Consider the following 144179-nt stretch of genomic DNA (forward strand, 5'->3'; position numbering starts at 1 on the left):
TCCGGTTTCCTCCCCCAGTCTAAAGACATGCATGGTAGGCTTATTGGCATGTCTAGAGTGTCTGTAGTGTCCGTAGTGTATGAATGTGAGTGTGTATGTGATTGTGCCCTGTGATGGACTGGCACCCTGTCCAGGGTGTACCCTGCCTTGTGCCCGATGTTTCCTGGGATAGGCTCCAGGTTCCCCCACGACCCTGAAGAAGGGTGAGTAAGTGGTAGAAGATGGATGGATGGATGGATGGAACATTCAATAAGTTAAGAATTCTTACTTTAAATCTTCAGAATTTAGTTCATGTGTTAATGTTAATTTGAGTAATCTGTTTTCTGTTTATGAGACCAGTTACTGTGAAACAATTTGTTGAAATGGAGTGAATAAAGTTTTTATTAGCATTTTTTTCAGAATTGTGGAATTAATTATTATTAATTTAAAAGAAGGCATAAAAGGCAGAACTATCAGTATCAGTTATCGGTATCGGCCGATATCACTCTGAATAATCGGTTATCAGTATCGGCTGAGAAATTTAGTATCAGTGCATCTCTAATATATACTGTGTGTATATATATATATATATATATATATATATATATATATATATATATATGTGTGTGTGTATATATATATATATATATATATATATATATATATATATATATATATATATATATATAATGCATATTTAATTAATTGCTTCATCTACACCTGCCAAATCACAATTGAGTACAAAATTCACAAACATTTGAGCTTTTTCTATTCTCAATGTGTTACAATGTAATATTTGTTAAGACTTGAAGCACATGAATTTACCATATATTTATGAAAATAACATTTATTACATTTGTGTAATTTATTTCTATCCTGATTTGGACTGAGGATATAGACCACAACAAATTCCCATTTTTTTGATAAAAAAGTATCTTGCCTCGTCCCCACATAGTCAGGATCATTGAAAACATTGTGTTCAGTTTCTGAGATTTGTTCTTCTAAATCACTCACATCAACCATACACTGCGCTAATGCCTCACTCATAGTGGGCAAGAATAATGTGGTCATTATTCTTGTAGACAGAGAATCACAATGCTCATACAGAATGCACTACTGTATATGTGTGTGTGTGTGTGTGTGTGTGTGTGTGTGTGTGTGTTTGAATGCTCTTTTATAGAGTTGCCCCTCCACCATGATGAGTTCTCTGAATTCTGAGTTCTATTTTAGATTTGTAAATTTATATTTATTACCTCTGAAAGCGATGCTTTTTGATTTATGCTTTTAAAAATGTGTGTACTCTGTAAACACATTGTTATATTCTTTTCACAAATACTAGAATAACTTCCTAAACAAAAGTTTTCAGATATATGTAACACTGAAAAGGACCAAAATTGGCCTTTATATAATAGTAAATAAAGAAAAAGTTCAGGTTGGACCAATAAGGTATAAATGATATTTACTTAATAAGTTGACAATATTATGATAGAGAGTCAACAGTAATAGGTATAACAGAACAGAAAATAATCTGCATATAAAATTGTATTTTTTTTCTCATAATGTACATGTTTATAAATTCATCTAATAAATTCAGCAAAAATCAGAAAGATTCAACTTTTAAAAATATGATTATCATAGATTTCAGAGAGTTTGAAGTTGCTTTGGGGTCAATTTGACCCCAGACATTACAGCAGGGTTAAGCAAACTTTTCTAATCTTTCTGGAATGTGTAATGATTTCCCCTCACACATAGCACTGGAGCTCACAGCACCAGATTTGGTTGACTGAACTGGTTGACTGCCAGTTCTATTTTGCTAGCCTAGCAGACCCCAAGCCTGACGAGATCCAGGGAACTTGAGAATGTAACTCAGTTTGTGGGACTATTTGTAATGACATTTTGTAGTTCAGGATCCAAAGATGACCTGGAAATTTCTTTTTTTTGGGGGGGTGTTCGGGGCCTGGCAGATAAACCTGCCCTGCTGTTCTCACCACCTATTATGAACAGTCAAACAGAGTGACCTCCTCCCCAAAGCTCCAGTTGGAGGTCAATGTAGCGACCTCAGCTCCAGAGCTACAGCCCAAGACCTACAAGGTGGCCTCATCTCCAGAGCGCCAGTCTGAGATCCATGAGGTGGTCTCCCCTGCAGAGCTCCAGCCGGAGGTCAACATGGCGTCCTCGGCCCCAGAGCTCCAGCCTGAGACCCAAGAGGCAGTCTCACCTGTATAGCTCCAGCCAGAGGTCAACGAGGCGACCTCCCACGTCAAGTTCCAGTCGAAGGCTGACAAGATGACCTCCCAAGCAATGCTCCTGCTGAAGGTCAAAGAGACGGCCTTCCAAGCCATGTTCCTGTGTGAGGTCGAAGAGACGGCCTCCCAAGCCATGTTCCAGCATGAGGTTGATGAGATTACCTCCCAAGCCATGTTCCCGACTGAGGTTGATGAGACGGCCTCCCAAGTCAAGTTCCTGTCCGAGATCGACAAGACGGCTTCAAAAGCCAAGTCCCTGTCTGAGGGAAACGAGGTGACCTCCCAAGCCATGTGTTTGATAAAATTTATGATAGAAATAAAACACAAGGGCACCAAATGTGGAGAATGAGAATTTATTGAGAATGAGGGAAACCAGAAACACCAGACTCAGCTTGTAGGTTGTCAGTCAAGAGAGACAGATCAGCAGTGAAATGTGATAGTTGAAAGCGAGTGTTCAGGTCTAGGCCTAAGTCATGGAAGGATGGTCGAAAGAATGGGTGCTGATCAGCTGTATGGGTAAAAAAAGAACAAAGTAAAAAGAAGGCCGCTCTGAGTCAGACATTACATAGCCTCAACAGAAACAGGAAGCACACACACAGACACACACTCATACATGGAAAACATAGAATAAACTACAGCGAATAATGAAACAAATGGCTAACATTTATTTACAGTTTAAGAATCATACTAGACATATACTATTGATAAATAAAGAAATACATACACTTGCCCATGATAAAGAAGAAAAGTACAAAGACAGCTGCTAAGGTTCTCGCTCAATAAGGGTCAGATCAAAATGCCATAATAAGCAGAAGTAGTTAAAAAAAAAAAAAGGAACTAGAAAAAGGGCGACCTTAAGAGTAGAGGAAAAAATAAATAATAAATAAATACATAAAAATAAAAAATAATGGTTGTCGAAAGTTCCAGAAAATCAAAAATAATGGTTGTCAGAAGTTCCAGAAAATCAAAAATAATGGTTGTTGAAAGTTCCAGAAAATCAATAATAATGGCTACCTTTCAAAGGGAACTCCACGTTGCGTTTAGCATAACACTATGGGAGTGCCCACGCAGGTGCGACCAGCATCCGAAGCTTGTGTAAAATCATGCTTCTATTTATAGGCCTGCCATGATCAGGTGATGTGGTAATTAAGAGCGTTGCGTGATAGATATGGCACCTGTGAACCAAGCCGTCAGCCTTTTATATTCAGCAAGACTGCATGTTGGTTGTTTCTGAAGGAAAACAAAAAGTCGCTTCATTTCTCCTCTATATTTTCTCAAAATCTCTGAACTTTTCTACCACTTTTTAAAAAGAAAAGAAAAGAAAAGAGAAAGAAAGATGAGCAAGACAGAATTCAGAAAGTGTGTTCCACCTTGCTCCCATTTCATCACGGGGGAGACAGACACGCTTTCTGTGTGAAGTGTTTAGCGGTGGAGCATGCCACGGCAGTCCTTACGGGGTCTGACTGTCAGCATTGTAAACGTTTTATGATTAGGCAGGTCTGCTTGCAACTTGCTCTCTTCTCCTCCAAAGCTAAATAGGTTTCAGAGCCTCGCGGATCTGGGCCAGCCGCTGCCAAAGAAGCCAGCCGGCTCAGGTCCTGGGGATTTGGAAGATTTGTCTATCTCTTGCTCTGTCTTCCGGCTCATCTCTCTATTTCTTTGGTAAATGATCTGCACTCATATAATACTTTTTTAACCTTAGCGGTTCCAAAACACTTTACACCACTGGTTCTCATTCACCCATTCACACACACACACACACACACACCAGTGGTAGCAGAGCTGCCATCCAAAGTGCTAACTTGCCATCAGGAGCAACTTGGGGTTCAGTGTCTTGAACAAGGACACTTCGGCATATGGAGTCATGTGGGCCAGGAATTAAACTTCCCTGGGTATAACCTGCTCTACCACCTGAGCCACAGCCACCCTAGTTTGGCCATAGTGTTCCATGTCTCATTCTTAGTACACCAGTGGTTTCTTTCTTTTGCAGCACATTCCATATTGTTGTATTGGATTTGCCCAATGCTTGTGGAATGGCTCTGATAGATTTTCCCACTTTTCGCAGCTCCAAAATTGCTTGCTTTTCTCTGGCCTTCATCTTGGTTTATCCTTTTTAACAACAAATGCACAGGCAAAACTGGGCTTTACAGGTGATAACTAGGGCTCAAACTAGGTGTAGACATTCAGAGCTATTAATTCTTCAAACAATCAGTTTAACAGGGCACACCTGGCAGCAAGAAGATACACCTACCGTATCAGTCACATTCTAATATTTTTGATTACTTGAAAAATGGGTGGATTCTAACAAAAGGTTCCATGTTCTAAATTTTTAACACATGTATGAACATAGGTATGAAGAAATAAAAGCTGAAATTCTGATCTCTCATCTCATTCATATTTTGATATCAAGTCCAAATGTCTTTAAAATAGCGAAACCATAGAATTGGCCTTGCGGTTCCAATAGTTTTGGAAGGGGTTGTACTTGGTATTGCATTTACATTTGTTAAAAAAAAGAAGTGTTCAATCTTCAAATCCTATTTCTCCCTCATAAAATTCAGTATTTTCTCATTTGTAAGTCGTTTTGGATAAAAGCATCTGCTAAAAGAATAAATGTAAATGTCCATCCATCCATCTTCAACCGCTTATTCCTTTTCAGGGTCGCAGGGGAACCTGGAGCCTATCCCAGGAGGCATCAGGCACAAGGCAGGGTACACCCTGGACAGGGTGCCAGTCCATTGCAGGGCACAATCACATACACACTCACATTCATACACTACAGACACTTTAGACACACCAATCAGCCTACCATGCATGTCTTTGAACTGGGGGAGGAAACTGGAGCACCCAGAGGAAACCCCCGCAGCATGGGGAGAACATGCAAGCTCCGCACACACGGTGGGAATCGAACACCGGACCGTGGAGGTGTGAGGCAAACGTGCTAACCACTAAGTCACCGTGCACCCTAAACGTAAATATGATGTACAAAATAAGTAAATAGTAATAGTAATAAATGAAAATATAGCTACAAGCAGCAATGGCGTATTCCTCCTCAATATTGTGAACCATTTCAAAATTGACATGGTAGAGAAATGTATCCCACAGATCCAACATTTCAACGCATATGGATCAATGGCAGTTTTTAAGTTAATTTTTGTAGTTTATCACAAATGATCATTGTAGAGAAAAATCAGGAGTCAGTGAGAATTTTGGAGAATTACTTCGTGCTGAAACAATACTACTTTAACAATATTTTGAATTTATTCCAGCTGCTATAACATAAATTTAATTTACTCTGTGCTGCCATCTCAATCTAAGACAAACACCCCCATCTAGTGGACGATAAATATATTGTTAAATTTAATACAACATATAGTCAAAGAGGATATATCTTTTAATACCATTGTTTTCGGAGATATGAGATTGCCATCGCAAATGTTAACATACTGTAGTGTCCTCTTTGTGTGTGGCACGGATCAAGTGCATAGGCTAATATTCCAGTGATTTATGGCCACAATAAATACATGCAACAGTTGTTAATTCACCAATATGTAAATAATTCGGCCAATTTTTATTTGATTCCTTATTGCTTATCACCCTATAGAAAGACTTGTATCCCACACATATGTCCTATAGTTCAAGTCAATCAGACCTATGGTTCATGAGAAGAAAATTTTTGTAATTTTGGACAAATTTTCAATGTGGGTGAAAATTTATCATGGCAGACATTATGGGTCCCAATGACTTTTTTGTTCCCCATGAGAACTAAGGCATATCTACCAATTTTCAGACATTTTGGACTTGTGGGGCAGAGGGAAAATCACATAAATTTTGGGCGTGGCTTGTAGCACCACCTATAGGTTCATGTGGGCCATTTGTGGTGTGGCAGTTACTCATGGCCAGTAATATCAATGTGCCAAAGTTCAAAGCTTTCCCCCATTCAGATCTTGAGTTATTGGCCACTTTAAGGAGATAAGGAGAACAACAATAATAATACTAAATATAGCTGCAAGCAGCAATGGCGGATTTCTCCTCAATATTGCGGACCATTTCAAAATTGACATGGTACAGAAATGTATCCCACAGATGCAACATTTCAATGCATTTGGATCAATGGGAGATTTTAAGTTAATTTTTGTAGTTTTCCACAAATGATCATTGTAGAGAAAATTTTGACGAGAATTTTGGAGAATTACTTCGTGCTGATACAATGCTACTTTAACATTATTTTGAATTTATTCCGGCTGCTATAACATTGATTTGATTAAGGCTACTCTGTGCTGCTATCTCAATCTAAGACAAACACCGCCATCTAGTGGATGATAAATATATTGTTAAACATATTATATTCAAGAGAGCACAGAGCGACCACACTCCACCTCCATGGAGATCGTCAAGAGCACCAAATTCCTTGGTGTTCACCTGATGGAGAACCTCACCTGGTCCCTCAGCAGCAGCTCCATAACCAAGAAAGTCCAGCAGCATCTCTACTTTCTGCAATGGCTGAAGAACGTCCATCTCCCACCACCCATCCTCACAACATTCTACAGAGGAAATACTGAGATTGTCCTGAGCAGCTGCAACAATGTCTGGTTCGGAAATTGCTCTGTATTGGATCGCAAGAACCTGCAGTGGATAGCAAGGACAGCTGAGAAGATCATTGGGGTCTCTCTTCCCTCCATCATAGACATTTACACCACACACTGCATCCGCAAAGCCACCAGCATTGTGGATGACCCTACACACCCCTCACACACACTCTTCACCCTCCTGACATCTGGAAAAAGCTACCGAAGCATTCAGGCCCTCACGGCCAGACCGTTTAACAGCTTCTTCCACCAAGCCATCAGACTCCTCAATACTCAGAGACTGGATTGAGACACATGTGCACATACACAATCTCTGAACTGAACAACATCCTACTCCCATTGCAATATTTGCACATTCCTGCATTGACTCCTGCACTCCCATTGCAATATTTGCACATTCCTGCATTGACTCTGTTGCATTTTTGCTGCTACTCTATTTATAAAAATATAGTATTTATTTTATTGTCACTATCATTCACTTTACGTGGCTGCTACCAGAATAACTGCTATGTCCATATTTGGTATAAGCTAATCTGCAGAAGACTAAGTCATAGCATGTTATGTTCACATTTATACCATTTTAAAATTATATTGCTACTCTTTGGCACCTATCTTTTGCACTACTTATTATATTGGACACTTCCACACTAGAACTGTGTACTGATTGGCACTACACTGTTTTAGTAGTACTGTACTGTCTTGTGTTGTTAGCACATGTTTGCACATGCACTTTACGCAGAAATGTGTAGATCTCATTTACCTCTGTGTTGTCTCATGTGGTTAGTTTGTTGTATCGTGTAGCACCATGTTCCTGGAGGAACGTTGTTTTGTTTCACTGTGTACTGTACCAGCTGTTTATGGTTGAAATGACAATAAAGCCACTTGAACCTGAACTTGAATCCTATAGAAAGACATGTATCCCACACATATGTACCACAGTCAAGCAGATCTATGGTTCATGAGGAGAAGATTTTTGTAGTGTTGGACAAATTTTCAGTGTAGGGGAAAAGCTATCATGGCAGACATTATGGGTCCCTAAGGCTTTTTTGTTCCCCAAATGAAATAAGGCATGTATACCAATTTGCAGACATTTTGGACTTATGGTGTGGAGGGAAAATCATGTAGAATTTCGGCGTGGCCTGTAGCACCACTTGTGGGTTCATGTGGGCCATTTGTGGTGTGGCAGGTAGTCATGACCTGCAGTATCAATTTGACAAATTTCAAAACTTTTTTCCATTCAGATCTTGAGTTATTGGGCACTTTAGGGAGATAAAGATAATAATAATAATAATAATAATAATAATAATAATAATAATAATAATAATAGTTTTCCTCCTGACAGAGGAATCCTAATAATAACAAGAAACTAACAATAACAATAGGTTTCCTCCTGATGGAGGAATCCTAATAAATATAGGTCCAAGCAGCAATACTGGGGGTCAAGCCAATTATCGGCACCATGAGCAGCAAAAGAAACTTTGTGTCATGTTTCTGGTTACAAATTGATGAACAGTGTATGAAGAGTTAGAAAAAGTGAACTTTCAATCATCCATCCATCCATCTTCTACCGCTTACTCCTTTTCAGGGTCACGGGGAACCTGGAGCCTATCCCAGGGATCATCGGGCACAAGGCAGGGTACATCCTGGACAGGGTGCCAGTCCATCACAGGGCACAATCACATACACACTCACATTCATACACTACGGACACTTTAGACACGCCAATCAGCTTACCATGCATGTCTTTGGACTGGGGAGGAAACCCCTGCAGCATGGGGAGAACATGCAAACTCCGCACACACAGGGCCACAGTGGGAATCGAACCCCTGACCCTGGAGGTGTGAGGAAAACGTGCTAACCACTAAGCCACCGTGCGCCAACTTTCAATCATAAACCTTTTATTTTAAAAATAACTAAAAATAGCTTCTTAGAAAAACTTTTTTTTTTTTCTAAAAAAACTTCTTAGAAATTTTGTGCAGTATGTGGTTATCATGCAGGAAAGCATTCAAGTTTTTGCTATCCCCTGACAAGTAGGGGGCAGTGTGCCAAAACTTTTCAGGTATCCTCAGAGCCTAATGGTGATGAAGCCTACCAAGTTTCGTCACAATCCCTAAAAGCATTGCAGAGATACAGCCTGAAGTTCAATTTTGCGTTTTCTTCAAATTTGTTCAAGTGCAATTCAAAAACGGCATAGTTTATCAAAATTCTGTGAATAACTTTTTGTTGTGAGTGCATCAAGATGACAATTTGATTTTATGACAAATTGTCCAGAAGTTATAAGCAAAAATGAACTTTTTTCATATCTCGTGACCACTAGGTGCCACTGTTCTGAAACTGAGCAGGCACTCTCAAGTCATGATGCCTATGACAAATAATAAGTTTGGAATGAATATGCTAAAGCATTATGGAGAAATACCCTGACGTCCATTTTGCTCGTGCTTGTCATCTAATTCATTTGTGTGTTATTCAAAAACAGTTGGACTAATCAATATGAATTCCATAAATTTTTGTCAGCCTCGTCTGAAGATAATGGACTTCGATATTGGTGAAAATTGGAGAAACAGTCAAAGAGGAGTTCAAAAAAGTATGTTTTTCAGATTATTAAAAATGGCCAAAATTCTTGTCAGGCAGAAATTGAAACCATAGTGTGCACTTGACTTGCACAAAAGCCATCGAATCAGAGGAAAAATTTAGTTTTTAACCCTTACGGTTCAAAGGTTATTAGCATAAACTTGAATGAAAGTTTGACCTGTTGGTGGCCCTAGAGCTTTTGAGATAGATGTCAAACTGGCTCTGATAACAGGTCAGAGTGTCCTCTATCGGTTTGTAAAATTTCACGACTTTTTACCATACAGTTCTATGGGCTACCACAGACTTCGATGGCGGAATAATAATAATGATCATAAGTAAACTAATGAAAACAATAGGGGCCATCAACCATTCTGGGCTTGTCCCGTAAATATAGCTGCAAGCAGAAATACCATCAAGCCAATTATCAGCACCATGAGCAGCAAAAAAAAGCTTTGTGACATGTTTTTGGTTACAGTCCGATGAACAGTGTGAGGAGTTAGAAAAAGTAAACTTTCAATGATAAAAGAACATTTATTTTAAAAATAACTAAAAATAGCTACTTCTTAGATATTTTCTCCAGTATGTAGTGCTGTTCTGAATCCACTCAGGTAGCATCTGGGCATGATAGTTATCATGTAGGAAAATGTTCAAGATTTATAAGCCAACAAAGATGTTTTTGCTAACTCCAAACCAGTAGGGGCAGTGTGCCCAATCTCTGCAGGTGATCTCAGGGCCTAATGGTGATGACACGCACCAAGTTTTGTCACAATCCCTCAAAGTGTTGCAGAGATACAGCCAGAAGTTCAATATTGTGTGTTCTTCAAATTCGTTCATTCTGTCATATCTAAAAAGACTAGGTTGCTGAATTTCCTCTAGTTAGTCAATACAATAATCATCAATTTACTGATCAAAATGAAGCCACGAACAAGATAGATGAGAGAAGCAAAAATCCAGTGTATTGTTCAAAAAACAACGTGATCCCCTCGTGAGACGTCCCAAAAGTGATCTGAATCTAAGGACAGATTCAATGCCCTTTTTATACAGTCTTATCTGTAGGTTAAGCCTACTTATCTCATTATTTTGGAATCCCAATATGCTTTATTAACGTCTTTCTCTGATTCCCCTTAAATCCAACTTTCCCCAAAACGAAATACGGTTAGAATGAAGTTTTTCTCGTTCTGAATTCCCCTTACAACACATTTTCAATCATTGGATATCTTCTTATCTCCATGTTTTTTCTTGGGTATTTAAAACAATGTTCAATGCCCCACTGCCATATCCACTTCCGGTAACCGAGCTGTATGCATCTCATCGCTCGTTGTCCTGAACAATTAATTTGGATATTTTCATCACTTCCTCATTATGGATAAGATATATTTTTATTATTGCTTAATGTTATATGTCTTTCTACTCTAATTCTAAGTTTGTTTATGGTTTTTGGTGCTTTTTAGACATTCTGTGAGTATATGTGTGTGTGCGCGTTTATTTTGACCATATTGGTAAGTGTGTGTGTGTGCTCATTTTGAATATTTTTGAGTGAGTGGGTGTGTGTTTTTCAAAACATCGTATGAGTGTTTTTCTCAAATGAGTGTTTTCCCCCCCTTTCATGCTTTTATCCATGTATTGATACCTTTTTCTTACATTCTTTGCATGTGCTTGTACATGTATATATGTGAATATATTTTAAGTGTTACCACTACCGTTTTATCTCATTTCCATCCTTTCTCTGATCTTCATCCAGCTAATCAATGCCGTGCTGCAGCCGGACTCTCTCTCTCTCAGCTGCTCAACCCCACAGGCCTCAGTGGCCAGAGTGAATATATATGTCAACAGCTGGCTTATTTGGCCATCGATGTTACAGCTCTGCTGGAATGTCTCTGCTCCTTAAATGCACCTACAGGCCCTCCCTATTCTCCCGCCTATCGTATCATTCCATCGGTGACCTATGTTCATGGTTCCACTCAAACTGAAGCTCAATTTCTTCCCGTAACTTCTGTGGAGGGACCATTTATTATTTCCTCTGATGATGATAGTAGCTTTGCTACAAACACATCATATGACCTCTCACCTACAAATTATTCACCTACAAGCCCTATTCCTTCCCCAGAATATGTGTATGATAGTGATTCTCTATAAACTACATACACTGTTACCCTCGTGTTTTCCTGTGTTTTAAATTTATTCCAACAATTCATTTGCCATTTGAAAATGGTATGGTTTATCAAAATTCTGTGAATAAGCTTTTGTCCTGAATGCACCAGTTAATGTAGGCCAATTTTTGTGCACATTGAACAAACATTCTAGGATGAGTTCGAAAAAGTATGTTTTCTAAACATGTAAAAATGGTGGACAGGAAGTTTGCTCGACCATGACATAAATGGTATCATTGTTTTTGGCATAAATCACAGAATCTATCAAGATAAATCTCATGACAGTAGGCAAAAGGAGTCTATAGCTATTAGCATTTAAAAAAATAACATTAATATTTTGATCACAAGTTGGCGCTGTGGCAAAACTTTTTGCGTCCCTTCATAGCATTGTGCCAAAGACACGTACTGAGTTTCGTAATGATATGCCAAGTCGTTCGTAAAATACACCATTTTATGTCTCATCATAAAATGATGACCTCATCATAGCACAGAGACAGCGTTAGTTAAAGTAGTAAATGACCTTCTACTGACCTACGCTCAGGGTTGTGTCTCGCTGCTTGTGTTACTCGACCTTAGTGCAGCTTTTGATACTATAGATCACACTATTCTCTTTGATAGATTAGAAAATGTTGTTGGCATTAAGGGAACAGTCCTCTCCTGGCTCAGGTCTTATCTGACCGTTCGTTATCAGTTCGTAGATGTAAATGGTGATTTCTCCATGCGTACTGAGGTTACTTTTGGAGTTCCACAGGGTTCTGTTTTAGGCCCACTGCTCTTTACTTTATATATGCTACCCCTAGGTCAAATTATTCGTAAACATAGAATTAGCTTCCACTGTTATGCTGATGATACACAGTTGTATGTTTCAGCGAAGCCAGAGCACAGACAGAAGCTTAGTAAAGTTGAGGATTGCGTAAAGGACATTAGACGTTGGATGTTAACTAACTTCCTTCTTCTTAATTATGATAAAACAGAAATACTTTTATTAGGCCCACGTGTAGCTAGAAGTAATCTTTCTGATCACATGGTTACTCTGGATGGTCTTTCTGTTTCATCATGTACAGCAGTTAAAGACCTTGGAGTGATTATTGACTCCAGCCTATCATTTGATGCTCATGTAGATAATATTACTAGGATAGCTTTCTTTCATCTCAGAAATATTTCCAAAATAAGAAACATATTGTCACTACATGATGCGGAAATACTAGTTCATGCATTCGTCACCTCTAGATTAGATTACTGTAATGCCTTACTGTCTGGATGTTCCAGTAGGAATATAAATAAGCTCCAGTTAGTCCAGAATGCAGCTGCTAGAGTCCTAACTAGAACTAGAAGATACGACCATATCACACCGATATTATCAATACTGCATTAGCTCCCAGTAAAATCTCGCATTAACCATAAAATACTTTTATTAACCTATAAAGCACTAAATGGTCTCGCGCCACAATATCTAAGCGACCTTTTGGTTTTATATGATCAACCACGCCTACTTAGATCAAAAGATGCAGGCTATTTGACGGTACCTCGAATAGTGAAGGCTACAGCAGGGGGGAGAGCTTTCGCTTATAGAGCCCCGCAGTTATGGAACAGTCGTCCTATTAGTGTTCGGGACTCAGACACAGTCTCAGTGTTTAAGTCTAGGCTTAAAACATATTTGTTTACTCAAGCCTACCCTGACTAGATTCTGTTCTACTACTTCGCAGTCATAATAATCTTTTTTCTCCCGCTCTCCTTTCGCCGAGCTCCACACGAATTTATGGAGATACTAGAGATCCAGATCCTTCTGCCTCTGGATGGAGCTCAAATCTTCTCTAATTCCAGACTGCTGGGACTACGGCTGCTCCTAAGGCCATACAGACTTCATATAAATCCATAATGAACTTTTTCACACTAACTGTCCTTACCCAGATGAGGATGGGTTCCCTTCTGAGTCGGGTTCCTCTCAAGGTTTCTTCCTCTTAAAACACCTTAGGGAGTTTTTCCTTGCCACCGTCGCCACTCAGTGGCTTGCTCAGTTGGGATAAATTCACACCTTTAATATCTGTATACCATGTTGATATTTCTGAAAAGCTGCTTTGAGACAATGTCTATTGTAAAAAGCACTATACAAATAAAATTGAATTCAATATATCTAAATTAAAAAAGCCGACCTACAAAATGGGGTTTTTCATATCATTGGACTCTCTATGCCCCACTAAATCCAATTTGATGAATTTATGACAAACTCTTCAGAAGTTATGAGAATAAATGTGTTTTTTTCATATCTTGTGACCACTTGGTAGTGCTGTTCCAAAATGCTGCAGGGCCTAATGCTGATGACACACACTAAGATTCCTCACAATCCCTCAAAGTGTTACAGAGATATACTCTCACGTCCATTTTGGCGTGCCCGCCATCGAGTTTGTTGAAGCACCATTTGAAAATGGTCTAGTTCATTAAAATTCTGTGAATAATCTTTTTGACATAAGTGTTTCTGTTACGCCACGGCGTTCGCCGGAATACTGAGTGCAAACACCAGCGCCGCCCAAGGTTATTTAAGACCCTATTAACAACAACGCGGCGCGAAGTAACGCTGAGGCTTTCTCTACGTTAGCTTGTTACCACGCGCTTTACGAAACATTGTATCTTCATTGGTTTTGGATCTTCCGCCTCGTTCTCAACTACGATTCTGGATTTACGTTTTGGATTATTGTGTTTGCCTCGGACTTTGTGCTCCACGCTTCACGACTCGCTCTCCTATCTGCTTATCCTCGGCCCGCGCTTGCCTCCTACTAGGTAACGTGACAGATTACTTCGCCGATCATGGAGGCAGCGGGCGGACCGGATTGGGTACAGGTGTGTCAGGAGAAGGACCTATTGCTAAACGCGAGGGATGAACAGATTGACTGCCTCACGCAACTACTGGAGCAGCTCCGCGTCACCATGGGGCAACCCGTGGCTCCAGCTGCAGCCGGCTTTCGTTCCGCTTTTTTCCGCACAAGCTCCAGCTGCGCACGCAGCACTCGCCCCAGCACCGCCGGTTGTACACTATCCGCCCATGCCGATACCAGAGCGCTATGTTGGCGAGCCCGACCGATGTAAGGGTTTCATGCTGCAGTGTACCTTGTTCTCCGAAAATAACCCAGAGATGCCGGAGGAGCGCCGGTTAGCGCACTTCATTGAACTACTCTCCGGTCGCGCCCTGGAGTGGGCCACGGCAGAATGGGCGCGAGGAGGAATGGTCCGACCAGCGCTCAAAGAGTTTCTCGCGCGCTTCCAAAGCGCATTTGATCATTCCCCAGACGGCTGGGAGACTGGGCAGGAGCTCCTCGCGATTGCACACGGTCCTCGCGGTGTGGTGGATTATGCCCTGGAATTCCGCACCGTAGCTGCACGGAGTGGGTGGAATGAGCCGGCACTTAAGATCGCTTTTCGGCGAGGTCTCAACCCCGAGCTGGTCCAGGAACTAGTGTGCCGGGGTGAACAACTGACCCTCGACGAGCTCATCGACCTAGCGGTAAGGCTGTACCGCCTTCGCCGCACTAATTGCCCCGCGAAGCCCTGCTCCAGCCACGAGAGGTGCATTCTATCGACGGGTCCCCCATAGGAGGATCATTGTCCTATATATCACGGTATCTACCCCGTCACCCCACACCCCATGACCCCCAGGTATCCTGGACCACCAAACAGATATCCAGGTGGTCTCCTTTCTGTCTACGTCATTGCCTGACGGGCCCCACAGCTCCGGTAGCTGCCACTACAGTGGACTCGCTCTCCTATCTGCTTATCCTCGGTCCGCGCTTGCCTCCTACCAGGTAACGTGACAGTTTCTAGATGATGCACACCAATTTACATGCAAATCGGACAAACTGCCTTGGACGGATTTGAAAAAGTAGGTTTTCCAGCAAATTAAAAATGGTAGAAAAATTTTCATGACAGAAAATGACATCACAGGCTGCAATCTTCTTGAGTCAAGGAATCAGAGAAAAAAGGAATTTTGTTTCTACAATGCATGGTTCAAAAGTTATTAACAGAAACGTGAGTGCAAATTTGGATAGTTGGTGGCAGTAGAGGTATTGAGTTAGAGACTCCACATTTGCTGTATTAACAGATCAGACTGTCCTCTATATGTGTGCCAAATTTCATAACTTTCCCCCAAGCGGTTTTATGGGCTGCCATAGACTTACAGAGCGGAAGAAGAATTAGAATAATAATAAGAAAAAAACTAAAAAAACAATAGGGGTCTTCGCCCCTTTGGGACTTGACGCCTAATAAGAAGAATACTAACAATAACAATAGCTTTCCTCCTCACGGAGGAATCCTAATAGTAGTAGTAATAATAATAGTTTTCCTCCTGTTGGAGGAATCCTAAAAACATGATCTCACATGTCATTCTGTAATAATTTGCATGAATTCACTCATCTGAAAAGATACCTAGGCTACAGTTAGATGTGAATTTAGGGCTAGGGGTTATAAAATAAATACCCAACAAGAACAGCTCTATCTATTTTTACTTTGTAATAAGTTTGTTTTTGTTCTGTTTCATTCTCATGTGATGATAACGCCTAAGAAGGCCATGTCATTTCACTGAGATCAGTACAGAATGTTTATCTGCTTACAGAGACAGAAATATGTTCTTCTGTTAAAGGTTCATCTAAACATCCTCCAAGATCCTAAAACAAAGCCTGTTTGAACTGCCTCAAACTGCTTCTTATCGGTACACAGAATTATGTCATGCTCTGAGTTTCATACATATAGTAGTGGTTTAGTACAAGGGTGTCAGAGTGCTCTCTTTATTCTATCCTGCTTTATTCTATCCTGTATTAACCATCTTTCTGTAATAAATCTTTTTACCTTCAGAGGATGAGTCTGCGAGTGTTGTCTAATTTCCACGACAATTTGGCGTCTTTTGGCTGGGCTGCGTGAGTCTTTTCAGTCTTGGACAACAAGCAAATTGGAGGACACTCCTGGAAAAGTTTTCACCCTGAAGACCATGTTGATACAGGCGGTTTGCTCTTTATTGTGCAGAGCGAAAGACCGACGCAACCTTACCACTGACTGGTAGAAATCATCAAAAAAAACAGCCTTGAGGTAAATTTGAATTTTATGAAGTCATTGTGTATTGCTGTCTGTATGGAATGGAGTCAATGATATAAGAAATGCGTGTATTACATTGAGCGATTTCTTATAAGAAGTTTGGGGAACTTCGCCTCTGCGACGGCAGAGATATTCGTGTTTCTTAGATCACAGCTTCAAAACGAAGATATATACCGACGGTTGTATATAAAGAGAGATAATAACAGTAAAAATATTTGCTAATGGAAAGAGTCAGTTTCGAGGAATAAATAAGTACTTATTAAGAAGCACAAGAGGCGCCGTATTTTTATGGCAGCTTATTATCAAGCGGCATGCCCCATTGACTCATTCCATCATATCAGCGGTACATGATATATTTGGCAAATTTAATGCACAAGTAAATTTTACTGAGATAAAAAAAAAAATATTTAAAAAAGAAGGGAAGAGAAAACTGTAAGTCCTACCAAATTGCTAAATGTGGTCTCGCCCTCACAGGTAAACTCTTTTACATTCTTAAAGTTTGCTCTAGTGAACCTATAGATTATATGATTAATTGAATGTCTAGAGATTTGGCACACATTTTGAACTTTTTATGTGTGTGCATGAGAATGCATATTCATTTGATTTTCATAGCATGTCAAATTGATTATAACTTCTATAACCAAAGTTTTAGAAGGTGTAAAAAGAAAAAAAAATTATAAATAATATATGGGGAAAACATGTAGCAAAGCACATCCTGTGACACATGCTATGGTATGTACAGGGTGCTCATATGTTGATCCTAATATCACACTTCTGCATGTGAATTATGGGGAAGGATGTTTGAACCAATATGATGTATGGGTTAAAGAATGTGCTTTTCCTGAAAAAGGTAGTTTTAGCCTCACACAGTTAACAACTGAGACTTAATTTAGAGACAAAGGAGAGAGAGACCCCTAAAACAAAGAGCAAAGTGCAGTTTTTGGCTGACTGGAAGGAATTTGCTGAATGGCAGAGCGAGGCACATAAAAGAGAGAAAAAATGTCAGACAGGGCCCTCACCTGTTTCTCAGTGTGCTAAATTGCAGAAAGGCGATACCCACCTGGACTCCGCCCCACCTCGATGCCCACAGCCAGTAAGGAGGGAGGAAGCTGCAGTTTCAGAGGCACCTCCTCACAATGAGGTGGCCCAGCCTACACCACTCTATCTGAACCTGTCAGAACTGAGCCGCCAACCCCCAGTGAACTATGGTCCAGCTGTCCTATCCCCCAGCCTCCTATCCTGGCGTTACATACGAGATCCCAAGTGAAGGGACCAACAACATTGCTGCCTTAGGGCTTCAGACAAAATCGGACAGAGAAGGAACAGTGCACGCCGTGGTAAATGTCCAAATGTTAGAAGTGGCCAGAGAAGGAGGCCCTATGCTAGTTCAGAGACCCTGGACATTGGAAGACATCAGGAGCAGCATGACGCATCTGCCGGCTCGCCGCGAAGTAGAAGGATGAAAATATGGGGATGAACTTCAGATATTCTGCAGAGAATTCAGACCCACCACTCCAGAACTACGACGACTGCTCATGGTAAAACTTGGCACGGACTGAGTCAAGGTTTCAAGGTCAAGGTTTGATCAACCCAAAGTGTCATGATTAAGTCAATGCAAGGTACACAGCATAAATTGCGGCGCTCCAGCAGAGGCTGATGAACACCTTTCCTGTGCGAATGGACATGACAAAAATAGTGATGTGTAAACAACAAGACTCAGAGACTGTATCACAGTACCTGTCCAGGCTCACTGAGATCCTCGACGCAAACTCAGGCTTAGAGAAACGCGACGCTCTGGCAGATGGGCAGGCGGCCATCACAGCATGGGAGGCACATCTCAGAAACAGCTTTATGAATGGCATGAAACCAGAAATTGCCGCTTTAATCAAACAACAATGTATCACCTCGGACACCAGAAGCCTCACACAAGTGGAGAGGTATGCAATCCATGTGGAGAAGCTCCTATGAGAGACAAAGGAAAAAAAGATGGAGTGGAAGACCAAAAGCATGCAGATGAGGAAGACCCGGCCATCAGGGCTATGGACCAGGATTAAACTGTTACAACTGTGGAAAAGTGGACATTTTGCAAGAGACTGTCCAAAGCAAAAGTGAACTGATGGGCGGAGCTAAGGGAAGGGTGAGGCACCTGGGAACAGAAGAGGTGACATCAGACACCCAAAATATCAGTTAGCTCACAAAGAACAGGAATATATGCACACACCCACATCCAACATTAGTCAAACTGACAATTCACAAATGTCTGAACCAGTCATGACCCTTAACCTTTTAAAGTATAATGCCTCTCCTTTTACACAGTTACCATGTACATCACTTGTAGGTAATGGGAAAAGTGTCACATTTTGGGTAGATCAGGAGCAATGTATTCAGTAATAAAACACTGCGAATTAAAAGAACCCCCGAAAATGGGTTCACGGTCACTGCATTCCATGGGTGTGACAGGACATTCAGTATTGGAACGTTTCTCTGAACCGTTAGTTTGTGAATGTGAAAATGGGAAAAGAGTAACCCACCAATTACTAATATTGAACTTCATGTCCAGTCGGTCTACTGGGCAGGGACTTAATGTGTGTTTTACACTTAAATGTTAATGTCCTCACCTCAAGGAGTATCAATAACTGATGACTCCTCTTTTTGAACTCCATTTGTTAAAGAAACAGAGCTCTGTGTTTATCAATGGTCCATGCATAACAAGCCTAGAGGCTGTGGCCATTTGTTGACATTGGCACATGATAAGATGAAGGACAACTATGTTGATTTTATGTTGTCCTCTGCCCTTCATTGCACAGTGTAAATGCATGAAGGAAGAGACTTTAATTTTGAGAAAGAATGGTTTATGGATATCCCAGAAAGTGAAGAGCTGTACGTACATTTACATTTATTCATTTAGCAGATGCTTTTATCCAAAGTGACTTACAAATGAGAAAATACAAGCAAACCTATATTGGTGTGACAAATCTCGTGCATGTTCAAATTAAGTGACAGTTGCATGTATTTTTGTCCAAGAATCAGCGCCCCAAGTCTCATTAGTCAAAATAAAGTACAAACAGTAGAAAGATGTGGGACCGTGGGTCAGATTGTGTGAGAGTGGGAAAATTACAGATTGGGAACAGAAACCCACCTCCAACATTTGGTACAGCCTAACTCTGGGAGTTTATATATATATATATATATATATATATATATATATATATATATATATATATATATATATATATATATATATATAAATAAAAAAAACCTTTCTGGAAATGTGCATGGTTAACCTGGATGTAATATGTTATGACAAGGGAATGTTTCTGAACCTTGGGACAAGCCCCAAACCCCTAGAGATACACCCACAATTGAAGAAGGTGCCTCTCAGGCTGTGGGCCCAAGGGAAACTTGATGTAGTCCTGATTAAAAGTGCACTACCAGTCGTGATCATGCCCAAATCTGACTTTAGGCCCAGACAATCTCAATTCCCTCTTAAATCAGAAGCTATTGAGGGCATTATACCAGATTTCAATTCATTATTGAAGGCAGGGGTCATTGTTCCCTGTCCTGATTTGTCAGTGGACGCTCCAATATTATTATAACAGTGTGAGAAGCAAAAAAAACCACCCTACAACCTGATGAATGGTGATTTGTACACGATTTGTAAGCGGTTAATGCAGCAGTCAGAGAGCTCCAGACGTGCAAAATTTTTACACTACATTAAGCCAGGTTCGAGCAAATAGCGAATGGTTTTCAGTTGTAGATCTAGGTAATGTGTTTTTTCAGTATATCGCTTGATAAAGACAATCAGTTACAGTTTGCATTCATATTTGACGGACATCCTTACACTTTCACTCACTTGTGTTAGGGATATTGTGAGTCACTAACGATATACAACCAAATGCTTAAGGACAGCTTAGCACCTCTATCACTTTCTCCAGGGCACAGTGTGAAACTGACACCATTAAATTGTTGCAGCATCTTGCCAAAGATGGACACAAAGCCAGTCTCTCCAAATTACAGTATGCACAAGAAGTGAGATTTCTTCAGTCATGACATTTCTGCAAAGGGAAAGAAACTCTCAGCTGACAAAGTATCTGCAATCCAGAAGATTCCCAAGCCTCTGACGAAGGAACAAGTTCTCTCTATCCTAGGTATGTGTTCATATCGAAGATCTTTCATTCTAAACTATACCATTCTAGAAGCACCGCTCAGAGAGATGGCATATGCAACAGGTTGGACAGCTCATTCTCACGCAAGTTGGATCCAGTCGCTGCAGAGTTTCCCGTGTGTACATGCACTAACAGCAGCTGAGAAAGCTGTGGTGTCATCCAGAGACCTGGTAGGTTACTCAGAATTGAACCTCTTGGTTCCACATGAGGTGTTGTTACTCCTACTTGAACAGAAAACCTCACACCTTTCCACCCAATGGTGGCTGCACCATAACACTATACTACTAGACATGTCAAATGTCACTATAAAAAACGATGTACTGTGCTTAACCCTTCTACTCTTCCAACAGAGGGAGACGGGGAACTACATGATTGCGTTGTACTGACTAACGAACTCTGCTCTTCTAGAGTCGACCTGAAAGATGTTCTATTGGAAAACTCAGATCTGATCCTCTTTGTGGACGGGTCTACGTCACGTGACCCAGAGACAGGTAAAAATCGAGTGGGCTATGCAGTAGTGACCGCACATGAGACGGTCTGTCAGGAAGTCTCCCCTCAAACCTTTCAGCACAAGCAGCTGAACTAACTGTATGCCCTCATAGAGGCATGATGACATGCTGAGGGACAGTCAGTAAATATCTACATAGACAGTAGATATGCCTTTTGAGGTAGTGCATGATTTGGGGACAATTTGGAAACACAGGAACTTCCTGACGAGTTCAGGAACACACATAGCCCACGACAAACTAGTCTCTGAGCTGCTGGACGCAGTCCTACTCCCCAAAACTATGCAAATGTGATGCACACACTAACAAATTAGACCATGTTTTCCTAGGAAAGCGCGAGCAGACAGTACAGCAAAGCAAGCAGCTGCATCTATGGTAATAAAACTCAAAAGAAAATAATCACTCGTTCTTTACAGCTTCCAGACCTCCAAGCACGGGCTACACAGACGAGGAATAGGCTGTGTGGCGCAAAGCAGGCTGCACGGTTGTTGACAGAGTTTAGCGATTCCCCCAGGGCTGTCCTTGTCTTCAAAATTGATGCATGACAGGGACCATGCGTCAAAAAGGGGGATATGATAGCTGTGATAAAGCATTGGTTTCTCTAATTACTCTAAAAAAAAAAAAAAAAAAAAATAATAATTTTCATTTACACTGTTTGCGCAACTCATAACATGGGTTGAGGTTTGAAGGTAGAGAAGGCCATGTTCCTATGTCCAAACAGGACTCAGACGCTGTAGCAAAGGTGTTGCTTAGAGAAGTAATTCCTAGATGGGGAACTCCCATAAAAAATCACCAGTGATAATGGCACACCTTTTGTGAGCCATGCCCTTAAGTAGGTGGGTGAATATTTGGGTATTGACTTAAAGCAGCACTGTGCATATCATCCAGCTAGTGTTGGGGTGGTAGAGAGAGAAAATGGGACACTAAAAAAACAGATTGAGCAAATGCTGTTCTGAAACAGGCTTAGGATGGGATTAGCCCCTTTGGGATGCTGTTCGGGAGACCTCCACACACAGGAATTGGACCTGTGACAGCTCCTCTTCCTGACACTACAGCATGTGATGATGCAATGTTAAATTACTGTGCAACCCTGTCCTCTGCTCTGCAATCTATCCACAAGCAGGTAAAGGCGGCATTTCCAGCTCTAGCCGTGGTGCCGCTGCATGATCTGAAGCCCAGAGAGTGGATCGTGATCACGGACTTCCGCAGGACCAGGTGGAACAAGCCATGGTGGTCTGGGCCATTCTAGATGTTTTTCATCACTCACTCCGTGGTAAAGGCCAGCCAGAGAGCCACATGGATGCATGCGAGCCACTGCAGGAGGGTGCCAGTGCCAAGCACTGAGTGCAATAGGAGAACTAGACCATAATTCTCCATCAAGAGGCCTCTAGGAGGACCTACACTCACGAGCAACGATCTGCATATATACACCCACACACGACACACCAATCCCATGTCACTCCACAGTAGACGGTCTTAAGTGGTATCTAATAGCCTGCGAAATCACGGACATGTAGTTTTTGGAGAAAATGTTGATGACACGGAAACTATACTCTTAGGAGGACTGAACTTCGTTAGTGCGTACCCTATAGCCATGTGACCAGGACAAAGGTTAGAAGACGTGACTTTGCTACCGCACCTCTTATGCCCCAAAGCTCCCTGACCACAGACTACTGTTGCAGACTTGACACGAATCATTTGATTTGGACCTGCACATCCGCTCATACATACAAATCTTTTCCTAATCGTGCACCCTTCTCCTGGTATAGGTGGCATCTGTTAGTAAGCCCTGTCATAGGAATAAACTTACAAATCATTGGGACCTTTCCCGACAACACTGGGGGGTCCGGGGGTAGACCCTTAAGCTGGAAAGATAAACCAAAGCGCAATATTGAAGTTTATTGGGTGGAAGACTTAATGATCAATCACACCAATCACATCGTTGCAGCAGAAAGAGTGCATGCCACACACACTTTTACCAAAATTTGGTATTTAGCTGATCGTGGTGACGGGACTAAGTGCCTAAGATTTCTATAGGTCCCATATAAGCCTACGAAGTTCTTTAGTAGACTATTGCTGCAGATTGAATGACAATTAGTAGTTAAAAGCCCGTATGAAATGATATTGGCCACCTCTGTAAACTGTTCTGTATCACCTTTCATCATAAGACTCATTGCCAACAGTGCTACCCACACAACACAACGTCATTCGTCCCCTTGTCATGCAGACACATAATGGTTATTCTATCATTGAACACATGCAGTCTGCAATACGCAACCCTTTGGGGTTTGATTGGCTGAACTCAGTACTCGGGGGATGGGGCTTGTGGATATTAACTGTCTGTCTACCAATAGGTGCAATAATTCTTCTTGTCTTGCTCATTTTGCCTTGTATTGTTTCTCTTGTTCGGAGCAGTCTGTCACGCTCGTTGAAATCACTAATGACCAAATGCTGATGTTGACAAAGACTGATTACTATCCCTATGATGACCAACCTGACTTGTATCCTAAACCTGACTGGGTACTACATCCTCCCAGCGACACTGACGATGACGACCCATTGACATCTATGTCACACCTATTGTAAATATTCCTTTGACCATGACGATTCTCATTTCACTCTAAAATAAGCTTGCTTGAAAACAGGATACTTTATATCCTCAAAAACTGCCTTAGTGCCTTCATTATGTCTGTATCATGTTGAATTCAGTTGAACCGTGAAAGGATTGTGAAGTTCCGATGTATTCACAGCACTGTAATTTCTCTGTTCATTTTAGTTATCATATTTTGTAATAATAAAATGGGGGAAATGTGAGGGAAATTACTAATTTTTACTTTGTAATAAGTTTGTTCTTGTTCTGTTTCATTCTCATGTGAGGATAATGGCTAAGAAGGCCATGTCATTTCACTGAGATCAGTACAGAATGTTTATCTGCTTACAGAGACAGAAACATGTTCTTCTGTTCAAGGTTCATCTAAACATCTTCCAAGAACCTAAAACAAAGCCTGTTTTAACTGCCTCAAACTGCTTATCAGTACACAGAATTGTCATGCTCTGAGTTTCATATATATAGTAGTGGTTTAGTACAATGGTGTCAGAGCGCTCTCATTATTCTATCCTGCTTTATTCTATCCTGTATTAACCATCTTTTTGTAATAAATCTTTTTACCTTCAGAGAACGAGTCTGCGAGTGTTGTCTAATTTCCACAGCACTATCTATCTACCTACCTATTTTGTGATTCAAGCCTGATAAAAGTCCACTGACCAATTTTTTTTTAATCCAACAGCAAAAAAATCTACATTCAGCAGGTCATGATGATAATTGTGTGATTTGTCAAGTGAATGTTTTTTCATTTCTGAGAAAGAATGTAGATCTTCAGTCTGTATGCTGCTGCCACCTAATGGGCTGACTGTAATACCAAGAGTCTCCAAAATGGAAAGGGGGTGGGGGGAGCAATGTTCAATCTTTGAAGGCTATTTCTCCATCATAAAATTCAATGTGATGTTTAGAGAAAACAACATAAAACAAAACATGATCTCACTTGTATCACTGTAATAATAGATGATTTTAGTCAATGGAGAATATACAGAAGTTATGGTTAGGGACAAATTTAGGGTTAGGGGTTATAAAAAATATCCAAACAAAACAGCTTTTTCTTTCTTATGTGATTTGTGTCACGAGTCGAGGTTGAGCCAGACGCAAGTGCAGATAATGATATTTATTGAAACAAACGTACTAAAAAACAAAAGACACAAAGACAACTTGGAAAACTACTGTGGCACGAAACAAAAACACCGAGACATGAACAACGAGAGTCTAAGACAACTTGGCATAATACTGTGGCAAAACTAAACATAAACTAACAAGATCAAGAAACATGGAACACAGCGGTCTAAGACAACGAAAGACAAGCACATAGTGCAGACCAGGACTATACACACACACACACACACACACACACACACACACACACACTGCTCATTAACCAAAACGTGAATCAGGTGCAGGTGCAGACAGCTAGTGCAGCACAGTGGCTGATGGGAAGTGAAGTCCAGAGTTTTTTGATACGTGACAGAACCCTCCCCCAAGGGCGCTACTCCCGGAGGGCCCAAAATTATACGTCCTCCATCTGGTGGTCCTGGCCCCCTGGGAATAATGTCCCCAGCAGAACCAGGAGGCCGGGCGGCTTCCACAACGGCACAGGGAGGCTGAGATACTTCCTCGGCGGAGCAGGAAGGCGGGGCGACGTCCTCCACGGGACAGGAGATGGGAGCGACGACCTCGGCGGAGCAGGAAGGCGGGGCGACGTCCTCCACGGGACAGGAGATGGGAGCGACGACCTCGGCGGAGCAGGAAGGCGGGGCGACGTCCTCCACGGGACAGGAGATGGGAGCGACGACCTCGGCGGAGCAGGAAGGCGGGGCGACGTCCTCCACGGGACAGGAGATGGGAGCGACGACCTCGGCGGAGCAGGAAGGCGGGGCGACGTCCTCCACGGGACAGGAGATGGGAGCGACGACCTCGGCGGAGCAGGAAGGCGGGGCGACGTCCTCCACGGGACAGGAGATGGGAGCGACGACCTCGGCGGAGCAGGAAGGCGGGGCGACGTCCTCCACGGGACAGGAGATGGGAGCGACGACCTCGGCGGAGCAGGAAGGCGGGGCGACGTCCTCCACGGGACAGGAGATGGGAGCGACGACCTCGGCGGAGCAGGAAGGCGGGGCGACGTCCTCCACGGGACAGGAGATGGGAGCGACGACCTCGGCGGAGCAGGAAGGCGGGGCGACGTCCTCCACGGGACAGGAGATGGGAGCGACGACCTCGGCGGAGCAGGAAGGCGGGGCGACGTCCTCCACGGGACAGGAGATGGGAGCGACGACCTCGGCGGAGCAGGAAGGCGGGGCGACGTCCTCCACGGGACAGGAGATGGGAGCGACGACCTCGGCGGAGCAGGAAGGCGGGGCGACGTCCTCCACGGGACAGGAGATGGGAGTGACGACCTCATCGGAGCAGGAAGGGGGAGCGACGCACTGAGCGAAGCAGAGCAAAGGAGCGACGACCTCGTCGGAGCAGGAAGGGGGAGCGACGCACTGAGCGAAGCAGAGCAAAGGAGCGACAACCTCATCGGAGCAGGAAGGGGGAGCGACGCACTGAGCGAAGCAGATCAAAGGAGCGACGACCTCGTCGGAGCAGGAAGGCGGAGCAACGACCTCGGCCGAGCAGGAAGGGGGAGCGACGCACTGAGCGAAGCAAAGAAAAGGAGCGACGACCTCGGCCGAGCAGGAAGGCGGAGGCCGAGCAGGAATGCAGATCAAGAGCCATTATAGGGGAGGGAGGGTGGGAGTTGGTCTCAGCCCCGACCACAGATTCCCCCTCCCGTCGGCGTGTCCTGGCGTAATCCATTACAAATGCTGGGTGTGGCCTGGTGCATGGTCTGTCCAGCTGCGGCAGGCCTAGCATGCGGTTATTCTGCGCGAGCAGTTCATCTGTCCTTCTTCCCTGCTCCAGCAGTCCTAAATACCACTCCGCATATGCTTCAAACCAGGCATCCATCGTGGGGATCTGCTGCTTCTGATAGTTGGTCTTTCATTCTGTCACGAGTCGAGGTTGAGCCAGAAGCAAGTGCAGATAATGATATTTATTGAAACAAACGTACTAAAAAACAAAGACAACTTGGAAAACTACTGTGGCACGAAACAAAACACCAAGACATGAACAACAAGAGTCTAAGACAACTTGGCATAATACCGTGGCAAAACTAAACATAAACTAACAAGATCAAGAAACATGGAACACAGCGGTCTAAGACAACAAAAGACAAGCACATAGTGCAGACCAGGACTATATATACACGAGTGCTCATTAACCAAAACGTGAATCAGGTGCAGGTGGTCATGTGACAGCTAGTGCAGCGCAGTGGCTGATGGGAAGTGGAGTCCAGAGTTTTTTGATACGCGGCAATTTGTCAAGTAAACTATGCTTTTTCTTTTCTAGGAAAAGAAGCATGGACCTGTTTATCAACATGCCATTTAAGCAATTATCAAAAAAAAAAAGAAGCTTGGGGACAATATTTTGATAACATGTTGAAAAGGAACAGTGATTCTTTTTATGCTCATTGCTTCTAAATACCTGTTATACCTTGTGGATGCAGAAGGGGATGCTGATGTCTGTATGCTGCTGCCACCTAATGGGCTGACTGTAGTCTCTACAATGGAAAAAAAAGAAGTGTTCAATCTTAGACATCTATTTCTCCATCATAAAATTCTATCTGATGTACAAACAAACAAAAAACAATGATCTCACACTTGCAAGTCTGTAATAATTGGCATGATTTTAGCCATCTGAGAAGATACCGTAGCTACAGTTAGGGAGGAATTTAGGGTTAGGGATTATAAATAAAATCCTTTCTTTCTTTCAGTTCAGGCCTGATGATAAGTGCATTGGTCAAATTCTTCTTCAGCCCATCAGCAACACATCTAGATTCAACAGATCATGACTGATAATAGTTATAATGTGATTTGTCAAGCAAATTATGTTTTTTTTCTTTTCTAGTGTGATGGCGAGACTGCAGCCCACGCACGTCAAAGCTCCTCACACAACTGCCAGCAGGGTGGTAGAAGGACAGCACCACTTCAGCACCCTAAACCTTTTGGATAGCACAAAAGTACACGGTTGTGAGTCGGGGCGGCAGAAGCACACACAGCTGGCAGCTAATGAGTGGAGCAGCAGCTCTTCACCCTCCCGGAGAAGTCAGGAGGATATCAAAGGACACAGCGAGCATGCTAACGGGAGCCAGGTTTCCTATGAGAACCCTAATAGAGCATTTGTCTGTCTCCCATCTAGAGGCGGACCAGGAAGACGATGATGACGACAACGACAATGTAGAAGTCAGTGCGCTCTAGCCTCACCGCGCTTTCCAACTATACTGAAGCACCGCCCCTGTCACTCTGGGAACCGTCTCGATGATGCTGCATCCCACGCACCAAGACCCACACCAGGCAGACCGTGCCCCATTCTTACACATGCACCACAAGTGCACCTCCCCTCAATACACTGACTTTTTTTTTGTTTGTGTAAATAAAAGAGCACTTATTCCCCACGTCTGCCTCCATGTGTCTGTGCTCTGCCCTACTATTTGCTCGAGGAAGGCAACTAGAAAAGAAGTATGGACCTGCCAAGCACCCAAAGCTGTACATTCACAGACGTGTTACAATTGTTGCATAAGAAATCACAGGAAAGCAGTGCCATAACTGTAGGCAAAGGGATTCAAGAATGATTTGTAGTTTCATGCATTTGCCAATCCATTACAGGCGAATGGTGCTGAATATCAATATTCCATTGTTACAGTTTGTTCAGACAAGACTCAAGATGATATGGGCCAAATTTGGTGAAGATTGGACACAATTTTTAGGAGTAGCAAAAATGGCAGTTAGATAGAAGCATTTTTAACATGTTATTGTTACTTTTGACCAGTATGTGTTACTGGCATGAAATTTGTTGCATAGCCTCAGGTCATGGCCCTGAAGCTGCCTACCAAGATTTATGTCTTGCCTCTTGCCTTCTCCCTCTTCTGCATTCCTTCTCCTTGACATTTAACAGCTGCCCACCCACACACAAGAGATGAAATGTCCTGGACCTGGTCTTCAGTCGCCTCTCTCCAGCTACAGGCATCAATGCTACCCCACTCCACACCTCCGATCTCAACTTGGTATCCTTCACCATCACTATCCTTAATAAAACCAGCTGTCAATACTTCTCTCCTACCCATCGAAACCTCCATTATATTTCTCCATCCTCCAAAGCTTCCTGCATCCTATCATCCTTTCCAGGCCCAGACTCCTTTTCCTCCCTACCATTGCAGTTAGCCACGTACACTTTCCTCATTCACAGACCTGCTCTGCCCTCTATCCTCTAAACCCAGGAAGATCTCTTACCCTGTTCCTTCGCTGTTGTATGTGTTATGAACACTGAAGACACTTTGCTACAATGTAAAGTGTTGAGTGTAAAACTTGTATAACAGTGTAAATTTGCTGTCCCCTCAAAATAACTGAACACACAGCCATTAATGTCTAAACTGCTGTCAACAAAAGTGAGTACGTAAGTGAAAATGTCCAAATTGGGCCCAATTAGCCATTTTCCCTCCCTGGTGTCATGTGACTTGTTAGTGTTACAAGGTCTCAGGTGTGAATGGGGAGCAGGTGTGTTAAATTTGGTGTCATTGCTCTCACACTCCCTCATACTGGTCACTGGAAGTTCAACATGGCACATCAGGGCAAAGAACTCTCTGGGGATCTGAAAAAAAGAATTGTTGCTCTACATAAAGATGGCCTAGGCTATAAGAAGATTACCAAGACCCTGACACTGAGCTGCAGCACAGTGGCCAAGACTATACAGTGGTTTAACAGGACAGGTTCCACTCAGAACAGGCCTGGCCATGGTTGACCAAAGAAGTTGAGTGCACATGCTTAGCGTCATGTCCAGAGGTTGTGCTGGCCGAAATTTAGCCTATTACCCAAAGACACTTAAAATTCAACATAGAAGCAAATACTCACATCTGTGAACCCAGTTGGAGATAGGAAAAAAGACACCAGCCGTGATTGAGAAGCAAGAGTCCAGATTTTATTTCCACCTCACGAGATCCACACCAATGAGAACTCTCAGAAGTGATCTGACACCTGGAGCTCAAGCTCCAGTATTTATACTGTATTTACACAGTAGATAACCAATATATTTTAGAAAGACTATGATTTCAATACCAATAGGGTTAAAAAGAGCTCATCTACATTACCATGATGTTTAAAAAAAGGCTTATCAAATTTACCATGGTGTTTTGAAAGAGGCTTATCAAATTTACCATGATGTTTTGAAAGAGGACTTTCTGACTACCATTAGGATTGAAAGTGGGAGAGCCGGTGCAGCCACTGTGGTGCAGCAGTGGACAGATCGTTTCCACAGCGAGTCTATTTTTGCTGTGCTGCACGTGCTTAATTAAAGTGATAGCGCATAGTTCTTGGTCAAAATGAACATGAATTGACACGAAAATGTAGTAATTTCACCGTAAATGCATACAATTAAAGTATACTACTGTTTTTCCACAGTCATCTTATTACTTTAAGCAAACAGAAGCATAGAAAACCAAAACACTTACCAGGAGTTGCAAAAATAACTAATGCGGTCAGAATTATATCTAAAGTATATTTTTTAATGCGAAATACACTACACAGCTTGTTATAGTGTGTGTGGATGAGGTGGGGAGACACACGCATCTCATCACATGACAGGCTGGTTATCGTAGAAAGTTGTGTAAGATCTGCAGGATTTCTTGTATAAAGATTTAAATGTAAAAGAAAAGATATGGGAGGCAGTTTCCTCTGCTGTTTGTGTGGATGGTAAGTTTTCATTAAAAATGTTTGTGATACTGATTTTCATGTAAGAGAAGTACCATGTTTAAATGTTTTGCCACTTGCTTGAGTAATATAATATATATAGAAGTAATGAATGGAATATTACATTATTTATATCTATTGTGTTTAAACATGAATACATCTATCAAAGATTGTATTACTGTACTGTGTTGCTCCAAAATTCATTCAAGTCCTGTCACCCTCCACCTTCATGTCCTTTTCTGAATGTGTTCCACCACAGATCAGTAGAGCACTGCAAACGTGTTGTTCTAGGAGACCTGGATCTCCAGAATTTGTATTCTCAGCCCTGCCATTATTTCTTGCTTAATGTAAATACAAGCTGATATAATATGTTAAGTTCATATATTATAATGCCTTGAAATATGTGTAAAGAACCTCAACCTTGACAGCCCGGGGAGGGCAAAGAACGCCAAAGGTGAGAAAACAGTCCTGAGGTACCCAGCAATGTGGAGAAGGACGGATGGGAAAATCTTCTGGACTGGGGACCGTTAATAAAGTCATTCCTGATTCCACGCTTCTCCAGTGAGACCTGCAAGCTTTACAACGCGATACGCTGGATGTGAAGAGAACTGAAGAACTAATATTGGAAAGTAATCGTTTAATGGAAAAATGTGATAGAGTGCTGAGTGTCTTGAATCAGGTGGCTGAATTGGAGAAATTGATAGCATGCATAGATATGACATTGAAGCATATTGGTGTAACATGAGAGAACATGCATTCTGTTTCTCAAACCACACAGCTTCCTGTTTTTCTCTTAAGAAAAAAGGTTAGCACTCTTTACCTTTATGCTGACAATGTATGTACATTCTATTTCATTTCTAAGACAGCAAGTTAGCACTCTGTTGACCTTTATGTTTTCTGCTGACAACGCTGCTACATTCTATTTCATTTCTAAGAAACCAAGCTAGTGCATCAAACCTCATCCTGTTTTTCTCTTAAGAAAGAGAGTATTTAATTCACGAGGGACATGTTAGAAATCCTTAAAGCCATAATACCCGAAGATGAGGAAGAAAAGCAGCAGAAGGAGTTAGTCCACTTGGTAAAAACCTTTGGAATGTTCGTAACAGCCAAAGGGCTAGCAGAGAAAGAACATACCTGGGGTATCTTAAAGACAGGGATACATACCCGGAGGAAGGGAATATGTCCTACTAGGTAAAGAATGCCATGATAAGGTTTTATCAGATCACTGTGTGAAGTATGACAGAAATACTGATTTATTAAGAGAAAAGCAAAACAGAAGTAGTGATCAAACGCAGCATCCTCCCCAACAGGGGAAAGGAAGGCCCCAACGACATGCAGCGGCCCTGCATAAATATATAAAACCAGAGGGAGGCCTACAACCCCATGCCCAGGATTGGGAAGAGAAGGGTCATAGGCCCTTTCACCAAAGGCGTAAGGGGAAACCAGAAGATAGATGGTTTAAAGGATTCAATAAGACCTATAATAGGCTCCCGTCACAACAACAACAATAATCACAACAAACACAACAACAACCTAAGCAGACAGGAGCAGGGCAGGACAGAAAGCAACAGCAAAGTAAACCCTCCACCTGAATTCCCAAACAAGAGTGGGATAAGCTTACACCCGAGCAAAGAATGCCATGGAAGAAAGGTAATGAAAAACCTCAGAATAGTCAGAATAAAAGAGTAGGGATGGTTAGACAAGAAACCTCAGCTAAGCAATCGCAAAGACAAAACCAAGAGCTTGTAATAGGGTCAGTCCCACCTGGAAATAACGGAAGAAAACCAGGTTATGTATACTCATAATAGGAATCAACGGCTTCACTTAAAGAGCTCCTGACCTCAGAAAAAATCAGAGAAAAGGAGGATAATTTATATGTTGAATATGGAGGCACGAATTTCAAAGAAGACACAGGGGCGGACATTACAGTAGTTAAACCAAGCGAGGCTGGAAATCTCTTAGAGGAAAAAGGTAGTAGTCCAAGGATATGATGGAGTTGTGACTACTAAACGACTACATGAAAAGGGAGAGTTAAAATGTATAATAGGCACAGAAAATTTATTAGCCGGAAAAGATGTCAGAAAAATATGCTGGAACAAAGAGGTAGGTCAGGAAGCTGAAATACAGAGAATACTAAGAGAATCTACAGGAAAGAATAAAGGGAAATTAGAAGAAATTTTGAGGAAATACAAAAACTTCTATGCAATATTCAAAATGACTGCGGAAAAGTAAATCCCAAGTATACCCATAAAATTGATGGAGGGACGCATCACCAACAGAGACAATATCCTTTAAACCCCAGGGCCACAGAAGAAATTGATCAAACCATAGATGAACTAACAGAATTAGGAATCCTAAGAAAACTCGACAGAAATGAGTCAGCACCTACTAACTCTCCAATACAAGCAGTAGCAAAACCAGAAGGAATGTGGAGATTAGTCATGAATTATAAAGCTCTAAATAAGGTCACAAAACCAGATACTAGATATCTGGTAAATGCCTCAGATGCAATTGATAGCACTCAAAAGGGGAAATAAGTAACGAAAATAGACCTAACAAATGGGTTTTGGTCAATACCGCTAGATAAAGGAAGTCAGGGGAAAACAGTTTTCACTCACAAACAAAGTCAATATGAGTACACAGTATTTCCTCAAGGATTTTATAACTCACCAATGTGTTCCAGGGATGTATGTTAGAAATACTTGCAGGATTGCCAGTAACAGTGTACATAGAAGACATCCTGCTAATTACTCAAAATGAGGAAGCGCACTTAGACCTATTGAATCAAGTGCTCGATAGGCTAACCAAAGGAGGGCTAAAACCCAGCCTTAAGAAGGTAGAAGCCTTACGTGTTAGTGTAAATTTTTAAGGTTTTGAGTTGACAGGAGAGACCAAGGGCATTTCAAGAACTATGAAGGAAACCCTACAAAATCTAAAGACAAAGCAGATGAGGAGTAAGAGAAATGTGCAGAGCCTAATGGGATCATTAGGATTTTGTAGATGCCTAATTGAAAATTTAGCAAAAATGGCTAAACCAATATTTGACACTACACGCGGAGATGTGAAGGATTTTGCATGGACAGACAGAGCTGAAGAAGCAAGGCAGGAATTAATTCACAAAGCATTAACTTCAGGGAAACTACTTCGAAAAGGCTAAATAATTAGGAATCACAGAATGTGTAATCATAACAGATTCATATTATGGTTGTAAAGGAATGACAGAAGATTTAGACACTTGGGCCCAAAATGGTTTCTTTAATGCGAGGAAGAAGCCAGTAGCACAGGCAGAGGATTGGGAGACAATAAATGCACTCAGACAAAACATCAAAGCATTCTGTTATCACCCGGTTAGTCACACACAGCAAACCGCAGAGACAGCAGAAGGCAATCGCACGATTGACAAGTTTCTCTATTATGTCAATGCGGTTACGAAATCTGATGCAAAAATAGCTCTCCAAACCCTGCATGATCAGCTCAGACATCCGAGTACCAAGATCATCAAGCATGAGTGCAATAAGCTCGGCTTGAATATACCTAACATAGTGAAGATCTATAATGGTATAAAACTTGAATGCACTGAATGCAGAAAAACAGTAATGAATAGAAAAACACAGCAATCTGAATTACCACATGAATTCGAAGGTCAACAGATCAGCATCAACTTTGCAGGACCGATAAGAAAGTAAACTAACGTGAAAAATGTATACTTTCTGTTAATGATAGATAACCACACGAAATGGACAGTGGTAAAACCCTGCAGGCAAGCAACAGAAGACGTCGTCATATCGGAAGTAGATGAATGGATTTTACACCATCCTAGACCATAAGCATACGAACAGACAATGCCCCATATATCAGTAGTAATAAAATTCAACAGTGGTGCCAGGAGAAAGGAATTGAAATAGTACACTCAGTGTCTTACTGACCCGAAACCAATGGGATAGCTGAGAGAGCTATAAGGGAGGTAAAAGAGTGGTTTGTAAGGAATGAGAAACTAGGAGACTGGGATGATTTGATCCCTGAATGTCTGTACTTTCTCAATCCACAGATATCCCCAAGGCATAGGACACTTGAAAAGGGTAATATCAGCAAGAATCCATTAAAGGTAGGCGATACAATATTCCTAACTAGACGTCATAAACCGAAAGGGAGTAGGTTTAAAAGAGCGTTAGGAACAGAGGATCAGGTTAAAGAAATAACTTGATCAAATACTGTGCTACTAGAGAATAATGGACTACAATCCATAAGAGATTTAATATGGAAAGTAGACAAAACCTAGGAAATCTTCAGGATGGAGGAATGACTAGGGAACAGAGAGTTTCCCTAATAATTAAGCAAGCAGGCGTGTTAAGGGTGCTAACAGACCCAAAGCAAATTGTAATAGCAAGGGCGATTGATCGGGAAAAGGATCGTTGCCATGGTAGGCTGGGTAGGCCGGAGCCTGATCAACCGTCAACCTACACACCCTACCCACCAGGCTCATGTGCCATTTGTAATGAACCCAGTAGCCGTGTTATGTGGCAAGGGCCTAAGAGAGACTCAGGCCCATATAAAAGGTTGACCCCAGGGAACCTTAACATTTTTTAATGGAATTTAGATAACTGGAACCTACCTGAATGTCAGATAGGTAGTATCGTGGTCTGTGGACCATGTAGGGTTAAATACCCGAAAACAATGATATTTGAACAAGAAGTTAGACTGAACTGTGACTATCTAAAATGTTCATACTGTGCGTCCACCTACGGAGAGCTAGGAAAGACCTGCCTGTGTGATTCGGATGGATGGTAAGTAAATAAATGTCCGAGGTGTGAAATATTAGAAGGGAAGGGTATTCTAGTGACAACGACCATGAAGCAAGTGGCAAGCATGAGAACCTGCCACACCCCTATAGGCCTAGTAGAAACGGTAAAAACTAGGCTAGGGACCAGGAGAGGGAAAATATTGACCTCTTTCGTTAAACACCCATCTCATGGGTACACACCAGAAAAACTAGCCTTGTTTCAGAACTGGCTGGAGTTTCACTCTGGATGTGATTACTCTGGATTAAATCCAGAAGAAACGATAATAGGCAAGAATAGCCTAGCACATGTGAACGGAGTTTGGGAACTCAGAATGTGGCAAAAGGCATTGTGCAATAGCGAAATACAGACAGAATCCTGTAAGATAAAGAGGAACGAAGAGAGAGGAGAACACACAGGATGGTTAAAGACTAAGAGAGGAGAAGAGTGGGTGTTAACAACTTGGGAAACTCTCGTTATTTGACAGGCTATGAGTCTTGAATGCTAAGGTATAGATGTAAAAGGGCCCACCAGGATTGAGAACAGTGGGGAAGCTATGGAAATAGTAACAGGACTCAGTCACCGGAAAAGGGACTCAGAGACTGTCATAGTCACGCCCGTAAGTGCACAAGAGATCATCCTGTTATGTGGCAGGTCTAGATTTAGAGTGAAAAGCTCAGATGGTGAAATTATAAGTACCAGCCTTCCAGTGGAAGGATTAAAAATATTGGCAGAAAAAGGGGAACAGGAACTAACCTGTCATATCAGGTTTAAAGCTACAATAGGAAAGTGCTCCCAACCTGACTATGAATGTCTAGAAAGGATTACCTGTAATCTTAATCTCAAGATGATGTGAGCCAAATTTTGAGGAGGAGTAGCAAAAATAGCACTTAGATGGAAGCATTTTTGGTATGTTATTGTAACTTTTGACCAGTAAGTGGTGCTGTCATGAAATTTGTTGAATAGCCTCAGGGCATAGTCCTGAAATGCCTAACAAGATTTGTGGCAGTGTGCAAGACTGTTGCTGAGATAAAACCTCCCTTCCTGTTGGTGGCTTTGGTATCATATTTGTTGGAATATATACCATTTGGAATATCAACATTCTTTTGTTAACTTTGACAAGGTTGGTCTGAATATGATTGTAATAATTCCCTTTTTGGTTCGGAGGCGGAATGAGGAACCAAGCCTTTATTCCTAGCTTTATGTTTCATGGTTTTGATCTGGTTCTCTTCCTCGTTATTTGAGTCTTTTCTTAGTCTAGTTTATCCTCTTTGCTGATCGCCTGACCATTTGCCTGTTTTGACCACGCTATTGTTTCACGATTTGGATTTGTCTGCCTATATCTCCTATAATAAAACTCTTATCTTCATTTGCATCCGTCCTCAACCTCCTTACGTGACACATTATATCATACAGGGGATTACCATAGACAAAGACTCTGCTGTGTTCCTCTGTATTTGAACTAATTTAAGCAACAAGCTGTGTAGTTCTCATACTCCATTGAATAAGGATGTAAGGAAGTTGTTCAGGTGTAACTTATTTAACTTTTTAGCAAAGGAGCATACTATAAAATGTAATTCTTCTTCCTTATGCTTTCCTCTGGTCTTCTGGTATTTATTCAATATCAGACCCACAGGATTATATTGTTTACAAATACACAAAATCTCTGAATGAATAAATGATACACACAAGCTATGTTGGAGCACTCTTTTAATACTACTCACTGTGACCACAAGAGGATGGGATTTGTAATCTTACATTTTAGGCAGGTTTGAGTGTAGTCTGGGCAGCAGTCCCCAAACTGCACACAGGCCTCATCACAGAAACAGACTCTGTTGCAGAGATTATTCATGCCCTTGCAGCATAGTACTGTGGGTTCTGAGCATCCAGCTGTAAGGCAAAAAATTATAAACAAAATTGAATATGAATTTGGAGCAGCAGTGTGCAAATTATATATATGCCTTTTGGGGTGGGCTCAGCTTTTTTCAGTTTGCCCAGATTAACTAGTTTGTGTAATGCAGATGTGTGCTTCAGTGAACCACTGTGCTGTATTCTTAAAACAGCAAATGAACACAACACTTTTAATGCTATAATTCATACAATGCTGTTCAGCTTTATGTGACAAATACTGTCATAAATGCCTTAAAAAAATAATATGTACCTTCTGAACTACTCCTCAACTTACTTGTCTTTTATTGCCAGTAAAAAACTGCCTTATGTCTAGTCCCTTTCTCTTAATCATGAGATCACCCGTGTTAAATTAAATCTGAGTGCAAAAAAAGCCTCTGTTATTTAAATGGTGCACTTAAATAGCGCTTTTATCCAAAGCGCTTTACACTGTGTCTCATTCACCCATACACTCACACACCAATGGTAGCAGAGCCGCCATGCAAGGCAGATAACTTGCCATCGGGAACAACTTGGGGTTCAGTGTCTTGCCCAAGGACACGTTGGCATGTGGAGTCACGTGGGCCGGGAATCATACCACAACCCTACGATTAGTGGACAACCCGCTCTACCATCTGAGCCACAGCCACCCCATATTTATATGTGAAAAGGTCACTGCATTAAATTTCAGTTCATTACCATCCTTAACTACCCAGCTAACAGTTTTTGGTTCCCAGAAAGTTCTGGGAATGTTAGTTTTACATTAGTTCATACATTCATTCATTATTAATAATAAATACAACAAATCAGTCTATATAAATAAATAATCAGAACACAAGCCATGTTTTTGTTGATACATTGTTTGCATAAAATAACAAGCCATGAATCATGGGACATTTAAAACAGTAATAATTATTTAATTAAAAATAAAAAAAAAGCCATGAAAACCTTTTCAAAGCTAACAATTTTCAAGAACACTGTATCATTAAAAAAAATAATTGTAACTATAAAAATTGATACATTTTTCAACTTCTGATCAACTACAACTTCAACTTCAACCTGTTAAAAAACAGGTTCACTTCTTCCTTCACTGTCATCTGCAAATTTAACAAAGAAATAAAAAAAGGCAAAGTAATTTACATGTACATTACATTAAACAATCAGAATTAGATGAACAATTAAATAAACTTTATTATATATGCCTTTAATATCATAAAATTAGTGCTCAGCTGCGTCTAGTGGTTTGATGTTACACACAACACCAAAAAGAAATCTAAATCTTCTTAAAAAATATAAATTAACATGAAACATACATTGGATATTAAGAGTTGTTTTGTGTATTTTGTCATAAATCTTCTCAATGAAAAATAAAATACACTCAATCTTCTGCAGTTTGGTTCTCAGATTAATTTATTCATTTTTAAAGATGTCTACATATTTATACAGAAAAACAAGATGTCACGATTCCCCCTTGAAGCAGCGTGCTCTAAGCGCGAATGCGCGAGCACCTGCTTTTCCGTTGTTGACTGTAATGACATCTGGACACGTGTGTTTTGTTTATGTTTCTGTCTCCTCCCTGTTCTGTCATTGGCTGGGATTTCACGTGGGTCTGAATTGCTCTCAGCTGCTAGCGGTTTAGACGCTGATTAATCTTCCACGTTGTGTGCTGGGAGGCGCGCGGTATATATGCGGACATAATCAGCGTCTAAACCGCTAGCAGCTGAGAGCAATTCAGACCTGGGCTGGGCTTCTTTTTGGTCAGAAACCACTACCTAGGGCAAACTCTGTAGTTAAAACAAAAATTCTCATTATTAAAATGAGCTTCACTGATTACCGTTAACAGTTTGCTGCCTTTCATTCAAGTCAGAGCTCTGTGTTGAAGTCTCTATGCACTTCCCAACTGCCACATATACAGGATTCAGTAGTAGCTTTATTTAAGACAATTAATGACTGTGGCTGTGTTGCATGACCAAACATTATAGGTTTTACGTGTCAGCTGCTATATTTTACTTCCCTGAACTGTGCAACTGTGAACTAATGTGTGAAACCTAACTAACTAGCCAGGTAGCTAGCTATCGTCCAACACTGCTTAACCTAGTTAACTAGCTAATAAACTAACTAGTGTGTTGTTGTAGCTGACTAGCTTCCTAATGTTAGACAACGATAAGTGACAGCAACACTAATGTCCTTTGAGACATTAATATAGAAGAATTTCTTTGATCAGACTATGACTTAAATATGATTATTATGTAATCCATCAGGTTTAATCAAAAGTTAAATAATCAGTGATAATAAATGTTTTAATCCATCAAAGGCTTAATAATAACTTTGAGATTCATTTCAATCATGAAGAGAGAGTGACTTATTGTTAAATCAGAATTTAAACATGATTATGTTGTAATAGTACATGGAATATTTTATTAATAAGAAAATGATAAGTGAATATTCATGTAGGTCAGTGGTTCCCAAACTTTTTACAGTGGCGTACCCCCCCCAGGCATTTAATATCCTTTTGTGTACCCCCTCTCTCAAACTGTGTTGTCTGACGATGGCATCCTCTGTATTGTTTTTTTTTTTTTGGCCATTTCCCCAAGCATTAAACCAGCTATATCAGCTGCAGCAGGAAGAATTAAGTCCTCCACAATAGTATGGGGGTTGCCCGTCTTAGCCACTCTGCAACTCCCCATGTAGAATGCTTCCAGACCCTTCCTATTTAGGTTTTCCTACGCTGTTATAAGGGTCTTACTACTCCTGAGTTGTCTTAAATGTCTTTCAAAAAGCTCTCAAGGTTTATTTAGTAAAAAGTAAATAGCATGCTTTGTTTCTAAATATCTGTGCAGAAACGCTGGTTTCATGCAGTTATGAAAGAGTACGTTTGCACATATAACACACTGTGGCTGGGGATTTTCTTCACTGTCAACATATGTAAAGCCCAAAGAAATATATTCCTCATCATATTTGTGCCTCTTTGATGTATTTTCTGCGAATTGTTGGTGAAGAAGAGGTGGCGTTTCAACTTCAGATACATCGCTATCTTTGCGAGACAATGCAAAGGTTTTGCGAGGGAATGCAAAAGTTTCTTGGGGGAACGCAACAGGTATCTTAGTGAGAGAACGCAAAAGTTTTGCGAGAGACCACAAAACTTTCTTGGGGGAACACAAAAGTTTTGCGAGAGAACGCAAAACTTTTTTCCACCACCATGTCCCTTTACGGGCTCCGTAGATATCTCACTCAGCCGTAATCGAACGTGTGAGCCTTGTGTGCTCAAGTGTTAAGGGCAATTCCCAGGAAATAGGCCCCCGGGTGGCATAGTTGATTATCTGGGTAGCAGTCCACCTTAACCTGTGGTCTGTTCATCCTTGCTAATAAATGTGTGTGAGGGTTAGGGAAAATTTGCTACTAAATATTTCAGTACTCCTCCCCCCTTCTCCACTTATAATTGCCACATGCACACAGAAAGCCACCAAGACAGCAGTCTAATAAACCTGCTGCTGTCTGTGTCATTAATGTTAATCAAAAAACAAAAGACAAAGAGAAAATGACCCACTCACTCATTTGACTAATAACTTCAATAAATTTAAAAGAATCACTGTATATGTCATACAGTGAAGTCTTTTTTTGATTTTACATTTAATTGCTTTATTCAATTTCCGTAGAATTTCTTACTTGAATACTACTGATAGATCTACCTGAGAAAACGTATCGTTATCGTGAAATAAGATTGTAGTCATATCACCCACCCCTATACATTCCTGGCCTGGTGATTCCAGGCTTGAATTTCACGTAAAATGTGAATGTACTTCTTAATGTAGTAAATATCATAAAGCCTGCTGACAGGGATTTTTTTATTTTATTTTAGGAATTAAAATGAGAAAAAGTTACAAGAACAGAGCTGTGTTCAGAAATTAGTTTGCTGTCATTCATGCACTGATTAAAATCAGTGATAAAGCATGAAGCTTGTTGTTATGACATGCTTTTAAATGTAACTCTATTCTGTACTCTCTCTCTCTCTCTCTCTCTCTCTCTCTCTCTCTCTCTCTCTCAGCCTATATAACTGTGGGGGAGAGGCATCAAATAATTGAAATTTCAACTCGAACTGGAGGACACTATATCGTGTGATACAATAACAAAACAGGTTAATTTGTATTTTCATACACTTGTAATATAGTAAGTTTCACGTATACCTCTATATCCCTTTTTTTCTTTGAAAACATTTTTTGATAGGAAACTAGTTGATGACTAGAAATAAAAACATAAAATGGCAATGGAAAGATGTAATAGTGATATTTTTTATTACATTTATTACATTTATGTTGCCACTGGTTTGTGAAGGTTAAAATATTAATTTAACAGTTCAGTGTTGCTTTTACAATTGCAATTTCAAGTTTTTTTTAAAAAATTTAATTACTTTCTGGATTCCTCTGGATTGAATTCGAACTCAGCTATTAAGGACATGGACTTGAGTCCAACTTGGCACCTTTTGGACTTGGACTCGATTGGTTAATGACTTGATCTCGAATCGAACTTGACAAAGGTAGACTCAGACCCAACACTAGAAATTAGCTGGTAAGTTTTATAGAGCATCTTGCAGAACCAGCCAACGTTCTTCTGGATACTTTGACTGTCACACTTGCTTCTTATTTTTGCAGCAAAACCCAGCTGCCTTTATTACGTTTTTTGTCTGAAAAGTGGTCTCTTACATAATATGCTGCTTTCTTTAATGACATACAAACATTTTTCTGTAACATTTAATTTTGTGCTAGAAAACTAATCTTTGGGAATCTGAAATGTTTTTGTACTGACTTGATAATGTAGAAGTCATAAAATAATTTAAAAAAAAAAAACTATAACAAAGTTTATACAAAAAAAGGGTGCCTAAAATTTTTGCACAGTACTGTATATATATATAACATAAATATGAAATTATACACTGTAAAAAATGTGACCAATGGTTACTTTAAAAAATTATGGCAACACAGTGACATGTAATATAATTGAAGTACTACAACTTTGATTAAAAAGTACTGAATAAATTAACTAAATTTAAACAAAAAATAATTAAGTTCATGGTAATAAAAGGAACAATTAAAATGTGTTGGCTTTAGTAATAGCATGCCAAATGATGAGTTATATGGCCCAAAAATATTGAGTAAATGCAAATTAATTTCACAAGGAAAACTGATTCATATTTAGTAAGGATCTGAGCAAAAGTAATCTAAATATACTAAGTATCTGGGGAAACTGATTTATATTTACTGAATATCTTATGGAAATTGATTCATATTTCCTAATTATCTGGTTGAAAATGATTTGGTTCTCTAATAAAAAAATATATCTATAACTCACATTTGAGCACATTGTTGCTTAATTAAACACATTTACGATGTTATTCTTATTTATTTGTACCTTAATTAATTGTTTAAAGTCTTAATTGGTATCACATGACTTTAAATATATTTAATGTCACTTTCATTTTTCTATAACTAATCAAACCAATATCATGCCTTCTTGGTGCCAACGTTTACTTAAGTTGGTTCAACAGATCACCATGCATAAAAATAACAAAAGGTAAACATTTATTTGTGCAACTTTGTCTCAACATGTTTACCCAACATTTTTCAAGTGCAAAATGCCAACATAAAACCATAAAATAACAATACAAGTATAAAATGCACTTGGTCTTTTAAGAAAACAGACTGAAGTACTTCCATTTGCCTTGCTTCCTTACTTACAAAAATGGGATTCACTTGAACAATTACATTATATATTTTGGCAAATTCAAATGCCTCAATTAAAACATGTCAAATAATCCCTGCATTCCTGGTGTAAACAGTGGACTCACAAGGTACAAAAATAGTTGGCTATTTTTAAGTCAAAAAATCGATGCCACTCCCCTCAAATCTGAACAACCACCTGCAGCACTTAAACTCAAGCATTTAACAAAGCCTTGAAGGTAACCATGTGACAGTTGACAGTGCCGCAACAATTCCCTTTCATCCTGCAAAGGTACATTTTCTTAAGCTAGTATCTTATTCTTGAGGCTGTTCGGTTTTGGGGACAGCTTTGAACAATCCAGCTCAAGGAGGAGTTTCTGGAAGACTTCGAACATATACCTGAGCTCCTTGGGATAGGCAAGATTCACTGCATATGTCAACCCAAGGAGCATGGAGCAAGCCCTTGGAAAGTTACCAAGAGCTATCAGAACTTTCACGCCCTCTACCACGATACCAGTATCATCAGGAACCTCCGACGTATTACTCTTAATGTTGTAGATTTTGATCCTTTGTACAGCAAGGTCCTGCGACACACTGTCTTCATCAGCATCCTGAAATAGCAAGAACACTGAGTATTTCAGACTGTACAGCCAAAGGATAAGGTCCTAATTAAACATCACCCAAATTGTTTCCAACCCTTCGGACAAGAACACCTGGGGCATGACATGTTGCCTGTAATGCAGCCCATTTACATCAGAGATTTAGAAAGAGATCATTTATTTGTAAAAGCATATTTTCATGGCAGGTAAGTTAAAAAGGATGCAATCAGCTCACTAACAAATCAAAACAATTCAATGACACCAGAGATGATAGTCTGAACTGAGTCTCAGCTGTAAATATTTGTAAATGATTTTTTTTTTTTTTAATGAAATCAACCTATTGGTATATAAATTAGTTTCTTTATCTCTATCTGGCACTGTAAGCTCCTTCCTAAATCCACAGCAACTGGATCAACTCTGCTCCTTCACTTATTTTAGAAGTTACCTCAGTCTTTGTAAAAGTGTCTCTCAGCTGGGATTTTAGTCGAATTAAAGGCAAGACAGACCAACTTCGAATCACTAGCCTACACTAGCTTCATTGTCACTTACAGTGTAGTAAAGTTGCAATGTTTGGTTTGATAACTTGCAGTAGCTAACAATGTTCGACTGCTAAAGCAATTTGGTTAGAAATAGTTTCTTAATTAAACAGCTCTTACCTTTGGGAAAACGGCAGATGAAATGTGTAGCAGACGATGATTGTAGTCCATGTGGCGCAAAATGCCTTGGGCGGAAGTGGTAATTAATTAAAACCAACGAGCTCCCAATGAGTAAACTTTATGAATTTTCTACATCCTTGACTTTCCCAATAAAATACAATTAAATTCTACTCAGTGATTCACAGCTAATATTATTAAAACAAAACTGAGTAAAATGCAATTAATAATTTGTTGAATTCCGCTCAATGTGATTCAAAACTGCACAAAGACTTTTTTTTATTATGTACTGTATAGGTTACTATCATTTATTTACAAAATATTAATTAATCCCAGTCTCAGTTTTTACAGGGTATTTTTATGTCCATTTAGTAATGTGAACAAAGGTCAAGCCCAATTTCCTTGCTTTTTCCCTTTATGCTCTTAGAGTCCATTGCTGGCCCAAATTTAGCCTATTACCCAAAGACACTTAAAATTCAACATAGAAGCAAATACTCACATCTGTGAACCCAGTTGGAGATGGAAAAGAAGACACCAGCCATGATTGAGAAGAAGCAAGGGTCCAGATTTTATTTCCACCTCACGAGATCCACACCGATGAGAATTCTCAGAAGTGATCTGACACCTGGAGCTCAAGGTCCAGTATTTATACTGTATTTACACAGTAGATAACCAATATATTTTAGAAAGACTATGATATCAATACCAATAGGGTTAAAAAAGAGCTCATCTACATTACCATGATGTTTAAAAAGAGGCTTATCAAATTTACTATTATGTTTTGAAAGAAGACTTCCTGACTACCATTAGGATTGAAAGTGGGGGAGAGGGAAAACAATTATAGAGAGACCTTAGTCTCATGTTGTTATCTCATAATGTTATGTGTGTGCGTTGGGTGTGTTATGTCTGCACGTCTGCCCTTGACTGTAGGAGAGTGTGTGTGTTTTTCAGCCTGCCCTCCTCAGCTCTTATATTTCTCTGTGACTAATAAACCATAGTGTGTTACTCTTAAAGATCTTAAAGTGTGAATCCAAACAGTCCTGTGAATTTTCAATAAAATTACATATTACTCATACTAGGTCTCCCTCCTGTTTATTTCATGTCATTTTTATCCACAACACCATGCATGATACTCTATGGATTATGGACAGTGTACAATGAACAAATGTAATAATGGAATATGCTGGCACATGTCATTCCTATTATTAAAATATACAACATGTCAGGATGGGCGGCAAAGTGGTGCAGTGGGTGCATCATATCCCAATTATCAAATTCTCCCAACTTGTGTCCAGCTTTACCAGGATTGGCTCCAGATCAGAGGAATGAGTGAATGAAAACCTCAGGGTCAGGAGGAATGTAGTGTAAAAGTTGCTAATCCCAGCTCTTGGGACATGTTACAGTCATGTTTTCATAAACTGGCTGCTCCAGCTTGCAAAAAGCCTACTGCCATCTGCTCTGGTTGTCTTTGAGACACCAATTTCATCAAACTTGAATGTTTTGCTTTGTCAGTTTCCATAGTCTCTCTTTTCTTTTGGCTATCATTCTCTGTCTTAATCACATAGCTGCCACCTTTTCTTCTTTTTTCTTTGTGCTTGGTCAGTACTTTTTTGGCTGTCATTCCCTGAATACCACCTATCTGGCAAATATTCTCTCTCCCAGTTTCCTGCTGGAATCTTGCAGAATGGGTTCCCCTTGTTTTCAGTTCCAACTTGGTTACAACTCCTGCAGTCACTGCAGTCCCACCAACCAGTTTCAGTGTCAGTATCCTACACATACCAATACCATCATATCTGGAAATTCAATTATGAAGAGGTGCATAAAATAATCCTAAATGTGGACAATTATTCTGAAAAATTAAGTTGCAATTATAATTTATGTATGTATGTATGTATGTATGTATGTATGTATTTATTTATTTATTTATTAGTAGTAGTATTTACAAAATTAAGATGCAAAAAATATTCAACCTTTATTCACATACATAATCATGTTCATGTGAGCCAGGGCTTCAACTCAGCCTACAGTATATGTTGGTAAACAAGCAATATAAACGGCCAAGGAAAGCACAAGACGTTTTTGTTCTTGGGATCTGACAAACCTTGTATGAAATGTCTATGTGATTAAATTGTGTCATGTAATTAAAGAGGCAGTGGATGCAAGTGCAGATTTATTAGAAAAAGAGAAAAAACAAACAAGTTAAGCAGTGAAACATGAAATATGATCCTGAACACTGGGACTTAAGGAAATGGGCTGACTAGGAGCACATGACTACACATATGCACAATGCACAACTAATGAGGGTGAGACAGAGCACAGGTGAGCATGATTAGGACATGTGATGGAGTCATGTGACATGCTGGGGTTGATGGGTGATGTAGTCCAGCCTGATTTCGGCATAACCCTGACAGAACCCACCTATTTTTGATGGGCGTCTTGGACAACCAGACGAGATGTTGTTCAGCTGATCAGAGTCCTTGGGAGCACTACCTATTGTGGAGCTGACAAGAAATGTGACGTCCTCCGTCAGGCAATGAGATGGAGTGATCTCCTCCATATAGCTGAGGGGTGGTGGGATGTCCAAGGAAGAGCACGATCGTGGAACAATGGCCACTGCAATGCCAGGAGAGGGAGCAAAAAGGTGGAGCTAGAGGGGGGAGTGATGTTTTTATTGGGGGGGGGGGGGGTTGCTGCTCTGTCCTCTGTAGAGCCAGAGGGGGGAGCAACAAGCATAAATCTGGGCATAAAACTGTGTCAAATGCAGCACTGAGAACTAGAATTACCTGAGTCCTTATTTTGTTGCAGATCATTTAAAACTTTTAGAAGAGCAGTTTCTGTGCTATGGTTGGACCGAAAGCCAGACTGAAATTTTGAGATAGTTATTGAGCTGTATTGTCACATGTTTTTCAATTATTTTGCCAAGAAATGGAAGATTAGACATAGGTCTGTAATTACTGTGCACAGAAGAATCAAGATTGTTTCTCTTCAGCAGAGGCCTAACAATAGCTGTCTTAAAGGTATGTGGAAAAATTCCTTGCTGGAGGGACAGATTAACAATGCTCAGGGTGTCTGGCAATAATGAATTTAAAACCAACTTTAAAAAGCTGGTGGGTAATGGTTCGAGAGAGCAACTAGAAAAAGTGATATAACCAGGGCAAGTATGTTAGGGTTGACCACTGAGAAAGAGATTGCATTTAACAGCAAATGGTAGAGTTAGAAAACATACCAGCAGGAAAAGTGCTGACTATGTTTTTCCTTATGCTAGTAATTTTATCACTGAAGAAAGCTGCAAACTCATTGCACTTTTCAGTTGTGAAAATGTCTGATGATATTTGAGGTGAGGGGTATAGCAGCCTATCTATAGTCGAGAATAGGAACCTGGAGTAGCCTTTGTGTCTGTCAATTAAATGTGAAAAGTAAGATTTTCTAGCACTCATTTTGTTAAGTATTTTCAAGTGGTTTTTATAGATAGCTTGGTGAACCATAAGCTTTGTGTGCTTCCACTGCATTTCTGCTCTTCTGCAGTCTCTTTTTAGCCTTACAATGGACATACTATTTCTTCAAGGGGCAGCTTTAATTATCAAAGAGACAGTTTTTGTTTTTAAGGGGGCAACAGAGTTAATACATCTGAACTGCAAGAAATCACCTGGAAATAACTGGAAATTAACACATATTCACAATCAGTTAATGTCTTAGAATGCAGTTCCCCCAAATCATCAATGAAAAATTTGTTAACTCTAAGAGGGTGATAGATGACTAATAAAATAAAAGACTGATCTCCCTTGAGATGCACTGCAAGGTACTCAAATGTTTCATTAAGTACAAAATTGTAATTACTGTGTAGCTATATTTCTGTCAGGAAAAGAAAATCCAGTTTTTTAACAAGTTGGCTAATTACAAAAGACTTGTTTGTTAATGACCATACATTTAGTACTGCAGATTTAAGAACAGGGAGAGGTGATTCTTCAGTAAAATAATTTCTTGTACAGTTCACCTTAATTAAATTACATGTATTTGAAGACCTCTTCTGTTTCCTATGGCCATGCCACCAAGTACTTCAAATGACCAGAATTTGTCCAGAATAGACATGCCCACTGGTAGGGACTGCTGGAAATGTAGTGGGAGAAGGAGTAAATCTTGGGGTGTGATGCTGACTGAGCTTAGTTAGAAGCCCATGCATTTCATCCATTTCTTCAGTCATATTTTTCAATCTGGTGACGATCTGAGGGGTGATTGTGGCTGTGCTATCCACTTCCCAGGATTGTGGGTAGCATTGCTGTTGTTGCTGCTGCTGAGGGATATTAAGAGTGTATGGGAGATGCTGTAGAGTAGGTTGGAAGTGAGCATTCAAGTCCCGGCAATGTTCAGATGAAATCTGTCCACTTCAAACAGATGTCTTCGCTCCCAGAACAAGTTAAAGTTGTCCATGAAATATACCCCTTGGGCAGCACATATAGAGGCTAGCTAAGTGTTTAGTCCCAGCAGCCTAGTAAAGCAGCTGGACCCCCGCCCGATTGTTGGTATTGGGCATGATAAATGCAATTTGACTGAGGAGGAGTCCAGAAGACGAAGAACATCTTGCTTTAAAACTTCTAACTGCTGTTTAGAAATGTCATTTGGACCCATGTGTACAATTATTTTGCAGTTGTTGGGTTATTCCTTAAAATCTGTGGGATGTTCTCCATGTTGTTGCATACAGTTCCCCTGGGAATGCAAAAAGTTAATTATTTTGTTTCTTACATCCCTGATTATTGAGTCTCCAACAAGTAGAGTGGTGCTGTCAATGGGCTTTGGTGCATTCTTTTTACATGGACAAAGGATTCAGTGCTGAGTTGACACAGTGGTGAGTGCGGTGCCGGTGACCAACAGAGCTGCGAGGGGTTAAGCCTCTGTAGTTGTGATAATGGTGCGATGTGCATACCTGACGTTTTGGTGCTGTTTCCTCTGGCACAAAAGCCTGTTTTTTGCAGGTGGATTGAGATGATTCTGGCAGTGCAGCAGCACACTCCCTGGGTGAGTTAGAGTGTGGAGTGGAGGAAGCCACTGACAGTTTCTGCATAGGTGAACCTGATTCTGCCAGTACCTCATACCGGTTTTGATGTACGAGAGGTTGTTGATGAGGTGGGGAGCTTTGTATAAGTGTGTTTTTAAGTCATCTTTCTCTTCCCCCATGTGACAGACCAAGGTTATCGCTAAGGCACTCTGGGGGTGGATGACAGGATTAGATTCAGTGTTGCACCTAGATTGTCCTTTCGAATTGTGATCTCTGGGTTAGTGCTTAAACCATTCCAGTGTGTTGTAGTGCACATTACAACAAGAAACCAAGGAACATAAGCAAATAATATCTAAATATAAGGAACTTCTGAACGCTATTACTATACCTGCCTGCATACTCTACCGTCCATGCTAAAAGCAGCTGTGATTAGGTAAATTCAAAATGTAAACTGGTACCAAGTCACATGCACTGTTTTTACATTGAAGGGGATACTGTGAATGCATGCATGGTACAAACAACCACAAATAAAATGAAGAGTTTATAAAGGAATATATCAAGAAATCATTCATCATCTATTAGAGTTTATATTTTATTCTGCTATTTAAAATAACTGAATATAAAGTACAGATTTTCCCTTTGAAACAGTGAGTAAATGTAAAATAAAATAGATCAAGTGAAAGAAAAACTCAAAGTGCAGTTACTTGCAAATTGAATGTAAGCACAGTCACAAAGTAATTGTGCTTTGTTAGATAATCTAACAAAACAATTATAGATTCAGCAATATCAGTGATTAGTTAGACAAGATTGTTAACTTAAGGCAAAAGTCCAGATTGAGACAGAGAGGTGGTATGATATGGTCCAGGTGCTGAAGGTTGTGAAAGAATGACACGATCCGACAGTATTGGTTTATCTGACAAGCTGTGAAGGTGCAGATTTACTGATGACTGTAGAGATTACCATTGGGTAATGTCAGGTGTAGGTGAACCAACCAAATGTTTCACTGAATCTAGATGGGGAAAATGATCAATAATACATTTACTAATTATGTATAAGTAATATATTTTTACTACTAATTATTGTGTCAAATTGATATTACTCAGATGCAATGTCATTTAATTTGCAATTGTGATGAGCATGATCGAAACACCAATTGACAAATAATGTAAGTAAAAAAAAGGAAAAGAATTAAATTAAGAAATGGAAACAAACCAAGAAAACAAAAACAAAAATAATTACATTTTTTTTTTACAAATATATTTTATTTATAATTTTTGTTTGAATATGAAGGTATCAGTACACATAGGAATGTGGTAGTTATTAAACAGTGATTTTTCATTCAAATCAACCACAAAATGTCAGCAACTTGTTGGTTTTGATAGCCTTGTGCTGGATTTGACAATTTATAGGAAAAAAATACCTGCACAGGTTCCTCTGCGGAAGGAGACATCATCCACTGCCACATCCGACCATGCATTGTGTCCTCTGCGTCCTTCAAATAAAATCTAAAACAAAACAACTTTGTAGGCTCACTAACCTCACATGATGTGTAACACACAAGGATTTTTCAGTTAGCTACATATCTTGCCAGTTGTAAGTAATAACATTTCTAAACAGACTGACCCTGAATTTGCCATGGGGTGTGATGTCCACTAGAGCCTGATGCCAGACGTTCCCCTGGTCTTCTCTCTTTCCCCAGACCTCCTGAGCCACATTCCCATGCAACAGGTAAACAGTCAGACCCATAGTCCAGCTGGAGCCATACATGTGGTACCAGAACAACAGACACTGGGGTTGGACATCAGAGCATTCCTCACTGAGGAGACGTGCTGTGTCTCCGTGAGTGGCACCGTCACCCTCAATGTACAGGTAGTATCCAGCTAGAGATGGAGAGGTGGAGGAAAAAGATGGGTTTGTGATGAATTTATTATGCTTTGTTTTATTATAGCACAACAGCTTATCAGCCACGCTTCTCTGCCCACATAACCCTTTATAATCCCGACCAACTCGCAGCCTATGGCCTGTGTGCTATTAAATTTCGTATCCCATGTATTGCTTACAGCTTGTAAAATCCCATAAATGCTGATTAAAAAAACAATCACAGCCGGAAAATTCTTATAATGGCTTTCAGTCCCGGCCAACTTGCCACCTATGGCTTGTGCCCAGTCACGTAGCAGGCGAGCAGGTGGATACAAGTGCAGTGAAAGACTTTATTTAAAGAGCGGCAGGCAGACAAATCCAAATTTTGATCTAAAACATAATCCGCAGAACAGGCAAGGGTCGGGCTATGTACAAACAGAGACAACAGGGGAAACCCAGAAACACAAATCAAGAAACCAAAAATTAAATCAAACCACGAGGCCGAAACCAATGGCTCTGTAATGCACAGCCGTGAAACACTGAGACAATACTGTGCCAAGGATAAAAGATAGACGAGGAGTTTAAATACCTAAACTAATTAAGACTAAACACATAGCAGGTGAGACTTATTAGGACCCAACCAATAACAATACAGGGGCGGAGACATGACATAAACCAAAACAAACATGTGTGAAACAGTAAACATGTCAAAAACCCAGAAGTGTGCATTGTCGCACTTCAGCCTGTGGAGTGCACTGCTCATTCCGGTGCTTGGCGCAAGGGAAAACCTCTGACGTAGGCTTCTAAATTTCATATTGTACCCTCCTTCTCCCCAGCACTACCGTCTAGATCTGCTATGTGGAGCACCTCCTTCTGTACCCTTTGCAGTAGCAGCATGCTTCTCCTCTGTCTGTCTCTGTCCATGTCTATCAGAGCAAGTATTCGTACTCACTCAGCTGCAGCACAATTTCACTCCGAGAGTTTTCATGGCTGAAATGTTTTAAAATGTTATTCATTATATAATAATTTAATAATTTGAAATTATGAAATAAATGCGCATTCTTACTTCCTGTTGTGTGATCAGATGAGGGACCAGTCATTGCTGTAGAAGTGGGACCACTGTGTCTTGTCCAGTCAAAAACATCAGTTGCTAACTGACTCCATGTGCACAGGTTGTTGTCAAAATTGCAGTCGAATGTGCACACAGGTGAAAATACAGATTTTGTGGTTGGGCTGGTGACTATCGGGATTAGTGTCGCCTTTCCAGGTGCAGCTGAAACAATGTGATGGTTTATTAAATCTATAGTGCACAAAAAGGATAGCATGAACCAAAATGATAATAATAGGTGTTATTATTACACTGTAAAAAAAAATTACATTTTAGCAAGTGAAAGTGTCTTGAATATAACCATATTCATGTAGCATTTCCTGTTATATGATTACAGTGAACCAAACATAAGATTATTAAACCTATTTTTAGACATTTTTTATTATTAATTTCAAGCTTTAAATTTCTTATTATATTGACAGATATTTTTGCTTATTTATTTATTTGTTTTTAGAAATACTGTAAATGCTTAAAACAAACAAAAATCTGTCAATATAAAACTAAGCTTGAAATTAGTAAAATTAGTAAAAATCTCTAGAAATATGTTTAGTAATCTAATATTTGGGTTATTGTAACCACATAACAAAAATAGATAAATGTAATTATTTTTAATATATTTTCAAGTGCTAAGATGTCATTTTTTTGCAGTCTATTTAGCTTTATCTTTACTATCAATTGCTTTGTGACAATTTTATTAGGCCATATCATATTAATTCCATGTAATTTAATTTAAACATGAGGCATGTTGAACATAATAATTTAAACTTTGTTAGATGAAAACAGCAGAAATAAAACAATTAGAACATATGGTTGGATTTTTAAAATATTTTTAAACATTTAATAAAGTAAATCTAGAAACTTAACATTAACAAACTTAACAACTTAACAACTTAGTTTTGTCCTTTTGGTGGAACCTTTAAAGATTTTACATACAACCATGCAACATAAGGTTTCCCATATAGAATACATTACACATAAAATCTTTGTAGAAAACTAGAATGACTAACCAATCAAAGAACCCTTGGGGAACTCATTTTTATAAGGGTTCAATTATTGAAATTTTATTTTCATCTTTTGCTAACTTAAAAACTTTAATTGACTTGCTAATTATATGAAGCCTTTACTGAGTTTAACCCCAATCTTGAACATTGATATAATTTTTTATAAATAAAACACCTGCACAGTGTCCTCTGTGTATAGAGATGTCATCCAGAGCCACATCTGACCTAGCATTGTCTCCTCTGCGTCCTTCAAATAAAATCTAAAAATAAGACACATTTTTACTGATGTCAGAGCTTGTTAACTAGACAAAACTAATCAGATATCTGGATGAACTCAACAATATGTAAAACATCCATTGTCTCGTCTTGTAAGGAACAGCCTTGACATTTACCTTAACTCTCCAATCTTTATTAAGAACATATTCATAATATTTTCAATATAGATTGTTAGAAAAATGTCTTCAAGAGATAGAACAAACAGTAATACAAAGATGCACAAATACTGCAATTAATATGTTGATAAACTGACCCTGAATTTGTCATGAGGTGTGATGTCCACTAGAGCCTGATGCCAGCCGTTCCCCTGGTTTTCTCTTTTTCTCCAGATCTCCTGGGCCACATTTCCATGCAATAGGTAGACTGTCAGACCCATAGTCCAGCTAGAGCCATACATGTGGTACCAGAATTCCAGACACTGGGGTTGCACATCAGAGCATTCCTCACTGAGGAGACGTGCTGTGTCTCCATGAGTGGCACTGTCACCCTCAATATACACATAGTAACCAGCTGGTGATTGAGAAATGCCGAAAAAGGGGGACAAACAGATATACAGTTTAGGCTCAGCATAGGTTTCCTGTGTTAAATACAAAATAAAATAACTTTTTAATATACTTGCTGCTGACTAACATTTGTGTACCACTTTGCTGGGTAACAAAGTGACCTACTATGAGCACTATATAAAAATTAAATTGCTAACTTCCTGTTGTGTGATCACATGAGGGACCAGTCATCAATGTAGGAGTGGAGCCTTGTTGTCTTGTCCAGTCAAAAACATCAGTCAATAACTGAGTCCATGTGCACAAATTGTAATCAAAGTTGCAGTTCATTCTGCAAACAGGTGAGAAAGCAGATTTCACTTGTGCATGGATCTTTCTGTGAACAGGCATGACTATGGTGGTTTTTGTAGGTGGCTGTGGAGGTGTAGTTGTGCTGCTGACTGTAGATATTACTGTTGACAGCTCAGGCAACAGGAAACGAATTTGATCTTCCAGTAAACCTGTATAGCAAAAATATAATTAAAATCATTGATTAATATGACTAATAATAATTATAATAATATTATCTGTAGTTATTCCATATTTTGTCTTGACTTTTTAAATCTTATAAGTGACATGACATAGAATGTTAATCAAGCTGATGAATTCCAATATAAGTATAATAATAATAATAAAAAAAATCAATTGAACTCTGTTAAAATTAAGAACAAAGAGCATTAACAAGAATGCAACAAAAGCAAAAATGCTCTCCCATTGTTGAGATTTGTATGTAGAAAAACTTTGTCACTTGCTGTTTACATTGAGCTTTTACTTTAGGACTTCTAACCTTGAAACTGGATGTAGTTTGTAGTAAAAACAAAATCACCTGCACAGGGTCCTCTGTGTAAGGAGACATCATCCAGAGCAACATCTGACTTATTGCTGTGGCCTCTACGTCCTTCAAATAAAATCTACAAGAAAATCTCAATTATTAGGTTTGTTAATGCCAGAGGCTTTCACCAGACTGTGTTTCTCAGCTACCCAAAGGACCTAAGTAATAAGCAAAGACTTTTTAATTTTTTCATTATCTCTTTGTGGAAATGTATTTATTGTATTCTTATTTATATAGTATCTCACAAAAGTGAGTATACCCCTCACATTTTTGTAAATATTTGATTATACCTTTTCATGTGACAACACTGAAGAAATGACACTTTGCTACAATGTAAAGAAGTGAGTGAACAGCTTGTATAACAGTGCAAATTTGCTGTCCCCTCAAAATAATTAAACACACAGCCATTAATGTCTAAACCGCTGGCAACAAAAGTGAGTACACCCCTAAATGAAAATGTCCAAATTGGGCCCAAAGTGTCAATATTTTGTGTTATTTTCCAGCATTGCCTTAATCCTTCTTGGGCATGGAGTTCACCAGAGCTTCACAGGTTGCCACTAGAGTCCTCTTACACTCCTCCATGACGACATCATGGAGCTGGTGGATGTTAGAGAATTTGTGCTCCTCCACCTTCCATTTGAGGATGCCCCACAGATGATCAATAGGGTTTAGGTCTGGAGACATGCTTGACCAGTCCATCACCTTCACCCTCAGCTTCTTTAGCAAGGCAGTGGTCATCTTGGAGGTGTGTTTGGGGACGTTATCATGCTGGAATACTGCCCTGGGGATCATGCTCTGCTTCAGTATGTCACAGTACATGTTGGCATTCATGGTTCCCTCAATGAACTGTAGCTCCCCAGTGCCGGCAGCACTCATGCAGCCCCAGACCATGACAATCCCACCACCATGCTTGACTGTAGGCAAGATACACTTGTCTTTGTACTCCTCACCTGGTTGCTGCCACACACGCTTGACACCATCTGAACCAAATAAGTTTATCTTGGTCTCATCAGACCACAGGACATGGTTTCAGTAATCCATGTCCTTAGTCTGCTTGTCTTCAGCAAACTGTTTGCGGGCTTTCTTGTGCATCATCTTTAGAAGAGGCTTCCTTCTGGGACGACAGCCATGCAGACCAATTTGATGTAGTGCGTGGCGTATGGTCTGAGCACTGACAGGCTGAGCCCCCACCCCTTCAACCTCTGCAGCAATGTTGCTAGCACTCATACGTCTATTTCTCAAAGACAACCTCTGGATATGACGCTGAGCATATGCACTCAACTTCTTTGGTCGACCATGGCGAGGCTTGTTCTGAGTGGAACCTGTCCTGTTAAACCGCTGTATGGTCTTGGCCACTGTGCTGCAGCTCCAGGGTCTTGGCAATTTTCTTATAGCCTAGGCCATCTTTATGTAGAGCAACAGTTATTTTTTTCAGATCCTCAGAGAGTTCTTTGCCATGATGTGCCATGTTGAACTTCCAGTGACCAGTATGAGGGAGTGTGAGAGCGATGACACCAAATTTAACACACCTGCTCCCCATTCACACCTGAAACCTTGTAACACTAACAAGTCACATGACACCGGGGAAGGAAACTGGCTAATTGGGCCCAATTTGGACATTTTCACTTAGGGGTGTACTCACTTTTGTTGCCAGTGGTTTAGACATTAATGACTGTGCGTTGAGTTATTTTGAGGAGATGTCACCGATCGGAGGTTGAGCCAGAAGCAGATGCAGATGCAGATGCAGATAAAGACATTTATTTAAAGAAACGTACTAAGAAACAAATACACTATGACAACCTTGAAACACACTGTGGCAAGAAACAAACATCGAGACATGAACAACGGGAGTCTAAGACAACGAAAGACAAACTAATGGTGCAGACAAGGACTATTTATACCCATGAGTGCTCATTAACCAAAACATGAATCAGGTGCAGGTGGTCATGTGACAACTAGTGCAGTGCAGTGGCTGATGGGAAGTGGAGTCCAGAGTTTCCCGATACGTGACAGGAGACAGCAAATTTACACTGTTACACAAGCTGTACACTAAACACTTTACATTGAAGCAAAGTGTCATTTCTTCAGTGTTGTCACATGAAAAGCTATAATCAAATATTTACAAAAATGTGAGGGGTGTACTCACTTTTGTGAGATACTGTATTTTTAACTGTGAAATCTTAAAATATTTTGCATGCCTCTTACATTTCTGTATGTAAATATTTTATAGGATGTTTCAGAACTATGAATAATAGTGAAGCATTTTATTTTCTTAAGCAACTTATTGCTTATTACTGCTTTTCATTGATGTTCTATATTCTAATCACAGTCCCCTCCAAAAGTATTGAAAAAGCAAAGCCAATTCTTTTCTTTTTGCAATACATTGAAGACATTTGGGTTTGAAATCAAAAGATGAGTATGAGATGACAGAGCAAAATTTCAGCTTTAATTTCCTGATATTTACATATAGATAGGTTAAACAACTTTCACTCCAGTCAACCTGTCTTTCTACTCTGTAGTTTCTTTCAAGCCAGAGCCTCAGAATGATCTAGTGTTTTGCGCAGCTCCCATTGAAGTACCACACACATTGTGGGCAACCCATGCCAATGAGGTGGAACACATACAGGTAGCTCCCTATATTGCTAGGCTGCACTCCACCACCCCAGTGTATTGCAAACAGTACCCACTCTTCCCCGAAAAGGAGGAAAGTGTGTAAAACATAATACGTTCTCTACTGGCTCAAGGTGTTCTTGTACCTACATTATCTCCCTATAATACTCTGATAAAGAAACCTGTTAATAACCTAGTGATATGCATTAGCCCATTAGTGCCTGATGTGTCTTCAGTTCTGTCTTCTATCCCTCATGATCACACTCATTTTACCATTGTTGATCTTTGCAGTGCCTTTTTCAGCTTACCAGTGAGCGAACAGACGCAGCCTATTTTCGCCTTTACATTTCAGTAACAATAATACATATGGATACGCCTATCTTAAGGGTTTGTCGATTCCCCACCGTGTTCTCCTCGACGGTGCATGCAGCTCTCTCCTCTCTGGTTCTCCTGGATGGCTGTATCCTCCTGCAGTATGTGGACAACATTCTTCTCTTTGCCAGGGACCACAATGTCTGTACACAAGGCTCTCAACCCCTTTTGAAGCACCTCGTGCATTGTGGATTCAAGGCATCACTCTCAAAACTCCAGTTCTGTCAACCCCTGGTGCACTACCTGGGTTTGCTCATCAGCCAGGGTGAGCGTTGTCCCTCCTCAGATTGCCTGAGGGTCATTGTCAAGGTTTCTCCTTCCACAACGCAAAATGTTATGCTCAGCTTTCTTGGACTGATAAATTACTGCCGCCAGTACATACCTTACTGTTCACACCATGACACACTGCTCAGACAACGCCGTCTAAGGGTCAGCCTCACACTATTGAATGAACTAAGGAGGAGATGCTGCACTCTTTCTGTTATCTTAAATAAGCCTTGAGCTCTGCATCCACTTTAGGTCTGCCAGATTACAGCTCTCCTTTTCACCTCTATGTCTCTGAAGATGGAAGCATGGCTGCGGGGCTCCTGGCCCAACAGTATGGCAGGGGTTATCATCCAGAAGCTAATCTGTCTAACACCCTTGACCCTGTGGTACGGGGCCATAGCTGCCTCTGCGTTGCTCATCTTGGATGCTGAAAAGATTTTTCTCTCTCAGTCACTCACTTCACATGCACCACATCAGGTTATTGCAATTATGAATAATCTGCAAACACAGCACATGATGGCACAGCGCTGTTCGGGCTATGAAGTCATTCTTTGTGCCACACAAAACCTCACCATAAATCCAGTAACTGCCCCTAACAGTCCCACGGTTCTTCAGATCAATTCCCTGATGCTTGGCTCGAACATAATTGTCTCAGTCACATCTCTGAGACCTCATCTATTTGCTCAGACCATTCTTACCATCCCTGTGAGAGTGAGGTTCACATGTATGTTGATGGATTTTGTGCAAAACCCTATGATTTCATAACACTATGTGGCTATGCAGTTTGTTTGCTACCTAACATCATTTATGGAGTATATTCAATACCTTTCAAATCAGTGCAAGCCACAGAGTTGATTTCTGTTAGAAGATCATGTCATGGTTAACATGATCAGGGTGTAACCATCTACACTGACTTGAGACATGCCTTTGGGGTAAAATGTGACATGGCCATGGTTTTAAGGCTGCTGGTAGTAAGCCCATTTCCCACTCTACATTCTGTCTCTGATTTGGTAGAATCTTGCTTGCTTCCTAAATAACTCACTGTAGTTTAAGTTTGTGGCCATAACCCAAGCGATTCGGAAACTGCAAAGGGCAACTGTCTGACTGACGAAGTGGCCAAATGGGCTGCCAAAGAGAGCTCATCCTCACCTCATGTTGACACCTAAACTGTGTTCGCCCTTTACGTGCATGTTCACATCCCTAGTGGCATTGACAGTATGTTCCTACAGTCTAATACCACAGAGAGTGACCTGTATTTTTGCTATGCTTTTAAATGCACACCCAGGGCAGATGGCATTATTTGGTGTCCTCAAGGTCATGTGGTGCTGCCTGTTTCACCTTTTCTTGTTTGTCATTTGGAAGGAATTATCTTTCTACACTGCTCTGGAAATTATGCCCATTTTCTGTTTCTTCTCCTCCAATGGACAACTGACACTTGTGCCTATTGCACAATAAGTGTTCCATATATACTCTGTTCTTCTCGAATAAAGAGAGACCTTGCCATATGAAGTATGTGTATCACATGGCAACTCTCCCAAGGCCTTGAGCAGGAGTGTGCAGCGGGGCAACACACACCTCCTCTCTCGTCGTTCTACTCTCCTAGAAATGCAAGTTTTGACTAAACTCTCTGAAAAGAACCTGAATATTTTCTAACAAGTAGACATTCAGAGATATTTAACAATGAATCTAACAGGGCACAACAGCAGAACAAGGAACACCTGACAGTCACATGTTCCAGTATTTTTGATCACTTGAAAAATGGGAGGGTTCCAACAAAATGTGTTCTCCATTGCTTAACACATCTAGATGTAAATATTAGTAAATGAAAGATAAAATTCTGATGTATTAACTCATGTTCATCTTTTGATCACAAAACGAAATGTCTTCAGTGTATAGGAAAAACAAAAGAATTAACCTTGCTTTTCTAATACTTTCAGAGTGGCCTATATATTAATGGCTTGTCTCAGAGACATGATACATGAGTTGTAATTAATACCACTTCTGAATATACTGACCCTGAATTTGCCATGGGGTGTGATGTCCACTAGAGCCTGATGCCAGCTGTTCCCCTGGTTTTCTCTCTTTCTCCAGACCTCCTGGGCCACATTCCCATGCAATAGGTAGACAGTCAGACCCATAGACCAGCTGGAGCCGTACATGTGGTACCAAAACTCCAGACACTGGGGTTGCACATCAGAGCATTCCTCACTGAGGAGACGTGCTGTGTCTCCATGTGTGGCACTGTCACCCTCAATATACAGGTAGTAACCAGCTGGTGATTGAGAGGTGGAGGAAGCAGATGGGCAAGGGATACTGATACTGAATTTATTATGCTTTTTTATATTATAGTCAAAACATAATAATGTTCCTTATGAAATGGCAAATGAGTGTCTCTTTAAAACTCTCAAATATTTAAAAATGTTATTCAATAAATAATAATTTAATAATTTGAAGTTATTAAATAAATGAGGATTCGTACTTCCTGTTGTGTGATCAGATGAGGGGCCAGTCATTGCTGTAGAAGTGGGACCGCTGTGTCTCGTCCAGTCAAAAACATCAGTTGCTAATTGACTCCATGTGCACAGGTTGGTGTCAAAACTGCAGTCAAATGTGCACACAGGTGAAAATGCAAATTTTGTGGTTGAGCTGGTGACTGTTGGGATTAGTGTTGGCTTTCCAGGTACAGGTGAAACAGTCTGATGGTGTATTAAATCTATAGTGCCCAAAAACGATAGCATGAATTAAAATAATAATAATAAGGGTCATTATTACACTGTAAAAAATTACATTTTAGCAAGTAAAATTGTCTTGAATATGGTCCTATTCCTGTTGTATTTCCTATTCTATGATTTTGGTGAACCAGATATAAGATTATTAAACCAAATTTTTAAACATTTCTATTTTTATTACTAATTTTTAGAAATACTGTAAATGCTTAAAACAGATAAAACTATCTGTCAATGCAAGACTATTTTAAGCTTGAAATAAATAAAAAATAGTAAAAAAAAAAAATCTAGAAATACAGTACTGTGCAAAAGTTTTAACACCCTACATTTTTTAGTACAAAACTTTGTTATAGTTTTTTCATTTTATGACTACATTATGAAGTAAATACAATACACATTTTAGATTCCCAAACATTAGTTCCCTTTCAAAGGGAACTCAATGTTATGTGAGCTACGCACTGTGGGAAATGCCCTCGCGTGTGGCCGGTATCTGAAACTTGTGTAAAATCATGCCTATTTATAAGCCTGCCGTGGTCAGTTGACATGGCAATTAAGCACATCACGTGATATAAAGCGGCACCTGTGAACTATGCCGTCAGCCTTATTATCTTCACAGAAACTGCATGTCGCATTGTGAACACTTTCCATGGCTCACACTCTTCTTGGCCGAAGGGAGTTGGGTTTAAGAGCCTCACGGATTCGGGCCGGCTACTGCCAAGGCAGCCAGCTGGCTCAGGTCCTGGAGATATCGTATGGATCTGGAAGAGGAGCCGGAGATGAGCGCTGCTCTATTTCTTGCTCTGTCTTCCAGGACTGACTTGCCACCGGATTTTGGAGCTCGCGTTGCGACTCCTTCCATTATGGAAAGCCCAAACAACCTCTCTGACTCCAAGGAGCCAGGACGGTTTGCCACTGCACAAAAAAAAAATGGAGAGCAACTCTTAAGCATAAAAAGAGCTGCTTGAAGTGATTACTAGGGCAGTAGAAAAACTTAATCTACACTGGCCCGGGGAAGAGAAAGTAGCTTGTAGCCCTCTGGATGAACAATTTTATCCCCAGTGAATATAAATCTCCCTCACACTGCAGAAAACACCCTTTTTTTCTAGAAGTGCATGACAAAATATCACGCTTCTGGGGAATCCCATATACTAGCTGTTTTTATAACCCTGCGATGTCGGATTATTTGGCCATCGTCGGGAGTGAACAGCACAGCTATTTAGCTACGCCATAGGTGGAGGAGGCGCTTGCAAACTACTTCTCTTCATCAATGGCAGGTAATTTAGCTATGTAAGGTCACCTCGGCATTGGTTGGCAAAGCCTATGCAGCAGCGGGTCTTGCTTGTGGGTCACTGCATACAATGGCAGTGTTACAGGTCTACCAAGTAGATCTGCTGAGTGTCACCATGTGTTAGTTGTGACAGACAGCACAGCTATGGTCTCATATATCAACCACCAGGGACGTTACGTTCCTGCCCCCTGTTCAGGCAAACACAACTAATTCTTCTCCAGGTGGAGGGAAAGTTTTTCTCAGTGAGTCCAATGTACATTCTTGTAAACTGGAATGAAGGGGCAGACATCCTGTTGAGGCAGGGGCTGAATCCCATGGATTGGAGGCCCCATCCACAAGTGGTGGAGTCCATATAGTGGAGATTCAGCCAAATGGAAGTGGATGTGTTCACCTCCGAGGAGAAAACACACTGTCCACTATGGTTCTCCCTCACTCCTCCAGCACTGTCGGGGCTAGACGCCATGTTGCACATGTGGCCAAGGTCACATCTGTACGCTTTTCCCCCGATCACTCTGCTCCCACAAGTTCTAGTGATAGTTTGCCAAGATCTACATCACCTGCTAGTAGCACCTTATTGGCCACCTCGTATATGGTTCTCAAAGATAATATCCATGCTAGACGGCACTCCTTGGGAGATTCCCATTCGCAGGGATCTACTGTTTCAAGCCTGAGAGTTGATTTATCACCCTCGGCCAGAACTATGGAAACTGTGGGTCCGGACCCTAAGGGAACCAACTCATAGATTCTGGTGATTGATAGTGGCAACGTTTTGTCTTGTGGTGTGAGGAACGTCAGTTAGACCCAGTGAACTGCACAATAGCTACAGTCTTGGAGTTCTTTCAAGGACGTTTTTCAGCAGGGTTGGCACCTTCTACAATCAGGGTCTACATGGCCGCCATTTCAGCCACCCATGCCCCTATTAATGGAGTCTCTGTGGGGCAACATCCTCTAACATGGAGGTTCTGACTCTAAAGGTAGCTCTTCTGCTGACCCTGACATCTCTCATCTGTTGCCCCTTTCTGCCTTGACCTTGCCCCTGGATTAGCCAAGACTTTCCTATATCCTAGGATGGATTAGATTCCTAAAGTGCCTATGTTTGCAGCCCAGCTGGTAGTGTTGCAGGCTTCCTGCCCTCCTCCATTCCTCACACCAGAACAAGAGAAATTACACCTACTGTGTCCAGTAAGAGCTCTCTGTACTTATGTCCACCGCTCCAGCCAGTGGCGTACGTGGGAGCAGTTGCTGTTCTGCTGTGGCGGCGACAATAGAGGAGATGCTGTGTTGAAGCAGCGCATCTCTAATTGGATACTGGAAGCAATTTCTATTGTTTATCACATGGTCTCGTGTCTGGGAATAAGGGCTCATTCCACTAGGGGGTCACCTCCTCAAAGGCTTTATCCAAAGTGGTACCCTTACAGGATGTGTGTGCTGTGGTGGGGTGGTCTATGCTGCACACATTCATTCAATATTACAGTCTGGACATGCATTCCACCCTGGGCTTGAGTGTATTGCAGGGACCCTCAGACTCGGATCCTTCGAACAGGCAATACCATCAGTATCAGTGGCTATTCTCATTCACACAGCGTGAAGCTCACGCAACATTGAGTTCCCTTTGAAAGAGAACATCTGGGTCACACATGTAACCCTGTTCCCTGAGAAGGGACTGAGATGTTGTGTAGTTTTTTCATACTGGGCATGGCTGAGAATTGTGTCTTCACTACAGATAGAGGCTGACAGAGTGGTTCACAGGTGCTGCTTTATATCATGCACCGTGCTTAATTGCCACGTCAACTGAACACGGCAGTCCTATAAATAGGCATGATTTCACACAAGCTTCAAATAGCGGTCATGTGTGAGGGCTCATCATACAGCATGAAGCTCACGCTGTGTTTCCTTCTCAGGGAACAGGGTTACATGCGTATCCCAAACGTTTTCCAGCACAAAATTAAATGTTAAAGAAAAATATTTGTATGTCATTTCAGAAAGCAGCATATTATGTAAAGTACAACTTTTCAGACAAATACAAAAATATAATGAAGGCTGCTGGGTTTCTCTGCAAAAATAAGAAGCAAGTGCGACTGTCAAAGTCTCCAGAAGAACTGTGCCTGGTTCTGCAAAATACTCAGTAAAACTTACCAGCTCGTTTCCTTATAAAACTGCACAAATAGTACCGGAGACTACTATTTTTATTTTTATTTTTTTGTCACACCAAATATTGACTTTGTTTCATTTACTACTGCTTACTGCACTTCACTCTTGTTTTTAATGTAGTAACATTTAATTTCATTATTTTGAAGGCATCTTTGCTCTACATCATTTCTTTGCATGTGTCTAGAACTTTGCACAGTACTGTATGTTTAGTAATCTAATATTTGGTTTATTTTAATCCAATAGCACAAAAATAGATAAATGTAACTATTTTTAAATATTTTAACTTGCTAAGATGTCATTTTATGTAGTCTATTTAGCTTTAGGTTTATTATCAATTGTTTTGTGTCGGTTATATTTTATCATATAATTAATTCCATGTAATTTAAAGTAAACTGGTGACACAATGCATGTTGAACATAATAATTTAACAAACACTGTTAGACTGAAACAGCAGAAATGAATAACTAATTAGAAAATATGGTTGGATTTTAAAAATATTTTGAAACATATAATAAAGTAAATATAGAAACTTAACATTGCTTTGGTTTGTCCTTTTGGTAGAACCCTTAACGATTTTACATATAACCATGCAAAATAAGGTTTCCCACATAGAACACATTACACATAAACCTAGAATGAATAACCAATTAAAGAACCCTTGGGCAACTCTTTTTCTAAGAATTCAGTTATTGCAGTTATATTTTCATCTTCTCCAAACTTACATAAAAACGTTAAGTGACTTGCTAATTATATGAAGCCTTTACTGAGTTTAACCCCAGTCTTGAACATTGATATAATTTATATATATAAAACACCTGCACAGGGTCCTCTGTGTATAGAGATGTCATCCAGAGCCACATCTGATCTAGCATTGTCTCCTCTGCGTCCTTCAAATAAAATCTAAAACAAACACATTTTTACTAAGACAAATTTTTACTGATGTCAGAGCTTGTTAACCAGACAATACTAATCAGATATCCAGATGAACTCAATAATATGTAAAATATTTAATGTCTCTTCTTATAATGGACAACCTTGATATTTTCTTTAACTCTCCAATCTTCATTAAGAATGTATTCATAATATTTTCAATATAGATTGTTACAAAACATTTTCATTTGAGAGACAGAACACACTTTAATACAAACATGAACAAATATTGCATTTAAAATGTTGATAAACTGACCCTGAATTTATCATGGGGTGTGATGTCCAATAAAGCCTGATGCCAGACATTCCCCTGGTTTTCTCTTTTTCTCCAGATCTCCTGAGCCACATTCCCATGCAACAAATAGACACTCAGGCCCATGGTCCAGCTGGAGCCGTACATGTGGTACCAGAACTGCAGACACTGGGGTTGAACATCAGAGCATTCCTCACTGAGGAGACGTGCTGTGTCTCCATGAGTGGCACTGTCACCCTCAATGTACACGTAGCAACCAGCTGGTGATGGAAAGATGCAGAAAGAGGGGGAGAGACAAATATAAATTTTAGGTTCAGCATGAGTTTACTGTGTTAAATGCAAAATAAAATCACTTTTTAATATACACAACTTTGCTTGGCAACAAAGCGACCTACTCTGAGCACTATATAAAAATTTAATTAGGATGCTAACCTCCTGTTGTGTGATCAGACGAGGGACCAGTCATCATTGTAGGGGTGGAGCCTTGTTGCCTTGTCCAGTCAAAAACATCAGTCAATAACTGAGTCCATGTGCACAAATTGTAGTCAAAATTGCAGTCCATTCTACAAACAGGTGACAAAGCAGATTTCTCTGGTGCAGGAACATTTCTGTGAACAGGCATGACTGTAGTGGTTTTTGTAGGTGGTTGTGGAGGTGTAGTTGTGCTGCTGACTATAGAGATTACTGTTGACAGCTCAGGCAACGGGAAACCAGTTGGATCTTTCAGTAAACCTGTATAGCAAAAATATAATTAATATCATTGACTGATACCATTAATAATAATTATAATAAGACAATCTGTATTTATTCTATATTTTGTCTTGATTTTTTTAAATCTTATAAATGGCATGCCACTGAATTTTAATCAAGCTGTTGAATTCCAATATAAGTATAATAAAAAAAATTTAATTGAACACTGTTAAAATTAAGAACAAAGAGCATTAACAATAATGCAACAAAAGCAAAAATGTTTTCCCATTGTTGAGATTTGTACGTAGAAAAACTTTTTTTAAAATTAACATTAAACTTCATGTCACTTGCTACATATAGCTTTTACTTGTTGGACCTCTAACTTTGAAACTGGATGTAATTTCTAGTAAAAACAAAAGCACCTGCACAGGATCTTCTGTGTAAGGAGACATCATCCAGAGCAACATCTGACCTATCACTGTGGCCTCTACGTCCTTCAAATAAAATCTGCAAGTAAATCACAATTATTAGGTTTGCTAATGCCAGACGCTTTCACAAGGCTGTTTCTCAGCTACCCAGAGGACCTAAGTGATAAGTAAAGACTTTTTAAATCTATTCATCATGTCTTTGTGGACATCTATGAATTGTATTCTTAGTTTTCTATTTAACTATGAATTCTTGAGTCTTAAAATATTCTCCATGCCTCTTAGATTCATGCCTCTTTAGAATGTATATATTTTATAGGATGATTCAGAACTATAAATAATGGCAAGCATTTGATTTTCTTAACCAACTATGATATTGCATATTACTGCTGTTTTTCATTGCTATTCTGTGTTCTAATTACAGCCCCTACAAAAGTATTAAAACAGCAATTCCAAAAGACATTTCCATTTGAGATCAAAAGGTGAATATGATAGAGCAAAATTTTAGTGGCAGAGTAGCCAATTTTTAGGTGAGCAAAAGTATAGGAATAGACAATCTTGAAGCAAATTACACTCAATAACACTTAATATTTGGTTGCACACCCGTTACTTGCAATAAGTGTATCAAACCAGCAACCCACTGACATCACCAAACTGTTGCATTCTTCTTTTGTGATTCTTTTCCAGGCATGTAGCACAGCTTCTTTCAGTTGTTTGTTTTGGGGATTTCTCCCTTCAGTCTCCTCTTCAGGAGGTGAAAGGCTGATCGACTGGATTAAGGTCTGGTGATTGACTTGGTTAGTCAAAAATCTTCCACTTTTTTCCCCTGATGAAGGCCTTTGTTTGTTTTGCTGCTACTATCACGGGTTCCATCATCAATAAAAATTGGTGAGCCCATTCCAGAAGCAGAAATGCAAGCCCATGCTATGACACTACCTCCACCATGCTTGACTGATCAACTCGTATGTTTTGGATCATGAGCAGATCCTGTCTTTCTCCACACTTTAGCCTTTCCATCACTTTGGTAGAGGTTAATCATGGTTTCAGAACTTTTTTGGCTCATCTCAGTATTTTTTGTGAATTACAAAATGTCCTTCTGATTCTTAGTGCTGATGAGTGGTTTGCATCTTTTGGTATGGCCTCTATAGTTCTGCTCTCAGTCTTCTTCAAACGGTGGATTGTGATACCTTTCCCCCTCCCTGTGGAGGCTGTTGTTGATGTCAGTGACTGTTATTTTTGGATTTTTATTCACAGTTCTCAGACTCTTTCTGTGATCAATTGCTGATGTTTTCCATGCTTTATCTGTTTGATGTCTGGTTGTTTGTATACCAGTAGTTTAATTCTTTTTCAGGACATTTCAAATTCTTGTATTGGTTATGCCCATTGCTTGTGCAGCGGCTCTGATCAATCTTCCCTCTTTTATCAGCTTCAAAATGGCTAGCTTTTCTCCCATAGACAGCTCTCTGATCTTTCTGTTGGTTTATGATTTTAAACAACAAATGTAGACTTTACAAGAAAAACCCAGGGCTCAAACCAAGAGTAGGCATTCAGAGATATTTACTGTTTAACAATCAATCTGAAAGGGCACAACAGCGCAACAAGAAACACCTGTCAGTCACATGTGCCAATATTTCAGTTCTTTTGAAAAATGGGAGGGTTCAAACAAAAAGTGCCATGTTCTCCATTGCTTAACACATGTAAATGTAAATATTAGGAAATGAAAGCTGAAATTATCATCTATCAACTCTCAGAGACATGGTACATAAGTTGTAATTAATACCATTTCTGAATAGACTGACCCTGAATTTGCCATGGGGCGTGATGTCCACTAGAGCCTGATGCCAAACGTTCCCTTGGTTTTCTCTTTTTCTCCAGACCTCCTGGGCCACAGTCCCATGCAATAGGTAGACAGTCAGACCCATAGTCCAGCTGGAGCCGTACATGTGGTACCAGAACTGCAAACACTGGTGTTGCACATCAGAGCATTCATCACTGAGGAGTCGTGCTGTGTCTCCATGAGTGGCACTGTCACCCTCAATGTAAAGGTAGTACCCAGCTGGTGATGGACAGGTGGAGAATATTACAGATATTGATAAAGAATCATGCTTTTTTATATTAAAGCCAAAATATAATAATGTTCTGCACTAAATGGTAAATAAATGCCACTTTATACCTCTCAAAATTTAGGCAAAAGGTACACTACAATGATTTGAGGAAACAGTTCCAAACTCTCTTAATATATATATATATATATATATATATATATATATATATATATATATATATATATATATATATATATATATATATATATATATATAAATATACAATCATTTAATAATCAATACATTTCATAAATAGGACGCTTACTTCCTGTTGTGTGATCAGATGAGGGGCCAGTCATTGCTGTAGAAGTGGTTCCACTGTGTCTTGTCCAGTCAAAAACATCAGTCGCTAACTGACTCCATGTGCACAGGTTGTTGTCAAAATTGCAGTCAAATGTGCATACAGGTGAAAATGCAGATTTTGTGGTTGGGTTGGTGACTGTCGGGATTAGTATTGGCTTTCCAGGTGCAGGTGAAACAGTCAGATAGCTCACTAAACCTGCAGAGCACAAGAATTATTGGACTGATTCGAATTATAATATGAAAATATATGATTATTTAGCTTCATTTTTACTATTCTTTCTTTTGGCCAATTTTATTTTGTCTGGTAATACTCATGCAATGTAATTTAATTTAAACTGGTGACATGATTTTTATTGAAATCAATCATTTAACAAACACTTTGAGATAAAAACATCAAAAATAAAGAACTATTTCGAAAGTGTTAAATGTGGTTTGATTTGTCCTTTTTCTGGAACCCTAAAAGATTTTACATAGAACCATGCAACAGAGTGTTTCCCCACTTATAAAACATTCAGTCTCTTCGGAAAACTAACAATAAAACTTTTCAATATTGAATGTTGATGTTTATAAAAAGCTGTTTAAAAAGAACCTGCACAGGGTCCTCTGTGTAAAGATATGTCGTCCAGAGCCACATCTGACCTAGCACTGTCTCCTCTGCGTCCTTCAAATAAAATCTAAAATTGAGACACATTTTTTGCTTTATTGATATTAGACCTTGTTCACCAGATAGAACTAATCATGGATGACTTGATCCCTGTAACTTGAACAGTCTTGTAAGGGACAACTTCTGAAATCTGTATAATGTATGTATGATTTATAATTTATGTATAATTTCATTTTAGCCTTTTACATAAAAGTATACATTCATTCTAGAGATATAACAAACATTAATATAACAGACCATGAATTTATCATGTGGTGTGATATCCACTAGAGCCTGATGCCAGATGTCCCCCTGGTTTTCTCTTTTTCTCCAGATCTCCTGAGCCACATTCCCATGCAACAAATAGACACTCAGGCCCATGGTCCAGCTGGAGCCGTACATGTGGTACCAGAACTGCAGACACTGGGGTTGAACATCAAAGCATTCCTCACTAAGGAGTCGAGCTGTGTCTCCATGAACGGCGCTGTCACCCTCAATGTACACGTAGTAACCAGCTGGTAATGGAGAAGTACAGAAAGAGGGGGAGAGATAGATATAATTTTATTTTGGATACAATTTGCATATGTGCTAATCTCAGAATGATCCTCAGTTATATTAAAAGTAAATTAGGATACTTACTTCCTGTTGTGTGATCAGATAAGGGCCCAGACATTGATGTAGGGGTGGGACCGCTGTGTCTCGTCCAATCAAAAACATCGGTCAACAGTTGTGTCCATGTGCAAAGATTGTTGTCAAAATTGCAATCGATTCCACACACTGTCAAAGTAGTGAATTAATTATTGAATCAATTTCACATACTACACACAACATTTAACAACAGTGAAATCAAATGCCTGATTCTTTTTAATGAATAAGAATAGTTTTAATTCAGACTTTACCTGAGGTAGTAATAGACAGGTCTCCACTGGTTGGTGATGGTACCTCAGGTTCTGGCATTACGCTAACTGCTCTACATTTTCCATGTACTATGATAACATCATCCCATGCCACATCTGATTGAGCATTTGAACCCCTAATGCCTTCCACAATAATCTGAAACAGTTTTTTTTATTTTTATTTAACAGATATGAATCTTCCCAGATACTCAAATAGGTAAACTAAATTTATTTAAGAGTAGATTCATGGCACATTACTTAAGTTGCTAAAAAAAAAAAAAAAAACATTGTTTAGGAGTTTAGTTGCATGTAATATTAATTTTTGTCATAATATTGTAAATACATTGATCCAATTTCTAATTTTGTATTAATAGGAAATTCAAGTAAATGGAAATGGCAATGATAGACATTATAACGACCTACAGGGACTTGAGGGAGGAGGAGGTAAAAAGTTAGGATTGTGGGTTGTGGGAGAGCTCTGGGGGGTGGGGGATTAGAAAGGAAATTGGAGCTACCTTCTGTGTTACTGTGGGGAAAGATGTTACATTGGTGTCAGAAGAAAACTTTTATCCATCACACATCTGGGAGCCGCACCTAGGTAGTTAGCTGCACAGTTAGCTGTTAGATTAGCTGTCATTGTAGCATGAGGTAGAAGATGTTTCCTGAATGCCATGTCCGTATTAAAGTGGAGGAGGTGCAAGATGCCATAGGAAATGTTAGTGCTTGGAAAAAGTCCTTGGCTGACCATGAAGAGGAGCTTCAGTGACTGGATGAGCACAAGGGATGCATTAAGGAGACGACTGGGAGACTAGTCATGGAGGCAGGCTTGGGTGCAAAGCTGTGTTCTAGCCTCAATCGCAGGGACACACTGCCACCAACCCCACAGGCCACGAATGTAAACAAAGATTGTAGCGCTCATTTCATGTTATCTACAATTCCAGTAAAAACGAAGAAGTATTTGGGGAAGGCATGTTGGGAAGGTTTTTATGCTCAATTCAAACTGCCTGCAATCACACAGACTATGCGTTATCCTGTTTGCAAGTAGAAGCATTACAGGGCTCTTGTGGGAACACTGCAAAGATGCACTGGGGAATATACTTTGGCGGAACATCTATGCTAGCTAGCAAATGACATTGAAAGCCTTACCCGCAGAGCATACAGCACCATGCCCTCAGCCATACAGAACGAGCTGGCTTGTGACCTCTTTTTGCAGGCTCTCTCACCACCTGAGCTATGCATGGAAGTACAGCTGACACACTCCCTGTCCCTGCAAGAAGAGATTGAGAGGGAATCGGAGAGGGAGACGGTGTGGCCATGAGTCACCAGGACCACACAGGGAGGTGCCATACCAACAATCAGAGCTGCACAGGAGCCATTAAAACCAACATGGGTGACTGAACTGGCCTGCCGTTTCTCCTGGACACTGATGCAAGTAACATAGGGGTGAGAGGCATGTTGTCTCAAGTGGGCCAAAAAGGAGAAAGGGTTGTGGCTTATTTCAGAGAACTCCTGGCTGTGCTGCTGTCCTCTCACCATATCAAATACTTCCTTTGTGGCCTATTTTTACTGTCAGGACTGAACACTCTAGCAGCTCATATCCTTTAAAGAACCAGAGGGCCAAGTGGCATGCTGAATTGAAGAGCTCCAATCCTATGATTTCAGCGTGGTGCATAGAGTGGGTGAACCACAATCCAATACCTATGCACTCTTGTTGCACCCCTGCAATGTGAGCAGGTGCTGCTACTGTAAATGATAGGACGTGCATGAGGCGGAACTGCAGACACAAGGACAGGATGCTGCTGCTTTGAATTGAGCAGACGTGGCTATTTGCTGGGACCTTCAGGAGGTACAAACAATGGGGTGGGGGCAGAAACAGGAGGCTGACGTGGCCCTGCATCCTGTGCTCCTGTGCGTGGACGCACAACAGTGGCCACCTTGTGAGATAGTGGCTGTGCTCTCCATGACAACTAAGGGACTGTGGGCAAAATGTCATGCTCTCTGGCAGATTGATGGAGTGTTGCTAAGGGCATGGAAATAGCCAGTCACAGGAGAGCTGAGGTGGCAGGTGGTTGTTCTGAAAGCCCTGAGGGACACAATGTTAAGGGCTGTCCATGGGGCTGTGAGATTTGGACACTTTGGGGTCACAAAGAAACTCTGCTGCCTCCACCAGGGATTCTAATGGGGGCAATTCCAGAGGGATGTGGATTTCTGCCACAGGTGGCCCCTCAGAACAGTCACATGCCCAGCTGCAACAGTTGCCAGAAAGAGTGGTGGGGGGTTATGGAAAGCGTTGGGGAGGACAGTCACAGACAGGGGAACAGGTACATACTGAAAGTCATGGACTGTTTCACAAAATGAGCAAAAAAATTTCACAAAAGAGCTACCTGACCAAGAGGCACAGATGGTGGTCAAGGACCTAATTAGTGGGGTGTTTAGTTGGTTGCTGTCCCACAGGTTATCCACAGTGGCCAAGGGTGTAACTTTGAGTCATGAGTGATTGCCGACATGTGTGACAGACTGGGCATCCACAAAACCCACACAACACCCCTGCGTCATCACATCAATGGCCTGGTGGAGAGATTAAGCAGGACCCTGGCAGAACAGCTTGCCATTGTTACCATGAAACATCAGCATGACTGGGATTCCCATCTGTCCCTGGTGCTCATGGTATGGTGCTCTTAACCCTAACCTCACATAATGTTGGGCAGAGAGATCAGCATCCCAACTGCAATGGTTAGTAGTTACAGATGGGAGAGTTCTGGGGATGGGGGATTAGAGAGGGAATGGGGGGAATGTGCAGTTACTTTTTGGTTTTCTTGTGTTGTTGTTCTAAGCTGGCATGGCTGCAACCGACAGTAGCCTGGTTCAATAAACCATTTATATGAGAATCTATCTTCCATGTCCAAAAGACCTTACAATATAAAATATTCACATAATAAAAATCTATTGTTATAACTCATTATTTCAGCCCGGGCCGCATTTAATGAGGTTCGGTGTCAACTTCGTGGTATTGAGGGCGCTCGCTATGGAATACTTCACCCAGCTCGGCTTCGCATTACATATAATGTTGTTCAGAAGGACTTTATTTCAGCGGAGGAAGCAGGAGACTATGTTAAACTCTTGATATCGGGGTGAACTGCATCACCTACACAGCGGCGTCTTTTTCGCTCTTCTTTTCTTTTTTTTTTTGTACTCGGCCTTCCAGCTCTACAATATTTGGATTTTTATTGAAGATATTGTCATTGCAGTACTTCACCTAGATTTTGTGGACTCACTCCTCTTAAATCTACTTCTGTATTAATGTGGTTCTCTGTTTTGAGGCTCCGACTGGGTTAGAGTTTCTGTTTATTTAATTGTATTAGTGTTTTTTCCTCGGCTTTATGTCCTACACTATTATATTATTTGTTACAAGTCTTTAAAAGTTAAGGACATTATATTTGTTATTGTGCGCAGACTGTTTATCAGACTTAAAGTAGTGGGGGCTTTTTCTCTGAATGGAACTTTTTGTCTTGGTAATTTTGGTGGTTAGTTCAGCTTACTCTCTGAGTTGTTTTCACATTGTGAACAACTTTTGGTTATTGTGGGAAACACTGCTGTCTCATTTTTTAAATTTTTTTAAAAATTTTATGGAGAATTTTGTGTGTGTGTGTGTGTGTGTTTGGGGGATTGTGAGAGTAAACAAAACATGCCAATGCTTTGAAGGATGTGAACTGGAACGGAATAATGCTAGTCAATTGCGAATCTGTTTTTAGAGGATTTAAACCGAACATGGTGAACAAATTATATTATAGAATTCAGGCAACTTTACTGGGGTTATCTCATACAGTGTGGCAAGTAATAATCGGAAAGACCTTTGTAATATCACAGTCTAAAACTGGATTTAAAGAGAAGCAAATCAGTAAATGAATCACATGAAAATGAATCACATGTAAATGAATCACACAAATACGAATCACATGTAAATGAATCATATGTAAATGAATCACATGAATATGAATCATATGAAAATGAATCACATGTAAATGTATCATATGAAATTAAATAAATTAAAATAGAAAATAAATAAATAAATACATACATAAATAAATAACTCATTAATTGTAGTTTTACAAACCTGCATTTTTGCTTATCCAATACATACCTGGAACGGTCCCATTGGGTTGATCTCAGTTTGAGCTAGGTGCCAGTGGTTGCCTTGACTATTATCTCTAGACCATATTTTGGTGGCATGGTTCTCTTCTAGCAGGTAGACATTAAGCATCATGGATGTTGCCCAACCATACATGTGATACCAGAAGGTCATGCACTGGGTGCCCAAAGTATTGCACACTGGACTCATCATCCGTGCTGAGTCACCATGGTAGACTCCATCACCCTCAATATACATGTAAAAGCCACCTGAAAAGTAGAAAGCAACAAGTAGTAAAATAATGTAATTAAAGTATTTTATATGATCAAGTGGTTTTAGATTATGCATTTATACTTCTATACAGGGAAAGCAAATATTATATATTTTTTAACTTAAAGGAAATTATCTTAAACAAGATTTTTATTAACCAAATACTATGCATTTGCATTTAAATTTATGTCAAACAAAAGCATTTTTAGACCATTCTCTTACTTCCTGTAGTGTGGTCACTGGTTGGACCAGTGTAATCAGAGGGTGTTGATCCAGACCATCTTGCCCAATCAAAACTGTCCTGGATTAACTGTTCCCATCCACATTCATCTTGGTCAAAGCTGCAGCTCCATGAACAACCTGTGTAATCCAATCCATGACCAATTATTTGCCATGCTGTTAACTTCCAGAGAAATGAATGGTAGTGCAGACAGGCTCATGGCTTACTTGCACTGGAATTTTGGGTGGTGGGTTGTGATGGTGTTGTGATGTTTGTTTCTACTGTTGGTGGTGTGGTTGGAACATCTACAGCATAAAAGAAGATCATCAAAATCTGACACAAGGATTGTAATACCATCATGCTTTTTATTCCAAGCTAGAAAGATTCCCCTAATTCACCCAAGTTAACATCAAAAGTCTTGGATAAAAATCTACGTCCTTTATAATTAGCATAGTTACCAAAATGATGTAATCAAACTGGAAAAAAAAACCTTTTATATATATATATATATATATATATATATATATATATATATATATATATATATATATATATATATATATATATATACAGTGCACCCGGAAAGTATTCATAGTGCTTCACTTTTTTTTCCACATTTTGTTATGTTACAGCATTATTCCAAAATGGATTAAATTAATTATTAATTATAAAAATTCATTATTCTACAAACAATACCCCATAATAACACTGTGAAAGAAGTTTGTTTGAAATCTTTGCAAATTTATTTAAAAATAAAAAACAAATAAAGCACATGTACATAAGTGTACACAGCCTTTGCTCAATACTTTGTTGAAGCACCTTTGGCACCAATTACAGCCTCAAGTCTTTTTGAGTATGATGCTACAAGCTTGTCACACATATTTTTGGGCAGTTTCTTCCATTCTTCTTTGCAGGACCTCTCAAGCTCCATCAGGTTGGTTGGGGAGCGTCGGTGCACAGCCATTTTCAGATCTCTCCAGAGATGTTCAATCGGGTTCAAGTCTGGGCTCTGGTTGGGCCACTCAAGGACATTCACAGAGTTGTCCTGTAGCCACTCCTTTGTTATCTTGGCTGTGTGCTTAGGGTCGTTGTCCTGTTGGAAGATGAACCTTTGCCCCAGTCTGAGGTCCAGAGCGCTCTGGAGCAGGTTTTCATCAAGGATGTCTCTGTACATTGCTCCATTCATCTTTCCCTCAATCCTGACTAGTCTCCCAGTTCCTGCCACTGAAAAACATCCCCACAGCATGATGCTGCCACCACCATGCTTCACTGTAGGGATGGTATTGGCCAGGTGATGAGTGGTGCCTGGTTTGCTCCAGATATGACGCTTGCCATTCAGGCCAAAGAGTTCAATCTTTGTTTCATCAGACCAGAGAATTTTGTTTCTCATGGTCTGAGAGTCTTTCGGGTGCCTTTTGGCAAACTCCAGGCGGGCTGTCATGTGCCTTTTACTGAGGAGTGGCTTCCGTCTGGCCACTCCACCATACAGGCCTGATTGGTAGAGTGCTCCAGAGATGGTTGTTCTTCTGGAAGGTTCTCCTCTCTCCACAGAGACATGCTGGAGCTCTGTCAGAGTAACCATCGGGTTTTTGGTCACCTCCCTGACTAAGGCCCTTCTCCCCCGATCGCTCGGTTTGGCCGGACGGCCAGGACATGGAAGGGTCCTGCTGGTTCCAAACCTCTTCCATTTATGGATGATGGAGGCCACTGTGCTCATTGAGACCTTCAATGCCTCAGAAATGTTTCTGTACCCTTCCCCAGATCTGTGCCTTGATACAATCCTGTCTCAGAAGTCTACAGACAATCCCTTGTCTGTAGACTTCATGGCATGGTTTGTGCTCTGACATGCATTGTTAACTGTGGGACCTTATATATACAGGTGTGTGCCGTTCCAATCAACTGAATTTACCACAGGTGGACTCCAATCAAGTTGTAGAAACATCTCAAGGATGATCAGTGGAAACAGGACGCACCAGAGCTCAATTTTGAGAAAAGGCTGTGAATACTTATGCACATATGTTTTTTTGTTTTTTATTTTTTATTTTTAATAAATTTGCAAAGATTTCAAACAAACTTCTTTCATGTTGTCATTATGGGGTATTGTTTGTAGAATTTTGAGGAAAATAATGAATTTAATCCATTTTGGAATAAGGCTGTAACATAACAAAATGTGGAAGAAGTGAAGCGCTGTGAATACTTTCCGGATGCACTGTACATATATATATATATATATATATATATATATATATATATATATATATATATATATATATATATATATATGCATATATATTACAAACAAGTATTTATTTAAGTGTACACTCACCACAGACTGTGCCCTTCCACCAGTCTCCCAGAAACACCTCAGCCACTTCACAGGCGGCCACATAATTTTGTAAAGAAGTACATAGCTGGGTCTGCTCCCCCCCTGAGGTGCAATAGTCTTGCACACAGCTGTTCACATAGATCTGAGGGGGCACGAACCAGTGGCAGGCTTTGAAGGCATCTCCAAACAGCTTACTACACTCCTGAAATCCCTTGCTGTCCAGCTCAGGTGAACATTCGGGTTTATTCTGAGAGCCATTGACACAACTGGATCAAAGAGTCAATTAAAGAGAATCTTGTTAGTCATACACGTTTGAAACAGCAGTTATTTTAACTTTGCAGACCACTTTGTAGTAATCATATATCCAATATCTCGATTCAGACACATTGTATCCTGACCCTGACATATTCTGACTTAATTTCAGTAAATAGCTGCTTACGGCCAGTCCTTGTCATGAGTATTCCAACTATTAGCAAAATCATGTGGATATGGGACTACATTGCCACCAGATGTCAAGAAGTCATCAAACTGACTTCCAGAATAGGTTCCACAGAGTCCACACATCCTGCCCTTGTGTCTCTCATCTACTTGCACAAAGAGCCGGTCATTTCCATTGAACAGGAACCTCAAACCAAAGTTTGTTTCCACTATTACATATGGACCTGTTTGGGACACACTCACTGAGGTGCTGTGTGAAAAAGGAAGAGTGATTTGGACTCCATTCACCTGCATACAAAAGACAGAACACAGAAACAAGTTAATAGGCCACTGAACTGTGGCAACAGGACAGCTTATAAATTATTCTTTTAAAATTAAGCTGCTAGTAGTTAATTAATGCAGTGACATATTAACACAGAAGACAGAAAAGTTGGTAAATGATTACCAAATGATAAGCTGAGATCTCATTATTGTTCTTTCAATGCCAACATAATGCTGTTCCACTACATTAGCATAATTATTATGCAACAGTTAGTTCAGGTCCACTTTTCGATTGGACAAATGGTGTTCAAGAGTGCTGATATTTCGTATAGCAGAATACTTCACTGTTTGTATCACTTCACTTGTCTGTGTTCAGTACATAAAATTCCAATTCCAGCAATAGTTAGCTACAGTACGTTGAAAGTGTTACTACACTTACAATGGGCTGTCAGTCAGTCAGTGCATTACATGGACACACAAAATGTTCTTTCTTGCTGTGATGTCTTTGGGAACTATTTCATTGATGGAGAAAAATGTAAACAAAATATTTGACCATATTATGTCTGAATGTCAGTTACTATTAATTTATTAAGTTTATACATCTGTTGTATAAAAACAATATCACACTCACAACTGTGAGATTGTACTGAATATCAGCATGGCTGTGATTAGTTATGACTTTGTGCCTATGACTATGCTGATATTCAGTCACAGTGTGTAGAATGATGTAGTTGCCTGAAAAAGAATGCTATTGTAACTGCAAATAATTCTTTCATTCCAAACTCGTTGTCATACACATTTGATAAAGAATTCTTTAAATTCAGTGGATAGTATGCCATTTAGCTGTCACCCAAGCTCTTTGTCCTATGAAGAAAAAGGCCAAACAAAAAACATATTTAAAATATAATTATCAAATTTATTTTTATATTAAAATCTCTTTTATAGAGATTTTTTTATAAATCAATATTACTCATACCATGGCCTTCTCAACCATGATGTCCCTCCCACAGGAATGCATTATTCCTAGTGTACAGTATGTTCTTTTTTTTAGTCAGACTTTGTCTCATACAAGTGATTAATGATGTTAAATTTAGCATATATATATATATATATATATATATATATATATATATATATATATATATATATATATATATATATATATATATATATATATATATATATAATTTCCTGGAAATTGTTTTTATTTAATTATTATTATTTTCATATTTGGACATGCAACCATTTGATCCTCTTTGAAACAGTGCCTATTAATATAGTTATATAACACTACCAAATGACACATAAAATTGACATTTTGCAGTAATTTTTACAATATAAATAAATAAACAGATCAGTCACATGGAAAAAGTAAGTACACCGCTACATTTATCAGACCTTCAAATCCATAAAATTAAAATCAGGTGTTCAAGATTGGGTGCCAGTTATTAGAACCTGTTTAGGGACTGCGGGTGGAACCTGTCTTATTTATACCCCTCTCACATCTAGTGTCTGGTGTTCCCTTTGTTATTTAGGTGTGTGGTGTCATCATGCCAACATCTAAAGAGTTCTGCAAAGCCTTCAGAAAAAAAGGTTGTGGCAAGGGATTTAAAAAGATCTCCAAATTATTTGAAATACATCATTCCACGTTAACGAAAATCATCTAGAACGGTCACAGATTTCAAAGAACTTCTAATTGGTCCAGGACTGGCCGTCACAGCAAGTTCAGCCCAAGAACAGACTGTCTGATGCAGAAAGAAGTCTCCAAAATTTCATCACATGTCACGGAACGAGGCTGGAGGCTGATGCAGGTCACAGTCTTTATTATTTAAACAAGAAACAAATAAACAGATAAACAAACACAGGGAGCGCGGTCTCTACTGACTATACACACTCTGGTCCCCTAGTTACGACCGCTAGCATACTACACCTTAGCATATACCGTTACACTTCCTTGACGAACCAAACCAACTATAATACTGCGCGATGGGCGCAGTCACACGGGGGGTTTAACTAACAAACCTAATTAGCTCAAAACATGGGCACCTGTAGCAAATCAGAGACATACTCAAACTTAACTCAGTGTCCAAGCGGGAAGTGAACGAAAACAAAAGAGTCACGTGACCAGTCAGCGGCCGTACCGCAGTGCCCTCTGCTGGCCGTGGCGTAACATCACATCTGCTAGTAAGTCTTGCAACTGTTAGTGTCAAAGTGCATGTTTCTACAATCAGAAAGAGATTGTACAAATTTGACCTGCATGGGAGGCGGGCCAGGAAAAAGCCTTTGCTGTCTAAAAAGAACATTAGAGCAAGACTACAGTTTGCCAATGAGCATGTAGGCAAAGACCAGGCCTTTTGGAATAATGTGCTCTGGACAGAAGAATCAAAGATATATATTTTTTGGCCACAGTAATAGTACACATTTTTGCCACCGACCAAAGAAAGCTTTTCAGGAGGAGCACCTCATACCAACTGTGAAGCACACTGGTGGAAATGTTATGATATGGGGTTGCTTCGCTGCCTCAGGAACTGGACAGCTAGCATTCATTGATTCTTCTATGAATTCTCTATCATATCAAAGAGTGCTTGAAGAAAACATGAGGCCATCTGTTCAAAAGTTGAAGTGGAACTTAAAGTGGACCTTTCAACAGAGGAAGAATTAGCTTCCACTGTTATGCTGATGATACACAGTTGTATGTTTCAGTGAAGCCAGAGGACACAGAAGCTTAATAAAGTTGAGGAATGTGTAAAGGACATTAGACTTTGGATGCTAACTAACTTCCTTTACTTAATTCTGATAAGACAGAAGTACTTGTATTAGGACCACGTGTAGCTAGAAGTAAGCTTTCTGATCACATAGTAACTCTGGATGGACTTTCTGTTTCATCATGTACAGCAGTAAAAGACCTTGGTGTGATTATTGCCTCCAGTCTATCATTTGATGTTCATGTAGATAATATTACTAGGATAGCCTTCTTTCATCTCAGAAATATTTCTAAGATAAGAAATATATTGTCCCTACATGATGCAGAAATATTAGTTCATGCTTTCGTCACCTCTAGACTAGATTACTGTAATGCCTTAATGTCTGGATGTTACAGTAGGTGCATAAACAAACTCCAGTTAGTCTAGAATGCAGCTGCTAGTGTCCTAACTAGAACCAGAAGATACGACCACATCACCCCGATCTTATCAACAATGCATTGGCTCCCAGTGAAATCTCGAATTGATTATAAAATACTATTATTAACCTATAAAGCACTAAATGGTCTCGCACCACAGTATATAACCGACCTTTTGGTTTTTCATGATCCGCCACGCTTACTTAGATAAAAAGATGCAGGCTATTTGACGGTATCTCGAATAGTGAAGGCTACAGCAGGGGGAAGAGCTTTCTCTTATAGAGTTCCGCAGTTATGGAACAGTCTTCCAATTAGTGTTTGGGACTCAGACACAGTCTCAGTGTTTAAGTCTAGGCTTAAAACGTATTTGTTTACTCAAGCCTACCCTGTCTAGACTTTCTGTTACGCTAAGCACAGTCCTAATAATCTTTTCCTTCTGTCGAGGCACACATGATTTTATGGAGATACTAGAGATACTGATCCTTTCTGCTCTCCGGACCTGCCTGATCCGTTGCGGATGTCCTACCTCTGGATGGAGCTCTCATCTACTCCAATTCCAGATTGCTGGGATTACAGCTGCTTCTAAGGCCAAACAGACTTCATATAAAACCATAATGAACTTTTTCACACTATCTGTTGTTACCCAGATGAGGATTGGTTCCCTTCTGAGTCTGGTTCCTCTCAAGGTTTCTTTCTCTTTACATCTTATGGAGTTTTTCCTTGCCACCGTCGCCACCTGTTTGCTCAATTGGGATAAATTAGCACTTTTGATATCTGTATACCGTGTTTATATATTTCTGTAAAGCTGCTTTGAGACAATGTCTATACACATAAAAAATTAATAATTTTCTTAAGCACACTAGCAAATCCAGTGGCTCAAAAATGAAGAAATGGAGGTTTATTGAATGGCCTAGTCAAAGCCTGGATTTGAATCCCATTGCAATGTTGTGGGGGATTACATGCAAGAAAACCTTCAAACATCTTGCAACTGAAAAAATATTGCATGGAAGAGTGATCAAAAATACCAGCAACCGATGTGAGAGACTGTTGGACAATTATGCAAAATGTCTACAATAAATTATTTCTGCTAAAGTGGGCAGACGCAACATGTGTTAAATCATTGTCCAATCACGTTGAGACTGTGGTTCCGATGTCATCATCTAAATCTAAACTCATCTCAAAGTGAATGTTCATTGCTTTGACCTTTTGATTGTGACCGCGGAGTCTGAGTCCTGAAGTGAGGAAATTTGAAATTTTTTAATTTAATGATAACCTAGTATTACAGCTATTCACCATGATGTAATACAGAGAGTGGGTTAACGTTAACTGCATGTAGCAAGTGTTTTGGACAAGTCAAGCTGTAGTGATTAGCATTAGGATGATGGGTTAGGGCCATGTACCTTCATGCATTCAGCAAATAATCCGAGTTTGTTTGTATGTTTGTTTATTTTATGCTTGTTTAATATTAATCCAACGTGTTTTACGGCTGAAACATCATGGGAAATTGAATAAGTTGGATTTGGATTATTTTTATAATAATCCATTGTTGTTTGGAGTTTTCACTTAAATGATGTTGTGCTTAGCTGTGTGTAGTGTTAATGACAAGGCAGTGGCTGAGCAGATAGCATATAATACACAGGCTATGCTCAGCAAATACCCGGAAGCTCCAGTATTATTTCTTGTTGACTTTAATAGCTTTCGGCTTGACTACTCATCACCAGCCTTCAATCAATACGTAGATGTACCAACAAGATTTAATAAAACTATAGATTCGTGTTACAGTAATATCCTGGAAGCCTATAAAGCTAGAGCTCTCCCAATGCTAGGATTAGTGGATCATAATGGTATCCATTTACTTCTTGTTTACAAACAAAGCTGAAAAGCTGAAAACTGAAACAATGCAGGCCGGTAATACACAGTATCCCTCAATGGTTGGAGGATGCTATTGCATGCCTTCAAGGCTGTTTTGCGTGTACAGACTGGGAAGTCTTTGAGGGAGAGCTTGATGAGCAGACTTCAGTTATTGCCAATTACATTAAATTCTGTATGGATTTATTGATACTGGTAAAGACTATCTGAACATACCCAAATTCAAACCATGAACTCATTGATAAAATATCTTTCCCACAAGAGAAAACTTGCCATTAGGCAGACGAACTTTGATCGTCTCAAAATTATAAATCAGGACATCAAAAATAAAATCTTTAAGGCTAAAAAGAAGTATAAAAACAAATTTGAGCAGGACTTTGCAAATATGAACACCAAACAGGCTTTCAGGTCTCTTACTGGACAAGCTGTTGAACAGACTATTTCTGCATCAGATCCCACCACTTTTGTTGTTAATCTTAATAATTTTTATGCCCGTTTTGATACCTCTGAATTTTCAGCAGAGTGTGAAAGCCTTTTGGATTCTTTGCCTTCTCAAGAGTTGGATTATGAGTGCCTTCTAACCAAGCAGAATGTCTATTTCCAGCTTATTAGGTGCAAACCGAATAAGGCTTCCTGGCCAGATGGAATTCCAGGTCGGGTCTTAAAAAACTGTACTCTAGAATTAACCCACATTCTTCATTCTCTTTTCCTTTGATCAATTTGTACTTTAACAATACCGGTCATGTGGAAAACATAAGTCTTTATTTCTGTTCCTAAAAAAAAAATAAACAGAGATAAATCACTACAGGCCGGTATCATTAACCTCTATCATAATGAAATGCTTTGAGAAAATGGTTCAAAATATTATACTTTCATATGTTTCACAATTTTTGGATTGTCTCCAATTTGCATATAAGCGGAAGAGAGGTACAGAGTATGGTTCGTTTGTGGGTCCGTTTGTGGTTCGATTTCTTTGTGATATGTGAAAGCAGTGAGGTCCCAGTCCGCTTTGCGTTTTGTTTTGACATGTGTACCTGGAGGCTTGCTATACCTGCAGCCATGTTTCGTCACTTCTGAAAGCAACACAAAACATTTCACCATGTCAGGTCATGGGGTTGTGTGGTCTCAGGATATCTGGATATTTGGAAACAGGATTGCATTAAATGGCAACTATCCTCAACAAATAAGAACCTAAAAGTGTTTCTTTTGTTTTCTAAAAAAATTACGGAAAGAGGCTATAAAAGAACAGCACTTCACTGATGGGTAAAAATTAAAAACTATGACAGAAGTACATGACCACCCATGACAAAATGTTGTCGAAGTGGAAAGTCCACTGAAATTAAGGATTCCTGTCCCTTCTATGATGACTTGGGTGAAATTTTGGGTGTAAGCTGGGGTCTGAGTACTTATGAAGTTGTGGTGTGAACAAGAAAAGGTCTGAGATCAGTACTTTGCTGAAGAGGACCAAAAAAAGAACCGGGTTCTCTTTTGAGTCCACTATATTGTGAACACCAAAAGGAATGATCTCACTTTCGGCTGGTTCCCTTTCTGGTTCACTTTAAGTGAACTGGGTTTGGTTCTTTTAAAATGAACTATATGTGAAAACACCCTACGAAACTACCATGTCTGCAAGTTCCATCACCACTAGAACATTTGATTTATAATTTCCTTTCTAATAGACCACAAGTGGTAAAGGTGGACAATGTATTATCACCCATCATTTTTCTTAATGCTGGCATCCATAAGGGGTGTGTACTTAGCCCACTTCATTATATTCTCTATACAAATGACTGTCAGAGTACAGTTACTACCACTAATTACTTTAAATATGCAGATGATACTGCCATTCTTGCACTGCTTAATAAGGACAATGATTCTTTTTTGGACTAGCAGTGCTCCATAGCATATGGTACCATAGTACATGGTGTGATGATGATTTTCTCCACCGTAATATCTCAGAGACTAAGGAACTGGTTTTTATCTCCTCCATAACACTGATCCATCCTTCCAGTATTATCATTAATGGAGAGATGGTTGAAGGGGTGGAGCATTTAAGATATCTTGGCATTACATTGGATAAATATCTCAACTTCAATCAGCACGCTCTAGGCATTTACAAATGCTGTCAAGTGAGACTTACAGTTATTTGTAAACTTAAACATCTATCTGTTCAGTTTAGTCTTCTTATTCTTCTGTATTGAAGTATTATTGAGCCAGTTCTTATGTATGGTCCATATGTTTCTTTCATATCCTAACAGTTACCAATAAGAATAAACTCTTAAAGTTAACTAATTTAGCTAGAAAAATTATTGGTATTCCTACCCCTAAGTTATCGGACTGTGTCATTTCATATATGCTCCAGAAGGCACATACAATTTTAAATAATCCAAACCATCCACTTTTTCAGTATTTCATCCCCCTACCTTCTAGCCACAGGTTTAGACTACCTATGTGCAGAAAGGCCATCTATGTTAGGAGTTTTGTTCCTATAGCTATACAAGCTTTAACCACATAAGTAACTGATATGCCATCTTATGCTCTGCCATAACTTTTTTCCCCACCTCTATATCTGTGATTGTTTTGATGGTTAATATGTATGGTGTTATTATGTTTGTGCTTTCTATGCATCCATGGTGAAAACAAATTTCCTCTTTGAGGACAAATAAGTCAGTGGCTAACAGAACTTAGCTAGCTAAGTAACATGACAAAAAGGGTGGACAGTGTTTAGGTTGTAATGCTTTCCACTATCTCTGTATTGTAGGTTGACTTAATTAGGTTGTGCAAAAGTTTGGTGGTGTGGTGCTAAAGGTGTGGAAACAAATATTCTCAAGCTAGCTAGATTTTCCTGGTGAGTCTACAGCACCATTTTGTTCATTAGGAGAGTGGAGGTCACATTTGCAAAATTGTACAATTTGGGATTCTGTAACTCAATTTCTCAGGTGAAACCCAAGACATTTGTCTATATTTTGTTGCTAACAACTAACCAACACTCTTTTTGCTGTTTTACAGCTTTTCAAATAGAAAGGAGTGAGATGCTCGTCTTCCCAGTTGGTAGCGAGATTTGTAAGAAGATGCATCTCTACAATTCTTACATGTGTCAAATGTTTCAATGATTTTAATAAATGTCATCTGAATTTCATGCAATTGTTTGTTTATTTTGTGAACATTTTAATAGAATTTTAGCATAAAAACTATTTGCATTTAAGTTTAGAAAAAAATTGTATAAACAACACATCTCTGCTATTTTTGTGTTATATTTAATGCATATTTGTGTGGAAATATTTAACACACAGCAAGTGTTAAATGTGCTAACACACGGATTGTGTAGAAAGCAACACAAAATGTGTTGTCCTTAACTAGACACGCAGGTGTGTTAAAAATTAACACATGATGCATTGTTTTTAATACATCTGTTTTGAGAGTGTAGCTTCTGATGCCAAGGGTGTACTTATGTTTTTCACAGAAGAATATAACATCTATTTATATTTCTGTTGAATAAATGATTGAAAAATCTATTTCTCCTTGTGGGTTTGTCCAAGGATATCAACTTTATTAATAGTTACTGTTTCAAAGATGATAAAATGTTTGCTTGTCCAAATATGTAAAAAAAAAAAAAAAAAAAAAAAAAAAAAGCCTACCATTTCCTTATTTTTTCACATGACTGTATATAAAGGTATAAATATTGCACTTTGTTGTTGTTTTTGACTAATTTAGTTCTTAGTTCTGCAGTTCTTAATATTGTATTATAGCCTAATTTGTATGCCACATGTTGGTAATATCTGTAATAAAATAACATCAAAAAATATATAAATAACAATACTCACATAAACAAGCTTGTTGTTTCTGATTGCAAGGTGAAAGCCATTCAGGTCCAGAACCACAGAGTTAAGAGATGAAGACGTATAGTTTCTCATCCCCTCATTCCGTGCTGTTAGTGTGAACTGAACTGCACCAATGCTACATGTTTTAGCAATAGTGTAGTTGCAGGTTCCCTGGAATGAATAGGCCTTGCCGTCGAAGGTGATGTAATGGGGATCACCATATACACTGCAGGTCACTGGGCTGGAGGGAAAGCATCCTATGGCCCCATTCTTGACTTTACAGACTTCATGGGCCAGGCAGGAAGTAGCTGAACACTGAATATTGCCATGGTCTGCACATGTGCACAGCCTCTCACAGTCAGCCTCCATAAATGTCTCTCCTCTCTGAAAGTTACACAAATGGAACTGAAGTATTTAAAAAAGCAATCATAACAGCTATATTAATTATACATTATTTATTTTTTGTATTGTATATGACTTAAATTGTGGAGTTCAAAAATTGTAGTTGCAAAAATGTGTAATTTTCGTTCATTTAAGTTCATGCCAGTGCCATATGTGGTACTTCTGTCCTTATCTATTCCTGGTGTTTCTCCATATTTACCTCATAGTACTGTCCATCCACCCAGCAACCACAGTCTTCCACAGGTACACACTTTCCTGCACTTAGCAGGAAACCATCATCACAGTCACATCTCTCTTGACACCTTACACAATCCTCTGCAGCATCCAGGACAGAACAAGTGGCAGGACAATCACTGGAGCAGGCATTAAAGTGGCTGTTAGACCCACAGGACAGAGCTAGAATAGAACAATTGGAAATCTATTATGTTTTACTGCCATGTTTTGTATTTTAACTAAATATCATGCTTAGGGTTCTTCAACAATTACATGTCACTAGTGCAACAACAGTGTACATTTTTATATGTGAAGTGGTGTAATTCAGGATTCATTATTTGACAGAAACATACATTGTGATAATTAGGGATGTCTAAATGACATAATATTAACTAAATAATAATAATAATAAAATAATAATAAATGTATAAAAATAAATATTTTCTTTGTGAAATATTGAGAGACATACAACAGTGAGTTGCATTTCTCCATCCAGTCACAGAAATTCCAACCTCACTGCAGGACTTTTCAACTGCCTGCAGGACATCACAGAAGGCCTCCTGATATCCTTTAGTAGTACACATCTCAAATATACAGCTCCTGAAGAGGCTTGAAGTATCAAGAGAAGAAGAGCACTTGGAGAAGGGGCCTTTTTGGGACAGCAGAACTCCACAGTAAATCTTGCTTGCATATTCTGTCTTCTCAGATTCTGAACACACGCTTGGTACAGTGGGCTCTTGGCAGAAGGAATTGGCACTCTTATACTTCTGCCCCATAATCTGGGTGTCTTTGACGAGAGATCTGTCTGGTATGTTCTTATCATCATCCATTACATTGTTAAAGTTGCCACACATACCACAGAGTTTGTTTGAGTACTGGATTGGTACGGTTACCTGAAGGGCACCAGATTTCGCAAAGGAAACAGACAGGTTGAAGTTTGTCTGAAGCACCACAGCTAGTCCATTGGCACTGATTTTTATTGTGTCTTTATCTATACTTAGGGGGAGATTCCTCCAAATTCCATTTACCTAAAAATGACAGTAACAGCAAATTATTTATCTGGTTATTGATAATTAGGGCACTAGCCTTTAGGAATACTAAACAATACAGACTACTAAACTTGATTAACAGTCATGTCCAGAGAAACAATTTATGACTCATATTGAATAAGATGTCTTTAGATTTAACTTTTAATGTAATAGCATTTTAAATATACTATACAATATTATTTATTATTAATGGCAGCCCATGAATATCATAATCACTTAGTTAAGAACATTCATGATATGGCTTAATGGAAGTCCACAGTTTCAGGCACTTATTCCAACCAACAACAGAGCAGCCCATTATGCAACAACCATCTGTTAATTATTGGGGGAGACCTCAGCAGTCCTCATTAATTAACTGAGGTTAGGTTGTCAAAGGACACAGCAGATAACTGCTTACCTCCCTGAGTACCAAAGTGGTTAGATGTCTGTAAAAAAAAAAGCAGTAAATCTACTTACCATGATTTTTCTATTGTTTCTTCTTGGTAGAGTCACTCTTAGACTTTTTATGTTCAGATTCACCTGCTGGATTTGGAATTTAGATGATTTGCCTATTTGCTCATTCTTCACTTCCACTAGAAAGTTTGGAAGCAATCCAGCCTCATCACACACCTCTGTCAGCACATGGATACAATGACCCATGAAATGGGATTTGACCCCATCAAATGTTGTGTATCGCAGGTCACTCATAACTTTGCAGGTGCCAGATGCGAATGAGTCACTTGACCGTTTGGACTGAACAATCTTAGTGCAGGGTTGACCATCCCCACATGCAATTTGGGCACAGGACAGCTGACTTTCAATACATGTGCACTGAGTGATTTCATCTGTCCAGAACTGAGTGCCTGGCTGGCACTGAGAGTCTGTGAAAAAAGTGGTAAAACGCAGTGGTTTAGCATAATACTTTGTATAGTTTTCAGTATATACTGTACAGTATAAACACATTCTCTTGGTGGTAAAATGTTGTTATTTTGTATAGTTATAGTGTTTTTCTTTGCTTGTGAAACACACCAGAATTCTGAGTATATTTTAATATTCTGATCTAAACCTCTATGGGACTTCATCGGTTATACAGTGCCCTATATTGGCACCCTTGGTAAATATGAGCAAAAAGGCTGTGGAAAATTTAAAGGCTGTGGAAAAACTTTTGATATTTTATTTTAAAAATAAATAAAAATACTCTGCTCCCATGGATATCAAAGAATTGCAAACACAACACAAGTTTATAAAAAAATAAATAAAAAAAAACTCTGTCAAATATATGTGTGCTTCAATTATTGGCACCCCTATGAATTCATGAGAAAAATACGAGAAAAATACATTTGAAGTATATGCCCATTGACATTTTACATTTTTTAAATACACCTGGGTGACTAGGAATAGGAAATTGATCAACCATGACTTCCTATTTCACAGTGATATAAATATGAGGTAACACACAGGCCAAATTCCCTTAGTCATTCATAACAATAGGTAAGACCAAGGAATATAGCTGTGATGTGCGGCAAAAGATTGTTGAGCTACACAAAATGGGAAGTGGCTATAAGAATATAGCAAAAGCATTGAAAATGCCCATTTCCACCACCAGAGAAATATTTAAGAAGTTATAGTCAACTGGAAATGGTATGAATCAACCTGGAAGAGGACATGTGTCTATATTGTCTCACCACACTGTGAAGAGGATGGTTTGAGTGGCCAAAAAATCTCCAAGGATCACAGCTGGAGAATTGCAGAAGTTAATTGCATCTTCATGACAGAAAGTCTCCAAAACTACAATCCAAAATCATATACATCACCACAAGTTGTTTGGAAGGGTTTCAAGAAAAAAAAGCCTCTACTCTCATTCAAAAATAAACTCAAGCATCTTCAGTTTACCAGAAACTACTGGAACATCAAATGGTATAGGGTTCTATGGTCAGAGGAACTCAAAATAGAGCTTTTTGGTAATAAGCACACAGAGAGGAAGCCATATGGAAAAGTACCTTGTGCCTAATAAAATATGGTTAAATATGGTGGTGGCTCTTTAATGTTTGGAGGCTGTTTAATGTTCTGGGGCCTGCCAGAGGACCTGGACATTTTGTTAGGACACATGGCATCATGGACTCTATAAAATATCAACAGATATTAAATGAAAACCTGACTGCCTCTGCCAGAAAGCTGAAAATGGGCCATGGTTGGATCTTCCAGCATGACAATGATATAAAACATACATCAAAGTCAACACAAAATGGTTTACTGACCAAAAAATCAAGGTCCTGCCATGGCCATCCCAGTCCCCTGACTTGAAACCCATAGAAAACCTGTGAGGTGAACTGAAGAAAAGCCTTCGCCAGCATGGACCTCGAAATTTGAAGGATCTGGAGAGATTCTGTATGGAGGAATGGTCTCATTTCCATGTATTCTTCAACCTCATCAGGCATTATTGGGGAAGACTCAGAGCTGTTATCTTGGCAGTGCGAGGTAGTGCAAAGTATTGACTTAAAGGGTGGCAATAATTGTGGCACACATATATTTAACAAAGATTTATATATATATATATATATATATATATATATATATATATATATATATATATATATATATATATATATATATATATATATATATAAATCTGTGTTTTGTTTGCAGTTGCTTGATATCCATGAGTGCAGAGTATTTTTGTGATTTTTTTTAAACAAAAGAACTAAAGTTTAAACAATAAAGGTAATTTTTCACAGCCTTCTGTGCTCATATGAAGCAAGGGTGCCAATATTAGTGTAGAGTACTATAAATGACAGAAGGGGAAAACATTTTTACAAATATTTTTAAACCTGCAACCAATCAATTTTTGTTTTAAATCTGTCACATGACTTCCACTTTAGCAAATAAAATTGAAAAGTTTCATCAGGGAAATAAGCGAGATAGTGCCATGCTTTGCGCCACACAGTAGATACGTGGCATGGGAAGTTAATTTTGAGGTAGATAATGTAATTACATCCTTTCCAAAAAATATTCAAGTAGCTAAATATGTTTAAAAGTCTTTAGCCATTTTAACTGCAGTTTATTAAAATTAAATGCTCCCTTTGACTGAAAAAACAAATGTCATGCAGAACTAACAATGTACCATTAGGGGATACAATTTTACAAAAATGTAGTACCATTGCAGCTATTACAAAGTCAGATGCAGTAAACATTTGTATGTGTTTAGTATTCCGGTAAGTTTTATGGAAAGAAGAGAGAACATGCTCTCCCTATTCACCTCTGAACTGCTCTGAGAAGGAGTTAGAGCAGTTTATTCGGATCGCTTTTCATAATAATAATAATAATAATAATAATAATAATAATAATAATAATAATAGTAATAATAATACATTTTAAACATAGAGCTCTTTTCAAGATACTCATAGATGCTTTACATAAATAAATAGTCATAGGACAACTCAATAAAACCATACAGCATTAATCACAAAAGGTAAAAAAAAAAAAAAAAAAAAGCACAATAAACCAATGGCAAACAGCATTACTCAAACATTAAAAGCAGTCTTGAAAAGGTGAGTTTTGAGTAATCATTTGAACTTTGCCAGATCAGTGCAATCTCAGATGTGTTTGGGAAGAGAGTTCCAGAGTAAGGGGTCAGCTATGGAGAATGTTGTATCACCCCAGGTCCGGTGCTTAGTTCTGAATGGTATAGACAGAAATTTGGCATAGGAGGAATGAAGGCTATGGGAAGAAGTGTGATATTGGAAAAAAAATCAGTGAGGTAAGAGGGGGCCTGGTTATGAAGAGCTTTATGGTTGAAGAGAATGTCCATCTATGACATTCCAGCAACACGAATGTGCTGGCAGGCTGGCACATGCATTGACAGGATTGTGAATGTAATGCCATTAAGAAGATGGGAGAAAGTCAAACCAATCTTAACATCAATTACAATAGTCTGGACCACAGCCTTGCAGACCCATGCAGATATCTACAGTTCAAGTTGAGGCCCTTGCTCAATTTTGCTCTTGACAGCATGAACAGCATTCCAATGGATGAACATCTCAGTGTAGATGAGCAAATAATTCCTTCAGTCGAAAGAGTTGCCTGAAATTGTACAACCCATGCAAACCCCATAAGTGGGGTTACAAGGTGTACATTCTCTGTGACTCCAAGGGCATTGCATATAATTTTGTGTTACATACATGTGTGATCCGACCAGTGAATAGATTGCCTGACCTTGGTGCCAGCAGCAACACAGTCCTGAGAGTGGCATCCATTATACCACAAGAGCAAAACTTCAAGCTAATATTATGACAACTGTTTCATAAGCACATGCCTTAAATATAAATGGCAAAGAAGAAGATCTTGTCACGATTTCCCCTAGTGCCTGTGCTGCAGTATTGCAGCATGCTTGGAAACCCAAGGCGCGAGTTTGATGCGCGAGCTCTTAGCGAGCGCATGCTTTTTGGTCTTCAGTGACATTGACTTTGTTTACTTTATGTGCTTTTGTTATGGTTTTTGTCCTGTCTCCGCCCCTGTCTTGTCATTGGTTGTTTTCCATTGTTTTCAGAAACATTGTTTTCAGCTGTTCTGTGTTTTACCCCGATTACATTTGTTATTTAAACCCCACATGTCTCTTTGCACATCATGTAGTATTGAATTTATCTCATTACCAAGCGGTTCTTCCTAGTTCTCGTTCTCCAGTTTTGGATTTATCTGCCTGTCTCTCTCTTTAATAAACCTCGTTAACTGCACTTGTATCCATCCTAACCTCCATTACCTAAATCACGTGACAGAATACTACGCCTCACCATGGATGCAGCAGGAAGACGAAGACGTCACACTAAGCAAACCATCCCGCCTTGGATTCGATCCAGTTTCTGCAGTGGACTTTCATAGATCTAACAGATCAGTTTGATGGGATTTTTGTCTACCCTGAATATTTTCTGGTTGACTGCCAGATTTATTTCTCAAGCCTAATGGACCTCAAGCCCAGAGAGAAGCAATGGATAAGGTTCATGTTGACCCGGTTTTTTGGTTGAGGCTGCAAGTGGGTGTAGTATCTAGCAGCTATGGGATCCAGGGCACCGGAGAACATAACTCAGTTTGTGGGACTATTCATGATGATGTTCGGCAGTCCAGAATCCAGGGCAGTCTTGGAGAATCTTTTGGGGAGCCCTGCCTCAGAGAGGAACCTGATGTGCTGTTCACCATCTATTATGAACAGGCAAACTGGAGGACCTCCTTCTCAACACTCCCACCTAAGACCTACTATGCCGAGCTCCAGCCAGAGGTCAACGTGGCGACCTTGGTTCCAGAGCTCTAGCTGGAGACCTATGAGGTGGTCTCACCTGCTAAGCTCCAGCTGGAAGTCAATGTGGTGGTCTCACCTACCAAGCTCCAGCCGGAGGTCAACGTGGTGGCCTGTGCTCCCAAGCTACAGCCTGAGATCCACGAGGTGGTCTCACCTGCAGAGCTCCAACTAGAGGTCAACGAGGTGACCTCCCAAGCCATGTTCATGTCCGAGGTCGAAGAGACAACCTTTCAAGCCAAGTTCCTGTCGGAGGTCGAAGAGACGACCTCTCAAGCCAAGATCATGTCCGAGGTCGAAGAGACGACCTGTCAAGCCAAGTTCCTGTCCGTGGTCGAAGAAACGACCGCTCAAGCCAAGTTAATGTCAGAGGTCGAAGAGGCGACCTCTCAAGCCACGTTCCTGTCAGTGTTTGAAGAGGCGACCTCTCAAGTCAAGTTCCTGTCCGAGGTCGAAGAGGCGACCTCTCAAGCCCAGTTCCTGTCTGAGGTTGAAGAGATGGCCTCTCAAGACAAGTTCATGTCCGAGGTCGACGAGGTGACCTCCCACGCCACTTCCTGTCCGAGGTCGAAGAGATGGCTTCCAAGACATGTTCCTGTCTGAGGTCAAAGACATGGCCTCTCAAGACACGTTCCTGTACGAGGTTGAAGAGACGGCCTCCCAAGTCATGTTCCTGTCCCAGGTAGAAAAGATGGCCTCCCAAGCCAAGTTCATGTCCGAGGTCGACGAGGCAACCTCCCACGCCAAGCTCCAGTCTGAGATCAACGAGGCGACCTTCTACCCCACGTTCCAGTCTGAGATTGATGATGTGACTTTCCACGCCACGTTCCAGTCTGATATCGAAGATGTGACCTTCCATGCCATGTCCCAGTCTGACATCAACGATGTGACCTTCCATGCCACATTCCTGTCTGAGATCGCCGATGTGACCTTCAACGCCACGTTCCAGTCTGAGACCAACGTCACGACCCACCAAGTTATGCTCAGGCCAGAGTCTGTTGATACGACCAACCAAGTTTTCCTTATGCCTGAAACCGACGTCATGACCAACCAGTTTCTGCTCACACCAGAAACCCACATCATGGCCAACCAAGTTCTGCTCACGCCTGAAGTCGTCGTCATGAACAACCAAGTTCTGATCATACCCGAATCTGCTGACACGGACAACCAAGTTCTGCTCACACCCGAGTCTGCTGACATGGACAACCAAGTTCTACTCATACCTGAAGCAGACGTCATGACTAACCAAGTTCTCCTCATGCCTGAGACTGATGACACGATCAACCGAGTGCTCCTCACGCATGACACTGACGAAATGATCAACCGAGTTCTCCTCATGCCTGAGACTGAAGGCACAGCCAAACAAGCTCTGCATACACCTGAGACTGTTGACAAGGACAACCAAGTTCTGCTCATGCCTGAGTCTGCTGACACGGACATCCAAGTTCTGCCCATGCCCGAGTCTGCTGACATGGACAACCAAGTTCTGCTCATGCCCGAGTCTGCTGACACGGACAACCAAGTTCTCCTCATGCCTGAGACTGAAGACACAGCCAACCAAGCTCTGCGTACATCTGAGTCTGCTGACACAGTCAAACAAGTTCAGCCTGCAAAGTCGATGGAGAACAACGCTCAGACTCTCTGCGTGACTGAGGACGCCGCTCAGCATACCTATACAGCTGAGGATGTCCCTCAGCCACACGGTTCTACTGAGGAAGTTTCTCCACCTCCCGTCACCTCCCGCCTGCTCCGCTGAGGATGTCGCCCTGCCTGCCTGCCCCGCTGAGGATGTCACTCTGCCTTCCTGCTCCGCTGAGGACATCGCTCCACCTCCGTGCTCCTCTAAGGACGTCATTCAGTCTCCCGGCTCAGCCGAAGACATTTTGCGCAAAGGGCCAGGACCACCAGGGGAGGGGAGTGTGTTCCCCCTTGGGGGGGAGTGTTCGGTCATGATTGCAGTATTGCACCCTGCTCGGAGACCCGAAGCGCGAGTTTGATGTGCGAGCTCGAAGTGCGAGCTCGATGCGCGAGCCGATGCGTGAGCTCTTTTGTCCTGTCTCTGCCCTTGTCTTGTTATTAGTTGTTTCCTGTAGGTGTGCCATCATTGTTTTCAGCTGTCCTGTGCTTCACCCCGATTACGTTTGTCATTTAAACCCCTTGTGTCTCTTTGCACATGGCGTAGTATTGAGTTTATCTCATTACCAAGCAGTTGTTCCTAGTTCTCGTTCTCGGTTCATGTTTATTGACTTTGTTTCTGGTTTCGTGTTTTGCCTTGCGTCGTTTATGTCCGTCTGCCGATCGCCTGACCTTTTGCATGTTATTTGACCACGATTTTTGATTACTGTTTTGGATTTGTCCGCCTGTCTCTCTCTATAATAAACCTTGTTAACTGCACTTGCATCCATCCGAACCTCCATTATGTAAGTTACGTGACAGATCTGCTGCCTTGGCACAGTGGGAGCCAACAGACTAAAGGAGTGTTCAAGGATCTGAAGAAAATGGGTTGGGGAACTTTTCATGAAAGAATTTTGATGAAAGAATAGCCATAGCTTATGTGGGTGGGCAGCTCATTGCAAGCACATGGCAAGACAACTGCACAGTAATACTGTTGAGCATGATTGCATGAGCCTGTCCAATTTCCAACAAGCAGAGATAGGACAGGAAGCTGAATAAGGTCACTTATGTGCAATACCTATCCTCTGTTGTGACTTTTAATAAGAACATGGGAGAGCTGCACTGATTGCTCTGTAATCTTATCTGTAGATAAGATCAGAGGTAAGATCTCGAAAGAGGTACTTGCGCATCCTCTTTCACATCATAGACATGCTTTGCATAAAAGTATGGCTTCTCTACCCCAGAGACTATAAAGCATATGTCAAAAAAGGCAAAGAGCGTGGTCTGAGAAAGTATTTATATATAATTAAATAAGTATTATTTAATTTAACCTTTAGGGTATTTTTTAATCTTAAATGTAATAAAAATGAGTTTTGACTCTCATTACACATAGGAAAGGGTTTACCCTTAATGGGTCAAAGTCATTTATAAATGACATCCAGCCAAAATAAAGGTCAAATTAAAAAAAATAAAAATAAAGTTGATTATGGATTTTAGGTTCAAAAACAATTAAAATAACAACTTGTTGAATGTTTAAAACTGCTATTTCATAATTACTCACATTGAGGGCTCAAAGTAATTTATAAATGACGTCCATCCAAAATAAAGGTCAAAGTTAAAAAAATAAAATTGATTGTGGATTTTAGGTTCAAAAACAATTAAAATAACAACTTGTGGAATTATTTAAAACTGTTATTTCATAATTGCTCACATAGAGGGCTAATAATAAATTTACATTGAGTAGAGTAGAAGATTGATGTCATGATTTACTGTGCTCACTTCTTCATTGTATAGAATTATGGTGAACTAAATGGGGGGAGAGGGTCCTACATATGTTAAAGAGGTGATTAGTATAATCACAGATTTACCCACCACAATGTCCCCGCTGTACTCCAATCCTGTCAAATACAGTTTCTTCCATTCCCGGGCTTTGTGGAAGTTCAAAAATAATCTGTAGGCAAGAACAAACATTTTAAAAAGTATATATTATTTACATTATAACGCTGTGACTAGGCTTAATGCTTATCAAAATCATTAAGTCATGATTTTGTATTTTTGCCCTAAAAATAATAAACAGAATAAACCTTTTAGAAATTCTGTCATTTCATAAAGCTAGCAAATAACTTAAAATGATCTTTGCAAGTGAGGGTAAAAAAAAAAGTAATTTATTGTACCTTCACAGGAATCTCTGAGTAACTCAGTGGAATGAGCACCTGCTTCCAGGTGTAGCCATCGGTGTGCAGAGAGCTCCAGATTTGTGTTTGGAGATCATCATCACTTATCAGGACTCGCAGTTCTGAGCTTTCATGCCCTGGTTTATAATACCAAAATTCAAGACACGAGTCTCCAGACAGATACAGAACCTCACTCTTTAGCCAAGTTACAGGGCTCACTGGATCTCTTGAGAGGTAGAATTGCTCTGAGGTGTACAGGGCAGTGAACAGAGTGAACAGTGTTTGTTAGATAAGTATAATGATTTTGGTGTTTCTGTCAAATATTTGAGCATTTGCTGAAGTACCACTGTTTTATTTTATCATTTTCTATTTGGATAAAATTAAACAGATGGCTAAACAATTAATTTGGTATTGAATTATAAAGTATTCAAAATATTTTGTATTTGCTTTACATCTTGAATTTAACAAAAACAAATTTATTTATTTTTTAATATTGAACCTCACCATGATGCCACAGTATTTGTAGTATTAGTGAGTAACAATAGCATGTTCAAGGACATAGCATTCAATAACACATAGCACCATAATTATTATATTATACTGCATTACGATGGGGTCAGAGTCAGGCTGAACAATTACCATGTGGTATTGTGTATAAGCTAATCATTGATGAGAGGTGACTGAAACCAAAAGATATTATACAATGAAGTAACTCCAATTATTCACTGTATAACAAAAATGTAAATGTAAATCATGTAATTAATGCTTCAGATGTCTTTGATGCAATCCATCTCACTTTAATACATTTAATTGATATGTAATTAAAAGCTATGAAAAAAGATTAGTTACACTGCTTTGAATAAGTATCCCCCCATTGGATTTTTCCATATTTTATAGGCTTACAAACTTTAATTGAAATGGACAAAATTGGGATTTTTCCATTTGATTTACGCAACCTTGGAAGGAGAGTAAACATTGCTCACTCTATTTGGCAATATTGCACAAGCTCTGTAACCATATGAACAGCAAATTTCTTTCATCTTGCCACAGATTTTCAATTGGATTGAGGTCTGGGCTGGGTCAGTCCATCTCAAGTGGTCCAATAATTGTAAAGTTGGTTGCTTGACCATATAAAAATTTTCAATTTTTTTTTGAGTAATTATCTCTATTTATTGGCATTGCAAAGCCACTTTTTTAATGTTACTTAGTTTTACCACAATGGTCATCTTGGTGGCACACAACAAATTTTGGTTATACAGTTGATTACCGAAACCTCAATATCTCTGCTCAGGATGGTCCTAGCTCCTTGGAACAAAAATTGGTCTCTAGAGCTCATTACAAGGTACATGGACCTTGGTACATACATATTACAAGGTACATAAACATTTACCACATTCTTGTTCCTTAGATGTAACTTAAGTCCTAATATAATGCTCAATATAGCTCACAGTTGCACTTTTAGGGTCAATTTATAATGGGAAGGGTTCAAGTCTCAGTCCTACAGTAGGCAAGTATAGTGTGAATGCAGAACATTTAACGTTTGAGACTTCTCCTTTTCATGAGGGCAAGAATGTGCAATTTTATAAAATTCCACTCAAGATCTCTGGTGGGGGACCAGATAGAAACCTGATATTTTCACAGAAATAAGTCCCTTAAAGTAGTATCCTGCTGTAAAAACAAACAAACAAACAAACAAACAAACAAACAAACAAACAAAAAACAACCAGTTTGAGATTCCATTCCTTACAGAGCTAGGGCTAGTAGAAATCTGTGGAAAAGCTTACTTTATTCATGCATATGTTTATTATTGAAATTCACTAGCTTATTCTTGTCAATAAGGTATAAAATATTATTACAATTAATATTGACAACAATGAAGTTTGCTCTATGACAGGGTTCTTTAAATTTGCAAAGTTTCGCCCCAACCTCCAAACTCACCTGCCTGTCTTTGCAATCCTGAAGACCTTGGTTAGCTTGCTCAGGTATGTTTGATTAGGGTTGGAGCTAAACTCTGCAGGACAGTGGACCTCGAGGGCCAGATTTGAGGAACCCTGATCTATCATGCTGATACAGGTGTACAATTGCTATGCATGAATAGATTTTATCCAAATATGGAATTACAGTGTTCAGTTTGGTGTTTTACAAATGAACAGTATCATAAACAGAGCTATTGTGTTGTTTCTCCTGTGATAAAAGCAGCAGGACTATTGTAGTCCTTACTCTACTCCATGAATGTTTCTTTTTCAATCACACTTTTTTGTGGAACTGTGAGCAATCTTGAGCATTTCATAGGATTTAAGTTCCGTAAACAACTTCCATAAACAACTGTATAACCGCAATCTGTTGTGTGCCATGACACAAAGATGGGCATCATGGTTAAACCAAGTAAAAAAAGGTGGTTTTGCAGTACAAATATATAGAAGTAATCACTTAAAAACAAGAAAAAAAAGAGAAAATTAAAAATGGTCACTCAACCTGTATTGGACCACTTGAAATGGAATGACCCAACTTTGGCTAGGCCATTCTACCACATTAAGGTTCTTGGTTTTGAACCACACCAGTGCAACTGTGGCAAAATGCTTGTCAACACATAGGGTGTAACACAATGCTATCTGCCGTCGTCTAAACTTTTTTTTTATTTTTACAACTATGCCTCTGGAAACACAAGAAAACCCAGGGCTGCTGATAAAGAAACAATTTTTCATTAAAAAAAATAATAAAATAAAATAAAATAAATTGCAGCATATTATTCAAGTCTTGAACTTCTACAGTTCCTCAACTACATCATTCAAGTTCATAACTGAGCACATAATTGGCTTCTGTCAGCTACCTTTAAGGACCTGATCATTACCATCATGGCCCATTCAGACGGTGCAAACCTCATGTAATACAAGGGAGAAGTCCTTTCAGATGTGGGAGTTATTATTCTCTCATTGAAGCTTCTGTCATGCTCCTAGGCAACACAGAAAGCTCTCCTGGGTTTACCAGGTAAACTTGCTGACATGCAAAGTAAGTAAATAAGTAAGTAAAGCTTTATTTATTTAACACTTTTTAAAAAATTTTTATAAAGTGTTTTACAGAAGCATACAGTAGATACAGGAAAATAAAATCAGTAGTAAGAGATAAAATTAAATAAATAAAAGAAATACAAGGCTAAGCAAATGAAACAAAATATATAAAGTAATAAAAAATCAAGTATGGAAAATGAACTGGTTTGAGGAAAGGCCCCAGTGAACAAATGCACTTTGAAATACTTTTTAAAAGTGCTAATTGAATAAACTGCGTAGTTTGTCGGGGAGAAAGTACCACAGTTTAAGCTCATAGTGACTTAAGGGCTGACTCCCCACATTTCAGCTACATTTTGGGCAAAACCAGCAGGTTGCAGTTGGATGACCTAAGTGATCTAGCAGGAGTATATTTAGTGATCATATTACAAAGGTATGCAGGACCACCACCATGAAGACATTTGAAAATTAATAACAGGATTTTAAAATCAATTATGTTAGACACAGGTAGCCATTGAAGTGATTTAAGTGCTGGAGTGATATTGTTCTTTAGTCTAGTACACGTCTGTATTTCTGCAGCTGCATTCTGAACTCTTTGTAAGTGTTCAATGGCACTCTTTTGTAAGCCAACCAAAACAGTGTTGCAGTAGTTGATACTAGATGTAACAAGTGCATGTACAGTGCCCTTCTCTAATATTGGCTACCTTGGAAAATATGATTTGTTATTTATATATATATATATATATATATATATATATATATATATATATATATATATATATATATACCTGTGTTTTGTTTGCAGTTGTTTGATATCCATGAGAGCATTTTTTGTGAATTTTTTTCAACAAAAAATCAAAACGTTGAACAGATAAGACAATTTTTCATAGCCTTCTTTGCTCATATTTACCAAGGGTGCCAACTTTAGTGGAGGGCACTGTATGAGTTTCTCACTATCTGTGCGGGAGACAATATAATGTACTTTAGAGATGTTCCAAAGGTGATAATATGCTGTTTTACATTGCGACCACCACAGGTTCCCCAATGCCCACTCCTCCAGACCTCTTCACTATGCTTCCCATGTACCATGACCTGGATGAGTGTTTCAGCAAGGACCTGGTCCTTTCCTTACCACCTCATGTGCCTTGTGCTATTAACCTCCTCCCTGGTGCTGCCCTAACCTCTGGTCATTTGTAAAACCTGTCCCATCCTGAGAGAGAGGCCGGGAACAAATACATAACAGAGTCTCTTGCTGCCGGCATCATCCAACCTTCCTCCTCCCCCCAGGTGCCGGCTTTTTCTTTGTGGGCAAGAAAGGTAAGACCTTCCATCCTTGCGTTGATTACCAGGGTCTCAACAACATTACAGTGAAGAACAAGTACCTCCTGCCACTCCTCAGCTCTGCCTTCAGACTGACTCTTTACATTCCCAGTTCTTCCAGTGGTGTCACTGCTCCCGATTTGCCTGCAATCCTTGCTCCAATTGCAGCCTGTTCCCAGCCTTCCCATGGACCCATATTGCCTTAAACTTCATCACCAGTCTGACTAACTTGCCAATCAAAACCACCATCGTGACCACTGTAGATCGTTTTTTCCAAGGCAGTACACTTTATTGCTCTCCCCAAGCTCTCCACAGCCCGTGAGACTGCAGACCTTATGACTAATCATGTCTTCAGGCTACATGGTATCTTCCAGGACATTGTGTGAGACTGCAGACCCCAGTTAATTTCCTACTTATGGAAGGCTTTCTGTAATACTCTAGGGGCCACTGTGAGTCTCTCTTTTGGTTTTCATCCCCAGACTAATGGCCAAGCAAAGCGGGCTAATCAGGAGGTGGAAGCAGTACTATGATGTGTCGCCACCAACAACCCCTCCACCTGGAGCTCTCAGCTTGCCTGGATTAAGTATGCCCACAGTTCTCTGTCCACTACTGTCACTGGTATGTCCCCCTTTATGTGTTCCCTGGGTTATGAGCCTCCCCTTTTCCCCACCCAGGAGGGCGATATATAAAGGTCCACATCAGGCGCTACCGCAAGATATGGAAGGAGGCCCATTCTGCCCTCCTCTGCTCTGCTGACTGCAACCGGCACCTGGCCGACTGTCATCATACTCCCGCACCCAGCTACCAGCCAGGCTAAAAGGTATGGCTCTCATTGAAAGACATTCCTCGCAAAGACAGTTCCAAGAAACTCACCCCTCATTATCTAGGCCCATTTACCATAGAGAATGTCATTAATCCATCTGTGGTCAGACTCAAGCTCCCCAGATCCTGGCGCATCCACACATCCTTCCATGTGTCCCAACTTAAACCAGTTCATGACAGCTCTGTGCTTATCCTGTCTGTTTACACCGTGGGTCTCCTGCTTTGCACTCAGCTCTCACACCACACTGACCCGAGTTCGAGCGCCGGTTGTGACAAAACTCTAATCTGCTTGCTTTCAGCCCAGCATTTCCCTTCTCCTATGGGGCATCAGCTGTGCCCTTATCTCTTATGTGGCAGATCTGAGTTCGAATCCTGACCATGATTACTTCTTATCAAACTCCTTTCCCATTTTCACAGTTTCCACTACCCTTCAATAAATCCTATTTACTTTCAGTCCTGTGTCTGTGTTCTGCATTTGGGTCCCCTCTTGTCTGTGTTCAACATAACATTCTGTGCAATATTTCTGATAATCAGTACCTCTGTCTTATCTTTATTTAGCTACAGAAAGTTCTGTGACATCCTCAAGTTTATGCTCTCTATGCAGTTTACAAGTGTGATTATTGACTTGTTTGCATCTGGTGCAAGTTGCGTGTCATCTGCATACTGATGGAAGGAGATTCTATTGATTAATTACACCAGCTAATGGCAGTATATATAAGTTAAATAATAAAGGACCCGAAATTGAGCCTTGGGGAACACCACAAGATATTGCATTACATCTGGAAGTGTGTGTACCCAGTGCAACCCTACCACTTAAGTAGGATTTAAACCAATCTAGGACTAGGCCTGATAAGCCAACTTAGTTTTGCAGTCGGTCAAGCAGACTCCCATGGTCGACTGTGTCAAAGGCAGCACTGAGATCACCTGAGTCCTTATTTTGTTGCAGATCATTGAAAACTTTTAGAAGAGCAGTTTCTGTGCTATGGTTGGACAAGAAGCCAGACTGAAATGTCTCATTGAGATTACTGATGTTGAGATAGTTATTTAGCTGTAACTTTTTCAATTATTTTGCCAAGAAATGAAAGATTAGAGGTAGGTCTGTGGTTACTGAGCACAGAAGTCAGAAGAATCCAACTCACCACCAAGTGGTGTTCAGTTGGCAGCTCTGCCACGCTCCTTACCTGAGTTTCCAAACTATATCTGTGGCATATGCACAAATAACAGAGTTATACTTCCTGAGACTGAATAATTATGATTGCAAGGCCCTCATCCAGGGACTGGTCTGCATTCCACACATGTGGTGGGCTCACAAAATGGCTCCACATTGCCATTTCAGGGTGAGACGAACCGAGTTATTTGGGTGGCCGCAACAACATGAACTATATTCCTAATTTTCAAATATGAAATAACTATTCATAATATCGTAATAATTAATGATCTAATAATATAGTATATTCACACACAAGGAACAACATGTGTAATTTATAAACATTTGTTATACAGTGCATCTGGAAAGTATTCACAGCACTTCACTACATTACACCAAGGTTCCTCGTCTTACTTTGGGTCTCTAAAACAGAGCCACCAACAAACGGAGACAGTGGAGTCACTTTGCAAATTTTATGACGGGACTCTGTTCAGGCACAGAAAGTTATTGTTCATCCATATTTTTATCTCAGAAATACAGTCAGAAAGATAACAAGCATCAATGTTTTCACCAGATTTAGAGTGAATGTAGATTTGGGTATCGTCAGCATAAAAGTGATAATGGAGGCCAAGCAATCGTAGCAGATGCCCAAGTGGAAATAGTTAAATATTGAAGAGTAGAGGGCCTAGAACTGAACACTGAGGAACACCAGTGAGCACCGAGCAAGTGTCAGACCTAAAGCCACACATAGAAATAAACTGGGAACGGTCAGTAAAATAGGATTTAAACCAGTTTATAACTGTCCCGGACACACCAAACACACTTTCAAGGCAGGTAAGTAAAAGACCATGATCCACAGTATCGAAGGCGGCTCTAAGGTCAAGAAGAGTAAGAAGACAGGTAACTCCAGAATCAGAGGCCTTCAAAAAGTCATTGGTAACGTTGACCAACGCCATTTCAGTGCTGTGAAATTTACGAAAACCTGACTGAAGGGGTTCAAGGAGGTTATTGGTTGTAAGATGATTGCAGAGTTGAGAGGCAACAACACGTTCAAGTATTTTTGCCAAAAACGGAAGATTTGAGATTGGATGAAAATTGTTAAAATCATCCACAGAAACATTTTCTCTCTTTGGTACAAGTGTAACAGCAGCAGACATTAGTACTGCTGGAATGACCCCAGTCTCCAGTGATTCATTTATAATGCTGAGGATAGTAGGGCACCACACAGCGAAGCACGATTTGAATAAATTTGTAGGAATTGGATCCAGTAAGCAAATGGTAGATTTCATGCTGGATACCTCCCTTGTGAGAGCCTCAGAATTAAGCAGTGAGAAATGAGTGAAAGAAGCACCAGTGAACCCAGATGGACGAAGGAGTGAAGTGGCACAGTCAGGGTTAACAGAAATTTCTTTGCGAACATTGACAATCTTAGAATTAAAAAAACTGTCGAAACGAATCACAGAGCTGATGAGAAACAAGCAAAGTGGTAACAGCATTAACTTGAAGCAGTCTGTTTATGGTTTGGAACAAGTGTCTGGGATTATTTTGATTGTTTACAATAGTCTGAGAGAAGTAAGAGGATCTTGCAGTCTCCATTAGTGCACGATAATCCCCCAGAAGATCCTTCCACGCTTGATAGTAAACATTCAGTCCAGTTGGGTGCCATTTTCGCTCCATTTTCCGACATACAGCCTTTCTAGAGCGCAGATCGTCATTATACCAGGGAGCAGAGCGGGTGAATGTGACCCTTATGGCTTAAATTAATAAACCAAAAGAAACCAAAAGAAACCAAAAGAAACCAAAACAAACCAAACGGTAACAGGAGCGGCAGCAAAACATGCCAGCATACCATGTCACCGGAATCGGGACATGATGCCCTCATGGCTTGGGTTGTGCTCTGACATGCATTGTTAACTGTGGGACCTTATATAGACAGGTGTGTGCCTTTCCAAGTCATGTCTAATCAACTGAATTTACCACAAGTGGACTCCAATCAAGTTGTAGAAACATCTCAAGGATGATCAGTGGACACAGGATGCACCTGAGCTCAATTTTGAGTGTCATGGCAAAGGCTGTGAATATTTACAGTATCTCACAAAAGTGAGTACACTCCTCACATTTTTGTAAATATTTGATTATATCTTTGCATGAGACAACACTGAAGAAATGATACTTTGCTACAATGTAAAGTAGTGAGTGTACAGCTTGTGTAACAGTGTAAATTTGTTGTCCCCTCAAAATAACTCAACGCACAGCCATTAATGTCTAAACTGCTGGCAACAAAACAGAGAACACCCCTAAGTGAAAATGTCCAAATTGGGCCCAATTAGCCATTTTCTCTCCCTGGTATCATGTGACTTGTTAGTGTTACAAGGTCTCAGGTGTGAATGGGGAGCAGGTGTGTTAAATTTGGTGTCATCGCTCTCACACTCCCTCATACTGGTCACTGGAAGTTCAACATGGCACCTCATAGCAAAGAACTCTCTGAGGATCTGAAAAAAAGAACTGTTGCTCTACATAAAGATGGCCTAGTCTATAAGAAGATTTCCAAGACCCTGACACTGAGCTGCAGCATGATGGCCAAGACCATACAGCGTTTTAACAGGACAGGTTCCACTCAGAACAGGCCTCGCCATGGTCGACCAAAGAAGTTGAGTGCACTTGCTCAGCGTCATATCCAGAGGTTGTCTTTGAGAAATAGACATATGAGTGCTGCCAGCATTGCTGCAGAGGTTGAAGGGGTGGGGGGTCAGCCTGTCAGTGCTCAGACCATGCGCCGCACACTGCATCAAATTGGTCTGCATGGCTATCATCCCAGAAGGAAGTCTCTTCTAAAGATGATGCACAAGAAAGCCCGCAAACAGTTTGCTGAAGACAAGCAGACTAAGGACATGGATTACTGAAACCATGTCCTGTGGTCTGATGAGACCATTATAAACTTATTTGGTTCAGATGGTGTCAAGCGTGTGTGGCGGCAACCAGGTGAGGAGTACAAAGACAAGTGTGTCTTGCCTACAGTCAAGGATGGTGGTGGGAGTATCATGGTCAGTGGCTGCATGAGTGCTGCCGGCACTGGGGAGCTACAGTTCATTGAGGGAACCATGAATGCCAACATGTACTGTGACATGCTGAAGCAGAGCATGATCCCCTCCCTTCATAGACTGGGCCGCAGGGCAGTATTCCAGCATGATAACGACCCCAAACACACCTCCAAGACGACCACTGCCTTGCTAAAGAAGCTGAGGGTAAAGATGATGGGCTAAACCCTATTGAGCATCTGTGGGGCATCCTCAAACGGAAGGTGGAGGAGCACAAGGTCTCTAACATCCACCAGCTCCGTGATGTCATCATGGACCAGTGGCAACCTGTGAAGCTCTGGTGAACTCCATGCCCAAGAGGGTTAAGGAAGTGCTGGAAAATAATGGTGGCCACACAAAATATTGACACTTTGGGCCCAAGTTGGACATTTTCACTTAGGGGTGTACTCACTTTTGTTGCCAGCAGTTTAGACATTAATGGCTGTGTGTTGAGTTATTTTGAGGGGACAGCAAATTTACACTGTTACACAAACTGTACACTCACTACTTTACATTGTAGCAAAGTATCATTTCTTCAGTGTTGTCACATGAAAAGGTATAATCAAATATTTACAAAATTGTGAGGGGTGTACTCACTTTTGTGAGATACTGTATGTACATGTGCTTTTTTGTGTTTTATTTTTAAAAAAATTGCAAAGATTTCAAACAAACTTCTTTCACGTTGTCATTATGGGGTATTGTTTGTAGAGTTTTGAGGAAAATAATGAATTAAAATCCATTTTGGAATAAGGCTGTAACATAACAAAATGTGGAAAAAGTGAAGCACTGTGAATACTTTCTGGATGCACTGTAAATTATTACTATATACAGACTGACTAATCATATGTTCATCACTATTAAATGATAATACTGTATATACACATTAACAATGACATGAATTTAATTATAAACATGTAATTGTCAAATTCTGAATACCTAATCATTTGTTCATATCTATTAATGAAGTATTAATGAACGTTATTGTTATGTATTAACCAGATTCCAAATGCAACTGTCTAACCTCATTAAATTATATGAAATATTTGCTAAAATGTTAATATAATACAGTATGTCGTGATCTGCAAAGTGAGTATGGGAATATATAGCATTTTTCAAAGGTGTTTCTGCAATTTACCATGTCCTGCATGGTTTCTGATTAACCCCTGTACACTCCAGCCACAGAATGGAGACTGATCACTGTCAAAATCACACTTTGTAATATAATCTGAAACAAATGCAAGGAGTGGAGAAAAATATTAGGTATTGACTTTTTTTCCTTTTAAATAAATCACCAAGTCATCTATATAAGTTTATAAGACAGCAAACAAAAAGTATAAAGGTTAAATTCTAACCTGCATTTGGCCTCCAATCAGGAAGATTAATTGAAGGCTTACTGTGGAAATGTATTTTAATAATAAATAAAGAATAATAATAACAACAATAATAATATTAAATATTTCATAATAATTAATTATTATATTATATATATATATATATATATATATATATATATATATATATATATATATATATATATATATATATATATATATAAAAGAAACATACCTTAATGAAACTTCACTGATCATCACAAATATGCAGACTATTAATAGAAGGCAAATCCATGTATGTCTTGCCATTGTATCCCTTTTTGGAAGTTTACTGCTTAAGGTTCAGCAGTGGTAGTTGTAGTAGGTTTCTTCTGCTATTTTACTGTTGTGTTCGGTAGTCTTTCAAAGCACTGTATCCTGTTAACTGAGGGAGGAGTGTGTTGGGCAAGGCTTAAGAACCAAGGAGGATCTTGAAGGCATACTGACTGATGACATGGATTGGCCAATGTTTATAGTAAAAAAGGAATGGTCATATGAGTAATTGTTTCTCCTATCTGTTAACTCTTAATTGTTAACTCTTATCTGCTTGTCATGTGTTGTAATTCGGTTCACGTCTACACAGGAAAAAGGGTAGTTTATTACTCCTCTGGTAATGATTGTGTCCTAGTCCTTATCAGACTATGACCCATGCTTGTGCACTCAGGCTGATTTACATTGACTTATGTTTGCTCTGAATGTGCTGCTGCCAGTTATTGACATATTTTTTTTTCTGTGGCTTCACTGACATACAGTAAGGTCTATAAGTATTTGGACAGCAACACAATTGTTGTAATTTTGCCTCTGTACACCACCACGATGGATTTGAAATGAAGCAATCAAGATGTGATTGAAATTTAGACTTTCAGCTTTAATTCCAGGGGTTGAAAAAATATTGCATTAAGTGTTTATGATTTACAGCTGAATTTTTTTTTTTTTTTTTACATAATTCCTCCATTTTCACAGGCTCAAAAGTAATTAGACAAACAAACATAATTATAAATATAATGATTATTTTTAATACTTGGATGCAAATCCTTTGCAGTCAATGATGAATTCTGTAACTCATGCGCATTACCAAATGCTGAGTTTCTTCCCTTGTTTGTGGGTGTTTCTGCCTTCAGTTTTGTCTTCAGTAAGTGAAAAACACACTGAATTGATAATAATTTGTCTTATTGTGTGACTTACTAAAGAATGTCTTTTACAGCCTTAAAGGTTATACAACAATGCTAAAACACAGAACATAGTTTTTCTTATTTTGGAGATGTCAATAAAATTATAGAATGAGCTAAAGTAACATGATTTTTTAAAAAACATTTTGTCAACTTAATTTCATTGTGTTTAATAAACCTAATATATTTAAAACTGAAGTTTACTTAATTCATTTGTGTTAAAACTACGTGGATCATTTTTGTTGACATTTTGTTGCAAGGGACTGCATTAGAAGAGTAAATTTAGGGATAGGGATATAAATGTTATTTTGTGTTTTTCAGTAAAGAGATAGATATGTTAGTGTTTAATGTTCAGTTATATTGGACATTTGAAGGAGTTTCTGTAATGAATTTTGTGGTTATCATTTTGCTGAAGAGTGTCACACATCGTAGCAGAGATACGAAGCAGAGATAAGGTGGATGCAAGTGCAGGATAACAGTTGTTTATTTAAAGAGACAGGCAGGCAGACAAATCCAAAACGTGATCCAAAACGTAATTCATAAACAGGCAAGAGGTCAGGCGATTGGCAAACAGGTATACACGGGGCTAGGCAGGAATCTAGGTCGATAACCAAAACAAGAAACAAACTATGACGATGAACTGGAAGCGGATATCCAGCGCGAACTGACTATGACTATGACACGAACTACACTAACGCTAAACATTCACTTCTTATTACTTACTACTTAATCTTCCACGTTGTGTGCTGGGAAGCACGCGGTATATATGCGGACATGATTACCCTCGCAACTGCTAACAGCTGAGGATAATCCGGACACACGTGACTTCCCAGCCAATGACGGAACAGGGAGGAGACATGACAAACAAACAAAACACACGTGTCCCAATGTCATTACGGTCGACAGCGGAAAAGCAGGTGCTCGCGCATTTGCGCTTAAAGCACACTGCTTCAAGGGGGAATCGTAACAGAACCACCCCCCCCCCCCCCCAAGGGCACTCCTCCCGGAGTGTCATGAGCCATCCCACTTCATTGGCAGCCCCGGCCCCCTGGGCTGAATGTCCCGAGCAGAGACATGAAACTGCACAGTGTTCTTGGCGGCGTAGGGAAGCAGAGCGACGACCTCGGCTGGACAGGGAGGCTGAGCGACGACCTCGGCTGGGCAGGGGGGCTGAGCGACGACCTCGGCTGGGCAGGGGGGCAGAGCGACGACCTCGGCTGTGCAGGGGGGCAGAGCGACGACCTCGGCTGGGCAGGGGGGCTGAGCGACGACCTTGGCTGGGCAGGGAAACAGAGCACTGTACTTGGCGGAGCAGGGCGACGTCCTCGTCAGAACATGAAGGCAGAGCGACGTCCTCGGCGGAGCAGGAAGGCAGAGCGCTATACTCGGCGGAGCAGGGAAGCAGGGCGACGTCCTCATCGGCGCCTGAAAGCGGAGCGACGTCCCCAGATGAACTGGAAGGCAGAGCGAAGTCCCCTGTAAGGCCAGGGAGAGGAGCGTGGGTCTCCGTGCGGCCAGGGAGAGGAGCGTGGGTCTCCTCGAAGCAGAAGAGGGGAACGCTATCTGCCATGGAGCAGGAAGGCTGGGCGACGTCCACAGCTGAACAGGGAGGCTGGGCGACGTCCACAGCTGAACAGGGAGGCTGGGCGACGTCCACAGCTGAACAGGGAGGCTGGGCGACGTCCACAGCTGAACAGGGAGGCTGAGGCTCTGAGGTCACTAGGTGAATCTTGGGCATGGGCGGAGCTTGGCTGGCCGTGTCAGCAGACTGTGGCACGGGCGGAGCTTGGCTGGCCGTGTCAGCAGACTGTGGCGTGGGCGGAGCTTGACTGGCCGTGTCAGCAGACTGGGGCGCGAGCGGAGCTTGGCTGGGCGTGTCAGCAGACTGGGGCATGAGCGGAGCTTGGCTGGGCGTGTCAGCAGTCTTGGGCGTGGGCTGAACTTGGGCGACCGGGTCGGTAGACTTGGGCGTGAGCAGCATTTGGTCATTAGGCTGAGATATTAGCAGAGCTTGGTCAACTGGATCAGAAGGCTTGGACATGAGCTCAGGAACGGGAGGCTTGGCTCGGACCTCAGGGACTGGAGGCTTGACTTGGATCTCAGGGACTGGAGGCTTGACTTGGACCTTCCTGACTTGAGGCTTGACTTGGATCTCAGGGACTGGAGGCTTGACTTGGATCTCAGGGACTGGAGGCTTGACTTGGATCTCAGGGACTGGAGGCTTGACTTGGATCTCAGGGACTGGAGGCTTGACTTGGATCTCAGGGACTTGAGACTTGACTTGGATTTCAGAGTTGAGCTCTGCAAGAAGTTGCCTGTAGTAGTGGGTAAACGGCAGGGCAGGTTCGCCTTCCAGACTTACCCCCCTGAGAAGTTGTTCTAGCTCCTCTTTCGCCTCCGGACTCCCGAATCTCATCATGAATTCCCCCACAAACTGTTCTACACTGTCCAGATTCCTACAGTGCTTATCCAGTTTGAGCTGCACCCATTGACGGGCCGGTCCAAAGAACCGGGACCACATGAATCGGAGCCAGTGCTTCTCCTCTGGCTTAGGGTCTGACAGGCTGGAAAAATAGAATTGACAATCTACCAGGAAATACTCTGGGGCACCGAAAAATCCGTCAAATGGATCAGGAAGCTCCATAATTGTCCATTGTGGGAAGTGGACTGAGTCCATAGCAGGGACGGTGGGCGTCAACTTCCGGGTTCTGCGTCTCCTCCGTTCTCCTGCTGCATCCATGTTTGGGCAGAAGATTCTCGGATGTTCGGAATCGTGACGGAGATACGAAGCAGAGATAAGTGCAGGATAACAGTTGTTTATTTAAAGAGACAGGCAGGCAGACAAATCCAAAACGTGATCCAAAACGTAATTCATAAACAGGCAAGAGGTCAGGCGATTGGCAAACAGGTATACACGGGGCTAGGCAGGAATCTAAGTCGATAACCAAAACAAGAAACAAACTATGACGATGAACTGGAAGCGGATATCCAGCGCGAACTGACTATGACTATGACTATGACTATGACTAAGACTAAGACTAAGACTATGACTAAGACTATGACTAAGACTAAGACTATGACACGAACTACACTAACGCTAACCATTCACTTCTTATTACTTACTACTTAATCTTCCGCGTTGTGTGCTGGGAAGCGCGCGGTACATATGCGGACATGATTACCCTCGCAACTGCTAACAGCTGAGGATAATCCGGACACACGTGACTTCCCAGCCAATGACGGAACAGGGAGGAGACATGACAAACATAAACAAAACACACGTGTCCCAATGTCACTACGGTCGACAGCGGAAAAGCAGGTGCTCGTGCATTTGCGCTTAAAGCACACTGCTTCAAGGGGGAATCGTGACAAAGAGTGGCACTTGTGCTTAGGCACTCAATGTCAGTATTGACACCAGTCTTTTCTTTTTTGTTTATTATATACATTGTGTATAATGATGAATGAAACTGCTTTTTTAAAAATAAGAAAATTAATTAAACGTCAGTAAATTAATGAAATAAATTAAGTTGGACCAACATAAGAAAAGTTTGAAAAATGTAATAAAGTTAATTAAACATACTACAGTAAATTAATTTGACCTAAACCAACTAAATTGTTTTTACCCAACTAATCTGATTTATTTTGAATGAAATAAATTAAATTGAGTGTAAAAACTTTCTTCAATTAAATTAAGCAAGAATAATGAGTAAATTTTTTGAGTGTACAATCGTGGCCATATAGTGTTAACTAACTCATTTTCACTGTAAGGTGTAATGTTAATGCTGGTGGTGTTGGCATCGGCAGCAGTTTCAATAGTATGCTTGCCATAATTACCATTTCATTATTCCTAGCCACAGTGCTTGGTTCTCCACTTATCTATTGGGTAAAAATAGGTTGATATTTCTGGTACATCTGCCTTTACCTTTTCTTCACTTAGCAACTCTGATACTCCACTTTCATTCCATTTTCAAATTTGCCAGGCATCACACAAATGTATTCTTAGATAAGGAGTAGATGAGTAGATTTCTATGTTTCATAACTGGTTTAGATGTCATTAAAAGAAAAATTACTAACATTTTAAAAAATATATTTAAATGTACAGCAGGTATGATCACTGATTTAAAAAAATAATAAATTGTTCACTTGAAAACTTGGACCTTTTAATACAACATTGCTCATTTCCATTGCACCTATACAATAGTGATTTTAAAGGTGTTTTTTGATCACTTTTTTGAAAAAGATATAGTGAGTAGTGCAGGCATTAGGAAGCATTGGAATTGAGTCATCATCGCAATTATTAATAACTAGAATTTAGGAATTAATTGTTATTTTAATACAAACATTTTATATTAAAAGATTGACTCTAGATTTTACACAGATAGTGGAAATAGCATGATTTCTGGGTTTCATTCCTTTCCAAAAGCAAAATTCCATATCCAATCCAGAAATTTAATTTGGCTGGATTTGGACAAAAAAAAAAATCCAGCTCTCTCGGTGAGCAGGATTGGATTTTTCTGCTTGCTATTCAAAGATACAATTGTGGGTTTGGGAGCTCAGACATCACAACATCCTACCATTTTAACAGGACTGTGTAGACATTTTACAGTATATCCACTGTAAATAGGCTGCCATAAACCTTCCTCATGACTGCCTCTGATTCACAGAGTATACGCTACAGTATTACTTACAGAAAAGGAACACAAATTTTTTATATGACTAATCTTTTTACACATGGTGTTTTTGTAGACACTTCATTTAATGTTACAGTTCACGCAGTTTTCAAAATGTAGTTTTATTTTTCACATATGATTTTCTCACATAATTTATTTATTTAAAAAAATATATTACATGTGATATTTGTGATATCAACCCTACAATGTTTTGCCATGTGCGTGTTGATGTTGGTTGTGTTACGCCACGGCCGGCAGAGGGCACTGCGGCGTGGGTTCTATGTGGACACGTGACCCCTGTTTTGTTTCATTCTCGTCCTGTTTGGACATTGATGCGCTAGGGTGTAGCCTAATCTGAACCAGGTGTTTATGTTTAGAGTAATTATGTTGGCTATTTAAACCCCTCGCGTGAGTGTGCACGTTGCACAGTATTATAGTTTGTAACGGCGGTAGAATTTAAGGAGTGTAGCGCTAGACACGTGTTCGAATGCCTATAGCATGCTTGCGGTCTCAGTTCCTTGTTTTGTTTTCAAGTAATGCCTAGATTATTGTCCCATGTTTGATCCGGCTAGTCCTGTTCCACGTAGACCGCGCTTCTTGTGTTTGTTTGTTTGCTGTTAATAAAGACTTTGATCTGCACCTGCATCCGATTCCAGTCCCGTTCCGTGACAGGTTGTTGGTCATTTGTCTTGGAAAGTTGTGTGTTTTATTGAGACATTATATTTGAGAGACAAAGAATGAGCAGCATTGAGAGATTGAAAGAGAGAGAGAGTTAGACATTAGGGACATTAGTAAGATACATTTCAAGACATGTGTATGTCTACTTAAGTAAGATATTAAAATATTACTTTAGTAATTTTTTTTTCAATAATTACCAAATATTAAAGGATTCTGTTTTATCACAGAATATGACTAAGCGATTTTCACCTGGGTGGTGGTGTAAAAATAAAGACGTTTCAGTTTAAAGCAAATTGGCAATAGCAGTGCCATTTACACTGGATTATCAGGCTCAACTTGTGATCCAAGGTTGATAAGATGAGAAGAGTTATAAAATAACATAGCCAATAAAGTTTGTTATGCAAGAATTTCTTAGATGTAGTTTGGTTTAATCACTGAGGAAGTGTATCCACTCAGGTCACTGTGCTTTTAGTGGCTTTTATATGACCAGAAACATGAATTATTGTCATAAGACAAAGATGAAGCTGTATTGATGTTGATATGTGGAATGTGTTTGCTAAAAACACCTCTATAAAATGAATGGAAATTAACATGGCCCAAAAAAGGTAGCAGAGAGTATAGCTTGATAAATTTCTACTTTAATTTCCTTTTATTGTTAGAAAAAACGCTAGCATTTCTTGCAAAATTTTACTGTTTATAGTTTACTGTTTCTGAATGCAATATTCAATATAAGTAAAACTCAGTAAAACCAGTTTTATTAATTATGTTTCCTTTTTGCTATTCATAATGAGATGGAAGTCATCACCAACTCCCATGGTTAATTTGAATAATTTATAGTTTAACTTAATACTTTTCTTCATAATGAGATGTACTTCAGTAGGTTCATCTATCATAATATTATACAAAAGAATGATTATTGTCTTTCACATTGACCGAGATTGGCAGCCTGGAAAGTCTTCCTGCAACAAAAACAAAACAAAAAACCAAAGACAAAACAGTTGTTTGACATTATTATTATTATTATTATTATTATTATTATTATTAGTGGTGCTTGAAAAGCACTACTATTGTTCTCTTGTATACTTATTATTATAATTAATGGTGCTTGAAAAGCATTACTATTGTTATTTGGCATACTTATTCTTCTTCTTCCACTTTTTTTCCGGCACGTAACTAGTCCCACACCCTTTGTCGGAGATCGACGGGTGAGGTGTCAAATCAATAGGCTTATTGAGGAGAGGTGTGCTTTGACTTTTATAAGCGATCGGAATGCCGGAATTCCCGCTACGGAAGCTCAAAGTCTGAAAATTTCCCATAGACTTGCATTGAGTTGTGAAAGTATTGGCCCCCTAAACAGAAAGCTGTAGAAGTATTGCCTTGGTACACATTCGGCTGTAAAATGTATTGGCACCTGTTCGGCTCTCAGAAGTATTGGCATCCCGCACGGCCAGCTCTCAAAAGTATTGGTGCAGTACACGGCCAGCTCTAACAGTGCTGGAGCCCTACGCGTCCGGCACTTGAAAGTATTGATGCCCTATGCGTCTTGCTCTCGAAAGTATTGGCACCCTACGCAATCGGCTCTCGAAAGCATTGGCGCCCTACACGTCCGGCACTTGAAAGTATTGGCGTCCTACGCAATCGGCTCTCAAAAATATTGGTGCCCTACGTTGGCGCCACATTTAACACATGCTAAAACATGCTAACATCAATGCTAAACCATGCGAGCATCATGATAAAACCTTCTAGCAACCCATCACTCCGGCACTCGAAAGTATTGGCGCCCTACGCGTCCGTCTCTCGAAAGCATTGGCACCCTACACGGCCAGCATTGTGCTAACACATGCTAGCAACATGCTAAAACTTGCTTGCATAATGCTAACACATACTAGCATGATGCTAAAACATGCTGACATGATGCTAAAACATGCTAGCATTATGCTAATTCATGCTAAAACATGCTATCATGATGCTAAAACATGCTAGCTTGAGGCTAACACATGCTAAAACAAGCTAACATCAATGCTAAAACACGCAAGCATCATGATAAAACCCTCTAGGAACCTATCAGTCCGGCTCTCAAAAGTATTGGCGCCCGATCTGAATATTGCCACGGCAAGCACCACTCACATTTTCTTCAGGAAATGTACCGGTCTAGGTAATGGTGCTTGAAAAGCACTACTATTGTTAATCGGCATACTTATTATTATAATAATTAATCTTCTTCCACTTTTTTTGGTGCGAAACTAGTCCCGAACCGTTTGTCGGAGATCGACGGGTGAGGTGTCAAATCGCTTATTGAGGAGAGGTGTGCTATTACTTTCGGAAGCGATTGGAATGTTGGCATTACCGGTACGGAAGCTCAAAGTCGGAAAATTTCCCATAGACTTGCATTGAGTTTCGAAAGTATTGGCCCTCTAAACAGAAAGCTGTAAAAGTTTTGCCTCCGTACACATTCGGCTGTAAAATGTATTGGCAGACGATCTGTTCAGCTCTCAAAAGTATTGGCACTCTATGTGTCCGGCTTTCGAAAGTATTGGTGCCCTGCGCGTCCGGCTCTCGAAAATATTGGCGCCCTACGTGTCCAGCTCTCGAAATTATTGGCATCATGATAAAACCCTCTAGCAACCCATCAGTCCGGCACTCGAAAGTATTGGCGCCATATGCGTCCGGCTCTCGAAAGTATTGGCACCCTACACGGCCAGTATTGTGCTAACACATGCTAAAACATGCTAGCATGATGCTAAAACTTGCTAAAACATGTTAGCATGAAGCTAAAACATGCTAGCATGAGGTTAAAACATGTTAGCATGATGCTAAAACATGTAAAAACATGCTAAAATGATGTTAAAGCATGCTAGCATGATGCTAACATGTGCTAGCATGATGCTAAATCATGTAGGCATAATGTTAAAACGTGCTAGCATGATCCTAAATGTGCTAGTATGATGCTAACACATGCTAATACATGCTATCATGATGTTAAAACATGCTAAAACATGATAGCATCATGCTAAAACACTCTAGCACCCTATTAGTCCGGCTCTCGAAAGTATTGGCGCCCTACATTGTCGGCTCTCAAAATTATTGGCGTCCGATCTGAATTTTGCCACGGCAAGCACCACTCACATTTTCTTCAGGAAATGTACTAGTCCCCCACCATTTGTAGGAGATCAATGGGTGAGGTGTCAAATCGATCGGCTTATTAATGAGAGGTGTGCTATGACTTTTATAACGATTGGAATGCCAGATTTCTCGCTACGGAAGCTCAAATTCAGAAAATTTCCCATAGACTTGCACTGAGTTTCGAAAGTACTGGCCCTCTAAAAAGAAAGCTCTAAAAGTTTTGCCTCCGTACACATTCGGCTCTAAAATGTATTGGCACCCGATCTGTTCAGTTCTCAGAAGTATTGGCACCCTATCTGGCCGGCTCTCAAAAGTACTGGCGCCCTTGACAGTCGGCTCTAAAAAGTATCGACACTCTACACAGCCAGCTCTAATAATGCTGGCGCCCTGACTGTCCGGCTCTCGAAAGTATTGGCGCTCTTCACCATCGTCTCTTGAAAGTATTGGCACCCTGTCCCTGTTTCACCACGGCAAGCACAACTTACATTTTCTTCATGAAATGTACCGGTCTAGTTATTACTATTATTTGTAAGTCTGTCTGGATAAGGATGTTTGTTACATGCTGTAATTCTGGGGCAAATTATTTTACACACACACACACACACACTTTTAATTGCTTCACACTCAAACAGAAAAATGTTCAATCCTTTTGTTCAAACTTTGTCATTTGCCTTTTTGTGTATTTTGTAATTTGGTGCACAGTCTGTCAACTTGGTTTTTCTTTTATTAAAATGTATAATTTAAAATTAATTCATTTATAAATATAAATTAATATAAAATGTATTATTTATTAAAATAAAAATATATTCATTTTGTTCACATTAAACTCAAGACTAGTGTCTTTTGACAGAGGTGTCACTGAAAGAACCCCATTAGACCATGGAGATTCAAAGTAAGGGGTCACTCTGTGAAATCATATGAACTGTCGCTGGCTGTGTGAATCCACAGTGCTGGGCTTTTTTTTTTTTTCCTTATGACGCTGGTGGTTTCGTTGCACTCGATCTCACAAAACCCCTAAACAATCACCTTTAAAACATTTGTTAATTACAAAAAAGATGATGTGGAAGCCAAAAATGAAACCTAATAATTTTTTTTGAAAGATAGGAATGTGTATAGCCTGATATGAGCCACCCCTTCACGAAACCCATTTTACAAAGTTATTTCTACTTTAGTGCCACTTAGGTATCTCTTCAAACTTTTACAAATTTAAGACCAAACAACACAGCAATAAAAACATAGTGTATAAATGGAAGAAAAAGGAAAAGAGACAAAAAAAAAAACAACTGATGCAGCTCCCCATTCCCATTGACCTTCCAGTCTTCAGAGATTGGATGATCTCATGACTGGATCATTTTGGATGGCTAAAGCAGCAGTATGGATTCAGCTCAAAATATGCCTCCTCTCTTGATCCCTCTTTCTCTTTGTGTCTCCACCTTTTTCTCAGGATGGGAAGGACATGGTTCTTGAAGTGAGAAGTGGGCAGGATTTTGAAGATCTGAAAGACAACCATACTGACAACAATACTGCACAAACCTTCACATTTTTACACAAACCGAAACATCTGGGTTATGCATGTAACCCTGTTCCCTGAGAAGTGAACGAGACGAGATTATTTAGGTCAGCTGAATGCTGTGGGAACGAGAATACCCAGTCCATCATACTGAGGGTACGGTCTGTTCAAAAAGTCCCAAGCCCGAGGGTCACTGCAAGACACTGCAAGAAAAATAAACTTAGGTGTGGCAAAATGGCTCGATAGCACCACCTACAAAATTTCACCGATGTGCGCCTGAGCTACTTTTCACCTACATGTACGAAATTTGGTACACATGTGTAAGATGCCAACACGTCCAAAAACCTCTCTTGAACCCATGCCCTAAACTCAATGGAAAGTCAGCCATTTTGATTTTTCTTTTTAATTTTTGCTCCGTGATTTGCCATTTCCAGGCCTCGTACCTTAACGTACTCCTCCTAGAGATTTCATCAGATCGGCATCATATTTGGTCTGTCACAATCTCCCCTTCTGGTAGCGTGCTCGGAGTGATGGAGGGTGCGCGCATGCACGAGCTGCGTTCACGAGTGCTCAGCGAGCACATGCTATTCGAATGTTGATAACCGTGACATTGTTTACTGTGGACACATGCGTTTGTTTTGTTTCTGTTCTGTCTCCTCCCTGTTTTGTCATTGGTTGTTCTTCGGGGGGTGTGGCTTTATTGTTTTCAGCTGCCAGCACTTCGCGCTGTTTATGTTCGTGATATATACTGCTCGCATCCCTGTACACCTCGCGGAGTATTAGATAGAGTTCTATAGATTATTTAGGTTAATATTAGATTAGTTCACTTTGTCCACGCTGGTGTTTTCCACTCCCAGTTCCCAGTCTTAGTTTCTTGTTTCATGTTCCACGTTCCATGTGTATGACCTTGTTTCTCGTTTCCTCGTTGTGATTGCTGCTTTACCCAGTTTTTACCTGTTTGCCAATTGCTTGACCCTATGCTTGGCTTGACTATGTTTTTGGATTACGATTTGAATTTGTCTGCCTTTTTCTCCTTTAAATAAACTGTTTAACTGCACTTGCATCCATATCCTACTCCCTTACGTATCGCAACGTGACATGGTCTCATCTAAAGGCATTGACGATGCTAAATTGTGAAGCTTTTGAGTTTTCGCTGTATGAGGTGGGAGTGGTGGTCTCACAAATTTCGATGTTTCTCCATGAAAAAGGAAGTTGTTATAACTCAAACATAGAATGTCCAATCTGCTCCAAACATCACATGTTTGCTAAAAGTCCCGGCCTGAAGACATCAAAGCACCACCTGCTGGCAACATGAACCGTCATATTTTACACTAACTCAGACATACAATGTTCAATCTTCAACAAACATCACATGTTTTGTACAAAACCTGGCCTGAGGATATATACATGCCAATATTCAGTTATGGTCATAACGCCACCTGCTGCCAACATGGACTGGCATGTTTTACACTAACTCAGACATTATGGTTAATCTTCACCAAACTTCACATATTTGATACGAATCCTGCCCTGAAGACATCTACATACCAATATTCATTCATCATTATACCACCACCTGCTGGCAACAGGAAGTGACATGTTAAACACTAATGTATTCCTAGCAACATATAAAAATATGCCATTAAATTCTAAACATGATAGCAACATGCTAGAAACATGTTAGAACATGCTAGCAACACTTAGCTAAGTGCTTTTTAAAAGGATGTTTTTATAACTCAAGCATACAATGATCAATCTGCACCAAACTTGATATGTTTTATACTAATTCTGGCCCGAAGACATCTATATGACAATATTCAGTTATAGTAATAGCGCCACCTGCTGTCAACAGGAAATTACTTGTTTTACATCATGATACACTCCTAACAACATGTAAGTGCTAAAAAGTGCTAAAAAAAATTGAATGACATTCCCCTGGCAGAGCAGCCCCAACATGCACCCGGGTACGAGGGCCCTTTCATCGGTGCTTGCAGCTATATTTATTTTTGTGTGTGTGTTTTTTTTTGGCTTTCCATAGTGGAAGGAGGAGTCAGCCACCTCCAAAATCCAGCGGAGAGCCGGACCCAGAAGACAGAGCAAGAGATAAAGCAGCACTCGTCTCCGGCTCCTCTTCCAGATCCATACGAGATCTCCTGGATCTGAGACGCCCAGATCCGCAAGGCTCTGAAACCCAACGCGCTTTAGCTTCCGAGAAGAGAGCGAGCCTCGAGCGGAGCTGCCTAATGAAAGGCATTACAATGCTCACAGTAAGACCTCTCGAGGGCTGCTGTGGCATGTTCAATCCCTAGACACTTCACACAGAAAGTGTGTAAGGTGTAACACTTCCTGAATTCTCTCACTCATACTTTTCTCCCTCGCTCATTCTTTTTTTCTTCTCTTTTTTAAAGGGATAGAAAAGTTCAGAGATTTTGAGAAAAGATAGAGAGGAAATGAAGCATCTTTTTGTTTTCATCACACAAATGACCGACATGCGGTCACCCGCAGCGTTCAGCTAATGCAGTGTGAAGTTCCCTTTGAAAGGTAACTCTTCACACCTTTTTAAAACCCTCTCCTTCTCTATGCCTTTTACAAACCAAAAAGGTACATTCTGCTGGAGTTTGGACATCATACAAGACAAAGACATTCAGGCAAAATGCTTACAACAGTTCCTACAGATAGGGCCTATATCAAGAGCCTGAACCAGTAATTAAACAAATAAACAAACACATACAGAATGTTTGGGAAAGCAATGTGTTTAAGTGCTGGCTTGGTACAGTTATGTGAGTAATTGAATTCATAGAGGTCTATGAACCAGTGATGAGACTGCAAACTGATTCTGAAAGGAGAAGAATCATGTTCCTGACAGAACATTCACATAAATATATTTATATATTTATGCATATACCTATGTGTGAATTGTACTTGTACTATATAGTTGTCTAATGTGTGGGGAGGAAATGTCCCAACCATAAAAATTTGTTTGGTTGTCTGAAAGCCCGCTTATCATCTATTTGTTGACCATCAGTTGTGAGTGTTTGGTTGAGTGCTTGATCCATAATTGTTTATATATATATATATATATATATATATATATATATATATATATATATATATATATATATATATATATATATATATATATATGCAGTTGATGACAGAAACAATGTGAGACATGTGAAGAAAACCCCAAAACAACAATCAGTGACATCACCAACAACCTTCACAGAGCAGGGGTGAAGGTGTCACAATCCACCTTATGAAGAAGACTTCAAGATCAAAAATGTACAGGACCTATCATAAGATGCAAACCACTCATGAGCAGTAAGAATCAGAAGGCCAAATTGAAATTTGCAAAGAAATACAGAGATGAGCCACACATGTTCTGGAACCAAGATTAACCTCTACCAAAGTAATGGAAAGGCCAAAGTGTGGAGAAAGAATATATATGCTCATGATCCAAAACATAGAAGCTCATCAGTCAAGCATGGTGGAGGTAGTGTCATGGATTGGGCTTGCATGGATGCTTCTGGAACAGACTCACTAATCTTTATTGTTGATATAACTCATGATGGTAGCAGCAGAATGAATTCATTAGTCAACAGAAATATTCTGTCTGCCAATTTACAGACAAGCACATCCAATCTGATTAGGAGGGACTTGTGGAAAAAGTGGAAGGTTTTAGACGGGCCAAGTCAAACACCAGACCTTAACCAAATTGAGCATGCATTTCACTGCCTGAAGAGGAGTCTGAAAAGAGAAAAAGATGAAACCAACTCATAAGAAGAAACCAAGTATTTGGTGGTGTCATTGGGTTGCCGGCTTGATGCAGTTACTGCAAGCAAGGGATAGGAAACCAAATATTAAGTGTCTACTACTCTAAGACTATCTATTCCAATATGTTTGCTTGCTGTGGTCTGCCACCAAAGGTTCCATATTCTAAGTTATTTAACACATCTGTATATGTTATTTAACACATAAATATCTGGAAATTAATGGTTAACTTTTGATCTATTGTCTCATATTTATCTTTTGATCTCAAACCCAAATTTCTTCACTGTATAGCAAAAATAAATGGCCTTGTCCTTCTGAAAGTATTGGATTGGCAAGGCCAATTCTTTTGTTTTTGCTATACACTAAAGACATTTGTATGTACATACATACAGTTGAGGTCATAGGTTTACAGACACCTTGCAGAATCTGCTAAATGTCAATAAATTTAAAAAAAAGGATCATAAAAATGTTTTTTTATTATTATTTTTTTTTATTTAATACTGCCCTGAATAAGCTATTTCACATAATAGATGTTACATATAGTCCACAAGACAATCTTTAGCTTTGTCCAGCCCAAGTGTGGTCCCATAATGTTGGTATTCCAGCTGTGGCCCTGTCACCCTCACCAAGATCGGACCATGGGACGACCCAGAAGCATTCCTGGAGCTGTACGAGTGTTCTGCAATGGCATGGGGCTGGCCAGAGTATCAGTGGGCAGCCCACCTGTTGCCACTTCTGTTGGGTGAAGCCCAACTCGTGACCGAGCTATTATTGGTTGGCAATATGCTGGACTACCTGGACCTGAATCAGGTGATTTTTCAACTGGTCATCCACACTCCAGAATAGAAGCATCAACACTTTTGTTCACAGACCTTTTGCAAACTCAGCCGTCCATTTTTCATTTGCCCAAAAGCTCCAGGACACCTGCCAGAGGTGGTTGCTGACTGAGGGAGGCCGTGCTGAGGATGTGATTGACCTCATGGTGCAGGAGCAGGTTGTCACCTGATGTCTGGAAGGGACGGCGTAGTGGGTCCAGTGCCACCATCTGACTTCACTCAACGAGGCAGTTCAACTGGCAAAGGATCACTTGGCAGTGTATCCATGGTCAGGCGAGCCCCTCCCTTATCCTCTCTCTCTCTCTCTCATACCTACCCCTCTTCTCCCCACTTCACCCCAATGACGAGGGCCCATACCCCAAGACCCACTCCCTGAACCCGTGCTTTCCCTTCCCCTTCCTCTCCCCTAGGTGGGTGAATCTGAAGCTGCATGTGTGGGAGTAAAGCCTGTGCTGGTGTGCTGGCCCCGCTCCTCCCCTATTGGACAATGACCCAGTTGTTGGTTCCAAAGTGCCGTCAGGAGTTATTATTCCAGGCGGCTCACCATAATCCAATGACGGGGCACTTAAGTCAGGATAAAACAGTGGGCCGCCTCGTGGCCCGCTTCTATTGGCCAGGTATTCGTGGCGATGTTCTCAGGTGGTGCACGGCCTGTCGGGAATGTCAGCTGGTGAATCTATTATTCAACGTCCCCTTTGAAAGAATTGGCATGGAGCTCGTCGGGCCATTGCACTGAACTGCACGAGGGCATCACTTTGTGCTGGTTCTAGTGGACTATGCAATGCAAAACCATAAAGCAGTGGCTCTCTGCTTATATCTCCACACGTAATGTTTCGGAGGCACTCTTCCATGTTATCTCCCAAGTCGGGATCCTGAAAGAGATCCTGACTGATCTGTGTATGGCTTTCATGTCACAAACACTATGCAAGCTTTACAAATTATTGGGGATTATATCCATTTGCACCAGTGTTTATCATCCACAAACTGATGGGCTGGTTGAATTATTTAATGAGGCGCTTAAAAACATGATTTGTAAGTTCATTCATGATGATGTGCAGAATTGGGATAAGTTGCTGGAGCCCCTATTATTTGCAGTATGACAGGTCTCACAAGCCTCCACAGGATTTTCCCCATTCGAGTTATTGTATGGGCAGAAGCCTCGCAGTGTGCTCAATGTCATTCTGGAAAATTGGGAGGAGGCACCTTCTAACAGTAAAAGTTTAATTTAATTTCAAATTCAATACATTCTTGACCTGTGAGCAAAATTCCACACTTTAAGTCACATAACCGAGAAGAATTTGTTACAGGTGCAAGAACACCAGTCCCGGCTGTATAACAATGGTACTCAGCTATGAGAGCTTGCACCAGGAGGTAAAGTGCTCGTTTTAATACCCATGTCGAGCTCTAAATTACTCACCAAGTGGCAAGGGCCCTTTGATGTCACACAGTGGATTGGCATGTCAACTATGAGGTGAGATGAACGGATAGAAGCAGGGCACGTCAGATGTACCACCTTAACCTCCTGAAACCGTTGAGGGGGGGTTAGGGTTAAGGTTAGGGAACGTAAAGCTCAATACTGTCGGCATTTCTGCATTGTTGCCTTTATTTGCTGTATCTGTCTTCTGCATCCTCTTTGCATCCCAAACATCCTCAACCCAACTGACCACGTAAGCATCCAAATTTGCATGGCACTCATGACTTGTTCATGTTTCTGGGTTATTGGCCAATACTCCACTCAGTATAATGCCACTGGTCTGTAGACCTTGGATTTCAGGCATGTTGGGATCTTGCCTTCACAGAGGACACCAGTAGTTTGGCACCATTTAACCCATCCTGCATTCACTCACATTCATGCATCTTGTATTGTGTTGTGGTACCAAAAATGACTAGTGGTACTAATTACCTTTTTCCATAAGTGATCATACTCAAAAAGCACAACTGAAAGTAATCAATCTAGAACACATTGGATGGCATGGAACACATTGGAACACATTGGAAGCAAAAATCCACTTTATTGTTCAAAAAACAACATGAGATCCAATAAGTGAGACGTCCCAAAGTGATCTGAATCTATACACAGACTCAATGCCCTATTAATACAGTTAGGTTACAGTTTAGTTTACCTCCAATTATCTCATTCTTTTGAAATCCCAATATGCTTTAATAATGTATTTTTTGATTTCCCCTTTAAAACTACTTTTCTCATTTTTAAATACCATTAGGATAAACTTTTCTCATTTTGGAATCCCCTTAAAACCCATTTTCAGCCATTGGATATCCCCATATCTTCATGTTTTTCTTTAAGGTATTTAAAATTTTTTCCAAATCACTCATTGGCATATCTACTTCCGGTAACCGAGCTGTGCGCATCTCACTGCACTGTTGTCCTGGACAATTTAGGATATTTGACCACTTCTTCATTATGGGTGAGATATATTTTTATTATTGCTTACTATTACATATATTTCCTCTCTAATCCTAAGCTTGTTGTATGTTTTTGGTATTTCTTAAAAATATGTGGATACTTTTTCTTTTTGCGATTTTGTCCTATCAGTCCACAAGACACAATAATAACTGAATTTACACACACACATACACACACACACACACACACAAAACAGTTCAAAAGTTTAAATGCGCTTAATTCTTAATACTTTGTGTTTTTACGTGGATGATCAACATGTTTTTATGTTTTGTGATAGATATTGTGTTTCCTTCGTGAGAGTCAATTAATGTTTTCACCTTTTGTAATAGTTGTGTACGAGTCCCTCAATTGTCCTCAGTGGAAAAAGATGGATCTTAACATCATATAGCTACTAAATAAAAAACTAAATAATTTGCAGGACCTTGAGGATTTTACTGAAGAACAATGGGCAGTTTAATGGCTCTGGATAAAAAAAGGTACTCATGAATAACGTTCACAAAACATAAAAACAGTCATTGATCATCCAAGAAACAAGACACAATATTAAGAATCATGCATATGTAAACTTTTGAACTGGTTTACTTGTAAAATTCCAGTTATTATTGTGAAATATATGTATACAGCTTTTATATGAAATAGCTTATTCAGGGCAGTATTTAAAAAAAAAATGAAATTCAATTTCTATTATCCCAGTTATTTTCTTTTGAATTATTAACATTTTTCAGATTCTGCAAGGCATATGTAAACTTATGACCTCTGTATGTATACTGGAAATATTATCCGGAATATTTGCTGGTATGGGTGCTGGTTTTATTCCAACCCCGCAGAAGCCACACTTGATAGTCTTTTAAAAGTCAAGATCAACTGATTGAACAGGTGGAATCACATGTGCCTCCTGCTTGACTGGAATGAAAACATGCACGCACACCAAACATTTCTGATAAGATTGGACACACATTGAGTGAAGAAGGCATTGAGAAGATAAAGTTAATGTAACCATTATAGATGCTCTACTTTTTATTCATCAATGCCTAGTGAAAAACTGTTGCCACACCTAAGCCTTTTGTCACATTTTATATCACCATCTGTGCCTGTAAACAGATATGAGAACATCCAACCTTGCATCAAGCAGCCAACTCAGTCTGCACCATGCTCCCAGGCAAGATTGGAAACTGGCAGCACATTTAATTTAATGATGTTACAGACACTTAAGGTAGATAAGAGACATTAAACATTTACTATACCCATGATACACAGGATTGAAGTTTACCAGTTTCAAAGTTTAACTGTCATGATCCTTGTGTAATAAGATACATTTGAGTCTGTAAATTCAGTTTGGAATATTGGAGCTTCAGAACTATCAAATTAAGAGCTGAAAGGTTTTCAAATAAATGGAAAATATTCAGAAGTTTCAAAAGGAGAAATTCTAAGAGCTTAAAATTCAAGGTTTTGTTATGCACAAGAGTTGCAAGGTCCAAAAGTTATGGTAAAGCATTTGACGCTTAAAATTCAAGGTTTTGCTATGCACAAGAGTTGCAAGGTCCAAAAGTTATAAAGCATTTGACTTGTCCTTTGTGGTGTTTCAAAGATGGATTGATGCTTACTAACATTTAACCCCAGACACAAGATGCATTAGCCAAACAAAATTACTTAAACAGATTACTTAAAAAAATTACTTAATTACTTATAGAGGAAACAGGAAACCCCATACACACACAACAGGTTAGGTCAAGTTCCTGTGAAAGACTGAGAAGGGCCAGGTCATGTGTGATCAGGAAGCCATAAAACATATGACATCATTTACTGTAACAAGGCATATGACTATTGGGAGCAGGTTGAAACAGAAACTTGGATTAGATTAAAAATGTTTTGTTCACAAGTCCTTACAAAAATGAAAAAAGAGATTTAGGCTAGACAATCATGTACTGTAGTTTGCCAACACTAGGACCCCTTTTGATGTAACCATAATACTACCACAGATGTCACTAAAAGAATAATCTCTGACTACAGAGATACGCGTCTTTGTGAGTAAGTGACTAGAGTCTATTGATGAGGCCTACAATGACCAACTTGAGAGGGAGAGGGTACACTCAAAAAATGAAGTACTGGCACTTTTACATGTTAAAACAAATCACGGTCATAAGAACTGAATCTATACATATTTTAAAAAATCCAATATTTTTGTTGAAAGACCATGAACATATCAATCATTAAATCAACCAAAACCACTTAAGAGCTTGATTAAGTTAATGCATATCTAGCATATCTAGCCCAATTTATGTCCCAATGTTTCCAGGATAGGCTCCATGACCCAGGATAAATCAGTTACTGAGGATGAATGAATGAATTAACTAGACAATATATTTACAGGATATATTTAGGAAATATAATGCACAAATAAAGCTAACTCATTTTGAGATTCCCATTTTTAACTACACATTCTATGAGAAAATTTTTTAACTGTTCCTAATGAACTGTAGGGTATGTTTACATGTCGGTATGTAAATGGAATCTTAGGCAGCACCCAGGTGTGGGAAGCTGGATCGTCAGCTTTGGTGGAACAGAAAGGCAGAGTGACGTCCTCAGTGGAACAGGAAGGCAGAGCTACATCCTCAATGGAACAGGAAGGCAGTGCAACATCCCCAGCAGAACATGAAGCATGAGGGGGGAGCAAAGTCCTCCGTGGAGCAGGAAGGGGGAGCGACATACTGCACAAAGCAAAGAAAAGGAGCAAGGTCTTCAGCGGAGCACGGAGGCAGAACTACATCCTCAGTGGAGCAAGATGGCAGAGTGATGTCCTCAACCGAGCAGTAAGGTGGAGTGATATCTGAAGTGGAGCCTGGCATAGTGACATCCATAGGTGAAGCAGGGAAGAAAAGCGGAGCTCTTGGCTGCACCGGGAGGTGGAGCAACATCTTCAGCTGAACAGGGATGCTGGGCGGCATCCTCAAATGAGCAGTTAAGCTGAACAACATTCTCTGTCGACTCAGCAGACTGGACAAGATCCACAGTGGAGGAGGGAGTATGGGAGATGGTTCCAGCCTGGTTAAAAGGCTCCTCCTTGACATACCTCATGATGGAGTACATCATGTTGAGCCACTCCTGGTTGGATCGAATTAAGGTGAATTTCTGCTGCATCCATGTTACGGCAAAGTATTTGTTAACGTAAATCACATTTACAGTTGAAATTGTATCTATATGTGTTTTTGTAAGCAAGATTGCATGGTCTGAGGTATTTTTGACAGTGCTTAGAGAGAGACATCTTTAGGACCAGGTCTAAAACAGTACACTGAACAAACTGGGATGAGGCATAGGTAAGAATTATAACATTCAAATTCAAGATTTTCCCTGAGAAAATAATGGAAAATATCTTTACTCCAAACTCACACATAACTGTTGCTGGCAACAATCAACAATCACTCCAGTGGCAGTCCATCATAAGAAACAGACACAGACATGGGTCGACCCATAAGCATTTCATGCGGTGTTAGATACACATTGCTCTTAGTCTGCATGCGATAGGTCATTAGTGCAAGAGGTAGAGCATCTACCGAAATATGTTTAGTATCAGCACAAATTACGTTAACTTGAGATGGCATGCCAGATCTAGGACCTATCCCTGGTCAAGAAAAAAAATCTATAATTTTTTTTTTTTTGAGCACAAATATCACACTCAGATTATCCTCCACTGTTGCCTGTAAGTACAGAGATCATTCCTCTACCTTCCCCCTCGCACACTGGTTAAAATCATGGGCATCTGTAATACATACACTGAAAAGTGCAGAAGGTACAATTAGAATTCAATTAACTATTTGCTCGGTATGTTAAAGTGGTGTTCCAACTTATTCTAAAACCTCACTGCATTCGCACAACTCCAAACCGATGACACAATCCATGGGCATAAATGTCAGTATTTATCTATATATTTATATATTAGCAGCTCTACCCTTAACCAGGTTGCACTCTGTAGTGATAGCTTTTAATTCAGCCAATTGGGCAGATCAGGGTGTTCATAATGTTTGTGAAATTTCAGACCCGAAACTTTTAAGCTCGAGGAAATATGTATTCCAGCTAGGCAATCGTGAGTGTTCTCAGTGACTGGCTCCACAGAATTAATTAGGCACTACAACACTACACTTGGTGTGTTAGGCACACTAATAGGTTTAAGAATTTCATTTTGGGTGGCACATAGATTAACCCCATATCCCCATATCCTGTTCTTTCAAAATAGAAATGACCTGGTGTGATGAATGTAAGATCGAGGTGTGAGAGAGCAATTTTCCCAGTGATCTGCACTAAGAGAGCATCTTCAGCCGAGGCACGCACCGTGCTGGCAATCCTTGTGCCACCAAATCCAATGTTTTCAATACATAAACTACAGCCCTGTAAGTGCCCCACACTCCTGAGCCGGGACCCCCCCAGCGCCCCCCACCCCACCCCACCCCACCCCACCCCTCAGCCACATGTAAGACAAAGTCTTTGTTGAAGTTTGCCAGCCATAGTACAGGTGCAGAGCATAAGTCCATTCAATGTCAGGCTTGTCCAAAGAACACCCAGATCTCAGGATTTTGTCATGTAGAGAGCAATCAGTGATCCACTGCAGACCATACTTGATAACGTCCAGGAACATTTGTTGTGCTTTTATGGGGCGGAGGATGACCCCACTCATGTCCTGTCGGCGTTGGGAGCGTGCAAGGGAGTCTATGACCACAGAGGAGTACACCTCAGGGGAGCCCACAACCCCTGAAGGAGACGCTCCCAGGTGTACTACTGATCTAGGAATGTTAAGGGGAGTATCGGCCTTGAGCTCTCACATGCAGTCACTTGGAAAAAGTGCTGATCAATAATAATATCATGTGGAATGGAATGGGTTACAGTTGGGACATCTTATATATATATATAAATATTATATATATATATATATATATATATATATATATATATATATATATATATATATATATATATATATTTATTCTATATACAACATACTATAAATAATGGAGCTACTAGGATGACTAGTTAGTTGACTGTGTAACTTTGGTGTAAAATGCCATCCTCTTCCAGCCTTAAACATTGGTTACTGGGTGGGTTGGTTGTATTGCAGAACTTATCGCAGTTGTTATTACAGCTTGCTGTAATAATGCTAGACTAAGTGGGCGTGTTCCTTCATCCTTTTCTGAGGATCGAGGATAATGTTTACAGGACACAGGATGACTATACTTTACACTTTAGCTTATTACAGTGTATATGTTACTTGCCGTGCTTCAACCTTATGTAGCCCATAATGCGCCAGGTATGTTAGCGAGTTTAGGATGAGGGGTGCCATCATCACTGCCCACTTTGGAAACTGGAGACAGACAACTGGGAACACACAACTGCAAAAACCCATCATTAAATGTTCAATTTATGCCCCAGATCTAGGCCTGTTACAAATGGTGAATACTTTTCAATTGATTCACTGTATACTGATTTTAATAATGCAGAAAGCCATTAAACATTCAAAATGAGGAGACTTCTGATGTTTACTGAGCACACACATTGTTCGATATGAATCAATCACAAGGCCCTGATTGTGTGGAGTCTGTATTTCTAAACTCAGCAGCTGATATTATTTCATCTCTTTTAACTTATCATTTTAATCTTTCATTAGACAACGGGGTTATACCAGAAATTTGGAAATCAGCTTTTTAATTTTTTTTTTATTTTATTATTAAACCAGGGAAATTCCACTATATTAGATCATTACAGTCCAATCCCAAAGCCTCCTGTCCTATGTCCCTTTTAGAAAGCCTTTTCAGTGAACCATTGACATGTTATCAGTTTGCAAAAAAGTCTAAGGTCATATAAACATATCAGCACAACAGCTGTTTTGAAAGTCCTAAAACAATGTCACGGTACCTTCTGCACTTCCCTGTTTGTCGACATTTAGTCGACACAGTGAATCATGAAATATTGCTGCAGAGATTAAATACTGTTGGTCTATCAAATCATTTTAAAATTATTAAAGTAATCTCAACTTCTCTAATCAAATGAATAACACCTCTCATAAAGGGGTCTTCCACTCTCATGTTTAGTTAATCTGTAAAAGAGTTCTAGTTTGTTGACTTTAAAAATACAAACCCAATTGGCAAAGATACATTCTTATCCCTTCCTGATTTTCATTCACCAGAAGGATATTGAGAAAGGAAAACAAATTTCCTTTAGTCTAGGACTATTTGTGGTGTACACTAACCTAACATATTAATATCCCATCTGTGCTAACGAGTGATAATCCCAATAATATAGAACTAAAATAGAGTAAATGAGGTTGAGATCTAGACATGTATTTACAGTTCTCTAGTCACTTTTATCCCGCTAATTTTCATTCAAAACAACCTAGTGAATTTGGTTTTATGTGTACAACAATAGTGTTTAGTCTAAATGGTAGATATGCATGCACCCCTTTGTCCCTTATTAACTTATAACTGTACCACACTCAAAATATCACTCAGACCCTTTATACATGACATTTAAATTTTGTTCACTTTATTTAAATATATCTAATTAGGAGTAATGTGAATATGTATTTAACTTAGTCTAAAATAAAATTTATCATCTATGAGCTTTGTTTCAAATTACCACCAATTTGTTTCCTTGGCTGAGTGCCCATTTGTGAAAAGGCATAAGATTCCTTCTATAAATGTATCCATTTCATTTAAACTGTATTTGACCATATTAAGGTAGTGTTAAATCTACTCATGTCACAAACCACATTTCCCATCCTGCACTGCGGTCCACAAACATGGCTGCCATGGACTGCAATTCCCAGATCACACACACCTGCATCCAGTTCACAGCTCAGTCACAGCTACCGTATAAAGATTTATCAATTCACTTCACAGATTGTGCAGTATATGCTCCATTCCTCGAGTTTGTGACCACTGCTTTGTATTATTTAAATATTGCAACTCGTATACTTTGTATGACATATCCATAGCACACCGTATAGTATATATATATATATATATATATATATATATATATATATATATATATATATATATATATATATATATTTGTGTATATATATATATATATATATATATATTTGTGTATATATATATATATATATATATATATATATATATATATATATATATATATTTGTATATTTACAGAACTACTTTATTCTATTCACCAATCTACGGTTCAGAAAAGAAAAAAATCATTTCAAACTACACTGTTGCAAAGAGGCTGTAATTAAACTAACTCACAAACTCACATCAGCACAATATGTCAGCAAAAGGAAGAATTATGCAGGGCTGCCTAATCCAGATACTCATACACCCTGCAAAACCCGAATTCCACATTAGGTAATCATCACCTTATTCTAATGTTACGGACTCAGATATCACATCTGTAACAGACGTACAACACCTTACAGAGAGTTTAAAATGTGCAGACTACTACTGCCATCTGATCTTACTAATTACTCTTCACTGGACATAACCAGCATTTAAAGAGAAAATATGCAGAAATTATTCATCATTATGCAACATGAATACCACAAGCCAGAAGAACTCACACTTACACTGGTTAACAATGTATAGACACGTACCCGTATAGGAATCACAGATACACAAATTAGTTATGGTTATTCCAGCTCTTGCTAGCGAGTCAGTTCACTTGACTTACTTACATTTATTACTGCTGTGAAGGTACAGTGCTCTCTAAAACCAAATGTTTAGGCTCAACATTATCTCAACAGGGAGGATGTGACCTAGCCTGATACGGACCACATTGCACATGTCTCACTTCGGTCCTTGAGATTTGGCCTCAGAGTTAGGCAGAGACTGTAACCTCGGGTCTGTTTTACTTTTCAGGTTTTTTTTAATTAATTTGTTAAGTACATCACTCACAAGGAACAGGTTCAAATGTCAGCTAATCAATTTTATCATTAGTCAGGCAAAGATGTCGATATGCCTGTGCAGAAGAAACAATGTGGCACAACACATAAACAACCATTAAAGTTTTCTCCAGACTGATAACATCAAGAAATACTGATTCATTTTAATTTTTACAGAAATATGTTTAAGCATTTATATATATATATATATATATATATATATATATATATATATATATATATATATATATATATATATATATATATATATATATTGAGTCACCTTGACTTTAATGTGTAGTGTGAAATTTGATAACTAAAAGATTGTAAAAGGGGAAGAAAAAAGGGGAAAAAAAATCTCTCGAACACGCTCTCTCCCTCTCTTGCGCGCTCTGTGTTTAGATGAACGTCATCATGGAACTCAAAACTCTTTCATTCAGTTTCCAAACAGGGAATCACACGGAATTCAAAATAAAATTAAAAGAATGATTTGGAGCACGCATGCTTTTGACCAGCCACAATCTATATAAGGAACTGTATACAGTCAGGGGTATAAAGACGGTATGATTAGTCCATTATACAATGAAGGTATGATTAGTCCTTCTGAACATCAACATCGGGTCATAGAAAAAGAACAGGTATGCTATTAGCCCTGCGGTAAAACGTACCCTAACCCCTAACTACTCGGCAAAACCAGTGCTCTCCAGAACCGGTGGTAGGGGAGTGTGCAAAGATTCATGCGGAGACTGAAGCTCAGGAGGTACGCTTAACTGTGATTCACGGGCCTGCAGCGTATCCAAGTCAATTGTGCCCAGAGGCAAGGTGGGGTCATTAAGGTCCTGCCAGAGAGTGGCAAGTGTTGACAGAAAATCCTCCTCCGATGGGGTTACTAATTTCTGTGGGCTGGTAGCTACGACACCAGTCACTTCTACTCGGCGCGAGAGAACAAGGTCAATATCATAATACGGAGGGGAGAGTTGGGCTAATGGCATCAGACTGAGACTGAGACAGTCTATCTAGTTTTTCCACAGCCCGCCACTTAGTCTGGGCTCAAGTGCCATAGGCAGGGCCCAGGGATGATGCATCCGAATCACTGTCACTGTCGGTTAACACCTCCGCCTCAGTGGGCTGCCTTGTATTGACAAGGCCTGGGGTCGAAGGTTGTTCTTGCCGTAGCAGTCCCATACCTGATCCGGAGCGGACACATTGGTTCAACTGATACCAATGATCCCTCCCCTCAACTTTCACAGCTGTGGCTGTTGCAGCGACCACGGTGAAGGGTCCTTCCCGGCGTGCCCCGAGGGGGCTCTTCCTCGTGAAGGTACGAATGTGTACTTGGTCCCTGGGTGCCACTTGACGTACATCCTCCCGTACCTTGTTCCCTTCGTGGACTGCCTTACTAACCTGTGAATACAAATGTTTATGGATTTGGGTGAGGGTTCACACATACTCCGGCATTTCGTCCTCCAGTTGTGCCAGAGGCGGCCCTGTGTATGGCCCTCGGGTGAACGCCATGGGCATTGGGCGCCCAGTAAGCATTTCATGAGGAGTCAAGTGCGTCATACGATTAGTCTATGAACGCATCTTCATCAATGCCAGTGGTAAGGCCTGGACCCAGTTTAGGTGAGAGCTCTCGCATATTTTCACCAGTTTACTAAGTAGGGTACCTTCACACATTTCACCATGCCCCGGGATTGAGGATGATATACACAACCTAGCTTATGATCTATCCCCAAGGCAGATGCAATATTATTGATGACGTTATTCACGAACTGGGTGCCGTTGTCCGAACTCAGAAAATCAGGGATACCGAATTGGGGAATGACCTCGCGACATAAAAATTTAGCCGCGGATCCCGCGTCCTCCTCAGAAGTCGCAGTCGCCTCCACCCACCTGCTGAAGCGGTCTACTATCACTAGAATGTAGCGCTTCCCTTCTATCCTGTTGCCTGCTCCCATGTCTACATGATCCATCATTATATGCCGGAAAGGTCCTGTCGGCGGGGGAATATGTCCTAAGGGGGTGGTAAGATTCTTTCGCATGTTGTAGTGATGCACACATCACATGTGTTCAACGCTTGGTCCACCATACTGGTCAGGTGAAGGGACCACCATTCCTGATGGATTTTCCGGATAATTTCGGCCGTATTGGCGTGATCCAAGCCATAGGCTTCTTTGATCAAGAGTGGGAGGTGGCTGACTGTGGCTATACACAACCCTTCTACGCTGTGCCATAACCCAGTACCCGCCTCTTTTTTCGCCCCCCGTTTTATCCATGCCAATATTTCGCCCGCTCCTGCAGAGATTTGTATCCTCACTACATGGGCCCCATTGTCTTCCTGTGGATGCCGCAGCTGGCTCTCCCCGGCCTGAGTTGTGGACATCATCTGTGTAGGCCCTGTGGCAGCTTTCGCAAAAAATGATATTGTTATTGTCATTTTGGGGCCTTTAACTAAACAACACATTCATAATTTATGGAATATAAATGAAAGGTCCAAATGGACTAACTCACACATTTCTCAACAATGGCCTGAAAATGCACACTTTTCCCCCACCTTCAGTCTTCCTTTTCCCCTGGATCACACAATCTGGGAGTATGTTGTTATATATTACAGGCCTAGAAGTTCTTATTTACACAATGGGCAGTCTGGCAGATGTCTAAAATATTTACAATGTTCTTGCATGCTCCCCAATTTTTAAAACACTCATACAGCAGTTATTGATACCAAATTAATTATAATACACACAGTCACACCCAAATCACAGAAAGTCTGTACCGGATTCAAAACATTCGAAAAACGCAAAAATATCTCTCAATGCTCTGTATTACCCAGCTCACTCTGAAGAGCACACACACACAGAATTGTCTTTCCCCCTTTTTTCTTTCCTTCCTTCCACACAGACGTGCAGATAAGAACAGACAGGAACACACGCATACACTCCTTTTTATCAACAACGCCTGCAAGCTCACATACACATATTATATTCCCACACTATTACACATATTTATTTTATTACATGAGGTTTCAGAGTATAAAGCACCTCCACACCAGCTCCATATGTATGAAGCTTACAGTCATATAAATTAAATTCAACTTTCCCCGAAACTAATTTTCAAAGCTTATCAAACACACATATCTCCTTGTGTATGGAGCTCATGTTCAGAGCACTAACGAATACATTTTTCCCTGTCTCCAAACCTAAGTTTCAGAGCTTATCGCACATGCATGCACGCTCTCACACCACACTCGTATTATAAGCACACACGTTTGTTATTACACATTCCATTCATACACTGGGCACACTGGGTCTGTTCCCTAAATTGCGTGACCCGGACCTGGGCCCAGGATTTATACCCCTCTCTATCCAGACCTGGACTCAATCCAGCGGTATTAGGGGTCCCCCACCAATGCAGCCGCCACCTCTAGTGGCCGGTATCTGGGGTTTGAGGCCTCATATCCACCTGCTTCCTATCCAGCCCTGGAATTTTTAACCAGCAGTATTGCAGGTCTTTCACTCACACAACACATACAATTTCATTAAACAGTCTTATGAACCTTATACATACCCCTTATACAATTACAATCGGTTCACACTTCTCTTACCTCTTCTCACTCACTGAAGGTTCTTTTGGAGACCAACTTTAGTCTTTCTTCCCACCCCGGGGGCTTCCCAATCGTAACTACAGACCACTAAGACAGAGCTTTGAAATAACAGGCGTTTGCAATGCCTTCTTCCTACACGGCCTGTCTGTTGCTTAGAGAGTGAAGTCCCACGGGAGAGATTACAGACATATAGATCTTAACCCAGTCCCATCTGGGGTGCCAAATGCTGGCCCAAATTTAGCCTATTACCCAAAAACACGTAAAATTCAACATAGAAGCAAATACTCACACCTGTGAACCCAGTTGGAGATAGAAAAAAAGACACCAGCCGTGAGTGAGAAGAAGCAAGGGTCCAGATTTATTGGTTCCGTTCCACCACACGAGATCCTCACCGATGAGAATTCTCAGAAGTGATCTGACACCTGGAGCTCAAGCTCCAGTATTTATACTGTATTTACACAGTAGATAACCAATATATTTAAGAAAGGCTATGATATCAATACCAATAGGGTTAAAAAAAAAAAAGAGCTCATCTACATTACAATTATGTTTTGAAAGAGGCTTATCAAATTTACCATTATGTTTTGAAAGAGGACTTTCTGGATACCATTAGGATTGAAAGTGGGAGAGAGACAAAACAATTTAGAGAGACCTTGGTCTCACTGTTATCTCGCGGGGCAGCTTGACTCAGCTACCCTTATAAATGGCTCCTCATGGTTTTCTCTTAAAATTAAGGCCTCCGTCGTCTGAGACAAGAATCTTCACCACCTGAATTATGTGTAAGTTTCTTTTACATTTTTCTGTATTTCTGGTTTATAATTTACTTTCATATTTGCTCTATATCTCTATTTTATATATAGTTATACTGTTTGCAAATGGTTTACTGTACTTCCTACTTCATCATATCATTATATTACCCTTATAATATCTTAATACTCCTTTTTATTATTCTTATAAAGTTATAATGTTATGTGTGTGTGTGTGTGTGAGAGAGAGAGACTGTACGAGTGTGCGTGTGTTTGCAGTCCTCAGCTCTTATACTTCTCTGTGATTAATAAACCATAGTGTGTTACTCTTAAAAGATCTTAAAGTGTAAAGCCAATTCGTCAATATCCGCCTAATACCGCTTCTGTGTGTCTAGGTGCCCGTCGTCATTTTTTCTTCTCTCTTTTCCTGGAGGGGATGGATTTGGATCTGAACACTCACTATCAGCTCGCGCATCTCACTGCTGACATCATGGTGCTACTTAACATTCTTCGCAGCACCCCCTCTGGAAATGGAAATGCGGGGTCCCGTCCCCCCCTCAGATACAGAATCCACCCCGTGAATGTGTGTATTGACGCCTCTACACAGACCAACGCTCCCTCCAGCTTTCAGTCTGAGGATGATGTCACCTTCTCTGATCTGGGCTCTGACCATTCTTCCCTCTTCTCACCTGTCAGTCCGCCATCCTCTCAGTGGTCTCCTTATTTCACCTTTGCTGACTATCCCATGTCCCCAGGACACACCCCATTTTCTTCCCCCTACCGCTCTCCTCAAGATTACGCACCCACCAGTCCTGTGAATTTTCAATAAAATTACGTATTACTCATACTAGGTCTCCCTCATGTTTATTTCATGTCATTTTTATCCACAACATTGTACACTGGTATTTGTTAAGGTCCGTCAATAAAAGTTTAAATATCTTATGTTGTGGATAAAAAATGTCATAAAATAAACATAAGGGAGACCTAGCATCCAGCAAAGGGGAGAAGAAGAAGAGACGGGCACCTAGACACATAGAAGCGGGATTAGGCGGACATTGACAAATTGGAATTACACTTTAAAGATCTTTAAGAGCAGTAATAGTCAAAAAAGTCAAAAAGAGGTATACGAGCTGAGCTGAGGAGGGCTAATACACACACACACACACGCTCGTACAGTCAAGGGCGGGCAAGTAGACACAACATACACACACACTCTCTCTTTCTCATACACACACGAATAACTTTAATAATATCTTATAGTAATAGAGAAACTCTATAAAAAAACAGAATAGTAGGATATGCAGGACAGTAGAACTGTAATGATATTAAGAAGTTGGAAGTACAGTAAACTGCTTTTCAAGTAGTATAAATATATATAAAATAAGAAATATAGTGCAAATATGAAAATAAATTATAAACGAGAAATACAGGAAAAATATAACTTACTCATGATTCAGATGGTGAAGATTCTCGTCTCGCAAGGAAAGCCTTAATTTTTAGAGAACCATGAAGAGAGCCAGTTATAAGGGTGGGTCAAACTGCCCCCCCTCGAGATAACGATAAGACCAAGGTCCCTCCAGGTTGTTTAGTCTTGTCTACGTCATCTTATATCCCCTAGGTAAATGAAAAGTGAATTTTCTGAGGCCCTAAGGTAACTGAGAATTATGGTTTCTGAGGCCCTAAGGTAACTGAGAATTATGGGTTCTGATGCCCTAAGGTAACTGAAGACTCTGGTTACTGATTCTCTGTGTAATTCAAAACTCTGGGTTTTTATTTTCTGGGTTATTAGAAATGCCTGGGTTCTGATTTTATGTGTAAATTAAAACCCCTGGTTTCAATTCTATGTGTAAGTGAAACAGCCCTTTTCTGGAACATAAGAGTAAGGTAAATGAGCTCTTTTGTAACCCTATTGGTAGTGAGATCATAGTCTTCTTGAAACATATGGGTTATTTAGTGTGTAAGTACAGTATAAATACTGGAGCTTAAGCTCAGGGTAGGGGGATCACTTTTGAGAATTCTCATCGGTGTGGATCTTGTGTGGTGGAATGGAACAAAAAGCTGGACCCTTGCTTCTTCTCACTCACGGCTGGTGTATTTTTTCTATCTCCAACTGGTCTCAGAGGTAAATGTGAGTATTGGCTTCTAAGTTGAATTTTAAATGTTTTTGGGTAATAGGCTAAATTTGAGCCAACACTGACCATTCTTCCCTCTTCTCACCTGTCAGTCCGCCGTCCTCTCAGTGGTCTCCTTATTTCACCTTTGCTGACTATCCCATGTCCCCAGGACACACCCCATTTTCTTCCCCCTACCGCTCTCCTCAAGATTACGCACCCACCAGTCCTGTGAATTTTCAATAAAATTACGTATTACTCATACTAGGTCTCCCTCATGTTTATTTCATGTCATTTTTATCCACAACACTGTACACTGGTATTTGTTAAGGTCCGTCAATAAAAGTTTAAATATCTTATGTAATGCAAATTCAATACTACAACAATTATGTATACCTTAATAATATACAGTAGGTCTCAGGGTAAGACATGAGAGAACATCTTACCAAAGCTATTCTGATCTAGTTTTAAAAGAAAGCTTAGTAATCTTAAGAATTAACTGCCCATGAACATTGCCAAGTTGGCCACCAAGTTGTCAGACTTAAAGACATCGTTCTAACCAACTTTCAAGCACTGAAGAACTAGTAAAAAAATAAAAAATAAAATAAAATAATAAAATAAATTTACTTTCACTTTTCAGAAGACTTAGTGATATCCTTATGGAGTTAGACAGAAACTGTGGCACTCTTGTGTTTGCTTTGTGTTAGAAATGTAAGAGCCCAACATTTAGCAAACACAGTTTCTTGTCCAATTGAGAAAAGCAATGGACAAACATTTGTTTGGGTTGCAGAATTTTACCTCAGAGAAACTAAGCATGATGAAGAGCTGTAAAAGATGGAAGATGATAGAAGGTTATGGCATCCAGGTTGAACAGATGGAGAACAGAGAGTTTGAACAGAGGGAGTTTGGTGGTGCAGATGTGACAATTCCCAGGTTGTGCTCCTTTTAAAAAAATGTGAAATCTGTCTGCAAATTACACTTTCTACTTCTCTGTCTACCCATAGTTGTTGACATTCAAATGATCAGTGGAAATTAGTTAAAACGCACACTTTATTTGACTAGTATGTTCACTGGCTGCCAGAAATACCCATCAAATACCTAGGGACCTGGGAGAATCTGCAACAGCCTCATGTCTGCTCCTCAGTTCCTTGAGGAGCTGGCTATCTGTGATACAATGCCTGCCTTGGGACCTGAGGGGCTGTGAAGACATTTCGCCCATAGGGCAATTAATCTCCCCAGGACTGAGTGGGGGAGGGAGTTTTTTCTGGTGCTCCGGGAGTAGCACCTTTGGGGGGGTGGGGTGTTGGTTTCTGTCACGATTTCCCCTCGTGCAAAGCGCTTGAGCTCTGAAACTGGAAGCACGAGCTTGAAGTGTGAGCGTGCACTTCCGGGTTTTTCAGTGACCCTAACCCTAACCCTTTGTTTACTTTATGACACGTGTGCTTTGTTATGGTTTATGTCTTCTCTCCATCCCTGTCTTGTCATCGGTTGTTTCCCTCACGTGTTATCATTGTTCTCAGGTGTTTTGTTTCACCCCTGATTACGTTTGTTATTTAAACCCCTTGTGTGTCTATATGCATGAAGTTTTGAGTGTTATCATCGTGCCAAGCCTTTGTTCATCGTGTTTTTTATGGTTTTGATCTTCTTTATAGTATAGCGTTCTTTGATTCTAGTCTAGCCTTGTTAATGTCTGTTTGCCGTTTGTTGACCCTTCGCTTGTTTTGACCACGCCTGTGTTTCACGATTTGGATTAATCTGCATATCTCTTGTTTTATAAAGCTCTTATCTGCATTTGCATCCATCTTAACCTCCATTACATGATTTACATGGCAAATTAGATATAACCTAGAATTTGAGTTAGACTGTTCCGGAACAGAATTTTTAATTGTATCATGCACGTGATCTTTATTAAAACTGCAAGTCATGATATTAATTAACATAATGAGTAAACTAGATATCAACACCTAACTATTTCCTTTATTAATGGCTATTCATATCAACTCAGTTGACATGTATAAATGTATAAACTACATGAATTCCTGATGCGCTAAGGATCAATGCAAGTATTGATTCATTGTTATGAAAGCATTAGTAATTATTAGCAATTAATATATTGCTTTTTTGATTGTATGTTGTAAAATGTAACCATTTTAAAACACTGTTGATAATGTTGTGTCTTTGCTCCAATTTTGATCCTTAAATATTAAGGATTTGATTAATTTAATAAAATATTTGGAATCAGATATAATTCACCAGCATTTCTAATGATAGCAAAGACAGTCCATCCTTAGGACAAAAGTGTTTTGTCCTAAATTCCATGAGACCAAATATTCACCTAAGAAATGTAAACTTAAACTTTCTGGGTCTTTACACCTTTAGCAATCACACCCTCCCATCTATCTCTTAAATCAAAGATGGCTATGAGCAGAAGTGTACTGTCAATATTATCTGTTGGGATTTATGTAAATTTATGCATGCACATTATGTAAATTAATCTTGGTGGTTTCTTTTGGACTGTTTTGTGGCTACATGGGGCTACACAGCGAGAAAGACAGACAGAAGGATTTAGATAGAGAAAGCACTGCGTTAGGATCGGTAATAATATGACTGGTGTTGTTTACAAGCATTCAAGAATCAGATATGATCTATATCTGGGAAAACCCAGAATATAATTATGTTTTGTTAACACACAACCTTTCAAGACAAGCAGAAAAATAACCACAGGGCGTGTGTGTGTGTGTGTGTGTGTGTGTGTGTGTGTGTGTGTGTGTGTGTGTGTGTGTGGTAGTGTAGCTTGTGTATGAGTGCCGGAGATCATGTGAGAAAGTGAGACTGAGGGAGAGATGGGAGCCAGAGGTGGGACAGACAAATAAAGAATGCTTGAGGACACACACACTTTTACACCTGTCCCTGCTAGAACTGAGATCCAGCCAAAGGGTTCAGCATAAAAATTTATGGCAAATCTATATCTTTATGTAAATATCATGACAGGAACACATGTATATATGGGTAGACAGGGGTGTACATGAGAAGGTGTGTGTGTGTGTGTGAACTGGTATATATGGTTTATATAATATAGACATAATGTCAGGTTACTCACCAACATTACGGGGACACTAGGGTTCTCATAATTCCTGTTTTCTGGCATAAATAAAGGCCTATTTG

At 40.0% G+C, this 144179-nt stretch overlaps 2 protein-coding genes and 1 long non-coding RNA gene across 4 annotated transcripts; 1 reads left to right on the forward strand and 2 right to left on the reverse strand.

Annotated features, from left to right (window-relative positions):
* Positions 1 to 41640: 41640 nt before the first annotated feature.
* LOC128628817 (uncharacterized) lies at positions 41641 to 45365 on the reverse strand. The gene is made up of 3 exons (XM_053673653.1): positions 44801 to 45365; positions 44305 to 44369; positions 41641 to 43660 (listed from the first exon to the last, which is right to left on the reverse strand). The coding sequence occupies exons 1-3, from the start codon at positions 44841 to 44843 to the stop codon at positions 43352 to 43354; spliced, it is 417 nt and encodes a 138-aa protein (XP_053529628.1). The 5' UTR covers positions 44844 to 45365; the 3' UTR covers positions 41641 to 43351.
* Positions 45366 to 49865: 4500 nt separating this feature from the next.
* Positions 49866 to 108896, reverse strand: wu:fb63a08 (MAM and LDL-receptor class A domain-containing protein 1). Of its 2 annotated transcripts, none has more exons than XM_053673665.1 (34): positions 108680 to 108896; positions 108466 to 108506; positions 108249 to 108338; positions 97743 to 97987; positions 97441 to 97519; positions 89145 to 89548; positions 88109 to 88667; positions 87626 to 87822; positions 87028 to 87408; positions 77954 to 78240; positions 77515 to 77780; positions 75416 to 75493; positions 75191 to 75328; positions 74711 to 74967; positions 70573 to 70726; positions 70313 to 70450; positions 69932 to 70188; positions 69620 to 69704; positions 68993 to 69226; positions 68422 to 68678; positions 66620 to 66704; positions 65940 to 66239; positions 65511 to 65767; positions 65140 to 65224; positions 60639 to 60872; positions 60175 to 60431; positions 54905 to 54989; positions 54240 to 54539; positions 53793 to 54049; positions 53439 to 53523; positions 52221 to 52427; positions 50918 to 51174; positions 50715 to 50799; positions 49866 to 50303 (listed from the first exon to the last, which is right to left on the reverse strand). In XM_053673665.1, the coding sequence occupies exons 1-34, from the start codon at positions 108751 to 108753 to the stop codon at positions 50251 to 50253; spliced, it is 6768 nt and encodes a 2255-aa protein (XP_053529640.1). In that variant the 5' UTR covers positions 108754 to 108896; the 3' UTR covers positions 49866 to 50250. The 2 variants fall into 2 exon arrangements, with proteins under 2 accessions (XP_053529640.1, XP_053529639.1); XM_053673664.1 differs by having other exon boundaries at positions 52221 to 52454.
* A 20477-nt stretch (positions 108897 to 129373) lies between these two features.
* Positions 129374 to 141278, forward strand: LOC128628843 (uncharacterized). Its single transcript, XR_008393090.1, has 2 exons — positions 129374 to 129786; positions 139299 to 141278. It is a non-coding gene; the product is annotated as an uncharacterized LOC128628843 (long non-coding RNA).
* Positions 141279 to 144179: the final 2901 nt, after the last annotated feature.

This window comes from Ictalurus punctatus, chromosome 20 (genome assembly GCF_001660625.3).
Source record: "Ictalurus punctatus breed USDA103 chromosome 20, Coco_2.0, whole genome shotgun sequence".
NCBI classification, from domain to species: Eukaryota; Metazoa; Chordata; class Actinopteri; order Siluriformes; family Ictaluridae; genus Ictalurus; species Ictalurus punctatus.

What these genes read in the sequence shown, in the direction of transcription:
- LOC128628817 (XM_053673653.1), bottom strand. Translation starts at nt 44,843, where the DNA reads ATGGCTGGTGTCTTCTTTTCCATCTCCAACTGGGTTCACAGAT. An exon ending in CTCCAACTGGGTTCACAGAT is followed by an intron (nt 44,370 to 44,800) that starts GTGAGTATTTGC and finishes CTTCCGCCCAAG; the next exon opens with GCATTTTGCGCCACATGGAC. An exon ending in CATCTGCCGTTTTCCCAAAG is followed by an intron (nt 43,661 to 44,304) that starts GTAAGAGCTGTT and finishes TTGCTATTTCAG; the next exon opens with GATGCTGATGAAGACAGTGT.
- wu:fb63a08 (XM_053673664.1), bottom strand. Translation starts at nt 108,753, where the DNA reads ATGGCAAGACATACATGGATTTGCCTTCTATTAATAGTCTGCATATTT. An exon ending in CAGAAACCATGCAGGACATG is followed by an intron (nt 97,988 to 108,248) that starts GTAAATTGCAGA and finishes TGTACACCTCAG; the next exon opens with AGCAATTCTACCTCTCAAGA. An exon ending in ATGTGATCACACAACAGGAA is followed by an intron (nt 54,050 to 54,239) that starts GTTAGCAATTTA and finishes CTCAATCACCAG; the next exon opens with CTGGTTACTATGTGTATATT.